The following is a 144,179-nucleotide window of genomic DNA, read 5'->3' on the forward strand; positions in this document are numbered from 1 at the left end:
TTTCATTTCTGAGCCTCCAGCTGCCTTACCACGTATGCCACCACCACCCGAAGCCTGACTCATTTTTCCTGGAGGTAGCGCTGACTCTCAGTGCTGAGCAATTCGAGCCACTGGGGGGTGACGGGAAAAGGGAGCCGGCACAGCTCGTGCAGTGAGCTCCAACACATCACCATCTTGGGATGGTTTTGATAGCTCTTCTTTTGGAGCTATGATCAGTTATCACGTCAGTACGTAATATAAAAAGGCACTCCACTAAATGGCACATCAGGGGGACCATGACCTGTACATTTTTCACTTCCAGCAACACTTCCACTTGTTACGGGAGCACAGAAACATTTTCTAATGCTTTTTATTCTTCGAATTCCCTTTCTCTACTGCCTTGGAAAAATTTAACAAACCAGGATGCAGTAGAAAACTTGTTTTTGAAAAAAATTGTAGAAAAGCAAGGAAAGGATAAACATGTAATTCAAAGTAGAGGTGCATCAGGGGAGAGAAAGCAAGGGTGAGGATGAATGCATGACTGTAAAGTGCATCGTCCAAAATGGGACCCTCTGGGGAGTCCAAGGGGCACTGTCAGTAAATGCACCCCAACAACATGGTAAACCAGAGTGGCCACACTCAGGACCGTAGACACACACAGAGACTGTCATTGTCATTCATCTAGAGTCTAGGTCTCCAGTCAGTTGTGGGTTTATGGGTGTTCATTACATTATTAATACATGCATATGTAAAATAGGGCTATGCATGGTCGAATGATGACAGAGATTAATAAACCAAGGACCAGTACTAAAACAATTCTGTGCACCAGAAGTGCATTTTAAAAAATTAACACTCTCATTGGTGAATCCAGCTAAAGATGGGGTTATGTCACCTTGTACTTCTTTATCATCATCCTTCTGCTCTTTATTATATAATTTTGTAATGTTCACCTCTCTCTCTCTCTCTCTCATTTTCTGTCTCTCTTTCTCTTCATACTCTAAATACAGGCATTTAAACCATTAATAGATCTTTCAGGTCGACTGTCACATTAGAACCCAGACTGCCAAACCCCAAACCACATCTTCTCTTTAATACATTTACTTCCTATTTTCTTTCCATTACTCTAAAACCAAAAAAGCCCTGAATTATGAATGGAGTTTTTGCTAAGCAAAATTAAAAGCACACACCTATTTTTCTTCTTCTTCCATGAGGACAGACTCTTCCTCTATGTATTAGTCCGTTTTCACACTGCTGTGAAGAACTGCCTGAGACTGGGTAATTTATAAAGAAAGAAGTTTGACTCACAGTTCTGCTGGGGAAAATCAGGAAACTTACAATCATGGCAGATGGTGAAGGGAAAGCAAGTACCTTATTCACAAGGCGGCAGGAAAGAGAGTGAGTGAAGGAGAAGCTGCCAAACACTTACAAATCATCAGATCTCTTGAGAACTAACTATCTTGAGAACAGCATGGGGGAAACCACCCCCAAGATCCAATCACCTCCCACCAGGTCCCTCCCTTGATACATGGGGATTACAACTCGAGATGAGATTTGGGTGGGGACGCAGAGCCAAACCGTATCACTCTATATTTTAGTCACTACAGTCATTTATTCATTCATCTACCCAACCAACCAACCATTTATTACACACTGTTCATAGGGCACTGTGACAGACACTGGAAAGGAGACAATAGTAGTTCATGTCACCTGATCCCTGCCTTCTAGGAATGTACTGTCAAAAGGCAGTTTATAAGCACCCAAATGAGCATGGCAGGTAAGAACCATTGTAGACAACTGGTGAGGTGAGCGCTCAGGAGCTGGACAGGATCATTAACCAGGTGTTCGCAGTGCAATATTAACTGTGTGTGTAAGGAAGACTTGTGTCATCCAGCCCATCTGGAAGATAAGTATGGTTGTCTGTGTTAACCAATTTCCCTATTTTGGGGAAAGTTTCCTTAGTCTGAACCTAAATTGCCAATTATAAAGGGAGTGTTTATTTTCCACTCAGATACTTATCTTCAAGCATTCCAAGACAAGATGCTCAGCTGACCACAGAAGGGTAAGAGTCCTCAAAAAAGGCAGTAAGTGTAAGACAGAAGCAAATATTTTTGTGGAGAACATTAAGAGACACTTGACCCCCGAGAGTTCAAGCTTCAGGCTCAATAGCCAGCAGCTTGGCGGACATCTCCACTCATTATCCGATGAGAATTAAAACCTAACACGTCTAAAACACAGCTGCCCATTCCCCTTCCCCAGCTAGACCCTGCAGCACTTTCTTCATCTCAGCAAGTGGCCAATATACCCTTCCAGCTGCCAACCATGGGTGGCCTCTTTCTCCTCTTGACTCTCACACTTGATGTCTGATCCACCAAAACACTCAGTTGGCCTGATTCCCACAACAGACCCAGAATCTGACCCCTTCTTATGCCTCTACCCACCCACCCCATTCAAGCCGCCATCCTCTCATCTGGACTAGTGAAGGGGTCTCCTGGAGCTGTTACCCCCCGCCCTCTACCATCTCATCTCAACACACCTTATGATCAATTTTCTGACCGACGCCCACTGGCCCTGGACAATCAGGCCCTTCCATTAACTCCTGACTTCATTTCCTCCTTTCTCCCCATTGCCCATACTGTGTGTCCCTCCTGGAGACTTCCGGTCTTGCTGCTTTGTACTGGACATCTGTCTTGCTTCCCTCCTGTGACCTCATACTCCTTTACTTTGTTCACTTTGGTACTCCCAGCACCTACACCAGTCCCTGGTGCACAGCAAGCACTCCGTACCTATTTGTTGAATGTGGTGAATGAATGAATGAATGAATGAATGCCATCTGGAATGTTTGATCCCAAAGCCCTGTGTCAAAGTTGGTGAAGACACCCCATGGGAGGACCAAACTGACATTGCTGGAAGTTTTGATGTAAATTTGGGATGTGGCTCCTTGGAGCAAAAGATTCCATTTGTCATCACACTCAGAGGAACCGTTCCCACCCCTGTGAATGAGGGCCCTAAGCAGCCTTCCCAGTACCCACAGACCAACTAGGCTTCTACTGTGGGACCCAGACTTTCAGAGAGACAATGTCATCTTGTCCACATTTGGCAGTTGTACTGCATCCCTTAAAAGCCACTCTAAGTGAGAAATGTACATTCTACTTTCAGGGGGAAAAAAAAGAAAGAAACTTTCCTTGAGTCAATTAGATGACCCCATGGCCAAAATCAAAATTCCACATTAAGAAGAATATTCAGGAATAATGTCAGTGACTTGGGCCCCCACACAATACCTGGGCTCAGCCCCACCAGATTACGGCCACTCCGATATGCTGTTTCCCTCTTCCCCAGGGGACCCGCTTCATCCTTTCCCAAGAGAAAGACCCCCTGGCTCCAAGCTGGACAATGGCATCCCTGACACCATTGCAAATTCTCATCCACCCTAAACCCAACAAACTTCCAGATCAAATGCTTCTGCTCAGCACTCCCTTCACCCCGAAATCATCCAGGTCTTTGTGGAGACTCTGCATTCCAGGATTTCAATGATGTCCCAAACACAAATCCATAGTGGACAAACTGAGGGAGTGCACTCCAATGTGCTAATTTTCCAAGTTAGTGATAAGAGAGAAGCGTAAACCTGGATCTGTCATTATCACCTTCTTGGACTTCATCAGCCAAATGACAGCCTGAAAACAAAGATGCTTTCAGACAGGCAAAGAGTAGCCCCTTAAGAAGGCAGACAACAGGACTTGGAACAGGCAGGCCGTGCCTGCAGTGCCCTGTGACTTGTCTGAGGATCACAGTCAGTGAATCCAGAACCCTCCCTCCAACCTGCTCCTCCTAGCCCAGGTCCTGATCCCCATTCACCCTCAGGAACCCGAGCTACCTTGCTGTTGATTCTGTCAGCATGTCCTGCACCAGCCCAACTCTGCCTCTAACTCGGCGGGTAAGGCTGGTTTCACAGTCAAGGTCGCAGGTGCCCTGGGCAGGCAGACTCCCACAGCTTATTTCTGCAATGGCAGGCTGACACCAGTACTTAATCTGCCCAACGTGTGATGTGGATTTTTCCCTGCTGCAGTGTCTAGCACAATGTAGCTACTCAAAAAATAAATGCCTGTATGAGACATCACGTTAGGACTCCTAAAAGATCATTATGATGCCCTGAATCTGAGTTTTATTCACAAACCGGGTCCCCTATGAATGCCCAGCTCTCTTTGCCATTTTCCTGACCCAATATTAACAAGGCAGGAGCTGCTACTGATGGGACATTGAGTGAAGATCCCCATAGAGGGTCCATAAGGAAAGACACACTCTACCTAATCTGAGCACTGGCCTCAAGGTAGCAGGGCCAACCAAGGAAGAGGACACAGACATGATAACAAAAAAACTTCACAAGCCGTAAAGAAAACATCACCACTACCACCAAGGTTGCTTCCTTTGGCCAACCCTGGGTTGACAGACATGCTCCTCTGCAAGCCCCGCCAACCTACCACTGAGTCCTTTGTAGCAACAGAAGGTGAGTCATCCCCACTGTGGTGGGACAGCACCTCCCTACCAGGAAACAGTTTGTAGCAAACCGTCCACAATATGAAAATGTATTTAATGCAATTAATAATTTAAGAAGTGAGAGCATGTGCTCTTGGAGAGTTAAATGCTTGTCAGAGTGATCGATGCACGCTTCACCACCAATACGTTTCGTATGAAGAGCAGAGGGATTTTGCAAACTTGTGTTGACCTTGGGTTGCCGTATATAGGAGGCAGATTGCAAAGGCAGGCCTACTTAAGGAGGAACAGTGCTTCAGCTCCCAATTTACAGCCCTTTCTCCAATTAAAGGACTGTAAAAACATTAAAATTAATGCAGTCTTAACTCCTAGAGCAGGCCCTACTTTCTTAATTAGTGCATAATTATTCAGTTTTTGATATCCTGGAAAATTATCACATGGAAATTATTTTAGGCAGAGTAACAATAGCAAAAACTCCCTCCCCCAACTCTATTAACATGTGGAAGTAATTAACACTGTATTACAGTGAAAATACTATTACTGCTAATGTTTAATGACTTTTGCCATTGCATCCTAAGCAGGAAATTCAGAACACTATGGAATGATAGTTTCCTATAAATATATTACAAATGACTTTGCAAAGATTGTGATAGTTTGAACTAGCTGCATTAAAAATCAGGAGGCCATAGACATTCAGTTGCTAAAAGCTTCATGAGCAGAGATACACAATTCGGTGTGAACTCACAGGAAGATGGCACGGAATCATCATTTAGGCATGGCCTGGACAGGCAGCCCGGGCACAGTCTCAGCTGTGGCCTGCTGTTAATAAAACAGCATCCTCTCTGCTGTGCTAATGGATACTTTTAAATGGATAGCCAAACTGTTGGAAGTTCAAGACATTGGAAAAAAAATTAAAATTAAATGGCTCCAGCTGAACAAACTGGAAATGATAGCAGAACTTAATATTTCTACAATCAGGAGTTATTAGTGGTGTTTGGAGTAGGGTAAAAATTATGATCGCTCTTACATAAATATCTAAAAATACAGATGCCTACTTAAGTTGACGTGTAACAAGAAAAACTTGCACACGATACCTTTATAAGAAACTGAAAGGGAAAGACAGTTTGTTTCTGCCTGTGCCACGGAGCCTAGTTTGGAGGGAACAGAAGAAACAGGGTCTTCCTAGGACCACTTTCAAAGTTGTAATCAGGGACATCTTGTGAATAAACCATTGTTCACCACTGTGTGCATTCAGGAACTGGAAATGTTAGCTTCTTTTTAATTTTAATTTTATTCGTTTACTTAATGAATTTTTTTTGGAAAATTGTGTTGAAACCTCTATGAAAGAAGCATTGCAGAAAGGGTAGCAAAAAGCAAAAAGCACTCCAAATAAATATGGGATGGATATGAGGTAGAAAATGCAGGTGACTTCAGCTAAGTTGCTTGAAATGTCCTCTATGTCAAGTGCCAGGTTCGCCATTAATGGTGCCCTCATGATGCAGCCAAGTCTACAGCACTCTAAAGTTTTATTACTGACTTTGAGTAGTTCTAAAAAATTTTCATACACCATCTTGTTTTCTGAGTCTTTTTTTTCCTTTGTTTCCATGCATTCCTGGGGTTTTAGTTCGTTCCCTTGGAGGAAAAATGTCTCAGAAACATTTCTCAGGCAGAGGGAAACACCTATGTCCTTCCTATAGTGGATAGAACAACAATTTACATCATTCAGAAAACTTTCAAATGGCTTCAAACCCATGCAATTGCTTTGATCCTAAAACACACTTGGGACCTGTAAGCTAAGCTGGCGGGGTCAAAGAAAACATAGCTCAAGTCGTCTGAGGCACTCTGCCCAGAACGGGGGTGCTGGGGAAGAGGGGTGCCCCTTCGTGAGACACACTGCGGCTCTGGGCGAGAGCAGCTACAGCAGAAAGTGTCCAGGACTCTCTCACTCAAACCCCACTCCCTCCTTCAGAGAAGGGAGCACCACCACCTCCCTGACACTGAGCAGCCAGCCGAGGAGGGCAACATCACCTCTTCCTTTGTAGGAATGAATCCTGTTTTCTGCAGGTCTCATTTACCACCAGAAGGTAGGGCTTTAGGTTGTTAGCTCTAAGTCCCTTGAAGACACAGACAGTGTCTCATGTTCTTTGCATTCCTTTGGGCTCTGTGAATATGAATACACCTGTATTCATACGCAGGAGGGGCAATTGGGGTCATGACAGGGGGTATAGACCATGAAGGAGGGAGCTGAGGCTGAATCCTGGTCCTTCTCTTTACAGGCTGTGTGAGGGTGGGCAGCTTACTCACTCTCAGCAGCCCACTTCCCTGGGAGAACACTGGTAGTACTTGCCTCAGAGGACTGCTGCAAGGTTAAAGAATTCATACACAGGTGTATTAGTCGGGGTCCTCTAAAGGGAAAGGACTAATAGGATAGATGTATATATGAAGGGGAGTTTATCAGGAGAATTGATTCACACGATCACAAGTCCCACAATAGGCTGTCTGCAGGCTAAGGAGCAAGGAAGCCAGTCTGAGCCCCAAAACCTCAACAGAAGGGAAGCCAACAGTGCAGCCTTCAGTCTGTGGCCAAAGGCCGTGGCAAACCACTGGTGTAAGTTCAAGATTCTAAAAGCTGAAGAACTTGGAGTCCCATGTTCGAGGGTAGGAAGCATCCAGCAGGGAGAAAGTTGAAGGCTGGAAGACTCAGCCAGTCAAGTTCTTCCACATTCTTCTGCCTGCTTTATTCTGGCCGCACCGACAGCTAATTGGATGGTGCCCACCCAGATTGAAGATGGGTCTGCGTCTCCCACCCCACTGACTCAAATCTTAATCTCCTTTGGCAATACCCTCACAGACACACCCAGGAACAATACTTTGCATCCTTCAATCCAATCAAGTTGACACTTAGTATTAACCATCACAACAAGAGTACCAAGGAGATGCTGTGGGTTTGGTTCCAGACCACTGCCATAAAGTGGATACCACAGTAAGACGGGTCACGTGGATTTTTTGGGTTCCCAGTGCATATAAAGCTGTGTTTACACTACACTGTGGTCTATTAAGTGTGTAATAGCATGATGTCTAAAAAAATGTACATGTCTGAATTTAAAAAATATTTTAAGGTTGGGCATGGTGGTTCATGCCTGAAATCCCAGCACTTTGGGAGGCCCAGGCAAGAGGATCACTTGAGGCCAGGAGTTCAAGATCAGCCTGGGAAACATAGTAAGGACCTATCTCTACCCAAAGAATTAAAAGTAAAAAATTAGCCAGGAGTAGTGGTTCATGCCTGTAGTCCCAGCTACTCAGGAGGCTAAGGCAGGAGGAGCACTTGAACCCAGAAGTTCTAGGCTATAGTGAACTATGATTATGCTGTTACACTCCAGTCTGGGTGACTAAGGAAGATCCTGTCTCTAAAAAATAAAAAGTTAATACCTTATTGCTACTTATGCTAAAAAATGTTAAAGATCATGAGCTGTCAGCAAGTCATAATCTTTTTGCTAGTTGAGAGTCTTGCCTTGATGTTGATGTCGGCTGACTAATTAGGATGGTGGTTGTTGAAAGTGGGGTGACTGGCAATTTCTTAAAATAGACAACAATGAAATTTGCCACATTGGTTGACTCTTCCCTTCATGAAAGATTTTTCTGAAGCATGCAATGCTGCTTGATAGCGTTTTACCCGCAGTATAACTTCTTTCAAAACTGGAGCCAAGCCTCTCAAACCTTACCACTGCTTTATCAACTAGGTTTATGTAATACTGTAAATCCTCTGTTGTCAATTTCAGCAATGTCCACAGCATTTTCACCAAAAATATATTCTATCTTAAGAAACCACTTTCTTTGCTCATCTATCCATAAGAAGCAACTCCTCATCCCTTCCAGTTTTATCATGAGATTGCAGCAATTCAGCCACATCTGCAGGATTTAATTTCTAATTCTACTTCCCTTGCTGTTTCCAAAACATCTGCAGCTAGTTCCTCCACTGAATTCTTGAACCCCTCATAGGGATCCATGGGGGTTGGAATCAACTTCTTCCAAACTCCAGTTAATGTTGATATTTTGACCTCCTCCCATGAATCGTGAATGTCCTTAATGGCATCTAGAATAGTGAATCCTTTCCAGAAGGTTTTCAATTTTCTTTGCCCGGCTGCATCAGGACAATCATGATGTCCAGGCTATGGAAGCTATAGCTTTATGAAATGTATTTCTGACCTAATAAGATTTGAAAGTTAAAATTACTCCTTGATTTATGAACTGTGGAATGGATGTTGGGTTAGCAGTCATGAAAACAACATTCATCTCCTTGTACATCTCCATCAGAGCTCTTGGGTGATCAGGTGCATTGTCAATGAGCAGTAATATTTTGAAAAGAATCTTTCTCTGAGTGGTAGGTCTCAATAGTGGGCTTAAAATATTCAGTAAACCATGCTACAAAGAGATGTTCTGCCATCCAGGCATTGCTCTTCCCATTATAGAGCACAGGCAGAGTAGAAGTAGCATAGTTCTTAAGGGCCCTAGGATTTTTAGAGTGATAAATGAGATTTGGCTTCAATTTCAAGTCACCAGCTACCTTAGCCTGTAACAAGAGAATCAGTATGTACTTTGAAACTTTGAAGCTGGGCTCTGAGGTTTCCTCTCTAGCTATACAAGACCTACATGGCATCTTCTTCCAGTATAAGCTGTTTCATCTACCTTGAAAATCTCTCGTTCAGTATAGCCACCTTTATCAGTGCTTTTAGCTGGATCTTCTGGATAACTTGCTGCAGCTTCTCCATCAGCACTTGCTGTTTCACCTTGCTCTTTTATGCTATGGAGGTGACTTCTTTCCTTAAATCTCATGAACCAGCCTCTGCTAGCTTCATGATTTTTTTCTGAAGCTTCCTCACCTCTCTCAGCCAGTATACAATTAAAGAGAGTTAGGGCCTTCCTCTGGATTCAGCTTTGGCTATGGGAATGTTGTGGCTGGTTTGATCTTCCATCCAGACCACTAAAACATTTTCCATGTTAACAATAAGTTTCTTTTTGCTTTCTTATTACATTTTTTTTGTTCACTAGAGTATCATTTTTAATTTCCTTCAAGAACCTTTCCTTTGTGTTTACAACTTGGCTGTTTGGTACAAGAGGCCCAGTTTTCAGCCTATCTTGGCAGTGGACATGCCTTCCCTTCCTTACTCAGCTTGATCATTTCTAGCTTTTGATTTAAAGTGAGAGATATGTGACTCTTCCTTTCATTTGAACACTTAGAGACCATTGCAGGTATTAATTGGCCTAATTTCAATATTGTTTTGTCTCAGGAAAAAGGGAGGCACAAGGAGAGGAAGAAGGATGGGGAGTGGCTGATTGGTGGAGCAGTCTGAACACAACACAGTTATTGAGTATGTTTATGATATTGTTTGGTTTGGCTCTGTGTCCCCACCCAAATCTCACCTTGACTTGTAATAATCCCCACGTGTCAAGGGCGGGGCCAGGTGGAGATGATTGAATCATAGGGGTGGTTTCCCTCATACTGTTCTCATGATAGTGAGTGAGTTCTCTTGAGATCTGATGGTTTTATAAGTGTCTGGCATTTCCCCTGCTGGCACTTCTCCTGCCTGCTGCTGCTGCCATGTAAGATGTGCCTTCCACCTCCTGCCATGATTGTGAGGCCTCGCCAGCCGTGTGCAACTGTGAGTCCATTAAACCTCTCTTTCTTTATAAGTTACCCAGTCTCGGGTATGTCTTTATTAGCAGTGTGAGAACAGACAAATACAGTTTGCAATCTTATTTAGGCATGGTTCACAATGTCCCCAAAGATTTGCAATAGTAACATCAAAGGTCACTGATCACAGATCACCATAACAGACATCATAATAATAACAAGTTTGAAATACTGTAAGAATTACCAAAATATAACACAGAGACATGAAGTGAGTACATGTTAGAAAAATGGCACCGACAGACTTGATGAACTCAGGGTTGCCACCAAGTTTCAATTTGTTAAAAATAAAAGTGTCTGTGAAGTTGTGAAGTTCAATAAAGTGATGTGCAAATGACAAGGCATACCTGTATAAGTGCAAGCAGCACAGTAATGGCCTTTAGTAAGGGCTCCATCGGAGTTTGCTCTTGCTACCACTGCTACTACTATTATTACTACTACGAGCATGCCCACATCACTGGTGGAACTGAGAGTTCTCTCAATTGTACAAGAAAAGTTGTGAAAGCCATCAGTTCTGCAATGATGACACATGAAGCCTGTTACCATCAGAACTCTCCTCTCTCCCCAGGCTGCTCCACTGAGTATCCAATGTGACACATTCTGTGCTTTCTGTCTGCTACTCTCATTTCCAGCTAATTTCCTGCCTTGAAAGTCTTGCTCACAAACATGAGGCAGAAGGCACAGAGCCCTCCTTTCCACCCTGCCTCTGGAGCCCACGGGGGTCTGGAGTAAGCCTGGAAGACAAAACAGACCCAAGTACATCTACTTGTGAACAAAGTGCCCATGACCTGACCAGTGTCAGCACTGTCTTCCTAGCCTGAGACAGGGAAGAAGCCATGCCCCAGGGAGGACCCCAAGGAGGACCTGAGCCCTCCCTATGAGTGCCTCTGGGGAGCAGAAGACCAGAGGCAGGAGAAAAGAGAAGAAACTGGGTGCAAAGGAAAATCAGAGGAGGCGTGAGGGGATGATGGATAAAAGACCTCACGACCCAGTCATCACATGCCTACATGTGGGCCAAGGGAAACTCTCCCACACTACACAGGAGACTCGTGAAGGGATGTCCACAGCAGAACTTCTCATGCTGGACAAACTGGAAATTATCTCTCAGACTGCCTTCCGCTCCATGGCTGGGAAAACGGGGCCTATAAACAGATACATATTCACAGAATGCAACGTGCACAAAAATTACGTGACTGGACCACAACTGCTTACAACATGGACAAATCTTGAAATACAATTGTGAGTGAAAAAAAGTTGGCCCTAGAAGGCTGCATGTGGAATGATACCATTTTTATAAGCCCAAGATTAAACGAAACTACATAATGTACTGTCAAACATGCAAACATGTCTAATAAAACCAAAATTTTAATTCCAGCTCCTTTTCCTCAGGGAGAGTGGACCTTCCGGAGTGAGGAGTGGGGCAGAGGCTAGACAGGGGCATATAGGAAGGGACAGGTTTGGAGCAGGGTCTCTTATAGGGTCAAGCTCTATGGGCAGCATGTGTGTGATACACATGCTTTGCCTATTTCAAGCAGCTACTCTTATAAGGCAAAGTAAAGAGGGAAAAAAAGAGAGACATGTCCTGAAATGACTTCAGATTGCTTAATATTGCACCTGAAAAATAGGTGCAATATTTGTAGGCTCTAAAATTGTTTCCTCTTCTAGTATGGACTTTTTTTAAATGGCAAAGGATCACAAAACTTACAAGACAGCAAGAATTGTCCACCCAGCCCCTGGTGGACACCTAAACACGGCTGGGTTTATCATTCCAACCCCTTCAGGGTGAGTTCCTCTGAGTGCCTTCCCTTCCCCCTATTGTTTTGGGGATTCTTCTGCAGTTGAGGGGTGGGGTTAATTTCAAATGTCCGTTTAACAGACTACCAGGACTAAAATGCTAGAACTCTTTCAAGGAAACTTACATTATATGAAGGCACTGACAGTTTGGTGATGTTCATCACAGCAGATAGCATTACTTATGCTGACACAAAATGTGATCTCATATAAGAGGAATACATGAAGGAAAGGAAAAGAGCATGTTGGAAATGACCTCAGCTTTTCAGTACTGTAATAGTAGATTAGTTTTAATAAACAAGGAAAACATTCAGTTTTTCACACTGGTGAAAATTATTCAAGCAGCTAGCACACCTTGCCTGTGGCCGCCTTTCCTGTGGTCAGTACAGGAAACTCTTCAGTTCTCATCTAACCCTTCTCCAATTTTCAATTGCCTCAGTTTGCCATATTATCTTCTTAGCATTGCCAACACGCTCACCTGGGTCTGCCATTGGCCATCCACCTGAAACTGCTCCTCTGCAGAGGCCACCTGTGGCCACTGGCTACGTGAGAACTTGCCTCCAATGCTGGCCATATCACCATGTTAATGGATCATAGTGAATAACCGTAGGAAGTTGTCTCCCCAAAGAAATAACAACAGAAATATTAGAGCCAACGGTTTGCTTGTAAAACAGATTCCAGATTATTTCAAAAGGCCAACTATACACCTGGCAACAAAACACTCTTATGGCAATTTAAAAACTATAGAGCTAAGGGAATTTTTATGCCTCAGCCAACTGTTTTGACTGCTTTTAATTAAATACAAATGAAATAATTGACATAAAGTGCCATGAGGCAATTATTTTGTTGGCATTTTGTCTCTTTGGAGGCAAACTGTTTACTGCATTGATCATCTAGAAAATTCTTTAATTCAGTTGGAGCCAGTTGTAACATAGCTAAAGAGGTAATATCAACTTAAGGTAATCAAGAACTCTTATGTGAATATCGCATTTGTATTAACAGCACACATTTTAGATCCCAGCACAGTGCTATTTTTATACTTCTTTATCCCTGGGCCATTGCTGTAGAGATGTGGGATGTTAATTATTTTTTTTCTGATTAGATATTTTAAATAAATGAATAAATTACAACAAAATGATGTTTATCTGAGGTTTTAGCAACTTAATTGTTATTTCTCATTTTTGCAATAATCAGAATTTTTATTTTCTTTCCCAAAATGTACATAAGCCCAACAAGAGTGCATCTGGCTCATTGGCAAGACCTTAAGATATTTTTCCATCCACAAAGTCATCAGAGAATGTCATCATGGACCCACACAAGTTTCTTCACATTTTTGCATAGATGGAATGGAGTCAATCTTGGCTTTGCATCTTATAATAACCGTTTAAAATACTAGTCTAACTTAGATTCAATATTTAATTTATAGTCACTATGAACATTGGTTAGCTTTCCAATAATTTCTAAAGGTCTGAGGTGAATGTTCAAATGAGATGAGATGTTCATTTGGGTCTGAAAAGTCAGCTATTCTGAGTTTTTCGGTGGCGTGTGGCCAAGGATCATGCAGGTGTTCAACTGGGTATAGGAACAGCCAGCACTATGCTGTGTGCCTTCTAGGAGAGAACCTTTCTCCCAGTGGTGCGCACGAGGGTTTGTCTGTATATTTATTAGAGGCGTAATACAAAATAGTTCTCCAGCTTAAGAAAAGTTTTGGGATCATTAGGAAACTCCCTAGTCAACTTGAATTAAATTCTTATTTAGAAACTCTAGGGCTGCAGTCTAAAAGGGTCAGCACCCGTGTAGTCTGAAATAACTAAGAAGGTGTTGTAACTAGAGCATTCAAAAGAGACATCTATGTGCTAGTTTGGCTATTTGTAATAGGTGGTTTAATCATCAGATCAAAAGCCAGCTTTGTAAGCTTAATATTTTTAATTGTGGTTCTGGCTTGATAAATTATCTTGATGAACTAGCTGATTGGTCCAAGTTCAAATAGCTTAAAAAGAAAGAAATGGCTTAGGCTCCTAGCCAATATATTCAGAACAAAACCAAACTGTTTGCCAGCTTCCCAAACTATTGCAATCAAAACCAGACAAAAGAAGGAGAAGATACCTTCTGCAACCTGCCAACATTTTAACCGGCGCGATTCTTCCGCTGAGCGCGCACCTCAGCCAGAAGTTGGAGTGCCAGGCCAAGAGCGCACGCTCTGGCGGCAGCTCCGCGCTGACTCTTCAAATGATTGTCGTTTTTTCCTCTCCTGCTGCCAACTGCTCCCGGAGCTCACCAGCCTGTGTTCTGAAGCCAACAGTTCATAGTAAACCTTGCAATATCTCATGCAATCGTAATGCAATTAGTGAGGCGCGCGCTCCTGCTGGGCCTCTCCCCTCCACGCTCTGAGCCCCCAAAGAAGTCAATCACCGTGCCAATTTCAAGGGGCTCCGAGCTGGGCAAGGGAGGCTCAGGCTGCCCTGCACTTTGTCATTTCTGCTGCCTCCACCGACTCCTCCTTTCAGCAGCACAGAAGGTGGCTCCGGTGTGATGGCTTTCCAAACACCACTGGAGAGGCTACAGCTCCCTGGTCAAACTATTTCCAAGTCAACTCTTGTGAGAAACAGAGCACAACCAGTTTCTCCAGACTGTGTACACTTGCAAATGAAGCTCTGAAGGTGAATGAATTTGCATCGGGCAATTCATCCGGCAAATTCAAGGGACAATCAATTTCCAAATTACCTCCCTCCCTGGTCCATTGAATCCTGTATTTTCTTTCTGATGATTTGTATCTGGTGCATACCCAACCTTGTGCTTGAATATATTTTATTGATCACTTACAGCACTGAGCACCCAGACTGGGGTTTTCAAATACCCATCCTTACTAAAAAGAGCTAGGGGTCTTTGGACACATGGTGATTCCAAGCCTCAAGCCAGAAAAGATGATCCTGGAAGAGCTTTTGTGCTAGAAAGTCAGAAAGTGTTTAGAAAATGATGGAGACATGTCAATACAACACAGAGCCAGTTTGGAGGGGCTCTTGTTGGCCAAACCCAGGCAATTTGAACCACAGAATTACATTGATAGCAATAGACTAAAACTCATTGATCTATAAGACTGTACTGATATAGATGAATTAGTAAATAAATGAGGGGAAGAAAGACAGCTCCTCTTCACAGTTGATTGACAAGTAGAAGAAATGCTGGTGATTTTGCAATCATCATAGTAATGATTGAATTGGGCATGAATCCTCAAATGGATGCCAAAACTAATGGATGAAACTTGGATGAGAAATAGGATATTGACACCTTCTTAAAGTATGTTCCCACAAATTACTTATTACTATCAGAGAAAGAGTAAATTTACAATGGAGAAATCTGGCAGACCCCACCCTAGCCAAGTAGCCAAAGTTACTATCATCTATATTGGAACAAAGTGACCTCATGGTTTCTCCTGATACGAAACACTGGGAAGGGCACCATGTCACTTCTGTGATATTCCTGCCGAAAATGCAAAATCTGAACCCAAGCATTCAGAAAATATCACACAAACGCAGATCGAAGAACATTCTACAAAATAACTAGTCTATACTTTTCAAAAATATCAAGGTCAAGAAGATTTTTAAAAAGACTATGAAACAATTCAGGAACTATCCAGGCTAGTATTGAGATACTAGAACCCACTTATGGGAAAATATGTATGGTTCTAAAGAACATTATTAGTGCATTTGATGAAATTTAAAAATGGACTATGCATCAATGTTAAAGTTATTCTTTCTCATAATTATACTGTATGTAACAGAATTTTCTTGTTTTTAGAAATTCCTTTTAAAGTGGTTTTTGGAATAAATGCAACATGATATCTATCACTTATTCGCAATGCATTCAGAAAAAATATGTGTGTGTGTATTCATGTATGCTTGTATATATGCATGGGTATGAATAAGGTGCATGTGTATTAGTATATATATATATGCACATGTGTGTTTGCGTGTATGTATGTCTATAGATATGTATGACAGAAAGACAGTTGAATAGGGCAAAATGTTAGCAATCAACAATCCTGGGTAAATTCGGCAGTTCTTTGCAACTTCTGTATAGGTTGGAAATTATATCAAGTAAAAGTCTCAAAAGTTGCACTTAAATTTAGCATCCATTTGAGGATTCATGACTAATCCAGTCATTACTATGATGATTGCAAAATCACCAGCATTTCTTCTACTTGTCAATCAACTGTGAAGAAGAGCTGTGCTTCTTCCCCTCATTTATTTATTAATTCATCTATATCAGTACAGACTTATAGATCAAATTAGCAGCATCGTTAAATATTTTGCCCAGCGAAGAGTGTCCAAAAAGGCTCCCCACACAGTAGGACACAAACCTCAGACACTATTTACACTCAGGCAGCGGGGAAAAGAAAGTCCTGGAGACTGACTCCATGAGGAGTGAAATCCATGGAAAGCATTAGTGAGTCAACCCAGTGGTTCTCAATCAGGGTGGTTTCATCCTTCCTGGGTGCATTTGTCAATGCCTGGTGACATTTTTGTTACACTTTTGATACACTTGGGGATGGGAGTGATGCTACTTGCATCTAGTAGGTAGGGGCCGGAGAAGCTGCGCAATATTCTACAATGCACAGGACAGCCCCTGCAACAAAGAATATCTAATCCAAAATGCCAATTGTGCCAAAGATGCGAAACCCTGAGCTAAACAATTGATTTTCAACAACTACATGGTTAGAGACTGAATTTCAAAGAAATTTAATTTCATAAATTAGAACAGTTTAATAAACCCTAGAAATATATTCAGAATTTTTCAGTTATATAAATGAGAGGTTTCTGTGTTGCCCAGGCTGGCCTCAAACACCTAGCCTCGCCTCCTTATGTGCTGGGACAACAGGCCTGAGCCACCGCAGCCTGCTATATTTGGAATTTATAATTCCTGCCATTTTTAAGGCTGATGAGAATAAATATTAATCAAAAGGCAAGGCAATGTTTCTAACTTAAGAGTGAAAGAATTTTTCAAGCTATCATTGAAGGGAATAAGAGATATATGCTTTTCCTAAATTTAGAAATTTAATATAGATCTATATATTAATATAGATATATAGATATAGCCATTTTGTGAAGGAAAAATAATAGCCGGAAAGTAATGTGATTGGACATTCTTGTTTTCTAATGTCTTTGAATCTTAAAATCTAAGATGAATATATTTTTAAGCTTTCTAAATAGTCTACTTTGTGTTGTTATTTGAAATGGCGTAGATGCTTCTGTCCTATGGACAATCGCAAGCTGTCTAAATGTGGTTCCTTTTAAGCACACTGAATTTTTTACAACTGGCAGTCTCCATTATTTTTTTAAACTGCAAATCTAATTCAAATTGGTGATCACACTATGGAGAAAATGCATCTAAATAACAATAATGCATTTTGAGGAGTTTAGTCCAATTTCGGTGGCGTGCTAAAATGCCCTCATCAAGACATGCGATAACACTCTCAGTGCAGCTGATGCCAGGAAGCCATTCCCAAAATGAGTTCAGACATAATTGCAGCCTTTGACATCCTCAATGTTAGGATCCTTCTAAATCATCTTGAAAAATATGTTGGTCTTTCAGGTTCGGTTATTTGGTTGCTTAAATCTTATTATAACCATCAACAACAGTTTGTTAATATAATTTCTTTCCATTCCCTCTCTTACATTGTCATCTGGAGTCATCTGTTACATTGTCATCGGGAATCCCAAAGGGAAGTGGGTCTTGCTACCATCCTTTTCTTTATGTAACTGCAGCCTTTAAGAACTACAACACCATATCTTTAAAAACACAGATGCTCTTATCGTGTTTCAGCTGACAATGGGCCCGCGTGTTTTCCTGTTCCCAGCACTTACACACTGGACTGGTACACTCATCTGTTATTTATACAAATCTAACTCGGGATTTTGTTGTCTTGAAACTTTTTAATGTTAAAATTCAGAATTGTTTGGTTTATTCTCCCTTCTACCTCCTAAAAAAATTCATAAGATTATTGCTGTTTTTCATGAATATTTCAGATGTATTGATTGATCTAGCATGGGTACGTAGGTATTTTCTACAGTCAGTGGAATAACCAGTTATTGGAATTCGAATGTGTGCCCTGGACACCCACACATCACCAGTGCCAACACAGATACTGCATTTCCTTCTGCCTCTCTGGTTTGAGCATCCAAAGAAAAAAAACACCAAGCCTGCCTTCCTCACATGAAGACAAAAGGAGTGGGGTAGAAGAGAAGAACAATCTATTTTGCATCTGCTGTTTATTGGGTAGTGTTCTAGGTATTTTAAATACACGCCTGTTTTTTTCTTCTGGTTTGAAATGGCACCTGGCTAGCAGACCTGATACAGCCTTTACCTATCTTTGACCCTGTTTTCAGAAGATTATTTTCCCATAAACTAGCACATGAGGAGTTTTCAAAACTATTTGTTAAATAAATGATGTATATCTGTGAAGACACTTACAAAGCAACTTTAAAAATATTGAAAGCACCACAGTACTTCTGAAAACTAAGATGAATTAAGAGCTTAATGGCAGACTCTGGGTAAATCTCAAAAAATGAGGCAAATGGAACTCTACTTCTAAAATCAACAATCAATCAACACCCCCTTATACAGGTTTTGCCTCATGAAAAACTCAGGCTGTGGTTCACAAGAAAGATTCCGGCTGCAGAAAGCCGGGAGCACATTGGAAGAACCCATCATCACTCCAACCAGAGCACTTGAAGAGAAGGCCTGGTGCTCTTTCACATGAGCTAAAAGTCCGAAATCCCCAGAAAATAACAGAACAAGGTGTGGGATGTATGGTACACATGGTATCCTGGTTTACAAACTCAGGAGCAGATGCAGGAAAAATGCTTAGTGCAATGCCAGCTGGGATGAAGTGTTTCTGCGCACCTTGCTCACTTACCACACTAGGTGAGAAGAGGGTATATGTGAACATAGACAGACGCATGCTCAATGATGCCCCCTAGTATCTAAGGACTCAGTGGGACCCTGAGTCCAGCCACCTTCCCTCCACCAGTGGAGAAAGGTCCCTGTCTCCACCCACTTTTCTGAGCAGCTGAAGCATTGAGACTGGGGAGCTCTTTCTTCTTTTATTTCATCTTTTTGTTTCAATCAGAAATATAAATAAAAAATACAACACGAGGCAACTCTAAAAGCACAACACAGTAAGACATCATGAATCTTGTTCTCAACTTAGAGAAAAAGCATCCTTCTGGCTGGTAACCACAACATAAATTAGAAGTGAGCCCCTGGAATTCATTCAGCATACTCAAGAGCTCAAAACTCAACTCCAGTGAAAAAGGACAGGAAATTAAAGCCAACAAGATTAAAAAAATAAGAATATGGCTGGACATGTGGCTCACGCCTGTAATCCTAGTACTTTGAGAGGCCGAGGCAGGTGGATCACCTGAGGTCAGGAGTTCAAAACCAGCCTGGCCAACATAGTGAAACCCCATCTCCACTGAAAATACAAAATTTGGCCGGGTGTGGTGGTGCACACCTATAGTCCTACTATAGCTACTCAGGAAGCTGAGGCAGGAGAATTGCTTGAACCCGGGAGGTGGAGGTTGCAGTGAGCTGAGACCATGCCATTGCACTCCAGCCTGGGCAACAGAGTGAGACTTGGTGTCAAAAAAATAGTAATAAAAAATAATAATATGAAAGGAGAGAATGAACAAAGAGAGAGAAATGAGTAAAGAAAGGGATACGAAGGATTAAAAGTGCAAAAGGATTAAAAGTGCAACAGGATTTAAAGCCATGTTGTAGACAGTGAACCACAGAACACCTGACCATGACTATGGCATACGTATTTGGGATTCTCTTTTGAACAGAGAGGAAAAGGACAAAGAAATGAAAATGTTGAAAGAAAAGAGCATGATCAATGAGCACAGATAACAGTCTAAACATACAAAAATTAACTGGTGGTCTAGAAGGGATCTCTTGTCCCTCCAAAGAACAGAAGTTATCAAACGTTACCCTCTCTAACTAAAAGAGCAGCAATGATGTGGGCTTGCTGATTGAGAAAGTTCACAGTGTTTCATGTAAAAGCTATCGGTGAGAGGCATATTTATATATCCTCCAGCAAGTGATGAAAAATTGCAAGGAGGAGGAAGAAAGCACATCCTGCCTTTCTCTGGATAAAACAGAGTTTATCTACATAAGAGAGCAATGACAGATGGCCTCCAAGTCATCCTTTAGAACATGCAGTGCCAGACTGGGAGCAGAATCTTAACATGTCAGAGGGAAAAAAAGTCATGTCTTACAAATAGGACCAGCCAAGTTATATGTTGTTGGTGAAGCAATTATATTTTTTTCAGCTGGATTGAATTTAATTAATATTTTTTCCATTGAAAGTCACAATGTGACCATAAGGATAAAAAGAACTCATATTAAGAAGAAAAGAGAGTAACAGACATACAATGACAAAATATAGTAGAGTTGACTAAAAGCACAACAAGCAAAAACATTTACAGATCACTCTTCTTCAGCCTTTTCTAAAGCAACAAATCTAAACAGTGCTATGCCTTATGCTGCTTTTTTTTGTTGTTGGTGAAGCAATTCTGAGGGCCATTCATTATTCTATCAACTTATTTATTAACAAAACACAGAAACTGATGAACTAATCCTTTCACTTAGAAACAAGAGGAAATCAGAGCAAATACCTAGTATATTAAATAAATCAGATACCAATAAATTAAAACAGAAAAATCAATAAAATAAGTCCAAATCTAGTTTGTTGTCAAGATCTTTTTAATTTTAATCCACCTAAAATTTAAACAAAAATTATATGATGCTGTGGCTCACACCGGTAATCCCAGCACTTTGGGAGGCCCAGGCGGGCAGATCACTTGAGGTCAGGAGTTCAAGACCAGACTGGCCAACATAGCGAAACCCCATCTCTACTAAAAATAAAAATTAGCTGAGTGTGGTGGTACACGCCTGTAATCCCAGCTACTTGGAAGGCTGAGGCAAGAGAATCACTTGAACCCAGGAGGCAGAGATTGGAGTGAGCTGAGATCGCAGTGAGCTGAGATCACACCACTGCACTCCAGCCTGAGCAACAGAGCTAGACACCATCTCAAAAACAAACAAACAAACAAAATGATATGAAGTGACTAGATCAATTTGGTCACTTTCATTTGATAATAAACCCATGTATCAAATGTTACACTTAATTTTAAGATAATATTTGAATAGCAGTGAGGCTGGAGAAACTTTCCCAAGTAAAACCCAAAAGGAATACAGGAAAAGGGAGTTAGCTCACCTTTAAATATTTTAAATAACTGTGTGCCATATGATGCCACAATGTAGAAAGACAAATGATAACCTTCTTGACTACCCACATAATAGACAAATATCTGTATCCCTAAATCACTAAGAACTTCTGCAAATGTATAGGTAGAAGAGTAAAGAGTAAGTAAAAAAAAAAAAAAAATGGACAGACATCTAGACTGACAATTCAAAGAAAAGAAAATTCAAATAATTATCAATAAATATGTGGTCAAGGACATGTAAATTGAAGCAGTGAGGAGATCTCATTCATTTTACACACTAGCACAAATTATGAATATCGGTAACATTCAGTGTTAGCAAGAACATTAGGAAAAGGACATTCTCAGTCAGTGCAGTTAGGAGAATGAATCATTACAAACTTTAAATGAAATAAACTAGCATTATCTATAAAAGGTTAAATTCATGTTTTCTCTTAACCAGCCATGTTTTCTTCTGGATATTTCCCCTATACAATAAAAATTTCAGCATGCATATTTATCTGTATAATTGTAAAACATTATTTGAAAACAAAAATACTGGAATCAACCATCAGTAGAGCTTAAATTAAATATCCTATAATAAAACATTATGGAATATTAAGCAGCTGTTTTATATTATTTATCAGCCCAGGGAGATATTCACTATGTACCATTACTTAAAAAATATCAAGTTACATTGTGATCCCGTTTTTATAAGACAAAACAAGATCAATATCAAAATGTGTATATTCTGGATATATGAATGGATGAATGAGTAGATAGATAGACAGACAGACCGATATGCAAATCAAAGTGTTAAATAACACTGATTATCTGATTACCTAAAAGGAAGAATGGGAGAATGGAGAGGGAGTAGGGAAAAATAAACTCTTTATTCAGATAATTTTAGATTGTTTTATTTGTTCTAATTTAATAACAAAAATTGAAAATATGAAGCACCAGTAAAATAAAGAAAAGGCAATTCATGACTTTTGGAAGGAGAAAGGAGACAATTACAAGTAAGGCTATGTAAGGAACAGTAAGAGACCATTCTGTGTAGACACCTATGATAATACCTTTGAAAATCTAAATGAGATGAAAAATGAACACATTTTAGAGATGACCAAATAAAAGTTATTCCAGGAAGGTAAGGATGGTTTAATTCCAGAAAATCTGGTAATATAATCAATTATATTAATAGCTCAAAAGAGAAAAATAATGTATTTATTTCAAGAAATGGTCTTAAAATGCACTGCATATGCAAACATAAAAGGATATAAATTTCTTTGGGATTTTATCATTAAGTGCATTAGTGTGTGTAATAAACATGTACATAACAAAATTATTAGTGTATATAATAAACATGTACACTCATGCACTTAATGATAAAATCCCAAAGAAATTTCCAACAAAATCAGAAACACTGATGTCTTTCAATTCAATTAGTACAGAAAAAAATAGGAATATATATTGGAAAATATGAGACAAAAGAATCATTATTCATGGATTGTCTGTCATAGGAGAGAAAGTAATGAACTGAAGAACTATTACAACTAACTATATAGGTCAGAGATCATGAGATAAAAAATAAGTTTAAAAAATTTGTATTTTTTCCTATATAAGAACAATAAAAAGATAGAAAATATAATAAAAATTGCATTCACAATAGAAAGAAAAAAGTTAGAATAACAAAAAATGATTTTAACAAAAATATTTACATTTAACTGCAAAATCTATTGAGAGCCAAAGAGGGATATTTAAACAAGATCAAGAGTCATATTATGTCCATTAATAGGAAACAATAACAGCAGAAATACAATATGTCAAATCTTCCCAATCTAATTTATACATTTAATTTCATTTCATTTGTACCCCAAAAGGGATATTTTTTTCTCATAAAAATGGTTCTAAAATTAACCTTGGAAATAAGTGAAGAAGAACAATCAGAAAGTGTCTGAAATGAAATGAGAGGGACTTGTGTTTCTAGATGGGGAAATGAACTATAAAGCCACCATAGCTGAGACAGCGAGGCACTGGCAAGAGAGTCACTTCATCTATGGGCAAGTGACTTTTAAAAAATATCAAATTGCATTGTGATCCCATTTTTATAAGACAAAACAAGATCAATATCAAAATGTCTATATTCTGGATATGTGAATGGATGAATGACTAGATGGATAGATAGAGATGCAAACAAAACTGTTAACTGACACTGATTATCTGATTACCTAAGAGGAAGAAGGGGAGAATTAAAAGAAGAATGGGAGAGACTAAAAATCTTAGTGGGAGTGTGTATAAGAATTTAGCATGTTGTTGATTGAGAATACAGGGACACAGGGAGGGGAACATCACACACCAGGGTGTGTCGGAGTGTGGGGAGCTAGGGGAGGGATAGCATTAGGAGAAATACGTAATGTAGATGACAGGTTCATGGGTGCAGCAAACCACCATGGCACATGTTTGTACCTATGTAACAAACCTGCACGTTCTGCACATGTATCCCAGAACTTAAAGTATAATAAAATAAATAAATAAATTGCTACATTTCAAAAAAATTTAGTATATTAAAGGTCATATTTCAAAGCAAAGGTTAAAGTCTAATCCAATAAATAGCTCAAGTTCAAGTGGCTAATTAGAAAAAATTAAGTCAAATTCCCCTTCTCAGAAAACATTAGAATTAATTCGTAATGGATTCTTTTAAAGGTAAAATACAAAAAAAAAAACACACACACACAAAAGAAGAAGAAAATATAGAAATGTAGATAAATATTTGAACTTGGGAGAAGATAGAGGTAGGAACACAAAAGCAAAAGGAAAAGATAGAGACAGCGATCACTTTAAACACATGCACATGTTATACAAGAGATAAAGTAAATAATAAGAGCAAACACAAAGTATGTAAGAATATATCATTAATCTATAAAAGACTCTTAAAAAATTAATACGAGAAAAATAAATACCTCCATTGATAAAGAGTCCAAGGCCAGAAACAAATGATTCACAAGAGAAGAAAGCCAAATAGCCAACAACATGTGGTAATAAAAATTCTACCTCGTAGTAATCAAAGAAATGCAAATTAAAATAACAACAAAGCATCGTTTCTATGACATCAAGTCTACAAAACTTAACGAACACAAAATGCCCAGTGTGGGTGAGGAACTGGGGAAATGGTCACTTTCGTGCACTGCTGATAGGAGCATTATTTTATACGTAATCTTTCAGAAATGCAATTTTCTACAATGTTTCAAATTGGGCACAACCTTTAAACAGGGAATTCCACTTCTAAGAATTCTTCCTAAGGGAACAGGCAAAAGCAATTGCAAATAATTATGCACCTTCACGTTCATCACAATGATATTTGTAATGGCGACAATTTTTACATGACCTAAATGTCCAATTGGGGCTAGTTAAATGAATTTTGTTACTTCGCTCTGATAGACTAGAATCTATTCTGCCTTTCAGATTCATGTTGAGAGTATCCATTTACATGGTTAAACAGTCCAAATCTACTGTCAAGTACGAAAGGCAGGTTACAAAACAGAACAAATAATATCATTTCAATATAGTAAAGCAATGACTACAGCCTGCGCTAAAAAGAGGCTGGGGGGATATGCCCAAACCGTTCAGAATAGATTTCTGAGTGGCGTTGTTATCTTCTCTTTGACTTTCAAAAGTTTTACAATAAACATGGTTTACTTTTATACATAGGGAAAAGAAACATGACATTTTATTTTTGTGGCAACTTTTTATCATCAAGTTTCCAAATATTCTTAACCTCAACAAAATTCTGGGAATTGTAAGCCAATTGGAAGCTTTTCAGAAAACCAGAGTTTGTGTGGCCTGCGTGCCTGTCAGGTCAATGCTCAGCATCGCCCTGGTTGCTGAAGCCCATTTGCAGGGGGAACTCATCACCGCCATCTTGGGTTTCCTGCAAAGTGAAGACCCAAAGCTCCCGTTGAGCGAGTGTTCACTCTGGGCTGGACGCTGGGAGGAACGTCCTAGGATGGTTTCCATGTTTAAAGTGAGGGAACTGAAGCAGAGAGAGATGAAGAAATTTGCCCCACATCACACAGCTTGCAGGTGGAGGAGCTGGGATCCCAGCTCACACCCGTGGGCTGCTTTCCTTCCCCCAACACACTGTCATCTTGACTCAATGTGCACATCCCTGTGGAGAAGAGTTATCCTTTTAAGTTAGGTGTGGTCACATAACTTGCTTTGACCAGTGAGATGTTGGCAGAAGTGACATGTTACTCCCAAGGAAAGCTTTAAGAGTGAATCTGTGCCTCACCCGGCGCCCTCTTTTCCCCTGTGCCACAAGAGCTGACGATGTTCCAGAGAGGACCTGCTTTGTCAGCTTAGGTCCCGGCCAACCTCAGATGGGCTTTTAGCATAAGCAAAAAATATACCTTAGTTGCTTTTCAACTCTGAGATTTGGGGGCTGTTTGTTTTGCAGCACAACCTAGCTTATCTTAACTGTGACATTGCCATTGAACAATAAACTTAACTGAATTTCCAAAAGTAAAAGAGGAGAGTAGAATAGCATGTACTTACGTGATTCTCCTCTTTTCTGAGAAAAGAAAATGCACAAGTCTCTTAGGAGCTGGTACTAAATTTCAGAATAATTGTTTTGCCTGGATCTTTAGACCAGAGACAGTAAGAAACATAATAAATTATTCACATAAACGAGACTCTTTCTGTTCTTCAATATTCTAATCAAAAAGTAAAAATGATATTGCCTCCCTTGCAGAATTGGGGTGAAGACCAGAGATGATGTGAGTAAATTTCCTAGCACTATGGCTGGGCTTAGCTGACCCTTGATTACCTGTCCTGGGTTCTATTTGGTGACAAAGGAAACCGTCATGTTGGATGGGGAGGGCGGCTGCACATAAATTATCAATTATACAATGACAGAAGTTTGCAAAAGCTTATTGTTTATAAAAATAAGAGCAGATGAAAAGTTGTCACTAATATTACTCTCGCTCACAATCTGATATGTAATCTTGACATAAAGGGGTATTGTTACAACTCTAAAGTTATGAACAACAAAGACGTGACGTCATCAGCCAGGTGCATCCCCTTCAGAAGGAAGTGCCAAGGACCACAGCTTTTAAGAGATGGTTGAGCCCGCTCTGCTAGTGACCTGAGTTTCCTATAAATCTCCCACTTTTACCTAATCCAGAACTGGAATTTACTGATTTGCTTGGAAGAAGTTGGTTTGTTCGTTTCCCAGAGTTTTGAAATGAAGACTGCACAAGTCCTGGCAGATGGCAGAAAAGTCAAAAGAGTCTCCATCAGGTCATTTTTATATAATAGAATTTCAGGGGGAAAATCAAATTAAAACATTCATCCAATTAGTAAAATATATAGGTAGAAATTATGCATCATTTTTGGATTTTTTTCTGACTTCTGTGATCCCTTTGGAATTTAATTCATCCTCTTTGCCAATGTCAAATCTAACAACTGAGACACCAATGTCGAAGTTAATAATATTTCAACTTGATAATTTGGGAGAATTGTGAAATTCATAAAAGAGATATTTGAAACTCTTTATAATTATGACAAGTGTATCTAGATTTACCAGAACTGCCTATATTTTGGGAAGAGAAAATGTAATCTTTAACAGATAAATTAGTTATCCCAACAGCCAGAGCACTGGCCAGGAAGTGAGAAAGTTTATCCCAGAGTCTTAGGTTACTGAAATGTAACCACAGCCTTCTCCCCTTCCCCAGGCCTGCAAGAGGAACTCAGCAACCAGAGAAGTCTTGGGCTTAATTTTATTATGAGACAGTATTGTTCTTCTTGAATATGAATGTGCCCCTGACTGAGGTAACAGTTGGGTTTTAAGTGGTCTAAAAACATAGAAAAAAAAAACCACATTTTAAAAAATTATTGGCACAACATAGATTATCTCTTTAAGGTAAGGCTACCTACTTGTGGGCTGAATGGACTCTTCCAGTGTCAAAGGCAGGGTGGTCCCATGGCAAAAGGAAAGGGCAGACCTCAAACCCTCCACCAAACCTGGGCATCATTCCAAGTGCTGGCCCAGAAAGCTCCTCAAGACAAACGGCCTGCCTCTGTGGTCAGTGTTCTGTTGGCTTTATGAATGAATTAAAGAAATAAGGAAGGGAAGATGTAACATGTGTCTCCCTATAGAAAGTGATTAACAAGAATCTTTGTTAGACTCGCTTTTGATAACGTTTTTCCCTATCTTCTACATTTTGTCAGATCCACTTTAAGAATTAAAATCATTTTGTGTTGGCTATTGTGGGGTTTTATTTTCATTTTCAGTTTTTGCCTCTTTTGTGTGAAATTCTGCAGAGAATGAGATATTGTGCTGTAAGATCACAAATTACTGAAATCTAAGGTGGTATGCTTTTGAACTTTCCTGTGTTATTTATCTAAATGTATGGAGAAATCTGTGTTAAAATTTAAAATGCAATCTATCAATTCATCTTTTTGTTTATTCAGAATGTTTTATTGCACACCTGTTGTGAGAATCACTGTACTTGTCTTCAGAAATACCAGAAGAAACTACATGGAGGTGTTTTTTTAGAGCTTTCTTATCTCGCAGTTCCAAATTTCTCATTAGTTCTTCCATTCGAAAAGTTCTAAGCACCTCCTCACACTGTGTCCTCTTCTTTTCTTTTCCATTTTGCTTTTGTCCCCAACATCTCAGCTGACCCCAGAGACGTCGGTGATTAATATTCCTAATTAATATCTGTTAGCCGAGAATTGTCACCTCCTTAAACCATCATCTATAAAGTACATTTATTGGGCTAATTTGTTTTTACTTTCATTTAGGTGCACGGATGCAAATTAAAGACATTAACTAATCAGGCCTGAGAATAATTTATAAAGAAAAAGAAAGGGGTATGTCTTTTCCAACATAAAATATATGGAATTGCTACCAAAATGACCCAACTGAGCCCTACTGGTTTATTCAATAAGGGTCCTCTCAAATTCCATCTGTGAACATTTGGTCAGTCCTTTTATGGAGAAAAGACATTTCTCCAGGTTCATATTAATTTTTGTGCACGTCTGTGCACTCACCTAATCCCTACCCGCATACCACTTCAATTAAAATTAACGGAAGTCAAATCCTTGAGTGGTTTTAATTGCAATATGTAGATTATAAATGGTGCCCATCTTCAACCACACAAAAATTATTTTTTCCTTGGCCTTTCTCTCAGGAATAATATTTAACTATAGAGCTCGTTATTATGGATGAATTTTCATTTATTGTGTTACTGCTTCGCATGATACTGGGAGACCTCACCAATGAGCAAAAGGCCAATCAAAATTAATGCAAAAGTACAATTAAGGAATATTTTAAAGAAATGCCTTTTCATTCTATTCAAGGGCATACGGTGATATGCATTGCCAGAAAGAGGATAATGTTGGGCCTGCTTTAATGAGGCAAGCGTAATTATGTGTCAGCTCTATAAATGATGCGGTAAATGGTTTTTTCTCTTAAGTATGTTAAATATTGCCCTTACATCTGGTTTACAATATTCGCAGAATACTCCTCTCATAAATCCCTCAAAGATATACTTGAAACCAGCCTGTTTCCAAATTATCTGTCCTCTAAACCAGCGGAATATGACTGAATACTCAGTTTCATTTCCACACACATCCTGTATACACATTGCCATTTGCTAAACATTTTCAGCCTCACACTGGTCGACTAGTGATTCTTGTCTATGTACTCAAATTAAAACAGTAGGCAAAACCACCCTTAAGAATTCAGCTTTTGTTTGTTTTAGCCAAAGCAAAAATTTCTTTCATGTCCACACTCCCTTAAAAGCAACAAGTAATGTACCCTTTGTCAATTAAAGAGCAGAATTGCAACTACACACAATCAGAGTTTTTATCTTAGGGAAGCAATCACACTGCCTCAAATAATAAGCTACGATAAATAGAATTTGTCACCAAAACAGAAAATATCATTAAGAAAGAAAAAGTCAAAGATGACACCAAGAAATGTCAGCTAGGTTAATCACACTTAATTTGAAAAGACGACTATAACTTTAAGAACGCAGCTTAGCTGGAGTTGAAGCTTAGGTTTTTATTTTACTACTTTATAGCCTGCTTCACAACTACTTGGACAAATACAAAACAAGAATTACAGTGCCCCATAAGTTATTTTAATATCCTGTAGTGGTGCATACTTCCAATGAAATCCCAAGACTATGATTACGGTTCTGTGTTTGTGTGAAAATGTCAAGTTGTTTCGAGTGACTACATACTCTAAATTATATATAACTGTTACTTTATAGCTAATAGGCACTAAAATTACTTTAAAACAGAAATGTAAAGTTATATTTTCATCCTTTTTGACAGATAATAAAGCTTATTTATGAGATACAATTTTTCAAGCATTAAAACATCTCATGTTTACAAAAACATTAAAAATATTATTAGTTGATATTTAAAGGAATGAAAAAAGCAAAACCATTAGGAAAATATTTGTCCAGCTCAGTGACTCCTCCATTTTGTCACACCGTTACAACTTCACTTATGAAAGTTACTAAACACTTTTAAAATTAAAAATATTTGTAAGTTCAAATAGAGGCCAGTGATTTAAGATCTGTCTTGTTTCATAATCTGTTGGCAGGAACAAAATCCTTCCATATATATTTTAGGTGCATTGATGACATCTGATAGATTGTGTCTATTTATTTTAATCTGTATCTCCAGAAGTCATGTTAGTTAGTTAATTATTCAACCACTGAATCAGTGGGTGGAGTTAAATTATGTTTGTTATTGCTCAGAAATAGAGTTTTGCATTTCTTCTCCAGTGGGACTAGATTGCTTGATAATCCTGTAAATTTCTTCAGTCCATCCCTCTATCCATAACACACTGCCAGAAGTGCCAAGGAGACCTGGAGTGAGTGAATTAGTGGGGGAGTGAGTGAAATAGTGGGTGGGTGAATGAGTCAGTGAATGAGAGAGTGGGTGAATGAGTGGATAAGTGAGTGAATGAGTGAATGGTGAGTGGGTGAGTGAGTGGGTGACTGGGTGGGTGGGTGAGTGAGTGGGCGAGTGAATGAGTGGGTGAGAGGGTGACTGGGTGGGTGGGTGAGTGGGTGAATGAATAAATAAGTGGATAAATGAGTGAGTGGGTGAGTGAATGAGTGGGTGAATAAGTGGGTGAGTAGATTAGTGGCCGGGTGAATGAGTGGGTGGGTAGGCGAGTGAGTGAGTAAATAAGTGGGTGAGTGGGTGATGATGAGCAAGTGGATGAGTGAATGAGTGGGTGAATAAGTGGGTGAGTGAGTAGGTGAGTGAATGAGTGAATGAGTGGGTGGGTGAATGAGTGACTGAATAAGTGAATGAGTGAGTGGTGAGTGAGTGGGTGGGTGAGTGGGTGAGTTAATTGGGTGGGTGGGTGAGTGAATGACTGTCTGGGTGGGTGAGTGTGTGGGTGGGTAAGTGATTGGGTAAATGAGTGACGGGTGGGTGAGTGGGTGAGTGGGTGAGGGAGTGGGTGAGTGGGTGAGGGAGTGAGATAATGGGTGGGTGGTTGGGTGAATGAGTGGGTGGGTGGATGACTGGATGAGTAAGTGGGCAGGTGAGTGGGCAACTTAATGGCTGAGTAGGTGGGTGGGTGACTGGGTAAGTGGGTAGGTGAGTGGGTGAGTTAACGGGTGGATGGGTGGGTGAGTAGGTGGGTTAATGGGCGGGTGGGTGAGTGGGTGAGTTGATGGGTGGGTAGGTGGGTGAGTTAATGGGTGGGTGGGTGAGTTGGTGAGTTAATGCCTGGGTAGGTGAGTGAGTAGGTGAGTTAATGGCTAGGTAGTTGGGTGACTGGGTAATTGGGCAGGTGATTTAATGGGTGAGTGGGTGGGTGGGTGAGTGGGTGAGTTAATGGGTGGATGGGTGGGTGTGTGGGTGAACGAGTGGTTGGGTGAGTGGATGAGTAACATACAGCACCTGCCCCTCACCTTTGAGAGTCTTCATTTTATGGAGGAGGAAACAGAGAATGCCAAAAGCTCAGCCCACATCACACAGCTGCTGGCCTTATGTTTTCCTCTTTGAAAGTGGTAAACAGTGTTGAAGACAGCAAGGAGTGGATGTCGGCCTTTTTTGAAGGTCCAGCCTGTAAGAGCTGTGCTGGAAGGCATCTATGCCCAGAAATGAGATGAGCCTGCTAGGGCTTCCTTCTGGGCCCACAGCCACCTTTCTGTGGCCAGGTCAGCTTGGTTGTGGCAAAGTACAGGCAGAGGGCATTCCATTGATGAGCCAGACATCAGCAGGCCACACCAGTGTTGGCGTTTCAGCAAATGAAGGCTGGCCAGGCCACCATGCTGGCTCCAGGGAGATGCTGGAAGTGTGGAGTGGGCTGTGGCAATGGCCTTGTTCTGGGTACTCCATGAGGAGGGGACACTCCACAGCTCAGGGCACACCTACCATGTGTCCAAAGCAAAATGCAGCGGGGGGAATATGACAACAAAGGACCCCTGGAAACATAATCCCTTCCAGAGGGACCTGAAAGAAAGCATTTCAAAGGTACACTGGGTGGACACTAGGGGCTTCACACTGCCGGCCTTCCATGCCCTCCCAGCGGCATTGACTTCCTCAGGGGCATTGCGTCCTCCCCACTGGAGAAAGTCAAACCCTCCTTCCCAGGAATACAAACACAGAGGCTGTGGAGTTGTCTCCTGAAAACAGTGGTGCCTCCACCGCCTCTGAGGGGCCCTGCTGCAAGAGCCCCCAGCTTCCTGTTTTTTGTTCCCTGAGGAGGCCTTGGCTCCTGCCCATCCCAGCTTCCCACCAGCTCCCTGCCAGAAAAGGCCCTTTTTGCTTTAGGGGCCAGAGCTCTGTTCTCTTGCTTGTAACCAAAGAATCCATAGCACCTGGTGGCACCATCCTCTTGTCCCTCCTGGCCACAAGCTCGCCAATAACATGGCGGCCCATTACTCTGTCTGGATTTCAGACCCAAGATGGAGAGACCTTCTGCTACCCTCGGCTTCGCTGCCTGGAAGCTGTCCCGTGTCCTTTGCAGAGCCCAGGTCTGGAGGAATCCAGTAGTGAGGGAACATGAGTCACACAACCTCCCTGCCCCACAGGTACTATGAGCACCACTACAGCCACTTCCAAGCCCTGAACCCCCTCCAGGGTTCTTTTAGGTTGCAGGTTCCAGGCCTGTTTCATGCAGCTTCTGCCAATACGCTCTTTTTAGGAAGAAATGGTGTTCCTGTCCCTGGAAAGTTAATGCCTCTCCTCCAAACCACCCAGTTAGCCACAGGCCTGCCCAGGGCTCCCCCAGTGACTTTGCCACCAGGACAACATCCTCATGACCACCCCGTCTGATCTGCCTTCATCTGCAGGCCCATGCCTTCCTTCTCAGGAAGGAGAGTAAAGCACAGCCCTTAATAATTCTGGCCCATGCCACCATCCGGGCAGCCCAAGGCTCCAGCACAAGAAGGTGGTCCATCCTGGGCATCAGCCATGTCCACCCAGCCACCAGGAATCTTGGCTCCGCTGCCCAGGGCAGGGAGTCAGATCTGAACTCCAGCACCATGGTCTCTGCAGGAGGCCCAGCAGGAGCCTAGTGAGCAGCTAAACCGAGGACAAAATGTTTAGCTGTGTTTTAAAAGACTAATCTCTGATCACACCCCACAGACTTTGTTCCTCCTCCCGAGTCATCATTAACTATTAATCCAGCTCACGGGCAGGGGAAGGGAAACCCATCTCTTCTGTTTAAAGGAGGGAAAAAATCACAGCATTACAGGATTGTGAAGCAAAATGTGTTAGGAAGATATAAACACAGTCAAATCTATTTCAAGATTCACTTACACAGGAGTGCAGGTGTGCGTGTGTTTATGCATCCGTCCCTGTATACAGGGGTATGTGTGTTTATGCATGCATCCCCATGTACAGGGGTGTGTGTGTGTTTATGCATGTGTCACCGTGTACAGGAGTGTCTGTTTATACATGTGTCCCCATGTACAGGTGTGTGTGTTTATACATGTGTCCCTGTGTACGGGGTGTGTGTGTTTATGCATGTGTCCCTGTGTACAGGGATGCGTGTGTTTATGCATACATCCCCATGTACCGGGGTGTGTGTGTGTTTATGCATACGTCCCCATGAACAGTGGTGTGTGTGTTTATGCATGCATCCCCATGTACAGTGGTGTTTAATGCATGTGTCCCCATTTATGGGTGTGCATGTGTTTATTCATGCATCTTCACGTACAGGTGTGTGTGTGCTTATGCATGTGTCCCCATGTACAAAGGTGCATGTGTGTTTATGCACGCATCCCCATGTACAGAGGTGTGTGTGCATGTTTATGCATGCATCCTGGTGTACAAGTGTGGGTGTGTGTGTGTATGAATGCATCCCTGTGTACAGGGGTGTGCGTGTGTATGCATGTGTCTCCATGTACAGTGGTGTGTTTATGCATGTGTCCCTGTGTACAGGGATGTGTGTACATGTTTATGCATGCATCCCCATGTACAGATGTGTGTGTGTTTATGTATGCGTCCCCATGTACAGGTGTGTGTGTGTGTTTATGCACGTGTCCCTGTGTACACATGTGTGTGTTTATACATGTGTCCCCATGTACAGGTTGTGTGTGTGTGTTTATGCACGTGTCCCCATGTACAGGTGTGTGTGTGTGTTTATGCATGCGTCCTCATGTACAGGGGTGTGTGTTTATGCACGTGTCCCCGTGTACATGTGTTTGTGTGTTTATGCATGCGTCCCCATGTACAGGGGTGTGTGTGTTCATGCATCTCCGTGTACAGGTGTGTGTATGTACTTATGCATGCATCCCTGTGTACAGCAGTGTGTTTGTGTTTATGCATGCATCCCCATGTACAGGTGTGTGTGTGTGTGTGTGTGTGTGTGTGTTTATGCACGTGTCCCGTGTACGGGTGTGTGTGTGTGTTTATGCATGCATCCCCATGTACAGGGGTGTGTGTGTTTATGCATGCATCTCCGTGTACAGGTGTGTGTATTTATGCATGCATTCCCGTGTTTATGCATGCATCCCCATGTACAGGTGTGTGTGTGTGTGTTTTTATGCATGTGTCCCCATGTACAGGTGTGTGTGTGTGTTTATGCATGTGTCCCCATGTACAGGGGTGTGTGTGTTTATGCATGTGTCCCCCTGTGGTGGGGGTATGAATGTTTATGCATGTGTCCACATGCACAGGTATGGGTAGCAGAAGGGAGTAGGCTCTGAGAGCACTCCTGAGCCGATAAGATTTGCAACAGTTGCTAAGGAATTCTTTACCTTGATGTTGATTTAATACCAGATGAACCTGAGAAGGCAGAGAAATTTACTTGTTGGGTTAATACAAGAATATGTTTAATCTGTAATGGCAGATGTAACAATTTCATGATTTTTCTCAGGAGTTATTATGAAATATCTTATTGTTTATTGTCTAGATCAAATGAGAGGATGATAGATATATGCTGTTAGCCGAGGTGAAATATGGTATAATACAACCGAATGTCTTTAGAATTTAGGCAAATAAATGTGCAAATCCATGCCACAAGATAGAGATGATACGATATTCAAAACCAGGGTCACTAAACACTTCCACTTCACATGAGAAACAAGTAGAGTTGAAATCTTCGTACTGCTGCTCATGTTTCAGCATCTTGAGAGGCAGAAAGGCCATTCCTCTCCTGGTTCTTCATGTTTGTGGTGGTGTTTGCTCAGAAAGTTTTCCCATCAGCCCTTCTTCTGAGAACAAAGCCCTTATTTGTGTGGGGTCCATTCCATGGGACACCAGTAGGGCTGACCCTTTCTCCCCAGTGACAGGGCCCCTGTCCCAGGCCCAGCCATCAGAGTTCCACATTGCCCAGCCACATAACTGGTCTTGCCACAGTCACAGCCCCCGAGCCAGGCTGGCCAGAGCTGTCGCTAAGACCTAAGATCTCCTTTTACTAAGACCACCACCTTTTGATCACGGTGCAAGTGGCCATGTTTTCTGTTACATGGGGAGAACCTGCCTGCAAATGAAGGCAACATAGAAGAAAACAGAATCAAGAGATGAAAAAGATCAGATAGACTTCTGATGGCATAGGTTAAACCTCTGATCCAGCCAATTCCTTGACCAACCCTACTAAATGCCTGTTTTGGTGTAAGGAGTTATAACTTGGAACTCAGTCACTTGCAACCAAGAGGATACTGGCTAAATATTGTCCTGTGTCAATGTTTCTTTCTCTCATTCATTATTATTTCATTATTCCACACATTCTTCAGTGACCCAATAGTTAATTCACCTGCTTTTTTTAAATTGCTAGCTTGATTTACAGCAATAACCACACACACAAAAAAATCAAACATATTTCTTTCTTAAGCAGGGTAGAGAAAAGCTGAGATCAGTGTACTATAAATAACAAAAGGTGTTACCTTTCATGACAGCTTATCAAATTTATGTTCATAAAAAAACTGAAATTAAAAGTAAATCAAGTCTTAACAGAACAATCACTAACTATGAGTCAAGACTGATTTAAGCAGAGAAGCGGTGCAGAGGAGTGTGTGTTTGGAGCTCATCCACTTTTAGGTAATGGAAACATAACTGAACCAGAGAATCCAAATTTGGGGAGCTGCAGGGATCCCAGAATCCCCCCTCTGTCTCTTCCCCATCAGGAAGCAGAAGTGATGGAACTTGCCCGAGGTTGTGGAGCACATTAAATTCCGTCAATCATTCTCCAAGAAGTACAGTCAGCAGCTGCAGTAAAGCAAAGAGTTTGTTGCGAGGAAGAAATTGGTAGAAGACATCCCAGACGGGAAAGCCTTCAGAAGACAGAGCATTAGGGTTTGCCGGTATGCAGGCTGCTATCTGAGAGATGCTGCGGGATCCGAAAGTGCAGGGCAGAGAAACCAGAATGGTTCAGAGTTTGAGAGTAAGACTAAGAAGATAGATGGGTTAAGTCTATCCTAAACCATCCACCCCAAACAGACGAAGATTTTCCCCAGGACTGCCGGGTACTCAGTGCCCATAAGTCAAAAGTAGATGGGGAAATGGATGGTTGCCAATCCAATGTTTGATTTAACAACTAATTCAAAACTGGGAAACACAGGCCGAGGTTACAGAAGGAGATAATACATTATCGACTGAAGCGCTAGGCAGGAGACTGGAACTACACAAGAATTTTAGGAGTAAACTTTTGTAAGTGACTAAATCACTTTTACTAAATGGATTCCTAAATGGCACCCTTAGAGGGTGGATGGGATGCTCATTTCTACGTGTTAGAACTGATTTTTCCTTTTGAGAAAATTAAACTTGGGAACCACAGAGAAGTGGGCCAGAAGGATTGAGGGAAGTTTGTAAGTGTGTGGCTTTGGGGTGAGCTACTGAGCTTGGACTTGGAACTCAGGGTTAGAAGGAAGGAGAACAGCATATGAGGCTGAGGGGGCAACAAATCCACAAGTTATTTTTAATAGACATCTTTTGACTCCATAATCATTGTAGGAGAAATCTATATTCTTCATGGGCTTGAAGACATTGTGGGAGCAGCCTCGAACTTTTCTCAATAAATTGTTCTTATTTCTATAAAAAATATTCTTGTAACACATGGCAGGCATCCCTCCAGTTTACTCCTCAGTGGCTTTCTTGAGTCTGCCATGCAGCTCTCTTTGCTCTGGGTTACATAAGCCTAGTGGCTTTGGCCTGTCCTCAGGGGTCCCACTCTCCAAACGCACCTTCGGTTTTCTTGTGTCCTCCTGCACCTGCTACCCTGAGCTGATCCCTCTTGCCTCTCCTGCTGCTCTAACCTATACAGAGCCCCAAGTCATGGCCAACAGGGTGGGGAGATGGGGAGATGCTCACGGTTCCCTCACTTGCTGCTCCTGTAGAGGAGCTGGCAGCGTCTCTGTAGCACAGACGGCCGCTCTAGTGGCTGGGACCATTCTCTGCTCCAGTTGGTCAGGGGTCGGCATTCCTGGCCTTCTGCTCCATGCTGAAGATCCAGGCCTGGCTCCTATCCCTGAAACCAGGAAAGGTTTGAGTTTTCTGCTCAAGGCCCCTCTCTCTATCCCTAACTTCCCTGGAAACCATGCACAGATGCCGGTTCTTCCTCAGTGCACCTTCCTGACCTCCAGATGGCCAGAGGGAAAGTGGAGAACTGCTCAGATGGTTTTGTGTACTTAGGAAGCCATCCCTGCAGCCGCGGTCCGGCCCACAGTCCTTCCATTGTTGCGGACACAGCCACCTATAACCAGCCTCTACGTGGGCCTTGGGCACTGCTGGGGCTTTTCCTCTGCATACGGGCCCTCTCCCTGTACACACGGCTTCAGCACCATCTTCCCTTGAACTTAGTTATTTTCATTAGGATATGAGGTCTTAGATTTAATAAAAGCCAAAAACTGATGAAAAAGACTTTGGTTGGCCGATTAAAAAGGTTAAATATTTGTAAAGAGTCCTTTTTATTCAAATCACTTCTCTAAACATCCTTGAAAAGGAAACCAATATCTTTGACCAGGCACAGCTCCATCCAATCTCACCAGAAACCAACAGGCCAAGACACAAGCAGTGAATCCTTATCTGAGAAGGCTTTTAGGTACACAACCAGGAGCATTCTCTTAGCCGACCATGCTGTGGCTGTGTTTGCCATGGAAGCCTCTGCACTGGTTCCTCTCGATAGTTCCCACATCCTGAGCTGTCAACCTTAGTCCTACCAGACGTGGCTTCTACCTTGTCTCCAGTGGGTTGGCCTGAGCTCTTCCACTCCACTTCATCTGTCCTGATCCATCAGCTCTGAATGCAAGCTAAAAGAAGATAGTTTCCTGAGGAAATAAGAAATGGTGTCAGCCCTCATACAGAGCTTAAATGCAGGCCTTTCAGTAAGTTTTAAAGATGTATGAATAAAGGAATTCCCAGCAAATCTTGGGCACTTCATCAATCATATGGAAAGCTTTTAAAATAAAGTTACTAATACCTTAAGATGAGTGAACAGAAACAGTACTAGTGAGAGGTGTTGTTTTTACAACTTTAAAAGCTAATCAAGTCAGAGAAAACACAGCCCTTCATTCGAGAGCCTTCGACAGGTAGGACTCCGGGCATCTGCATCTTCTTCATACTTTTCTATACTTTGGAAATTTACTGTGAGAAGCATGAATTTTGTCAACAACAACAACAAAAACCTAAAATTTCAAAGCTGATGTAAGTTATAAAATACCAACAAAGCTAAGAGTCACTCAATCTGAAAGAAAACTTCCAGCAATATTTAGCTGGTGATATATATCCACAATGTGATTTCCAGGATAACAATTATTTTATTTGCTTACACAATTTGTAAAGTTTAGGGGAAAATAAAACATTTATCTCTACATGTTGCACTTGCCCAAAAAAATGCAACAGCTTATCTCTAGAAGGTGTGCTTCTTGTGTCATTTTGGCATGTAATTGCTCCATATTTAAAAATGTTGACTGCAATCATAAAGTGTAGTGTTTAAAATTCAGTTCAACTCACACCTTGTCCTTGCAGAAGGTAGTTATGTGTCTTTGTCCTCTGAGGGACCACATGGTATGATGCTCAAAACATGAAGAGTAAGAAAGAAGGAAGACATGCAAATCATCACAAAATGAATCCAGCTTTATTTCATTAATTATATAGAGTAGGCGCTAAATATCATATTTGATTCAGAAATAAATAATATATAACTGAAAACACAAGCATCTAATGCACAGCTGCATCATACAATGACATGGTTTTATATGAGAAATTAATCAAGTCTTGCAAAAGTTAAAAGCATGCGTTTTCTAAGCCCTAGAGGCCTGCAGCTAGCGGAATGCTGCTGTGAGAGAGCGCCGCCCTCGTGGCTGGCAGTTCACAGGGGGTTTTGAAAGTGATTGGCTCAGATGGTTGAACTATTATTTTAGATCACCAGTGACATTCTAGCGACATCAATCGTGACATTCTAAAATGCAGTGGTTGTACTGATTCTCATAACATTTATGAATTAAGACAACAGACCCCAGGGAGTACATCCAGTCTGGAAGTTTTATCATCACCCACTTTGCTCCAATAGGGTGAAATAATATTTCCACAGATTATTAAGAATATTATTACATCCTTTAACACACACACACACACGCACATACATATCCATAATATTAAGAATATTCCCACAGAATATTAAGGATATTAAGGAAATGAAATGAAATGTGTAATAATGAAGATGATTTCTCACTTTGAGGAAAATATTTAAGGGGATACAGCCACTAACGAGTGCCTCCAGCAGTCAGCTCCTGGACTGAGGCTTCCAGAGGCAGCCAAGCAGGTGGTGCCCCTGCAGACCCCCATCAGCCTGGCCTCCCACTACCCCTGCCCCTGCCCCTGCCCGGAGTGCAGGAAGAGCCGCATTCCCGAGAGTGCTGGGAACATGAGACTGATGGGTTGGAGACAGAGCTGGAGGCCAGGTAGGCCATGAACTTGAATATTCTGCCCAAGCCAAAAGGAAGTGAAAATGAGAGTGTGGGAAACACAAGGTCCAGAGCACTGGGCTTTCCAGAGGCAGTCGGAGGAGAGTGTTTCTCAGAGATGCTTCCACCTACGAGCTCCATGCGCCTTCCCAAGGGAACAGCGTGGTGGCTCGCCATGACATGGTCAGCCACTCTGGGTCACCAGGCCACCTAGTTGTGCTCCTCAGGCTTCCAGGCCGGGCCAAAAGGTGACCTCTGAATGCCCCCAGGGTCAAACTGTTTGCAGCATGATATGCCCTGTAAATTGGAGAGACCCGGGTGCTCCCTCTGGCCACATCAGGTGAGGCCTGTAATGCTTCTGGAATCTCCAACCTGAGGTCGGGTGAGTCCTCAGATTCTGCCTCTCTGATGAGCTCAGGATGGAACTAAAATTGCTGGCTGTACTTTAAAGACTAGAAGTCTGGAAACCGCTGGATCTTTGAGAAAGCCTAGTGCTTTCAGAGGAACTGTTAAGGGTTCTTCCTTTTGAGGTGTGTGTGTGTGTGTGTGTGTGTGTGTGTGTGTGTGTGTGTGTTTTCACTTTAAATATGTTGTTTAATGAATAATCTTACAGGCAACAATTACCAGGGTCTAACATGCCACATGCCCTGTTCTGTAGACTGGTAGGAATTTGCCTCAAAGATACAGAATTTAAGTTCATTAATTCTAAACCTAGATACTCTTCACAAAGGACAGTAAAATACCTATGCCTAAAATCTTCAGTATTTGGTAACTATTAACTGTGGTGACAAGTGATAATGGGGAGTTAACGCTTAGCCTGGAGCCCGTTCATATATGCTAATATAAATTATCTGGGTCCTGAGCCTGGCAGGACAGACTTACCAGCAAGGCAGTGAGATCAGCAGCAACTGTTTGAGACCATTTGCTCTGTATGCAATTCACACTTGTCACCACCACGGCCAGTCACAAGGAACATTCAGGCAAGTACTTCTCTTAAGGTCACCTCATTAGTCAAAAGGCCATCTTAGCTACCAGAGGAGAGAGGGTCTGTGGAGAGCTGCCAGAATCTCTGGGAGGGCCATGAGGAGTAGCTATTCGTTTTCAAATAAAACTTTTTTGGTTCAGAAGCAAGCTAAGATGCAGGAGAAAATCATCTAAAATAGCTCAGTTGCACAAAGTCATTTACAAAGGAAAATGTGGGCTGAACCGCCCAGTTTCAAAGCTGAACATTGGTGACTGTATGGAACTTCCCAAATTAAGAATTTCTAGAGCAAAACGTTAGGCACGAGCAACCTCTAAAAGTTTAAATTCACATGGCGTGGTTTTTCAAAATTGAAAACGAAACCAGCGGCTGTGCTCCCGGCGACGGCCTCCTCTTGATGAGCACGGTGCGGATGCGGGGGCTTTCGAGGTGGAGGAAAGGGGGATGCGTTGCTCCACTCCCTGAAAAATACCAGAAGCAGAGGGGAACCCATTCCAAACGACCAGAGAACAAGTCATGGGAGACCAATTTGATTGTGTCTCCCTGATAGAATTTCAAGATTCACCAACGCTGAGTGCAATACACATATTCTAGTAAAAGTTTAACAAAGCATTTGACAATAAGATCTATTAGATTGCAGAATGGACTTCCAAAGGAAGTTGTGGGAGGGCTCTCCCTAGGGAACTTTCAAGTCAAACAAGACAACCCATTTGAGGAAGCATATTGCAGAAGACAATTTTTTTTCCTCCAGATGCCTTGATTTAACTGGACCACTTAACGCTTCTTGGGTAAAAACATAAGCACCTTTGAAACAAATCCCTTTTCCAAAGAAAAGCATAGGCATAAACATGGGTTTGCTGTGCCACTTTTTCTGTTTTAAATTCTTAACCTAGAGAAAGTGGGATCCTCCTGGGGGACCCCACAGAGAGCCAGAGAGCAGCCAGCCATGCTCAAGGAAGGCAGAGTGCAACTGACTGGCAACCAATGCCTAAGGACACGGGCATCTCTGTGAACAACAAAGGAAAATGGGTGCTGGGCCGCACACACACTGCCTTCTACAACCTGCTCCGTGCCAACCCACATGTGGGAGGGTATCCAGTGACGTTTCTTATCAATAGAGGAAAATAATCGTCAACACAACTTGACAATTCAAGCAATGGGCACACGACGCAGTTTGAAACCCAAGTCCCTGTGTGTCCAGTATGATAAAATACATAAAAGTGTGCCATTTCCTATCATTTCTTATCTTTAACCAGCCATACAAATATTGATAAGCCAGGAAATTCCAAAATGGTGCTGGTCTAGTATATAAACACTAATTGATTTCCTCATTGCACTGTACCATTTTTGAGAGGAAAAACGTGGAATTTTTTAAACCTTGATAGAAAATATATGCAGAATTTGTTTTCCAATGAACGCCTAATAAGGCTACCTCTTAAGTCTAGATATGTAAAAAATTGCCCTTTTCACAGCTGATAAAATACAAATTAATCCTTAGAGGATTTAATATGTGCCTATTTATTACTTTCAAATCTGAACGTACCATGGCAATTAATATGGCTTCTATTAGCCTGTGAGAAAATCAGTAACTGCCTTTGAAACAGGAAATAAATGCGAAGTTGACCCTGTTTTAAATGCCTCCTACCTTGTGTGTGTGCATGTGTGCAAGTGTTTACTTTCAGATGTGCTACTAGAGGTGTGATTTGATGCCCTTCAGAAGATCACAATTGCCAAAGCGCCTCTGTAGTTATAACATTGCTTCTAGAATCAATTTGAGTTCCACAAGCTTTAAATTGTGGTGTCTTCAGGGTATGAAATAATGTTGTTTGCATGCAACTGCAAGTTCAGTTTATTATGAGAAGTGAAAACATTTTAAAAATTAAAGAAACATTTTTCTTTGTGTTCACAGTTCATTGTGTTAGTTTAACCCCCACACTTAACCTCCATGGTTCATTTTATAAATTCGCCTTTCATGTATTTTTGCATGCATGCAGACTTAACCCTTGGTTACCAAGGTCCTTTTTAGCATGCCAGGTAAAATGAAGGCTTTTGAGAGCAAATGTATGTTTCTCCTATCTCCCGGGAGTGTGTAGTTGGTAGGCTGCAGAACTATGTAATTACATTTGCAGAAATTTGAGTAGTTCTCACTTCTTAACCCACCCTTCTTAGAAGGCCAATCATGCCTATTTTTACCTTCATTTATTTAGCATATGTATTTCTGTTTTCCCAATTGGATTCAAAGCATTTCAGGCCATAACAACTTATAACCTAAGCCATACTGAAGTTTATTTAAATCTGTGTAATATTTTTTTATCCATTCATGTTTCTCACTGTTGATACAGAGCAGTTTTCAAAATAAGCCCTCCCTTTTCCTCATCTTGCACCCACAATTTTAATCTCAAACTAAAAGGGTCATTTAATTTTCTGCTTCAAACATCAACCCTCCCAATTACCACAGTACTTCTTCTTCAAGTGCATGACAATCGGGCAGGTTTTATTCACATTTTTTAAGAAGGGATGTCTGTTTGATATTCTGCCTTTGTGTATTCATCGGCAAAAGTCTATATAATTTCCCGTAATGGTCTTGGCTTATTTACAATTTCGGCAGTCGTATTTGTTTAGGCTAAAAGAACGCCTCTGTGGGGTTAAGGAGAGCAGCCCTCTTTGCTCGGAGAATTATGTCACCTCCCTCTGTCCCATTTCAGCCCATGGAGTTCTTTTGACAGACAGCACGAACAAATCTGCATAAGGAAAAGTAAGTGACAGCTGGGGTCAGGCTCTCTCTGTTTAATGACACTGCCAGTTACACATTTTGAATTGTTTAAATATGAGTCTACAGCTTCCACAATCATCATTTCACTGGATCCACTTTTCATACCCAACAGCCAGGAAACTGACACGTAATTACACACTTGCTGATGGTATCGCGGTGCCGATAATTAAAACTGCCACCCGAGGATTGCGATTGCGAGTCTACAGCTGGGATGTTGTCAGGAGGCAGCAACTCCAGCAGCTTTTAACGCCATCTCCTTACAAGTGGACCTCGAGTCCCAGCGCCGGAGGAACCGGCGGCCTCCGCACATCATTCGCAACGTCTCCCACAAATGAAGAAAATCTATTAACAATCCAATAAGTGAAATACAAACACAATGACCCAGGGGTTAAACTGTCTGCTTGGACGCAGGAGTTGGATCCATTAGGTATTGTTCTTTTATCTCCCTTTTGCTGTATTTACCGAAAAGATCGCCAAATGGTCTCCCACTTCTGAGTATAGCTTCAAGTTTTCACGGGTGAGGCTGGAGATGATGCGAAGGATGGGTAGTTCAGCACCTGCCTGAGTTCATTCCCGTATCTGATTAAAGAAATAAGGGAGACCCTGGGGGAAAAAAAAACAAAAAACAAAACAAAAAAAAACCTCTAAACTCTAAGAAGTTTGTTAACTAAGAAGAGATTTAATTTCTTGGGAGGAAATGAGATTGAGGTAGAAGAAGACTAGGGTGAGGGATGAATTCTGACTTCCCCAGAGTTCAGAATAATCCCCACCCATTTGCCCAAGAAAGTGATCGTGCTGACGGCATGATATCTGGTGGCTTCTGACAACCCATTTCTCCTTCATCCACGCAAGGACACGTAGAGAGGGCAGAAGTGTGAAGAGTTGCTAAAATAATCTAAATAGGGCAGACAGGGAATGCAAAAAAGACAGAAGCCACCGTGAGTAGGCAAGAGCTGTGGATTTATGAATGCAAAACATTAAAATATTAGAAACAGGTAACTGGAAAAGTTAAAGCTGCCATAGACAAGTGATAATCCAAATTTTAATAGGCCCCGACAGCATGACAGAGGCAGCTTTGCCCAGAATGGACTATATTTATTCAATTCAAAAATGAGAAATGTATTCATTGCATTTGGCCCAAACCTTATCATCAGCATGGGTCTAAGGGTCGTTCATGGACCGCCTGCCTTCCTAAATAACCTCCTAGTGCATCTGCACTGCGAAAATGAAGACAGGACTTCCCACCCCCTTACTGAACTGAGCACAGGGGTAACCATCACAGGATAGGATTCAATCTGTCTCATGTACAGGGATAGGTTTTCCTGATGCCTTCTGCTAGACTGACCCACTGTCCAGGTTTGCTGGGACCAAGGGCTTCCTGAGATTTAGGACATTCAGTGACACAGCAGAAAGTCACAGGCCACCCAGGACAAGTTGGCCGCTCCCACCCATTCCACTCCCATAATATTAGAAAGTTGAATTGATTTTCTTTGACCTTCAAGAAACCCTGATACAGAATTACAGAATTACAAATTTGGGGCTTATATGGATGGGCACCTTTATCCCAAAAGTAGCAGACATGTGCTGGGTGAGGATGAACATAAGGCATTTTCTAAAAGCTCTCATTTTAATCTACTGTAATTTAAAACATTTTAATGTTCAAGTCACAAGGATAAGCTACGCAATGGACAACTAACTTGCATGAACTTTTAAGAGGAAACATGTTTTCAGAGGATGTTTGCTCTTTGGGCTTGTGGCCAGCCAGGGTGCAGTCCACACCTGGGGCATATTTATGGATGCCCTGGAGCAGAGCTGATCCACTGTACTTTGTCTGCCCACAAGCCACAAAGAAAGGACTTGTCCACGGACACCTTGAAATTCATCTCCCAGTGTTCTTCCCTGCTTCTTTCTCTCCAGGTCCCTAAGGTCTGCTAGGATTTCTACAGGAAGGCAGCATGCTATGGGGGTGCATGCTCTGCCCTCCCCTGCTCCGTGGCCCCAGCTGGCATCACTGGTCTCGTCTATAAGTGGTGATAGTATCAACGTCCACGAAGGCTACTGGGAGGATTAATGTCATCTCACCAATGTGGAGTGTGTTGGCCTGCTTGTTCTTGCTGCTATCAGGTGAACGGCTACCAGGTGATGGTTTGGTGGTTAAAGATGAAACAGCGATGGAATTATTTTATACACACATTTCACAAATCTTAAGTGTTTTATCAGTTATGATTTTCATAGAACTCTCATTAAGTTTTCATAATTGGTATGTTCTTAAAATAAGTGCACTGGAACAATCTCATTGGTCAGTTCTCAGATGACATTCAATAGTGCACATACTTTGCCTCAGATATTTTCCTAATATTTGTGTGTTGTTTACATTTATCATATGCATATTAGTTATGGTTGGGCTGTGTTCTCTCCCCAACACCCAAAATGTATCAATGGCTCAAAAGTAAAACAATTTTAATACATTGTTTTTAATATTGAATAAATACTTAAATATTTTAGGAAATATTTTAATTTTTAAATGTTAAGAAAATACTCCAACATAGTAAATATTAATAATGAGCTCGGCATGGTGGCTTATGCCCATAATCCCAGCACTTTGGGAGGCCAAGGCGGGTGGATCACCTGAGGTCAGGAGTTTGAGACCAGCCTGACCAAAATGGTGAAACCTCGTCTCTACTGAAAATACAAAAATTAGCCAGGCGTGGTGGTGGGTACCTATAATCCCAGCTACTCTGGAGGCTGAGGCAGGAGAATCGCTTGAACCCAGGAGGTGGAGGTTGCAGTGAGCCATTGCACTCCAGCCTGGGTGACAAAAGTGAAACTCAGTCTCAAAAAAAATAATAAATATTAATAATGAATAAGACTCCAATAAGAACATACATTATGAAAAATGAATCTGTGGCAGGTGACAATCTCTACAAGCATCCAAAAAAAAAAAAAAAAGTCAAGACCTACTAGGAAGTAAGATAAGAACTATGTGAGAATTTGTTTTTATTGACCAGCCAATCTGCATATCACTGGTATCCAGCAACTGCAGTGAAACTTGTTCGATGGATGGCATGGAGACATCAGTGGAGGAGAAACTTAAACGATAGAGACAGTCTTCAGAAAGACAGCTTTCACAGCAGACGCAGATCAAGACATACTTCTGCGAGAAACTTGTAAACCTGGTCACCAGCGAATGACAGAGATGATGGTCAGGGAGTCAGAAGAAAAAGCTATTGGAAAAAGTCCCTTATGACGTCACACGACATCAGCGGCGATTGCTGTCACATGCACATCCCAGCGGGTCTTTCGATGCACTGTGGGGCCGAGTCCCGCACTACCCAGAGCCCAGACTGACTCTGGCATCACCTGGACCAGCTACAAGAGGGATGGGCATGATCTCAGGCTTCCATCCATGGCCCACGGCTGGAGGACATCTTGAGAACCTACGCTACAGGGAAGAGTTTTCACAATTATTGAATAATCATCCTGTAAGCAATGATATGGACTAAAAACCAAAATACAGAAATCAGCCCTGCTGGGGCAAACAGGCCACATCTGAAACCTAATTTACATGTGGGGTTTCGCTAATAGGGAATTGGGGGCCTCCAGTCTTGATTCAGAATTGATGAAAATAATAAAAATTGTGAATATTACCAAATCACAGAAGCAAATTGTGCAACTTACAGTGTGCTGTGCAAATCATTGCACAGCTGGGCTATTTTCCCACACTGGGCAGTAAGGTCCTCACTGGGTTTGAGGTTTGGAAATGAAGGATGAAACGAAAACTTTCCTTCATGGCACTAAAATGCCATTCATGACAGTGGTCTGAAATTTATTTACTTATTTATTACTTAAAAAAATATTTTGAGAGTCAGGGTTTTGCTCTGTCACCCAAGCTACAGTGCAGTGGTGCAATCATAGCTCACTGCAGCCTCAAACTCCTGGGCTCCAGCAATCCTCCCGCTTCAGCCTCCCAAGTAGCTGGGACTACAGGTATGCACCACTGCACCTGGCTAATTTGTTTTATCTTTTATAGATACAGAGTCTCTCTATGTTGCTCAAGCTGGTCTCAAACTCCTGAGCTCAAGCAATCCTGCCGCCACAGCTTTCAAAGTGCCGGGATTCCAGGCGTGAACCACCACACTCGGATATTGCCTGCATTTAGAAGTTGTGTTTAAATGACCTTTCCTAGGGATATATTTGGTATTTTGAATAGTCTAACCTATCCCTTTAGGACTGAAATACAACATGTTTGATGCTGAGGAAAAAATTAAAAATTTCTCAGTAAGACCAAACTATAGGATACACAGCTTATCTCCCAGAAGTTTGAGTCTTTCCAAACTCTCACTGCTTTATTGCACTATGAATAAAGTAATGATATATTTTAGGGGGAAATATTTTAAATCCACATTTAAGTAGAGACACTGAGCATGATAGAATACTGTTCAAATCCAAAGGCAACCAAATCGAGGCACCATTTTCCCAAACTGGAACGTTCAGACTTCTATAGGGAGACACAGGCTCATCTACCCAGCATCCAGGGGATCCAGGAATCCTGGGAGGCACCTTCCTGCAGCTGTGGAATCCACATTCAATGTGGTGACAGGAGCTGTAACCAATGTCATCGAAGCCCCTGGACAATGGGTGCAGATGGAGGCGTTCATACCACCCAATCCCAAAGAGGAACGACACACACGGCCTTCCCAGCAGCCATCATCGCAGGCTGGGATTTTCAAATTTAGGATTTGTAAAAGATGAGAAAAGAAACAGCATGAAGGTTAACATAACAAAAGATTTCGCTCTCTGTAAACCGATGTACATCATGTCGTCCTCACTAATGCATACGTAGTAAGAGTCCTTATTTAAAAGGAAACATGTTTTAAAAATTAAATTGAGATGTATTATTTTCATTAACCAAATTCCCAGTCCCTTCATACTATACTTTGAATTGGGACAATTCTATGCTCTGAAAATCTGGGCATTTCTGAGTCTTAAACAATCAAAAAGCAAAGACAGGCCCCAGTGCCCACATTTAAGTCATTCTCCAGATGCGGCTGAGCAAAAACTAGACATGTGACTGCGCGTTTGTGAATTTTATGGGCTTTTTCTCTTTGAATCTGGCAGTCAAAGTAGCCATCCAGCCAAACAGAAGATCTACAGGGAAAAGAGATACATGTGCATAAGAACACGAAGTCAGAATAAAGCCATTAATATCTGAATCCGATGCGCCGTGGGATCGTTCTGTTACGCGACACTAGCGCGTTCCCGCCGCGGAGTCCCATGGGGCCAGAGGCGTCGTGGCCTTCAGAGATGCTCGGGCTGCCACCGGGGTTAGCCCTGGGAAAAATTAACGCACAGCAACCCTGCCCAGTGCAGGACAGCAGGCAGTAAGAAGGGGGCAGATCTGAAGCCTTTCCATCTTCAACTGTCCCCATGCTTAAGGGCAGATGGTGGATTCCGGCCTTTCTCTCCTGCTGGGGTACAGGTGTGCATGCAAAGGGATGGACACACGCACTGAGCTCTTGGAGACTTCATTTCCATTAAATTCTGAGTGGGAATCTCTGGCCTGGAAGTGAAGTGCCATTCCCACCCACGCCCCCTCGCGGGCCCTTTCCTCTTGGTGACTTAGCACTTCTTTCCAGGCTCTTCTGGTACCACTCAACCTTCCCACCGGGTCCTGCAGGGATCGGGGAGCCGCATGGAGGGAGCACAGGAAGACTGGCAGTAGGAAGGAGGGAAGCTCAGACACTGAGCCACATACGCACCTTTGCCCATCAGATCTGTCCATGGAGAAGCAGTGCTGAGAGAGAGAGCCAGAGGCTGCAGGTGACAAGATGGCCAGGGGCCCCAGGCGTCAGCGACTGACCAGAGGCCATTGGTCTATGGTGTCAGGGCAAAGGCTCAGGCTGGGGTGGAGAAGGAGAATGGAGCAGAGGCTGAAGGCTGCCAGGAACAGCTAGCAGCATGCCCGAAGGGAGTCCCTGCCCACGTTGGCCTGGGCTGGGCTGTAGGGAACCCACTAGCACCGTTGGGTCACAAGGTGAAGAGGGGAGGAGCACCGTCTCTAGAGCTCCTGGTCCACTGAGACCACAGTCCTCTCCAAGTGCCCCCATGTGGACCAGTGGGCAAGGAACTGGCACCCCACTAGAAGCACTGCCGTGGGCTTCTCACCCACACAGCAGGTCCAAGCAGCACTTCTATGCCATCCAAAATGCTTCCCACGTGAAGTCCCCCGGAACAGGGGGCTGCAGAGCAGCAGGGAGTTTCCTCAGCTCGGTTCACCAACTTCTAATGTGTTGCCACAGTCGTGCAATCATTTGAAGATAGGCAAGTCCCTTCAATGTGTGTCACCCAAGGGCAAGACAGGCACTTGTTTTTAAAGGAATAGACTTTCTGGGGTTATATCTCCATGTATCAAATAGCCTAGGCGGTTGTTTCTCTTCACTTTCGGAGCACGTGGCTTTGGTTTCAGCGCATGTTGTGGAGCTGCGAATGGAGCTTTATAAGATGGGGTGCTCAGAGACTTGGGGAGCCTCCCGATTTGCTCATTGGTGCCAAGATCACACTTGCTCCAGCAGCCTCATCCTCATGCTGTTTTCAAAGAGCTTCCGGCTCCCAGGACACAGGCTCCTGCAGAGATCACAACAACACGGAAACCAAAGCATCCCCAGAATTCCACACTTTGAGTGCCTCGTAGCAACTTTAGCACCAAACAAACTACAAGGGCAACTGCATGAGACTCAAACCAACCGTGTCCACTATGGGTGTTCCTCTTATGTTATTGCCCTAGTGGTAAACATTTATAAGAAAAATGAAATATCCACGTTAAGATGGAAAATTGAACAGTGACAAATGCCAATATGAAAACTGGGGGAAGGTGGCCTGTGGGCTGTGAGAGATGCTGTAGACTTCAGGAAACAGAAATGGCAGCCTGGCCAGATTCATTGCCCTTGTCTTGTACAATGGTGAGTGCCGGCAGGAGAAGGGGTCTGTGGAGACACAGCCAAGAAGGGCACGTGGACCCCAGGACATCACTGTGGAGGCAACAGGCCTGCAGATTCCCAAACCTGTTCCTCACAACACCGTTCTCCCCCAGGCCTCATTTGTTTCTTAGAAGAAACAAATGAAGGCTGCTTTTGTACAAGACAACACACAGTGCCCCAAACATCTTAAGCTTTCCCCCTGGTCCCCTCCTGCTTACCAGTTGCCCCATCAGGAAGCCAACTGACCCATGAGGCCAGAACAAGTTGTGTCTTGAGGTCTCAAGCCCCTCCAGCCTCATCCACACCCCCTACACCCAGCCTGTCACCTCCACAGGCTTCCTGTATCAAAAGAGGCCCTTGGGAAGGGCTTTGGTGCTCATTCTTACTATAGGTGTAAATAGCTTAGTGTAATCACCCCAGAAGAATTCACATTTTGGAAGGTATCAAAATCTTAAGCTAATATTTCCCTAAAATCACACAGGCAGCAAGAATTTTATTCGTTTTAGAAGCAGGTCTAATCTGCCAACATGCCCCAGGTATTCTGGGAGAAGTAATATAAAGAAAGGCAGGGACCCATAGCAACCCTGGTAGGGACAGAAGAGGGAAAAAGGCAGGGGACAGGGCCTGCTGCTCAGTAGCCTGGGCGGTAGCCTCCTCTGAAATCCACTGTCACCCACCAGCCTGCTGGCAGCTTGGTGGCCCGCATTTGCACAGATCTGCACTGACACTGCCAGTCCCTGCCGCTGAAGGATGCCATTTTAAATGCAAAAAGGCAGTCACTTCTGCAATATTGATTGCCAGCTGCCAGAGTCCACTTCCCGTGGCCAAACACGGAGTGACTCCAGTCACAGGTGGTCACAGCCCAGTGGACAAAGGTGACAAGGCACCTGGCCGCATGCAGGACACCTGCCTGGACGGCAGCAAGTGCCCGGTGTGCGCCACGGCCACGTCAGCACAGGGATGTCAGTGCCACCGGCTCCTACAGACACCGGAGCTTGGGCTTGCTCTGGGTCCCTCTGCAGGATTCTCTCCCGCCTTGGTCTTGGGCAAAGCCAAGGCTCACCTAGGCCGGGCTCAGGGTAGAAGTGACCTTCACCCCATGGGCATGGGCCACAGGAAAGGAAAAGTAAACTGCTCCTGTCTGCCAAGCCTGGGGCTCCTCTGAAGGGGATGCCAGCCCAGGGCTGCTAGCACACCAGGGCCTGTGGGCGGAGTCACAGGGTCAGCTCTGCCAGGTTCCCCAGGACCAGCAGCGGATGCTGTGGTCACTGACGTATTGATAGAGACCAGAAACTCTCTGGTCCTTGAACCTCTATGCACCTCAACACCCAACACCCACACCCAGTCCCAAATATTCCCTAGAGAAGCCCGGTTCAGCCCAGCTCAGCCCCACCCCACCCCCACCTGCAATGTTTCCTGACATCCCCGGCTCTGATCCACACGCTTTGTGCTTATGCAAGGACTGGCAATAGAAGCTATACTGGCTCCCTTAAATAAGGTGAAAATGAAGAAACAAACCAATGGTGGTCAGGCCGTATATGACAGCAGAACTCTGGCCCACGCCCTCTGTAGCAACCAGCTCAGAGCAGTCAGGACTTGGTCAACAACTGCTAGCTTCCAAAAATTACTCAACTCCAAACCAATGCAGAAAGCCAAATATGCACCCATATCAGTCAAACTGGAGGCTCTGCTTCCAGACAGCCCCCACCCACCCCGATCTTCCCCAGTGTTGCACCCAGGGCACACCAGAAGCCGGCCCTGTTCTGCTGAGAAGCGTCCCACTCTGCTGCCTATCTCTGAGTCTCTGCCAAAGGCATGTGGCAATGGCCACCTCTGCTGCCAGAGCAAGGTCTGAAGGAATCGCTTGCTTGTCCTTCCATGCATGGTCTTTGCTTATTTCCGCTAAGGACATGCAAGGAAATAATTCCCTCTCGAGAGAGTGTGATGACAAGCCACCAACTTGGCAAAAGTATTTGCAAATCACATAGCTGATAAACGACTTATATCTAGAATATATAAAGAACGTTCAAAACTCAATAGCAAGAAAACAAACTCAATTTTAAAAATGAACAAAAACTTGAACAGATGCTTTACCAAAGAGGATATACAAATGGCAAATGAAATATTCCAGATCATTATCCATTAAGGCAATGAGAGTTAAAACTGTGATACACCTATTAACATGGCCAAAATAAAAAATACTGGCAATGCCAAGTGCTGGCAAGAATGTGAATCAACTGGAACTCTCATACATTGCTAGTGGGAGTGCAAGATCATACAGTCACTTTGGAGAAGAGGGTGGTGGTTTCTTATAAAGTTAAACATATATTTACCATGAGACCCAGCAATAGCAATCCTGTTTTCACGCAAGAAAAATGAAAACTTAGTTTACACAAATAAAATGTACCTGAATGCTTATAGAAGCTTTATGTACAATTGCCAAAAACTAGAAACAAACCAACTAGAAAACAAACTGTGGTCCCTCTATAGAATGGAACCCTACTCAGCAATAAACAGAAACAAACAGGGAGAGAAGCCAGACCCAAGGCTGCAGCAGGTGCGATTCCACTCATACGACATTCCGGAAAAGACCAAACTAGAGGAACAGAGACAGATCAGTGATTGCCAGGAGTGGAGGATGGGGAAAGGGGTTTACGATAAAGGGGTTTCAGGGGGTGATGGAATTATTCTGTGTCTTAATTGTGATGGCAGTTACATGACTAAGCATTTGTAAAACTCACGGAACTGTAAACCATAGCGAATAAATTTTACTGTATGTCACTTTAAAAATAAATACAATTTTTAAAAATCCATTCCATCAACACAGCTTTTAGATTTCTCATTTCCAGTAAGGTTTTGAAGGGCAGTAGTCCCACATTGCATTTTTTATGCTAAAATGCCATTAGTGATTCAGTCAAACATTAATTACATAAACGGAAAAAACACTAGAAGCATCCACTTCCCATCAGCATTCTATCGCCTTTATCCACCTAGCAGCACACTCTAAATCCTATTGATTTGCTTATATTTAGAATACATATTGTTTCCTGATGACAAAGGTAATATACATTCACTACAGAAAATATTAAAAAGAGTAAGACATAAATAGTACCAGCTATACTATTAAAATCTAATAATTTGCTTTTTCAAAATAGTTTTTGAATAAAGTTATTACTACCACCATAATGAAATGTCAAATATAAGGCAATACAAATAGAAGGTATCTGTAAAATGATCATAATGAATATAAAACAGTTCGACTATATTTTAAAAATTTAAATTTTAAAGGATAAAATGCAAGCCATGATAAATCCAATTAATTGACTTGAAAACAATTTCCTCAATAAAAGAACAGACTTCTTTACGATCAGCTATAAATAAAGGGCTATTCAGTTTTCTGTTGTTTCCCCTGAGTCACTGGTTCTCAAATTCAAAGGTACAGGTGGCATCCCCCAGACAGCTTATAAAAACATATTTTGAGCTGGCCCGAAACCCCATTAGAATCTCTGATTTATTAGGCCTGGCGTGAGATTTGGAATGTGCATCTCTCTAATAAATGTCCAGGTGTGGCTGATGCTGCTGTGGTCTGGGGACCCAACCTTGAGAACCATTCCTTCAAAATGTACTTCTGTTATCCAATTCATGCTTTTACATTCTCAGAAATATTTAAGCATCTGGCCATGGTAATGCTGGACTCTGAGAATTAATTCTTAACCAGAATGATGTGAGTAACTTACAGGAATAATCTACAGGCTCTGTTCTGAATGGAGTGAGGTGGCCAAGTCCACGGCGATGAGAGGGTATTCTCTGTGCATTCCCCACTCCCCTCTGGGTGGGGGAGACTTTTATCAAGTCTTTCAAGTGCATCTTCATAAAGCTCAAAATATTTTCAGTGAGTCCTTCAGATGCATTCATAGCCAGGTCCTCTAAAGAGGGGAAACAGTCTCAGTCAGCCAACACAGGTACAAGCCCTCCTCCAGCTTTCCCGTCACCACCTTCTCTCGCCTGCGAGTGGAATATTGATGGCAGCTGACGCTCGCCTTCTAGGGATGGATGTAGGTTGTCCTAATGAGCTAATATGTCTGCAAGATATGCTAATTTGCAAAGCCGGCTATAATCATGCATACAATCTCAGTTTGGAGATTTCATGCAGAAAGTTCTTGAAACCCAAATAGAGTGAAAACTTTTTCAAGCAAAGGCCGAGAAGCATCTATATGAAACAGGAGTTGTCAATAGTCAGTGGCGTCTCTCCCCTTAACTGACAACTCGCAGCTTTGGCATGCTTTCCTCCCCTGTTCCTGCACACATCTGAGGTTTCTCTGTGCAGGCTGCAGCCCGGAGCAGGCACTCTGCACCTGCTCAGTCAGAGAGCAGGCCTGAGACCCCCACATAGCCTTCGAAAAGTGACTGTCTAGCCACACCCACAAGTGACAATCGCCAAAACACCAGTCAGATGGGCTCATTACACTTTTCTCTCTAAATTCATGACAATATTCAATGACTAATAAAACTTTTAAATTCTCTGCATCAATTTTCACACCACCAACAGAAAGCATTAAGGCCTCATAGTATTACATTGAAACAGACATGCTTCCTGACTAAGTTCAAGAAAAACACCCAGAAGTGACTGAGCACAAATTAAAGATAACCCAGGAGAAGAAAACCTACTCGTCATTATATTCATATAAGAAAGAGTCCACTGAGTCAAGATCTAATAAATACGTGCATCTCCATGCTCACTTCTGAAGTATGTGGCCCCTGTATTGCTTTGCACATTCTGAGTGATAAATGATAGTGGGTGGGTGGGTGGGTGGACGGATGGATGAGTGGATGGGCAGACAGATGGGTTCGTGGGTGGATGGATGAATGGATGGATAGACGGATGGATGGATAGGTGGATGGATGGATGAATGGATGAGTGGATGGCTAGACAGATGGGTGAGTGGATGGATAAAAAGAGGAATGGATGGACAGTGTTGATGCAGAGTCATCATTTAATCTGGTAGCAGAGAATCTGACTCTCCTACCTGGTAGTTGTCTAAACTTGGTCAAGTCCTGCTAGCTCTCTGAGCCTCAGTTTTCACAACTTTAAAAAAAATATAGTAATTACTGTCATACTGACTTTATAAGGTTTTTGTGAGGACCAGGTTAAGGAATTAAAAAAGCAAGCTATTATAATGTCCATTTATCTACTGACTTTCATTTTGTTTTATTTGAAACTTGGACTGACATAAACAAGCTTTGTCCAACTTTCACGAATGGCTCATTGGCACACCAGGTGACATGACAATTTACAAAGTCAGCCCTACAGTGAAAACAACCGCTAACATTTTATGAGGATGTCCCAGATGCTAGACATTGTTCCATGAGCTTGATTTGCATTCTCATTTAATCCACAAACAACACTCTGCAGTCGGTACTATTATCGTATCCATTTTCTACAAAAAAACTAGAACTCGAAGACTAAGTAACTCGCCTTCAGTCATGCATTTATTAAAAAGTGGCAGAGCCAGGGGGCAAACCCAACTATCTGGCCATTATGAGCACAAAACCAGTATGAGCTCACAATGGAGTCACACAGACCAGGCATTTCCAGGCACTTCCTTGCCTTTTCCTCCTGTGTGCCTTGGCTCCTGGTCTCTTCATCCATCTTTAAAGCCAGAGTGCTGGGCTGAGTCCCTCCCACGTGGCATCTCTGATTTCTCTTTGCCTCCCTCTTCCCCTTTTAAGGACCCTGTGATTACATCACCCTCACCTGGATAGTCCAAGCTCATTTCCCTATTTCAGAATCAGGGAATTTGCAACCTTAATTTAATCCACAGCCTTGATTCCCCTACACCAACCTTACTTAGACTCTGGAGGCTAGTTTCTCACCTGCAAAGCGGGCATAATAATGTTATCTATTTTATAAAAGTTTAGGGATTAACCAAGATGACACATTTAAGTGTCACTTGATCAGCACTTTGGCACACAGTAAGAACAAAAAAAGTTTGAAATTTAAAAATATTTGCAGCAGGCTATTCCGACTAAATTACAAAGCACAGGTAATCCTACAAGTAAGAACATTCACCCACGTGCCTGTGTGGATGCACTCATGTATATGTGCATGTATATGTGTGGCATGCATGTGTGTGTGCTTGCATGTGTGTGGGAGTGGGTGGAGTGTGTGCATGGGGACTGTGTGCATGGAGGGGTGTGTGCACGGGGTGTGTGCAAGGAGGGGTGTGTGCATGAAGGTGTGTGCATGGGGGAGTGTGTGCATGGAGGGGTGTGTGCATGGGGGTGTGTGCATGGGGGCGTGTGTGCATGGGGGGTGTGCATGGGGGGGTGTGCATGGAGGGGTGTGCATGGAGGGGTGTGCATGGAGGGGTGGGTGCATGGGGTGTGTGCATGGGAGTGTGTGCATGGGAGTGTGTGCATGGAGGGGTGTGTGCATGGAGGGGTGTGTGCATGGAGGGGTGTGTGCATGATGGGGTATGTGCATGTAGGAATGTCTGCTGTGCATGGAGGGGTGTGTATGCTTGTGTGTGCGTGTGTGCATGTGTACTTTCCTTCAGCTGAACTGCTATCATTATTAGCTGGTCAAGAAGGAACTTTGAAGGCAAAACAAAAATGCTAATACACTTCTGCAGCTGGGTGAAGAATGTGAATGTATTCCACATTCAGAGAAGACTTTTAAATGCCTGTAGAATCTCAAATGAAGGACCAAAGGAGGCTATTTTGGAATCCTTATCCAATTGCTGCTGAAAACCACCCAAACAGTTCTCTGCGATTTTATCGGAGACTAAATAGTCACAAATGAGCTGAACTGCTTTTCTTTCATTTTCTCAACACGGTTGGTAGTTTCCCTACCAAAGCAACTGATGTTCTTCCATGCTGGTTTCTTCCCCTCCCGACTGGGGGGATAACAAGCAACAGTAACTGAGAAGCCTTCCTAAACTCAGAGGAAAGCCCAGATAATTCACTCACAGTCCAGGCCAGCCCAGGGAAGGCCTCAACCAGTACTTGTCCCACGTGGGAAGTGAGAGTGGACAAACTCAACGCCAACCCCAGCTCCTTCAAACTGCACGTTCACTTACATATCGGTTTCCTGTTGCTGCTGTACTAAGTTACACAAACTAACTGGCCAAAAACAACACGAGCTTATTACCGTATGGTTCTACAGACTGGAAATCCGGCATGGCTCTCACCAGGCTAACATCCAGGTGTTGGCAGGGCTGCGTTGCTCCAGGAGGCTACAGGAGAGAATCCACGTCCCCGCCTTTACCTCCTGTGTGACTTGACTCCTAGTCTCTTCCTCCATCTTTAAAGCCAGAGTGCTGAGATGAGTCCCTCCCACGTGGCATGTCTCTGAGGCCTCTTTGCCTCCTTCTTCCCTTTCAAGGATCCTGTGATTACATTGGGCCCACCTGGATAGTCCAGGCTCGTTTCCCTATTATAGAGTCAGGGAATTCGCAAACTTAATTCCATCTGCAGCCTTAATTCCCCTTCACCATGTAATGTAATGTGAATAATGTAATGTAACATATTTGCAGGTTCCAGGGATTAGGACGGGGCTTTTGGGGGTGGGAGAGATGACTGCCTACAATTTACCCATCTCCTTCCACCCCCTTGAACTCTTCCTCAAGTAAAAAAGCTATTCTCGGGAGAAACATCCCACATATAAGAAACAAATTAGAAAGCAGGTTGTAGTTATTACTTCACTGTTTTTCATACAAAGACATAGGACTACAACTATGGTGGCCACCTGTAACCAAGTCTTAAGCAAAAGTAATGAGTCCCTCACTGTAGACTTAAAGGTGGCAGAGTCCTCACAGCACACATGAGTCTTCAAAGGTGTGTGTTGTGAATTCAATCTCTGCTGACTCTGTCATGGATTCATTAATCATTCAGCCAGCAGTGAGGGCACCCAGGATGCAAGCACCCTCTCTGTGCACGGTAGCAGTGAGGGCACTCAGGACGCCAGCACCCTCTGTGCATGGTAGCAGTGAGGGCACTCAGGACGCCAGCACCCTCTGTGCATGGTAGCAGTGAGGGCACCCAGGATGCCAGCACCCTCTGTGCAAGGTAGCAGTGAGGGCACCCAGGACGCCAGCACCCTCTGTGCACAGTGAAGTTTATACAGCCAGGCAAGGTGATAGTTGTCCAAGGTCCCAAAGAGCTACTGATGCAGCCTGTGGGGAGACATAAAAGGGTCCCGGGGGATCTAAATGCATAAGGTGCCTGCTCTCTACCCTCCTGTTGGCATAGCCAGCAGTTTTCCCTATGGTACAACAGGCAGGTGAGGTCTGAGCACCTGATTTTAACTGCATCCCCAATCCTTTCTGTCCCACAGCCTTAACCCACAGGTAAGGTCCCTGGGCAACCTCTGTGTCAAGACATCCATAAAGATGAACACAATGGAAAACTTTTTGTTCACCTAGGCCCTGCCAAGGCCAAATGTTGCCAAGAAAGGCAAGGAATGGAAATGGAGACATCTCTGCACAAAGGACCTCTGGGTACAGCAGAACTGCACTTGCCTCAGAAGCACATTCCCACTGGGAAGGCAGCCTCCTGCAAGTTTCCCGATGCACCAAATGGAGATGATAATACCCAGCTAGTAGGGCTGTCATGAAGATTAAACTGAATGATAACAGATGTAAAGGAATCATCACCTAGTAGGTATCCATTAAATGTTGGTTTTCTCTGCCTCCAGCAGTTATTCACAAATTATCAGCATTTGCGGAATCCTGAAATACCAGCAAGTTACTCAAAACAAATCATTACAAACACTATGCTCGTGCTGGCTGTAACTTCTTTCCAATTTTAGCGAAGTCATGTAAAAACTACTCAGGGACACGTGGATCTACAGTGCGGTGCACTTGAACGAGGCCGAGCCGCATCCCGGGTCTAACTGAACGCAGTCCACTGGACTCTCCACTGTTTTCAAAGTGGCCTCAGCAAAAAGGATGTCAGGCTTCCTGTTCTGAAACCAATCAGAAGTAAGCAAAAAAGCTGGAATATCAACTCCAGTTTCAGTGAAGGTAGGAAATGATCACAATCTCAAATCATAGATGATGGGTAACAGGCATGACCACATCTGTGGTGGACACCTGGGCCAGAGCATCTCTGAAGAGCTGGAACAGGGGACAGATGTCGGGAAAAAATGAGAAGGTCTTGAATAACCTGGGAAAAAGCAGAATGAAGGAAGGCAGAGCTGGAAATGGGGGCTCCAGGGAAACACGGTCAGCTTTCCAAGACCCACCTGAAGGCAGAGCCTGGAATTGAAATAAATGTAAGAGAGAAGGGAAACAACAATTGACTTCACTGCTACCCACCAGAGATGTTAAACAAAAATCAACAATGCAAAAGAGGTGTGAGCTTCCCTGTGAGACTCACCAAGCCGTGCCAAAGTGAGGAACAAGAAAGGTAAGAAACCTGCTCCTGGCAGAGGGTGTATTAGTCTGTGCTCATGCTGCTAATAAAGACATGCCCAACACTGAGTAATTTATAAAGAAAAGAGATTTAATGGACTCACAGCTCCACATGGCTGGGGAGGCCTCACAATCATGGCCAAAGGTGAAGGAGGAGCAAAGGCACATCTTACGTGGTGGCAGGCAAGAGAGTGTGTGCAGGGGAACTGCCCTTTATAAAACCATCAGATCTCATGAGATTTATTCACTATCATGAGAACAGCACACGAAAAACCCATCCCCGTGAATCAATGACCTCACCGGGGTCCCTCTGATGACACATGGGGATTATGGGAGCTACAATTCAAGATGAGATTTGGGTGGGGACACAGCCAAACCATATCAGGGGTGATGCGGAATGGATGTGAAACCGGGTGATGGTTCTGTGGACGCACGCTCCTTGGCCTGTCTTGCATTGTTCTTGAGTAAATAGCAGGGCCGGATAGAACTGTCCCCAGCCAAAGGTGAACAATATTCTTCCCATGAAGGCCTGCAAAGATGCAACCGAAGAGATGAATGGGACCTTTCAGGTAAAAGTCCCACAAAGGGTGTGCCTTCAAAGAATTGTACCAAAAAGCAGAAAAAAAATTATCCCAGCAAAACCTTCTTTCAATTCTCTGTAAATGTGAAAGAAAATGGAATATGGAAGAAATAGCTTAAAACAAAACTATAAGAAATAAAAAGAGAAAACATTACAGAATAAAGATAAAAATACAGAATAACCATAGAGGATAACATTGAACATAAAACTATTATGGAAGCGAAAACCACAATTAAAGCCACAAGAATTCGAGACAAAGGTGCCAAGAATGCAGGAGGACAGAGGACAAGCCTGTGGGAAATTCCATGAGAAAAAGGGTTATAAGGAGGTGATGGATATGCAAGAAAGACACAGGAGTTCCAACACAGATGCGGCAAATTCACTCATTTACTCATGCATATTTTCATTCTAACATCCTTTGAATAATCGACTTCGACTGTACAGACACCGTTCTAGGACCCTGGACATTAGCAGTAAGAAGCCACCAGCCCACAGGAAGCTCACATTTTAGTGGGTACAAGACAGGCAAGAGGCAAGAAAATGAACAAAGTTCAGATACTGCCAACCGCTCCAAAGAAAATAATTCAGAGCAAGGAGAAAGAAAGCACCGGTGGTGAGGAGGACCAGGAGGAGAAGAGAACATGGATGGTAAAGTTATTCGACGGCCTAGTGGAAGGAATGCTTCCCTAAACCAAAGCAAGGCCTGATCCCCAAAGCCAGATCCAAGCCTGCGGACATCAAGACATATACAGAGGAAGTGATTATATTTCAAAAAAAAAAAAAAAATTAAACCTGTAAGAACAACAAAGCAGAAAGAGGAAATCAGCTAACAAAGGGAAAATCCTCATGGGCTGGGGACGTCAGACACGCCTCTCGGAGCCGGGAGCCACAGAGCAACTCTGGCCTCACAGATTCTTGCACCTCAGTTGCACAGGGGCAGCCCAGGAAGCTCCTCTGAAAGAACAGTGCTCCCCAAGCCCACACGGAGAGCCTCCGAGTCACGAGGATCCAATGGCTCCAGGAATCTGCACTTGAAACAGATCTCTCTGCTGATTCCTAAGCAGGGGATTCAAACATTCACAGGTTGAGAAACACGGTGGCCCAAAGTTTGAGGGGAAGAAGCGCAACTGAAGGGTTTTATAGGCAGCCAGTTTCTTTATGTCTATAGTGAACAGAAAACACCCTCAGTATAGCAAACATGAGCCCTTCATGCAAAAATAAATAAATAATAAATAAAAGCTAACTGGAATTCAGGGAAAGGAGAAAAGTAGGAATGGGAATAAACTCACTGACTGGGGTGAGCACTGAAGGTGTTTAAATACGGAATTGAAATAAAGCAATTGCAAGAATTTTGGGGTAAAGGCAGCAAGTAAATATTGCTTTTTTAAAAAGCAACAATATTAAAATTATAGCTATGCAAATCCAAAGACAAGGAGAGAGAACAAGAAGTATAAGGCCATCCATTTTCTCACCTTTCATATATTGGGGTAAATCAATACTATTTGGAGTTGATCAATCAAGAAATAGAAATGTAAGCATTTCTTTAAAGTTATAAAAGTGAGCACTAGAAGAACTAAAAGGAACTTTAGCCCTTCCAAATGCTAGACAGGGGTTCTCTCCCTCAACCCCTTCCTCTCACTCTCTCACTTTCTTTCTCCCTTTCTCTCTCTCTCTGTCGTATACATATATACACACACAGAGGGTGTGAGCCAAAGATAAAAAACAAAACATTTAAAATGTTATAGAAACAATAACAAAAAATCATGCATGACAATTTCTAAAAAGACCTAAGAGTGAATACAGATGCATACAATCTCAATCATCATTTTACAGATAATAATAGATACATAATAAATATAAATTGGATAAGTTGACCATTAAAAGCATTTATATTAAATTAAAATTCAACCATATGCTGTATGTAAGAAACATCTTTAAAAAGTTACCCAGAAAGGTTGAGAGTAAAAGAATGCCAGCAAAAGGAACAGCAGAGGTGAACAAGATATCAAAGCAAGAAGCCCACAAGCATGAAACTCTGTGTGGAGCACAGCATCTCAGAATGCTCCCAGTGATACCATGAGGTCTCTCATAACCCCCTCTTGGTTTCCTTCATAGTGCTATTTACCTCTGCAGCTTGTCCAGTATCTTGTTTATTCGTGATTTGCTGTCTGTCACTCACACATACAAATGTCAGCTTGGCGAGGGCCGACGTTTTCCTCTGCACATTCCTGGTGCCTGGAATAGCACATGGTTGCGCAGGAAATATTTTTTGCAAGAATGAATAAAAAATAGGTACAATTTCAATCACTATTTTACAGATGATTCAAGACAAGAAAATCTATTAATGTAATTCACATATCAATAGACAAAGGAGAACATTTGATAAACACACGTCAAAAGGAAAGTTTATAAAATTCAAAGTTCTTTTCTGATTTAAAAAAACCAAGAAATTGACTAGATTCACCCTTAAATTGTGTACATGCAGACAACACAGATACACACACATCACTCACCAAAAATCAAAAGCTATCATGATACTTAATGCTGATGTTTGGAAGCATAACCAATAAAATAAAAACAGAACAAACCTTCCTGCTATTCCTCACTTTTTTCTAATAGTACTCACCAAAGAAATTACTTAACACAAGAAAATCTAATATAGTCTTAAGTTCTTCTATTTTTCTAGAGGAGGATAGAGACATTTGTGTTAAAAAAATTTAAGTAATTACTAAAACAACAGAATGTTTACAATCCAACAGAGCAGGGAATATGAAAACTTGAGCAATCAAACAGAAGGCAGAAAATGAGAAACAAAAAGGCAAAGAAAATTGTAATTATAAATTATCGTTACTATTTATTACTACTTACTACTACTATTTATTATACATTATTAAAAGCCAAATACTTAGAAATGAGCAGTAAAAAACAAAACAGGAACTCTTATAGGACATAGCTAAAGCAATATTTGGAGAAAAATAGATTTTTGAGTGCATTTAGAAGAAAAATTGAAAAAGAATAAGCTAAGTCCCCAACTCAACAAGTTGTGTAAGAACAACAAAATAAACCAAAGGGAGGTGGGAGGCAGGATATAACAGAGATGACTACACAGACTGGAGATTAACAAAACATGGTACGTCTCTGGGGAAAAATCAAGTTACCAAAACGATTAGAAATAATAAAACATGAGTACGTTTGTGGGTTATGAAATTGTTCTTCAGAAATTAATAACTCTTTTCAATGTAAAATAGTTCAAAACAAACTGGGAAAGGATTTCCCATTCACAATAGCAAGAAATTAGATGAGAATTCTTAGGTATAAACTGAAGAAACATGCATGGTAGAAAAACATTGAACTCAATGAAGGGACATAAAAGAAGACAAATAAACAGGAGGCCGCAGCCCAAGAGTACAGAGGTAAGTTCTCCAAAAATTAATAGATTTTTAGAAATCAAGATTTTTTTTAGAATTGAACAAAATTATTCTAAAACAACTATATGGGAAGATAGCCAAGCAACGCTTTTAGGAGAAGAATGATCTCCACTAACAAAACATCTGAAAAAGTGACACTATTTAAAGCACTTGATACATACAAAATATGCTAAAATTCATAAAACCTTACACTAAAAGAAAAAAATTCAACTTTACAGCATGATAATCTAAAAAGCTTTTATTTAAAAGGCAATATGATATGGACAAAGGATTATTAAGTAAATACATGAAACAGAAATCCAGAAATTAATCAAATACATATAATAATTTTCCTCTTATAATGTAACCACTTCAAACAGTGTAGAGAAAGATGAAAAACAAATTGTGTTAGAACAAATGAATAAGAATTTGGGGAAAGGGAGGAATGAATCACTGCTTCAACTCAGTTGAATATATTCATCAGTTAATTTCATTTGGGCCAAATACCTAACTTCATAAATAAAACCATGATAGTTATTTAAAAAGCGTAGGTTTTTCCTAATAAACCAAAAATGGTTAAACTGGTTATAATTGTTGTAAAAAAAAAAAGCCAAGTAAAGTAGATGACTGATAACTCTGACTAAATAAAATGTTTAAAATTCTGTAAAGCAAAAGTGCCATATACGAAATCAGTAAAGAAATGAGGCCAGGCACAGTGGCTCACACCTGTAATCCTAACTCCACCAAGATGGGAGGATCGCTTGAGGTCAGAAGTTCAAGACCACCCTGAGCAACATAGTGAGACCCCCATATCTACAAAAAACTTAAAAAATTAGCGGAGTGTTGGTGACACGTGCCTGTAGTCCCAGCTACTCAGGAGGCTGAGGTGGGAGTATTCCTTGAGCCCAAGAGGTTGAGGCTGCAGTGAGCCATGATCACACCACTGCACTCCAGGCTGGGCAACAGCATGAGACCCTCTCTCTTAAAAAAAGAGAGAAAGCAAAAGGAATAAAATGAAATGCTCACAACATTAGGACAGGTAAAAGGGAGATTTTGTGAATGTAAAAGTAATTCATACACATCTTGTTTGTTCCTTTAAACCTGATCAACCCAAAAGGAAAATGTCCACAGATATGAACAGGCTGTTGAGAGAAGAAATACAACAAAGATATGAAACCACCATAAGTAAATAAACGCAAATAAAAGCAAAAAGCTGCACTTTCATCTCTAGTTTTGTGAAGGCTTACCAGCAAGTGAATGTCCAGTTCTGGCAATCGGATGAGGAAAGGAACACTCAAGCCTTCTTCAAAACAGTATGAATGGGTCCTCGGTTGAGGAGGGTAATTGGGTCCTTGGTTGAGGAGGGTAATTTGGCTATATTCCTCAAAAGTTAAAGTGCACATAGGCTTTGATCCAGCAGTTCTACATGTGAGGCTTCATCTTACAAATGCACTCACTTAATTGCACAAAAATTCTCTCTTTTTCACACACACACCTGTTTATTCCAAAAAATATACAGAAAAAGCTTTCTGTCTGCAAAGTTCTGATGTTTTCACTTTGTGTGCATGATTTTTATTCTCTCAACAACTATATGGCATAAGTTTCATTTATTCCCATTTTACAGGGGAGGAATTGGGTTCCAAGAGGATAAGTAGATGGCTGGTGAGTGGTAACCTGTGATTTGAACTGAGTCCCTTTTGTAACCGGACTTACACTCTTAAGCATTATCCTGGTTCTTGCCTTCCTCTTGTTCATAATAATGGAAAATGGGAAACAACGTGTCTTAATGGAGGACGAGTTAAATAAATTGGTTGCTGGAATACTAAGCAGGATTAATTTTCACCAGGTTGAATTTATGTACAGAAAAGCAAAAAAAAAATGTCTAAAATATGTTAGGCAAGAAACAGCGAGGTTCAGGGAGTATGTAAAATGCTATAATAGTATTCATCTCGTGTACGTGCAAAGCCAATGCCTGTAAGAGTCCAGAGGAAGGTCTCCATACGACAACCTCTGGGGAAAAGAGCTGGGGTGACTGGGAAATGGTTTGGCCAGGGTGTGGGGGGAACCTTTTCATATAACAGATTTTGTACTCTTTGCTTTCTTTAATAATGAACGTGTCTTTCTTCTGTATTTTCTAAAAGCTAAGTCTGAAATAAAGAATAAACATTTCCTGGATACTTCCCCAGGATATGAGTCTGTTCCAAGAGGCACACACCCAAGTCAGGAGGGTTGGCAGCATTCGGACAATATGATTTCTAGAAAGAGAGGAAAAAATGACTTCAAGATGTGATGCTTCCTCATAAACAGAGGGCCATCGGAGCTGAGCTCCTGGTTTGATAGTTGAATGTCCTGATGGTGTTTTTTTTCTGGCTATTCTACAGAGAGGGTCTTTAGGAAATCCTGCCACACCAAGGGCTTCAGCTGTGAGCTCGGTCCTATTTTTACAGGACTTCTTCCCCCATCACTCATTTTCAGCAAGAATGTGCCCCACAGTTCAAGGAACTCAAGGCAGGGCCGTTCTTCTATCTTTGGCACAAATATTCCACGTTTTCCTGCCTAGGACAGTCCCCACTATCCAGGAGAAATTCTACAGCTCAAGAGAAATCTGCTCATCCCTCTAAATAAGGGCAGCCTCGCAGAGCCGAGAAGGGGAAAAGGTGCCAAGTGACAAGGGATGCTTCCATGGGCTCCACCCCTCAACAGGGAGGCAGATTTTGAAAAGAATAGTGCTAGGAACTTCTAGGGGGTGAAAGAGTAAAGCTGTGAATAAACCACCCAACCCAGTCTCCCATGGCATTTTTACAAAAGAAATTAGAATTTCATCACACAGGGCTTGTGAGAGCACAAGCTGTATTTCAACACCCTCTTCCTTACATAAACATCAACGACATGGTCATTTGCCTGTTTGTGAATTTCCATTATGAATAATTTAAAAACAAAACCCACTTCAGTTAGGGAAGATATACAACTCCTTATCAGAGGACAGTAGATGTTCTTCTTAACAGTGTACAGACAGGAAGATTAAATTTCAGAGAGAGATTTATTTTGTGTGATTGTCCCGTTATTCACCAGAGAATTGTGCAATGTAAGTAATCTGATCAGAATAATGCATAGGGACATATTTCAGAAAACCAATAATTGTGGGAACGTTGAACTGTGCAAGGTGCCAAAATAAAGTCCAGAATCACTCTCACCCTTTCCCCCAATTCCTTAATCACAGCTTCATAATACGCGGCCACATTGTCCATTACAGGCACAAGCTGGCAGAAATCACTATTGGACTTGTAGAGATTTATTGTCATTTGAGATCCAAAGCACTTCTCTAGACCCAAAATCAAAATGGTATTTTACAGATAAGCCCTAGCAAGATTTTACAGCTCTTACATATTAAGGATTCTTTATTCTTGGCTAGGTCCTGCAGGGTTTTTATTATTATTATTGTGTTAGTCAAACAATAGAAAAACTACTAAAACTGGCTGTATTTAAATTCTGTTTACTTCTTTAACCTTTTGACTTACCTACATAAAAGGTAATCTTTCAGGAACAAGTTCCAAACAGAATCACTGCCTATTTGCTTTCCTCAAATCCTCATGGAATAAACAGAATCTGTAACAAGATCCCTTTCACCATTTTTTATTCTGCTCATATTTGCAATGATTTTATAACTGACGGCTGGGCCGCCTCTCTCCCATCATCGCAATCAGTGCATCCTGGGATTAAAAACCATTTAGGGCCCAAGTCTTAAACAAACTCCCCACACAGCAGTATAATGAACATTATGCATTGTTTCGTTTTATTGTTGCTAGCTTTATCGGCTCGGCCAAGAAGCTGGGGAGTTCGTCCTCATTTTTAAGCAGAGGAGTAGCCCGCTTACCAACATGGCCAGTGGCATCCAGCGAGATTGCAAAGGTGGCAGGGCAGTAATGCATGAAGGCTTGATGACCACCTGCCCCATTTTATCATGAAATAGTCACACACTAGATACTTCTCCAGAGACTTTTCCTGGGAATATTTTCTTTACAAACATGAACTGGTGTCTAAATTGCTCAAGAACAAATATGTTGAGTAGCTGAAAAATTGCATTAAGAAGAGCAAAGCAATCTAACAAGGGCCTGAGAAGCCTCATCAGAGGGGAAGGTGCAGGCCGTTCTCCGTTCAGTGGCCTGTGGATGGATATGCCCGGAGGCAGCGCCGCCTCCACCCACCTTCAGCGAGGTGGCCCCAGCAGGGCAGGGGGTGCTTCCACCCTGCTCACCGAGCCTCCGTTAATGAAATTAAGCGGGAAGGTCAGCTGCATTCCCATAGGATCTTCTTCCAGGATCCCGCAGCAGTAAGTAGGGAGACTAGGCTGGAATCAGCCCCACTCCACTACAATTTCCCAGAGCTAGGTCAAACACAGGAACTGCTCTGCAGAAACTGAATTCCAGATAAGATTCTAGTAACTCCTTCTGTTGTTATCTCTGAAGATGATTAGACTTGGAATCTTAGGTGAATTTGAATTTGGACAATAAAACCAGAGAATATTTTAATAAGTGAGCATGGTTCTCGCATCGGTTTTTCCATGCCTACCTAGAAATGACTCCCCTTACTGATAATTAACAGGGAGGGACCAAGCTCCATCTCAAGAGTCAGCACTAATCTTGAGTTTATCCATGAAAATGAGAAATGGGTGGTTCTTAGGGTAATGAACGCCTTCTGATCCTCACATTTTTAATATCTTAATAATAAATAACATCACCACCTTATATTTATATAATGTTTCACAGTAATTGCATTATTTCTGCTTCTTTACTATGTGAATAAGGTAGACATTATCGTTTGAGATGATAACATGAAGCTATGCAAAAATATCAACTTTATTCCTGTTAAAATCAGGCCTGTTATCACTATGACTGTTTAACATTGTTCTGATTTATCCAATGAAGTAACATGTGAAATACTTCACAATAAACAATTATAAATGACAAAATCATTCACTGCAAATAACATGAGCACACACATAAAATCTCTTAGAATTAATATGCAGGTTAAGTGGCCAACACAAATTGAATACAGAAAAATTAATTCCTAACTTATTAGAAGATGTAATGGGAGAAAATGACTTTCATAAGATCAAACAAGAACATAAAATGCAAGGATGACTCCTAGCAAGAACCATACAGAATTTTCAATGGGAAACCACAGATATTTCCTGGGTGATATTAAGAATTTTATAGAAATATGTCATGATCATTGATGGGAGGGCTGAATACAGTAAAGATGAATATTTTCCAAGTTAATTTAAAAGACCAATGCGAATGCAGTCACAATCCCAATGGAGATTGTTATGACATGTGACAGAATCATTCTAAAATTTATAATAAAAATAAATAGCAACAAAGAGCTAAGAAATTGTAGGGGGCAGGGGAGAACAATGAAAGGAAACTCTCTCTGTCAAAACCTCTCATTTATCTAATGGTTTTTTCACCTAAAAGGGAGAGTTACAAATTATGAGAAAGAAATGTGTATGCAAATAGCCATAGTTAGCAAAAAGTGTTTGGAAAATAGTGTTTAAAAAACCTGACATAGGTTATTGGCACATGATGGAACAAAATAAATTCCAGATGGATAAAAATAATCCAGTGAGTAAATAAGAAATAAATAAGCCAATTTTTAAAAATAAGACTTTTTTTTTTTTACATCTTTGGGCTATAAATTCCATAAGAGGAGAATAATAGTCTTTTTACCCCAGTGAATTTGTACAATGAATGAATGTAAAAATGGTAAAATAATAGAAAATTCACAAAGAAAATATGGATTGATGTGATGGTTTTCAATGTTTTCTAGAATTAAGGGGCAAATAAATCTGGGAAAGATTGCAAATAATATGATCAAAGGTTAATATTCTTAATACATGGGGATTTTATTCATCAAGAAGAAAAAGACAATTTGAGACCAGTGGAGAACATTTCAAATCACGGTTTGGGAGAGCCAGCAAGCTAGCTGGTAAGAGAAACACACACTATGCCTGCCACGTGGTTCTGAGGGCCCACTGTGGCAGGTGACATAAATTTATACTAGCCCTCATCCACGGGGTTCTGGAATCTTCTCCAGCAGCCCAGACACAGAAGCATCGATCTAAACACATTTTCAATACTTTGACATCATTATCTAAGAGATGACTGTGTCTTCCCAAGATTCCCTGATAAAGATATACTTCCATTCACTTTTTGCTAAGCTGAGGTTTGGTAAAACCATCTTTACAAAAAGAGCTAGAATTTCATGCTAACTTGGTTCACAGAAATAAAACAAAATTGTTTTGATTTTCTGTGAGAATTAATTCATTTACCTTACATATAAATGAAGAATTACTTTGCAGAAAGAATAAAAATCTATCATATTGTTAATTTGTGATTTAGTATATACGAAAAACTCCATCTCAAAAGCCTCCAAACACACACACACACATGCACTACACACACACACACTACACACACACACTGAAAAAGGCTAAACACACACAATGAAAGAGGCTATCTTTTCAAAACCTTGATACTCAATTCATGGTGTTCCTTACCTTTGTTATCATGCATAAAATAGGAGGATGAGGCCAGGTGTAGTGACTCATGCCTGCGGCACTTTGGAAGGCCAATGTGGGAGAACCACTTAAGGCCAGGAGTTCAAGACCACCCTGGGCAACATAGTGAGAGCCCATCTCTACAAAAAATAAAAATTAAAAAATTAGCCAGGTATGATGGCACACACCTGTGGCCTCCACTACTTGGGAGGCTGAGGTGGGAGGATCCCTTGAGCTCAAGAGGTCAAGGCTGCAGTGAGCCATAATTGTGTCACTGCACTCCAGCCTGGGCAACTGAGCCAGAAGCTGTCTCAAAAAAAAAAAAAAAAAAAAAGATGAAGCCACAGTAGTTAGTGGAAAAGTGATGATGAGAAAAGTCAAGAAACAAATGAAATTCTCTAATTTGTAGGTAAAATTTAGGAAAGAATAAAAATATAGAAAGAAATAGATAATAGTGCAAACATTCAATTGCTTTCCTTTAAAAAGAGACAATGATAAACAATGCAAGTTATAAGGACAATCACGTCTGAAAATTTGTTTTGTATTTCTGACTTACTAATGGAATCGATGTTCTTCTATTTAAAAATTAGAAAACAGGATTCTAATTACTATGGCTGACTGAAGACCTATTATTCTCTCATCTCTCTCTAAATCCTGTTGAAATAACTGAAGAAATAGATATATTTCAAACTCACTACCATACTGGAAGACCAGAGGGGTACTGTCAATAGATCGAAACAGGAAGGAAATTCTGAAAAATACAGAACATATAAAAATTGATTGATGGCAAATTCCAGTAAGCTAAAGGCTGGTCCTCAAGGAGCTATAGCTTGCTGTGTTCACTTCCTTGTCAGACACCTCCCTCATCCAACCAGGGTGGCCTGTGACTCCATTACATGATGGAATACAGGAAGAAATCCAGCTACCCTGCTGAGGAGATCACCTAGAGGGACCACATGTGGAGAGTCCACAGGGAAAGAGGATCCCACTCATCCTGAGCCCGTCCCCACTGGGCCTTCCAGCTCAGCTGAAATACCAGGCAGCTGCAGATGCAGCCAATGGCACAGGGAGTAGAAGCATGGCCCAGCTGAGCCTCATAACCCTCAGAATCAAGAGAGTAAGTAATACGGCTCTTTTAAGTGGGATTTCTGAGAAAGATGTCCTCAAAGTGGGGTCTAAGGCCAGAGAAACTGGGAGTTGCCACCAATAACTGACCACTGCCCTGGCCACTCCCCTGAGAATGAGAATCCTGAGGACTCACAAGCTGCTAATATTCCCTAAAAGGAAGCTCACCTGGCTGAGTCCTCCGCATAACAGCGGACTCCACCAGTGCTCCTAGAATCAGAATTTGCAGTCGCTGCCTAGGTAACACACTGCAGTCATCAATACTATTTGGCTTGTAATCTCTTCTATGAAATGAAGAATTAAGAATCTTCAAATATTGGAGACAAATGGCATGAAATAGCAGTACCAATTATAGAGGGGTAAAGGAAGATAAATGATGGAAACAAGAAAATTTTAAGTAAAATTAACAAGCTTAGAGAAATATGCTAGGATACCCATTAGTTCATCTAATAAAATTTATAAATATTAAAAAATATGATTTCTAGATTGAAAAATTCAATAAGAATTAAAAGACAAAGCCAAATATCAAAATAGGAAGATGGAGAATTGAAAAAGTCTCTCAAAACTCAGTCCAAAAGGACAAAGGTGAAAAGTGAGAGAAAATTTGAAAGGTAACAAAGACTGATTCAGAAGCTCTAACACCTATCTAATAGACTTGTCAGGTGAAAACAGGATGATGGAGGGAGAAAATAAAGAATTAATGGAGTAATTCTCCCTGTGCTGAAAAATGTCGTGAGTTTTGTTTCATTTTGTCTTATCTTATTGAAAGGGTTAATCAAGAGATCAAGAGTTCTACAAAACATAAAAATAAAAATGAGCCCATTCCTCCATTCATCCTCAAAGTATCTAGAGAGCCTACGTGTGGGTAGACAGCTACCTAGGGGGAACAAAATTAGATTGGAGCGGCTGTCTAATCCACAAAAATAGGCCCTTGAAGATAGTGAAACAATGTGTCAAGCACAAGGACAAAAAATTTGTACCTAGAATTTCATACCTAGCCTAAATATCAGTTGTCAAAATAAGAATATTTACAGACATTCAGGGACTCAGAAAATTTATCAACCATTTTAGAGGAGTAGGCCGGGCATGGTGGCTCACACCTGTGAATCCCAGCACTTTGGGAGGTCATGGCAAGAGGGTTGCTGAAGCCCAGGAGACCAGCCTAGGCAACACAGCAAAACCTATCTCTACAAAAAACTTTTTTTTTTAATTAGCTGGACATGGTGGTGCATGCCTGTATCCCAGCTACTCCAGGGAAGCTGAGGAGAGAGGATTCGCTTGATCCCAGGATGTCAAGGCTGCAGTGAGCTGTGGTGGTAGCACTGCACTCCAGCCTGGGTGACAAAGTAAGACCTTGTCTCAAAAAGAACAAGAGGGAGAGGAAGAAGAAGAAGAAATAGGAGGAGGAGGAGGAGAAAAGAAGAAGAGGAGGAGGAGTAACTTGAAGGTTTATACTGGCAAATTTTGAAAAATGAATCTAATTTTTAAAAAGATGGCGAATCTAAGAAATAATTTTTAAAATACTATTTTTTACAATTAGAATTATATTTATAATATAGGTATGGTAGGTATTTTTAAAAGGTGAGAGGGTAATGCAGATAATAATACAGAACTAAAACTTTATATTAGATTAACAACCTATAGAAGATGGAGGATTGGAAATCATTAAAGAGTGCCTTGTCTATTCGGGGAAGCTGAAACTTAGCATCAGACCAAAAATCAAGACAGAAAGGAAATTTAAGATAAGGAATTATATTTTATATAAAAGTATAATCCTTCTTGGTTAAATATCTCTCACACATTGAGCAACATAACAGCAAAATATATAAAACAAAGTATATAAAACAGAGTATATATCTAATATTGTATACTAAATAAAATATCTCTATAATATGTAAAACTGAATAATATAAAACAAAAACAGGAAAGCAGAAAAAACATACATGTTCACAGCCATAGGGTGAGAATTTAAGATGCCACAAAAAATTATAAAGTGAAAAATTAATAAAGAGAAGATTAGAATATCAATCTAAAAGCTTGATTGGACAGATATAAAGAGAGCTTCTTCCACAACAAATGGAAAATCTATGTGTTTTTCAAGCTCTTGTGAAATATTTATTTGAAAATATGCCCGTGCTTTAGTGAATAAAGAAAACTCAATAGATTCCACAAAAGTAGAAATCACAGAGACCACATTTTCTGAACCTAAGGCAATAAAACTAGAGATGAATACTCAAACAATGGCCCCAAAATGTCACCATACTCAAAAGCACGGGACAAAACCTCCAAATAACTAACGAATGCAAGCAAAGATAAAAACCGAAATGAAAAATCTCAAATAATGAGAGTACTCCATACTAAAACCCATGGTCACAAGCAAAGCCGTTCTCAGTGGCACATTTAGAGCTTTGAAAGTATTTTCAGAAATAAGAAAGACAAAAAGCAAATTAAGCATTCAATTCAAGAAGTTAGAAAAATTACTCAAAAATCTCAAGTAAATATAAAGAAGTAATTAATAAGGACAAAAACAGAGGCTCACATTTCTCATATTACATACCAGATTATTTGGACCAACACTTCCACTAAAGACAACGGCTAACTTTAATACTCCTTAAATGCATAAAAGTTATCAATACTGTAAGGAAATATCAGTGCAAAATCTAATGAAACAGAGAACTCAGGGAGGTAAGCTGAGCCCCCAGAACACCAAAATTACTTTTATCCTAAGAGGTTTGACAGTTTGGGTGACCCTACAAAGCAAGAGGGATGGAAATCAGGATCCAGGGCTCACTCATGTCGGAGATATAATTGGAAACCAAGGTGGCATTATTTAGTTCATTTAAATATAAACCATGCCCCATGATCCAGCAGTCCTGCTCCGAGGTATACACCCTGGAGAAACCTGTGCACCTGAACACCAGGATAATGGGCAAGAATGTACACAGTTGTACTATTTTCGACAGCCAAAAATTGCACTATTTTTCAAAGGCCAAATGTCATCAACAGGACAGCCAAATAACTTGTAATTTTCACAGTAGAGGACTACACAGTAACAGAAATGAACAGTGACAGTTACCCAAAAATTCAAAGCATCAGCATAAGGAAAAACCCAACTATCCTGTCCAGGGACATGGACATAGGCAAGGAAATTATCATGAAAGTCAGAAAAGTGGTTACCCCTGGAGGGAAGAGGGGGCTGAGTTTTGAAGGATTGTATAGGAAATTCTGGGGGGTTTTGTTGTTTGTTTTTTTGGGAACTCTAGATGCTGGTAAGATTCTGGCTAGTAGCTTGTGACAGTGTAGGTACATTTATATGGGCTTTTTTCACTTTTTGCAAGTGATTTTCACAATACAAAAAGAAGGGGAAAGTTAAGAAGTAATTAAGAAAGTATAAAACACGTCAACAGTAAAAGTAGATTCAAACAACAAAGACAAAAGTGTTCTTAGAAAAGCCCAGTAAAGTAGCCAAGAATTGTTAACGTCCGCCCAAGTAAAAACAAAGGAGACAAAGAACCTTAGAAATCACGAAACCACACAACTGCCTTCACGGTGCCAATTCTTAAGATAATATGGTGTATAACTTTGGACCAATAAATTTGAAATTTTAAGCTTTTGATTAAATGAACACTTTTTTTAAAACAAAAGTCTGAATGTTCCACAGTGGACTAGAGAAAATGTAGAAAACCAGAATATGCCAATATCTACAAAAGAAATGGAAAAAGTCACCAAATATATATACATACCCCACCTCCCACGAATTCTACACACACCCTCAATGCACAGATACGGCTTGTGCTCTTTCAACTGCACCCAGGCATGTGGAGAGAGGTGTGTCTTCTCCCCACATCTACAGAACAGCATACATTGTTATTCATTCCTTTTGACTCCATGTGTTGTTTTCTAGCTTTCTGAGTTCTACATATATTTCAGTTATTTTCTTTTCTGGTGATATATGTTCATAACAGTATAATTTTTTTCCTCTGAGTTTTAGTTTAGCTGTATGTCATCGCTTCTGATATACTGAGTTTTCCTTATAATTTTCGAAATTCTGCAATTTTGTTTATTTCTTCCTTGACCCAAGTTGTTTAACAGATGGTTTTATTTTTCCAGGTGGAAGTGCTTAGTTGTTTTTTATTTTCTTATTAATTTCAAGTTTCATTGCACTTAGTGAGGGTGGCTTGTATTACTTATACTTTTTGGAATTTACCGAGGCTTTCTTTACATGCTAATATATGGTCTTTTTTTGTGACTATATACTTGAAAAGAAGGTATGGAGTCTGTTGTAGGAGTACAGAATTTGAAATATATCTATAAAACCTTCCTTATTCACTACATTGTTTAGATCTTCTGCATAATGGATATGGTAGGCTAGAACTATTCATACTAATTGTTTGCTGTCTCAATCTGCCTAGGACTGAGAGGGTAAATTGGCCTTCTGTATGTGCCTATTTCTCCTATGCTGGCGTGTCTTGGTTTATTTCTTCTTTCCTCTCTGTGGTTTCTGTTATATCAGAGTTGCTTCTGTGTAATCTAATGCATTGATACTAATAATTTTTAAATTTTCATTGTGAATTGTGGCCTTTAGCATTATAAGGTATCATTTTTCTCTAATTTAATGCTTATTGGCCTGAGTTCTACCTAGTCTATTATATGAATTGCAACATCTGCTTTCTTTCTATTAGTATTTATATATTTACCCAGCCTTTTATAATATTTATCTTTTTCAGTTTCTTTGCATTAGACCTATCTCTTGGATACAGCTTTCAGCGATGCTTCCTTTGTTAGCCAGTCAGACACCTTTTCTTTAAATCAGTGCGTTAAACCCTTCTATAATTACTGACAGGATAATATGTTTCATGTCAGTTCCTTCAACTGTTTGATATAATATTATAGATACTTATGTTTATAAGTATGCAGGTGGGTATATGTGTATGTTATGATGACACATGCATACATAAAGGCTTTCACTATTGAGTCTTTTTTTCACAATTCTGTTATTTATTTTGGTGTTTAGGCAGGCTTACATTTTTCTTCTAGAGTTTCTCTTGTTACTAATATCTTCACATGATAGCCTTAGTCTTCTCTTATATTAACTAGCAACCTCAACCCAGATGTTGCAAGAGAATTAGGCCCTAAGGCATCGATTAGATAACAAAATGATGTCTCTTAAGAATCTAAAATGGTACATAATAACATCCTGGGGAGAAGGAAGAAAATCAAATCATTTTCTATGTGGCTCAATTTCTTCCAGGATCCTGGTACAGAACGGCTCTCTGTTATGAAAACAGGCATTAACTATTAATAGTAACTGTGTCTCTTTCCTGTCTCCCTTCCCCACCACCTAATTATTAGACACTAGTGTTGGTGTTCTGAATGTCTGCTGGTTGCCCTGAGATTCCCAAGGGCTGAAGCCGGGCCGTCACAGCACCCTGGTGCCCCAGTGCCCATGAATGCAACCATCTCTGTACTCACCAGCAACTCTGAGTCTCAGAGGACGTCTCTAAGCCTGGCCAGCTGCAGCTAGACCCACATATGAGGCATGAGGTGCCTGCCTTGTGGGATATTTCAGCATCCATAGCACAGGGTGACAACAGCCCCTGCACTCTCAGCATCCTCCAGCCATGCTGTTGATCTCTGCCTTCACTGAGGGTGTTTTGGCCACACCCACCCATATCTGGGGGTTCAGTGGGGTTTCCCTGCATCTAGTTTTTATTGTCTGTAATTTTCTAACCCTGTACTACCTTATTTTGTTTATTTGGGTTTTTCAGGAAGCATCTTGAAGACATTCAAATGCCACCCTGAGGACATGACTCCAATGCCATAGTCTGATAGATTTTTAAATGTTGATGAAATAGACTGTGCTCCAAAAATTTTGGAATATTCCATAATTTACCTAAGCAAATACAGAAAACTTACGTATAGCAATCACCATATTAAGTCTATCCATCCAGAACATAGTATGTCTATTTACTTAAATCTTATTTTTATTTTTCTTGGCAAAATTTTGTAGCTCTCTTCAGTTGGTTCTATATTATTCTTCCTAAAATTTTTCCGAGGTACTTTATATCCTATGTAAGTGGGAATTTCTTTTCTTCTAAGTGTGCTGATTATGGCTAATATGTAAGATTATCACTGATTTTTATATATGTATTTAAGACCAACACACTTTTATTATATATTTCCTTGACTCAAGAAAAGATGAAATAGATTTTTAGCACAAAGATGAAGATCAAATATATTTATTTGTTGCAATGAAATATCAATGGGGAATTTAGAGAATATTATTTTATAATCAATTTTTAAATCAAAATTCTCTTTTTATGGTTTATGTTCATAACCTTCAGGTAAATCACAACTGATTTAATCAGCAGAATTTAATCAAGAGAATTACTTGAGGATTTAACCCACTGGTCTGAAATATCTTTGAAAATGGCATAATTCTTTGTAATAATACATTGCTCTTTGAGTGAGATCTTGTAAATGGCCCCTTTGGAGATGTTCTGAGAAATTGTATTTATTTATAATCTAGTATTGAAATATGAATAAAAGTTTGCATATTAGAAAAAGGATTCTTTGGAAAACTGCATAGTTTTGATTATAAAAATTATGTGAATCAAATAATGAAAATGCTCTTTGGACCACGTGAGCAACCATCATCTGCTTAAACAGAAACGATCCAAAGAAGCTACATGTGACTGCCTTCTAACTGGTGTAAGCATCAGCCTACCCTGGGAATGCCCCCGGAGGCTTGTCAAATCTTGGATGTGCACATGACCTGAGGATTAGCTGTCCCCAGGTGGAGAGGAAGCTGATTTTGGAATGGAAGAAAGAGACAACATTAAAGTGCCACCAAGAATAAAGAGCATAGAACAGGAGAGGACACGAAACGGCAAGAACAGATCCCAAGTCTGTGTATAAAGTCAGCGGTGAGTACAACGTCAGCCAGGAATAGCTCAGATAATCCAAGGCGCAGCTCCGTCTCTGTGGGAAGGAAACCACGTAGTCCTTGAACCATATGGACAACACCTAAAATAACAGTGGTTGGCCGGGCACGGCGGCTCACGCCTGTAATCCCAGCACTTTGGGTGGATCACAAGGTCAGAAGATCGAGACCGTCCTGGCTAACACGGTGAAACCCCGTCTCTACTAAAAAATACAAAAAATTAGCCGGGCGTGGTTGCAGGCGCCTGTAGTCCCAGCTACTCACGAGGCTGAGGCAGGAGAATGGCGTGAATCCGGGAGGGGGAGCTTGCAGTGAGCCGAGATCGCGCCACTGCACTCCAGCCTGGGCGACAGAGCGAGACTCTGTCTCAAAAACTAAAAATAAAAAATAAAAAAATAAAATAACAGTGGTCAATAAATCACTTTTAGGGTTTGGCCTTCAGGGTTCATCTTGAATCTACGACCAACTCACAATATCTCTGTTGCAACCTGTGCCTCCTCTCGGGTTGAGAAACCATAATTACCTAACCTTGAATCCGAGACCCTTTAACCCTCATGAACCACTTGGTGCATATAAAATGAAACGTTTAGATGAGATGAGCTCACATGGTTCAATGCAGACCTGGCATTCCAGAAGGCTCTGAAAGCCATAATGGAACGTCACATATTCAAATGTATTCATCCCACAATTATACCTTGAGTGCAAACAACTACCCAGGCATTATGCCCGCTGGTAGATATAAAAGTAAACAGAAATGGGGGAGAGGCAGGGCTGTCTGCAGATGGTCCGAGGTTTCTTTTGGAGGTGATGGAAACACTTTAAAATTAGATTGTGGCGATAGCTGCACAACTCCATAAACATACTCATAAATAATTGAGCCGTACATTTGGAAAGGGTCAATTTTATGGTATGTAAGTAACACCTCAAGAAAGCCCTTTTCAAAAGGAGAAACAGAACAGCAGGCCTTGTTCTACAATGCCTGCAGGAGGATAAACAAGATGGAACAGCACACGGTGTCACCTGTGGTGGCTAAGGGCCTCCCACTGGGGATGGCTGCAGCCCCCCGCAGCCTTGGAAGTATAAGCAGTGCCCCTGGCTCGCAGTGAATTGCTATCTCTCGAACGTTTCTTTTTCTTAAGTCACACTCTCTTCCTCTATGTCAAGGCCCACACGGACACTGGCTGGTAAAATACAAGCCAACTTCTGTCTCTGGGGTGGGCCCCTATCCGGCCTGGCAAGCATCCAACAAAGTGTCCAAGTCTAGAGGCAGTTCCTTTCCTCTGCTTCTCATCCACATCCCCTAGGAAAACTGTACCAGGAAGGTAGGCCATGTGGGTAATAGTACATAAGAATCCTGAAATGGCTACTAATTACAATGTTTGCAATTATTTCAAATTTTGATTTTCATAATAACTCTTCATGGTTGTGTTGACCAGAGGGAAATTTTATTCCCAGATGTGTCCGTGTCAAATTTGCCATTATCTTCCAGGAAAAAAATCAAATGAGAAGGCTTTTAGAAAGAGATAAAGTTTACTCATTGGAAATTAGAAATGAATATTTATTGTCAGATCTCTGTCTAGATTAAAACCTTTTATTTAACACCAGTTGAAAGTGTAAATTATTCACATGTTTACATTTCAATGACTTCTGTTCTCTAATGATTCCATTTCTAGAGTGTATTAGTGGTAAGATAATGAAATGCCTCATCAGCTTGGAGTATTAAGCAAACAACTAACTTCAACTTTTCAACAGTGAATAAAAAAATAGAGTGGTCTCCAACAACTTATTTCATCAATTTAAAGCAATACTCAGCTAACTTTCCAAAACACAGCACTAAAGGGAATATTGCCAATAAGCCGTGGAAATGCATGTCAGCCTCCCATCGATACACATGGGACCGTGATAACAGATACACTGCTCTCACACAAATCACAGTTTTTGGCAAGATTTATCTTTCCTAGAGGGGAGAATTGGGAGGGAAAAAAAGAGAAAGAGAACATAGTATTGTCCACTCGCCAGCAAAGATGAGCTCTTGCTATTTGAATGACATTATATATAATTATTCACCCTATTCTTCTCACTTAGATTATTGCATGATATTAGGGAATTTTATTACTAATAACAATGATTTCTTATCTATTTACAGTGCTTTAAGTTTACAAAACACTTGCATATGTTATCCCATTCAAGAGATGGGCTCTTTCTGGAATACTGGGGGAATCTAGATATGTCTAGAGAAAAATGAATTTGTACATTGAATTCAAGGATTTTATAAGCCAAGACTGTTTTCCAAAAATTTCCATGCAGATGTTTCACAATCGCTTCAATGGCACCACACTGTCCATGCATTTAAGTGCTGATAATCCATGACTTTTTACACATTCCTCTATCTAATAAATCTCCATTATCATGGAAACAACAATGAGATTTTTTGTGTGTTATGCCAAGCACAACTGCTGGCCTTGAATAAGCCAGAGAAATGCTTACTTTAGTATTATAATAGGCGTGTGGGTAAGGAGTTAAGACCTCATGTCTATGTTCACAATATTTACCATATTACACTATTTACAAAATGTTCATGAAATGAAAACTAACAAAACATGGAAAAAGCAGGAGTGACTACGTGAAAGTCAGAGAAAGCTCTGGAAGCATTCCTCTGACATCGCCATGGCCTGGGTGAGCCGGAGAAGCTCTTGCCGACTGCCTGAGATGTCGAATCTTGCTTAGGATTTAGCTGCTCAGAGAAAGTAGAGAGGGACCTTGCCCCCATTCAGGCAACAAGGAGATGCAGGAGGAAATTGTCAGGGCGAGAAGTGCCAGGCGTCTGGGGCACTGCAGGTCTCATCCAAGTGGCCACATATCTTGAGCAAAAGCAGCAGTAAAGGATAAAGGTTCAGCGTACATCAGGCCAGTTTGTAATCTTGTAGCTGGTCAAGTGTCCCTAAAAAAGGAAATGTAACCTTTTTACGCAGTATTATGGCACTAATCCTCTGACAACGTTGTGCGACATGAGCTGAATGAAAAAGAACTTTGAGTGAGGGAGATCAACAGGCACTCCCTTCTAATCATGTGGAGGGCAGGTGATTGAGCCCAAAATGAGGCTGGCAGCTTAGTGGGGAGGGAAGGGAAGGGCAGAGACAACCGTGCACACTCTACAAGAGAGGCAATACAGGGCCACCGATTGTGCCATGTCAGAGGCGAGGATGTGAAGGAGCAATGTTGACTCTGAAGATCCCATTCTGGGTGCTGGCAGGGCTGCCAGGCTGGCTTGGCTGGGAGGAGACAGGACTTTGGAAGTGACACTCTGACCCCCAGATAGAGTGGGCTGCTGCTCTGTGCTGGCAGGCCAGAGTGCCAGAGAAGTTGGGGCCAGTGGTGTTGTCTGTACAGATACGACAACTGAAACCACAGGGGCAGATGAGAACTCCAGCCGGGAGGGTGCCGAGAGAGGGCAGCACATCAGCGACCCGAGTTCAGGGTGAGCTTCAGCGAGAGGCCCTGAGAGATGTGGCGAGGGGGCCCAGAGAGGTGGGAGGAGAGTCAGCCATACAGGCCCGGAGCTGCTGGAGCTGCAGGGAAAAGGTTTTCTGGAAGTCAGTGATGTAGAAAAATCACCTCTCCAGGCAGGTGTGGTGGTTCACTCCTGTAATCCAAGCACTTTGGGAGCCAGAGGCAGGCGGATCACCTGAGGTCAGGAGTTCGAGACCAGCCTGGCCAACAATGTGGTGAAACCCCATCTCTACCAAAAATACAAAAATTAGCCCAATGTGGTGGCACATGCCTGTAATCCCAGCTACTCAAGAGGCTGAGGCAGGAGAATTGCTTGAACCCGGGAGGTGGAGGTTGCAGTGAGCTCCAGCCTGGGCGACAGAGGGAGACTCTGTCTCAAAACAAAAAAAGAAAAAGAAAAAGAAAAACCACCTCTCCAGTGTCGCACTTACTCCATTTATTCTATTTGAGGTGCAGATGTTGATTTTGATTTTCAGCCCTCCACCTTTTGACTCTTTAAATCAAATATGACATAATGTGTGGAATAAAATCTGCCAGATTAAGATATTCTGCTGTCATTTCCTCGCTCATTACCATGCGGCTTTTTATCTAATAGGATGTGCAAGGCATTTCATGTCTTTCCTTTGACCTCCCATGAAATAAATTTGGCCAAACGAGCTCTACCCTAGGACATCTTTTTAATATGCAACAGATTCTTTCAATTTGAAAAGAAAAATTACCCGTTTTGAATGGAGCCTTCTGTGAAAAGTGGTCCAGGCCCTGCCTGGGGTCTGCATCCTGGGCTTGCTGACACCGTCTGGGCCACTCTCTGTTTCCTGATCACTCTCCTCCCCTGCCTCAGAGATCTTCCTGCAGTCCTGAGCACAGCATGTCCCAACAGATAGGATTCCTCTCTGCTCAGGGATGCTGCCCACAGTCCCACCAGCTCCCACCAGAGCCCACCCACCTCTGACGTCATCTGAATCCGGTCCAGATTATTTCTTATTTATCCCTACACTCCCTTCAAAGCTCCACTCTCTGTCGTCACTTCCTGCAGTCTCTCTAAAGACCAAATGATTCCCCACCCCGCCCCCCTCCGTCCCTTACCTGCAGCCTCAACTCAGAAAACCATCAGCATGTAGTACCCAAAGCCCTCACCAGGGGCCAGCCCACTGTACCCCCACTGAGGCATTTCTTTGTGAATTGTCCATACACAGCACACTTGATCATTGCATAGAGAAGGATCCTGTGGCAGAGACAGAGCTGAGATACATGGTTGGCAATCAGCAACAAGGATGCCAGCCGCTAGGTAAGGGCTCTGTCCTTTGCATGTCCTATCTCTTGTGTGGAGTGGCCAGGGTGTGTTATTTGAAAATTGTTGTAAGGCAATTCTGAAATTTTTACGAAGAAGTCAAGAAGCCAGAACCTCTTGGTGGTGTGTAATTCACAGTGAGGGAATTCATTATTTTTGGACAAGAATAATCTCTGAAGATATAACTGGGTCCATAGGGAATGATCTTCCATTTCCTTACACTGACCCTTTACATTAATATTGGGGTCGTCTGCAATTGTTGGCTTGGGAAAAGGACCCTGTATCCTTTTCCATGGACTTCTTCCCTGTTCTCATCGTCATGCGCCCCTCTGCCTTCTGGTTTCACTTGTGCCTTGTTGCTTCCTCTCAAACAGAAACCTCCCTCCACTTGTCTTCCTTCCAACTGGAGTGCCCCCGCATCCTGACTTTCCCAGTGCAGTCTTGGTTTTTACTTGTTATTCCAGCATGATTATGAACAGAGCCTTCTTTCACTCTCAAAAAGGCCTAGTTTGGGTAATAACTCGTAGCGTCATGGTTTAAAGCTCAGGTAACCAAGAGTTAAGTGTATATTGGACTAGTGAATCAAGAACCACATGCAGATAATTTTTCTTCTGCTGAATCAGCAAACTTCCCAGGCCCACTTCTCACAGGAAGCCAGGCGGCTTCTGTGGGGACCCCATCCACCCACACGGCACTCAGTAACCAGGGCTAAGCCCACACACTCAAGCCTAGAAATGCTCTTTTTAATGAAGCTAGGCCAAGTCAACTAACCAATAAGAGAGAATTCTAATCCGTGTGACCAGTCAGCTCTGGTTCTCCCCAAAATTTTGCACTTACACAGACGGGCAGTTTTGTAGCATGACTTCTGTTAGGCTACTGCTTATACACAGGACTTGAATTTTGTATTAACTTTACTGATTCTGCATTTCACATTGCTTCCTATACATTTTGCATGCTTTACCTTCAATAAAAACATAATTTGTTTAACAAATGAGTTTATTCAGTCATTTAACAAATATTAACTGTACTGAAACTGAACTCTTTGTAAATATTGGCAATACAATAATAATGAATGAATAATGAATAAAGGGACAAACAGGGTCTCTTTTTATATAAGGCAAGTCTAGAAGAGAAATTTGATTTAAATAAATAATCATTAAACTCTAAATGTGATAAGCACTACGGGAAAAACACAGAAAGCCGTGTAACCAGAAGTCTGACCTCAGTGTTGGCTGGAGAAGAGGTTAGAAAAAAGACTCCGAAGGGCCTGAGGTTTAAATAGTGGATAGAAGTTAACCAGGAATAAGAGGAGGCTGAGGATGTCACAAAAGACAAAAGGAGCAGCCAATACAGAAACTGTGAGATGGGAACCATGTTGGGACTCTAGAGAAATTGTACGAAGAGGGGAAAGTGACCCAGGTGATGGCACAGCCTTTGCCAAGGAGTTTAAGTTTCATCCTAAGTGTAGAAGGGTTTTAAGTGGAGGAGTGATCATCGGATTTGCAGGTCTAAAAGGTCTCTGTGGCTGCTGGAGAGACGGACCAGCTGAGGAGAGCTCACGTGGACAGTCACCATGTATGAGGCTCTGGGAGGCGCCAGGCAAGATGTGCTGGTGTCTTGGCATGCGTGGAGGCGGAGAGGATGGAAAACACAAGCAAATGAAAACGTGCTGTGGGGCAGGGGGAGGCAGCGCTGAATCTTCGCGCAGCCGTGCTGCCGGCTAGAAGTGCGAGTCTGATCCTGGGTGGGCTCGGTGGGTGGCCCAGGGTGACCCAGTGCTGAGAAGAGGATGCGGGAGAGAATGAGTCCTCAGTGAAGGGAGTGTGCTCGGTGGTGACTCCTTCAGCTGGAGGTGCCTGGGAGGCGTCCAGGCCACTGCGGATGAGCTGAGCTGCCCACATATGAGTCTGGACCGTGCACATAGGTGTGAACGGGGTCAGTGGCTTGTACTTTACTGAAGCCCTGGGCTTGGATGAAGTCACTGGGGGACCTTAGAGAGAAGAGAGGAAACAGGCCTGAGCACTTTCAAGGTCTAACGGCGGGGAGAAAACAGAGATCCCGTAAACGACGGAGAGAAGTAGGAAAGAAACAGGAGAGAGAAGTCCCAAGGAAGGGTGAGCGGGGAAGGAAGAGCTCTGGGCGTCCCCGCAGTCAGCAAGAGGGAAGGAGAGCCTCTCCCCAGGGACATCTGGGTGCTGGAGGTGCACAGATTAGAAAGGACAGAAGAGGCTGTGGGGTCCAAGGAAGGTTGTGTTGTTTTGTTTTAATGGGTAGATGTGTGTGTTTGGGGAGATGGGTCTTTTAAATGGTAGGAAACAGAATATGTCTCAGGACTGACGGAAAGCATCCAGGAGATGGGAGAGAGTCATAAAATAGAACTGAGGAAAGAATGCTGTGCTCTTACTGAGGAACTACGGAAGATGGGCTCCGGAGCCCTGCAGGAGGAGGTGCTCCCACCACGCATGCACGGTCAGAATCCTGCCCTGGGACTTTCTGCCCAGCAGGTGGTGGGGAGGAACCCGGTGCAGTGATGCTGACGCACTGCGTCAGACACTGCGCATGGTCAGTGGTGGCCGTGTCAACGGCTGCGCAGCTCATGACGGCGCCGGGCTCTAATGGCCAGAGCCTGTAGTTTGGGCGAGGGAATATTCTTTCCTTTACAGCCTGCCATCTTCCACGTCATCTGAATCTCCTCTGACTAAGGCAGGGAATGGGAGGGCTAACTATGGATAGTCAAGATACAAAGTGTTGTTCGTGTCAATAGTCTACTGACTCTTTAACCCTCTGTGTACTTCATTGTTATCTACTGAAAAAAAAAAAAAGTACTGATGTCTTTATCCTTGGAGAGGAGAGGTGTAATCGAGATGGAGAAGGTATTTTAGACAGTATTTTTCACTTGCTTTCAAACTTTGGGCTACTTTATACATAATTAGATGAATTTTACTACCAACCAAGTCTGCTGTTCTTATTACTACATGGTTATCTGCAGTGCACTGTGTAAAAACTTTTAAACAAATTATGGCATTTGATACAATAACTCAAAAAAAAAAAAACCATCCTAGGCCTGTCACTGCCTCTGGCCCTGGCCCCCCAGCTGAAGCCCACCGAAGCCCATGGGCTCAAATTTGCCTGCCACGAAAGCAGGATCAAGACTGACTACAAATAAGCTGTCGTTGGCTTCTCCACACTTGAAAACTTACTTTTCCTCCACCCATTTCATCCCAATGTGCTATATATTCATAACCACATGTAAATAAATAAATAAAGTGCCATGATTAGGAGAGCGGTTATATCAGATAAACACAGGGGAAATTATGTTACCAAAGGGACTATCAGTCACAGCAGTTGGGCCATCAGATCAAGGCTCTGGGGAGGGCAGGAGGGATTCTTACTTTGCTGCAAGCATATGTGGATACGAAACAGTTCTTTGCTTCCAAGGATCTGTCACTGGCATTGCAGTGATACTAAACAAAAGTTATTATTTTCTTTCTTTCTGTTTGTTCCTTAGAAAACTATTTATACAAAATGTTTTCTCCATCCAAATGCAGTTTGGATATTTACTGCTCATCTGCATCACAGCATAAGTCGCATTTCAATCAGTGAATGTAATGTGTCAAGATGTATATATTCTCTGTGTAAAACATTTTGTTGAAATGAACAAGGCTGTTTTAAAGAAAACAGCACATAGGGTTCTCACGTGGTTTTATTTATTTTTATTTTTATTTTTTGGAGACAGAGTCTCACATCGTCACCCAGGCTGGAGTACAATGGCATGATCTTGGCTCACTGCAACCTCCTCCTCCTTGGTTCCAGTGATTCTGCTGCCTCAGCCTCCCAAGTAGCTGGGATTACAGGTGCCCGCCACCACACCTGGCTAATTGTTGTATTTTTAGTAGAGACGAGGTTTCACCCTGTTGGCCAGGCTGGTCTCAAACTCCTGACCTCAGGTGATCCACCTGCCTCGGCCTTCCAAAGTGCTGGGATTACAGGTGTGATCCACCGCGCCCCTCCTCTCGCATGTTTTTAAATGTTTCTGCAAAAACATTTATTCTTTTGATCCTATCAGTTGAGCTACAAAATATCTGAATCCTCTTTAACTAACACGTCATTTTGTTTTGTTGTCATACCAACTTACTTCCCCACCCCATCCCCGGGGATGAGTTGGGTGGTTTGGGCTGTTTTTAGTTAACTAATAGAGCTTAGTGCAATGTCAATACAATGCAGTCCCCAAACTGATAGACTTTTATGTGCATATGACTTTCCATTAAATAGAGAGAGTGACTTTGTAAAGAGTAAAATAAACCACAGCTCTGTCCAGGCAGAATTCATTTGACTGAGCACTCCTCTTGTCACATCACCTTTACTCATCTCTTCTTGGAAATAAACACATTTACTGTGCACTATAACTAAACCAACATTTTACCCTCCCGCGCGCATTCGCTTTTTAATTTAGAAGAGTCTTGAAAAACGTGAAGCAGCAGGATTTTGGCATGCTCTTCAGAATGCACATAAATAAATCTTTTCCAGCAAATCCTCAAGGGTTTTAGGCAAAACTTTGTGAATGCCAGAGCAGAAAGCTAAAAAACAATTTTGGGTTTGTTTGTTGAGCCAAAAAAGTGGACATCGTGTCCAAAGTACAATTTGAAGCATTATTTTTTGTATTAAAGAATTTAGTAATGTGTATTTCCAACTCCAAGAATTTGTCTGCAGAGTTTCCCAGGCATGTATTGCTTCTCCAACTTTTTAACTCTTAACAGAGAAAGCCGAACAGGATGGGCTCTAGGAAGTATCAGTGTTTCCGTGGGAGCCTCTTTGACTAAATAAGTGGATCATGCATCCAAGTACATTCAGTTATTCTCTGAAGAGAATCAAAATCACAAAAAAAGTACCATGGGCACCCTCTTATCTTTTCCTAAAATCCTCATGACCTGTTTCTTCCTGTTAACTGGAATATGCATCACGCTGTGACCCATAATACATGCTTGATGAATATTTGTTAAATTAAAAAATATGTAAAAGCCAGAGATAACAAATTGTGCTTGCTATTTGTAACTAGTCCATTTTTCCTGTTTGTTGAAATAAATACATACATTTTGTTAAAAGAATGTTTAAATGTGAAAAGGAAAAAATAAAGATAAAAACAGGAAACAGGACCCTGGAGTATCCCTGTAGCCCCTAAGAAGCACTTTTCTTCCATTCTCCGTGGTTTACCTAAATCTCCTTTCTACCTCTCATATTTTCTAAGCAGCATCACTATTTCCTCTTATGAAGTCTGATCTTCCCACACAGAGGGGACACCTTTTGTCAGATTCATCTCCACTGCCAAGTACAAGGTACCCAGTAAAATGGCTACACCTGGAAGGCACTCAGCAAATGTCTGCCGAGAAAATAATCTCATTATTCTAATTTTCCGCATGTACTAGCTAACACTGTAGGTAGAAACTCACAAATATGCCCAACAAATGCATTTAAACTCCTCCCTTCGGGGCTTCTGGAAGGACAGAGGCATTTATACAAATACTTTCAAGTCATTGATGTTTTTTCTAAACACCATGAAAGATTTCCATAACGTATTTGTGTAATGTACATCGTTCATATTTGTCCACTTAGGTCTTTATTTGAACATCTGGTTTTCTGCTGCAAGCCTCCCTGTGGCTGGATAGAAGCCACTTTGAAACCTGGAAGCAATGCCTGAGGTTCTCTAATTACCTATTTTCCCCTCAAATAGAAATAAAATTGACTGTAAGAAAATTTGGCAATGACTCATTTTGTGGACTGCTCTGATAATTTATTGTAGCCCAATTTCATCAGTCCTATTGAACTTATATCAAAGAAAGTTTTGATGAGTTAAAGAGAAATCCATCACACAACAAACTGGCTTCATTTCAGGTTCATTGCTGTTAGGTAGAATCTTCATCACAGATGGTAGGAGCCAGCATCATCTGGTCCCTGAATCACCACCCCTCTTTCACCCTTTCCCATCCCCACCTTGCTCTCTGTACTACAGCTGCAACAGTACACAGTCAGCAACTTCAGCCTGCCGTGGTCTCTCACACCACAGAACATCTCACACTCCCTTCTCTGTCTAAACACTCCCCACCACCAAACATTACCTACTGTAACCTACAATGACTTTAGATCTCAACTCAAGGGCTTCTGGTTCTAACAAACTATTCCTTCATTTGCTCAAGGTCAAGTTCATCAGTTATACATTCTTGTAGAATTACTTATTTCCATGGTCTCCCAGAACCTTTTTTTTTTCAGCTTATAATCATGCATATGTTACTGTGACTATTTGACCAATGTCTATCAACAACAACAGTCTTGTGGCTTTGTGGAATCAGGAGCTGTGCCTGTTTCTGTCCACAAAGGAGACACTTTTATTTTTTTAATTAATACATGATAAAGAAATGAGTGAATGGACAACCAATATACCAATGAGACAAACCTACTTTGCCTTCTAGAAGGCTCATTTTCTCACTTATCCCAATAAATTTCATATGTTCTCTTTTCTCCTCAATCTCCTTACATTTGTTCCCTCTACCCTCTCCCTCCTATGATGACCTCACCACATTCTTTATGGAGAATACAGAAGCCAAACCCATACTCTGTCATGTTTCCACCACCAAACCTGTAAACAAAAGTACATTTACTCCTACCTTTTCCTGAAAACAGAAAATATGGCAAAATGACAGACCTAAATCCAGCCACACAACAGTTACATTAAATGTAAATGGCCTAAAAACCCAACTGAAAAGTAGATACTGTAAGACTGGGGGGCAGGGTGGGGTGGGGAGAAGCACTCAAATATATTATGTCTGAAATAGATGCATTATAAAGGTGCAAATAGTTGAAAATAAAAATGTAAAAACACATTCCAAAAATGTAAAATTAAAATATAATTCTGAATAAAAGTGCTGAAAATAAAAATGTAAAAACATTCCACATTTACATTTTCAAATAGTAAACATTAAAAGGATGAACTAACTAGGTCAGGTAAAATATCTTTTACTGTATGTTACGTTTAAAAGGCAAAATAGACTTTAAGGAAAGTAGTATTACCAAGAGACATAAAAGAACATTTCATGATGATAAAAGGTCACTGTATTATGAAGATAATGCAATTATAAATGTGTACACTTCCAAAGACAGCACTAAAAAATGCATTAAACAAAAAAATGACAAAAAAAGGGAGAAATAGGTAAATCAACAGTCTCCTCTCAGAGATTTATAGAACAATCATACAAAACACTAGTAAGTAAATAGGTCTCGTAATTGTAGATTGACAATTATAGAACGGTATATTCAATAGCCACATACTCTTTTCAACCATATAGAGAATGTTCAAAATATACCACATACTTGAGTACAAACAGTCTCAGTAAATATGAAGAGATCAAAATCCTACATAGTATTTTTTAACCACAATACATTTGAAATATGGAGCAAGAAGATATCTTTTAAACACAGCAAATATGTGAAAATTTGAGAAAGATATCAAAGGGGAAATTGGAAAACATTTCAAATTAAATGATAACAAAAATATAAAGTATAAGTTTGTGGCTTATAGCCAAAGCAGTCATAAGAAGAGAATGTATAGCTTTGAATACTGATACTAGAAAGAGGGAGAAGGGGAATCTAAGATCAGAAATCTATGTTTCCATGTGAAAAAGCTAAAACAAAGTCAAGTAACATAACATTAAAGCAAATTGAAAGAAGAAAATTCTAAAGGTGATAGTAAAAATCAATAACATGGGAAACAAAAAACAATAGAATTCAAAAACTGGTTCTTTGAAGACATTAATAAAATTGATAAAACCATCATAAGATTATCATGGGGAAAAAGGAGAGAAAACAACTTACTCATATTAAAAGTATAATAACAACATGAAAAAATCCTAAGACATTAAAGGAATAATAAGGAAATGACATAAACAATTTTTTGCCTATGCCAAAACTGACATTAGATGGAAGATAAATCCTGTAGAGCCTAGTCCAATCAAAGAAATGGAATGTATGCTAGTAAAACTCCCTGAAAAGAAAATGAGACAAAGGCATCACAATCAGAGTAAATTATGGAACTATATCCCTCATTCATAAAGTTGTTAAAAAGTTTAATAAAATTTTAGCAATTTGAATATAATAGCACATAAATGAGTAATACAGTATGGCCTAATGGAGCTTATCCAAAAAAAAGGGAAGGTTGGGTTAACATTTAGAAAGCAATCAAATGTAATTTACCATACTAACAGACTAACAAATAAAAATTATGATTATCTGAAGGATGTGGAACAAAATCCAACCTATATTGTTGATTAAAAACTCTTAGCAAACAAAGAGTTAAAGGGAACTTCCTTCATCTGAGGATGGGCATCTATATTATACCTAAATATAATTGTACTTACTGCTGAAAGACTAAATATTTTCCTGCTAAGATCAGGAATGACAAGAATATTCACTCTTATCAACTCTATTCAGTGCTGTATAGGATTTTCTAACCACTGATATCAAGAAAAAAAAAGAAATTAAAGGCATACAGATTGGAAAGGAAGAAATAAAACTGTGTTTACTAAGAGATGACAATCTTTTATGTAAGAAATCCCGTAAAATATACCAATTAAATAAGGATACTAGAACGAATAATTCTGTTTAGCAAAATTTCAATATACAAAAATCAATAAAAGAAAATCAGCTTTATTCTACATACTAATGACAGATGATTATAAATTGGGCAAAAGATTTTAACAGACACTTCACCAAAGAAGATATATGGGTAGCAGTTAAACACATTAAAAGATGCTTATTATCACTTGGCATTAGGTAAATGTAGCAATGACTTGCTGTTACACACCTGTTACCGTGGCTGAAAGACTGTGCATATCCAATGTTGACCAAGTTGTAGAGCAACTGGTTTCTCCTATGCCTCTGGTGGAAATGTACAATGGTGCAATCACTAGGAAAGTTTGTCAAGTTCTTAAAAAGATAAGCAAACACATCCTATGACCCAGTCATGACATTCTTAAAAGTTTACCCAAAAGGAATGAAAATGTATGCCCACACAAAGATTTTCGAACAAATGTTTATATCAGCTTTATTTGTGATCACCAAACACTGGAAACATCCAAATGTCCAAATGTCTAGCAACCAGTGAATGGATAAATAAACTGTAGTGTATCCATACCATGGTATTACTCAGCCACTTAAAGGAATAAACTATTCTACACATAATGATTTGGATACATTTCAAAATAGTTATGCTATTTGAGAGAACCCAGACCAAAAAATAAAAATAAAAAAAGAATATATATGCACATACATGATTCCATGTATGTAAAATTTTAGGAAATGTAAACTAATATGTAGTGACAGAAAGCAGGTCAGTGGTTGCTGGAGGCGGTAAGGGGTAGAAGATAGGATCACCAAGGGGCACAATGGAACGCTTGCCAGTGATGGGTTCATTCATTGTCATGATGTGATGGCAGTTTCACAGGTATGACACTCATATACATATGTCAAATTCTTCTAATTCCAACATATACAGTTTGTTGTATATCAGTTATACCTCCATAAGATTTTCTTTTAAGCAATTACTATCTCTGTATTTTAGCAGTAATAATGAGACACTGAAATTTAAAAATACAACTCCACTTACAGTAACTTCAAAAACATATCATATTTAGGAGTCCACTTAACAAAAGGTATGAAGAACCTCTATAGTTAAAATACAAAATTTTGCTGTGATAAATTTTTAAAGACTCCAATAATTAGAAAGATATATCAGGTTTATGGATTAGAACAGTGGTCCCCAACCTTTTTGGTACCTGGGACTGGATTCATGGAAGACAGTTTTTCCACCCACTGGGGTCAGGGGTATGGTTTGGGGATGATTCAAGTGCATTACGTTTATTGTGCACTTTATTTCTATTATTATTGTATTGTAATATACAATGAAATAATTATGCAACTCGTCATAATGTAGAATCAGTGGGAGCCCTGAGCTTGTTTTCCTGCAACTAGATGGTCCCACCTGGGGGTGATGGGAGACAGTAAAAGATCATCGGGCATTAGACTGTCATAAGGAGCGGGCAGCCTAGATCCCTCGCATGTGCAGTTCACAAGACGGTTCACTTCTGTGAGAATCTAATACTACCCTGATCTGACAGGAGGCAGAGCTCAGGTGGTAATACAAGCAATGGGGAGTGGTTGTAGATACAGATGAAGCTTTGCTCACTCACCCCCAGCTTACCTCCTGCTGTTTGGCTGGTTCCTAACAGGTCATGGACTAGTACTGGTCTGTGGCCTAGGAGTTTGCAGACCCCTGGATTAGAAGGCTTTATATTATTAAGACATGTATTCTCTGCAAATTCATTTATAGATTCAATGCAATCCTATTCATGTGCCTCCTATTCTTCCCTGTAGAAATTGACAAGCTGATTCTAAAATTTGTATGAAAATGCAAAGGGCCTAAGAAAGCCAAAACAATGATGTTGAAAAAGCAAAAATAAGCTGAGGACTTCACTACCTGAGTTTAAGACTCAGTTTAAGACTGTAAATCATAGTAACTGAGACAGTGCAGAATTGTTACGGGGCAGACAAACAGATCAAGGTACTAGAAAATAGAAATAGACTGACAGTTTCTATGATCAAGTGATTTTTAACAGAGGCACCAAAAGGAACATTAAATTCAGCAATAATACTGATACTGAAAGGGAATAAAATTATCTTTACTCCCTACTAAAAACTATACCAAAAACATCATTTCAAGATGAATCATAGGCCTATTTGTGGAAGCCAAATCTATAAAGCTTTTAGAAGGGACTATAAAAGAATATTGTTGAAACTTAGAAGCAGGGAAAAATTTATTAGACAGAAAAGGCAATAGCCATAAATTTAAAAATGATAAATTAGACTTATCTAAATTAAAAACTGATGCTCTTCAAAGGCATCATTATAATTAGGCAAACCCCAAGTATTTGGCAAAACGTATATCAGACTCAAATCCAAAATGCATAATGACTCATGCAACTCAATAATAGAAAGACAAACAACCCAACAAAATGTAAATGTAGGCAAAATGATGGAACAGACATTTCACAAAAGAAGCGATATGAATGATCAAAAACGACACAAACTAGTGTGTTTATCATCAGTTGCCAGGGAGTTACAAATCAATGACCACAATGTGATATCATGTCAGGCTGCTAGAATGGTGAAAATGGATAAGACTGATAAAACCAAATGTTAGCAAGGAAAGGGAGCTACATGAACTCTTGTCTGTCTCTGCACAAAAATATAAAATGGTGCAACCACTTTAGAAAAAGTGGCAGTTTCCGATAAAGTTCACCATTTACATATCCTAAGTGTTTATCCATGAGAAATTTATTTAAATAAATGTTACAAATATCCACATTACCCAAATAAATATTTTGTTGGGGAAAGGAATTTATGGAAAGGTGCTTGAGTATTCATGGCAACTTTATTCACAATGAATGAAAGCTGGAAACACCCATTGTCTATCACCGAGAGAATCGACAATCTGTGGTATAGAATACTGAGAAACAGTAGACGAAAATGAGCTACTGATCCCTGTGATGTGGATAAATCTCACAGATACACTACTGAGTGAGTAAAGCCAGACACGAAAGCACACACACTATGTGATACCATTTATGGCAAGTTCTAGAACAGGCAAAACGAATCCAAGATGGAAGCCAAAAGGGTGGTGACTTGGGCAGGGATGGGGGTGGTGCAGGAATTCACTGGGAGGGAAGAGACTGAAATATTCAATATTGCATCAGGTGATGACACAGATGGATAAATCTGTCACAACTGCACAGTTAAACTGTGTGCATTTCAATGTGTGTAAGTGTCACTTTAAAAAGAGCTGTAAATAATGATAACTGTGGAGTGAGGCAGGCAGTAACCAGAGGTATGAGGGGGACAAGAACGGCAGAAGGCTCGTCATTGCTGAAGCTGAGAGATGGTGTGTCAAGGTCCATGTCACCATTCTGCTTGCTTTGTATGTGTTTGAAATTTTCCATGATAAAATATTTGTAAATCATTTGATTACACACATTGAGAATGAAAACATTTTTGATTAAAACAAAGGAAAAAGAAAAGTAAAATAATTAATCAAAACAATTTGAATTGGCTTGTACCTTCCAGTGATAAGTGATACAAATGGCAAAAGTATTTAAAACTTTTAAATCCAGTTTATAATTCAGCAAAACATTTCTCAGACCTCATCATCACAGCATCCACAGCCATGCATAGATACTGCATGCACTTCATGGTATACAGCATCCTGATACATAAGTGGAGTCGAGCCTACTGCACAAGTCTGAGCATCATGTGGCCTAATGTGGGGAAGGTGGGGAAAGGGTTGGAGGCTTAGGCCTTGCCTCTGCTGCTTGGTGTTGGGCAGGTCAGTTATGCCAACTTCCCTCATCTGTAGAATGAGAAAAATATCAGAGTGCCTACCACACGCAATTCCTGTGAAAATTAAGCACATAAAGCAATTGCACGTATTACATGAATTCTCAATATTATTAATTAAGGAGTGCAATTTATTATAGAGCTTACCTGAAAAACAGAGATCAGCAGGCAAGCAACAAAAACCTTTTGGAGGCGTAAGAACACACAGCCGTTTCTTTTGAAAGGCTTGGTCCCTTGAAGAATGTTAAGGATTCTTCAATTGTTAAAGCTGCGAGTTGTGCTTGCTGGGGGCAAAGTTGGCTTATAGTGGAAACGTGGAAGCTTCAGCATGTTAGGAGTAAAAATAAATAAGGAAGTGTTTACCTTTGCTTTGTCTAAATATACTTACAGTAATAAAAATTCATTTTATTGTTGCATTTCTTTAGGAAAAAAATAATGTTGTTACTGTGAGCCCAAATCTAGCCCATAACTTCCTATCCCTAAATATTTATTATGGTAATGTGTATATTTACAAAAATCTAGCTTTTTAGGAGAGTGAAATTATATCTTAGCAGAGGATTAAAATCAAGCAAAAGAGACTACAAACTATGCAATAGAGAGAGTAAAGCAGTTGCCTGAGTGATATCGGCAAGTCTTAGGATTCACTGGAAGAAAATTAAAACTGGCAATACTGTTGACTGTTTAGTAACTGGAACCAAAGTGTCTATAACCAGAACAGAAGCATGTTGATTCGTTTTCTTCATGGTGTGTAGACGCCGGGATGTTTCTGAGCTGCCTGCCCACCAGTGCTCACCACAAAACAGAAGTTTTCCCAGACCCTTGCAGGGAAGCGTGAGTGTAGAATCAAGTGCAACTCAGGCAGGCTGGCCTTGTCTGGTCTTCCCCAAAAGTCAGCGGAAAGAAGATAGAAGCCAGAGTCTGCCTGGGGAAGAGGCCTGTGGGACTCAGAAAGCATTGGGTTGCCCTTCCTGATGGGCAGTAACTGGATTAGATGCTCTCCAATTAAACAAGTTGAGCACCAACCCTCACGCTTTGAGACAGGCAAGACTTGTCTAGAAATTCACTTTTCCAATCTAGCTTTAACAAGAAAAGAAATTTCTAAATGGAGATGTCAAAACAATTGTAAAGGGAAATGTCAAATGCAAATTTAGATAATTCTGCTCTTTTAGTGGGAGTTCTAAAGCTACAGATAACATGGACCAAAGCAAAGAGGACTGGAGCCAAAACGGACTTAACCAAGATGAGTCATTACTGCAATTTCCAGATCCACCAGTCATCTGCGAAAGCTCATCATGGAGAAGATAGCTGCACATGCAGCTGAGCCCTTGGGGTCTGCATGGCCCTTGCCCAGCCACACACGCTGTGGTCTGAACTATCAGAATGTCTGTACCTCCCAGGACAGATGGCACGTGCCATGATCAAAGACACCAGGAGAAAGAAAAGAGCAGAGCAGACAACGGAAATGAGTCCTCTGAGAAGGGCTGATGGCAATCATTTACTAATGAGAAAATCCATGTGACTAGAGTGACAGTCCAAAAATCGCCTTTCAGAGAAGCAGCCCGAAATGATGAAATCCCAGCCTCAGTGGTTGGAGGGAGTACAAATTGGGAGCTTCTTATTTTTCAAGTGTGTCAAACAGCAGTTAATAATCACCAAGGCCACAGGTACCTACAGCTACAACTGGTGAGTCTGTTCCTGAGGAGCTGTCATTTGCATTGGGTCCATGAGTGATTGTGTCATTGTGTCTTAGTGAATTATTGTGGATGAGAAGTTCAACACCAGGACACATCACACTCTTTTACCAGGTACACAAGCAGTAGGTCTGTATGGCAGCAACCAGGATATCTGGAGGTCAAAAAGTCTTGATATTGGAAAATTATCCTAAGATGTACAAATAGAAGGTAAATGATAAACCTTTAATTCCCTGCTACTTGTGAACTCTGCAAGGTGCAGGTCAGTTGACTTCTGAGTGGCTCAGGTGGCCTATCGATGAAACTCCACTGACACCTGAAGGGAGGGGCTGGGCTCTTCAACTTTTCCTTCACTGAGCAGGCATGGTGCCAGGTGCTGGGGTGACAAGGTGGGGACCCAACAGAACAAGGAGACATTGTTCCCACCTCCAAGAATCTTACCACCCAACTTGGGGGAACAGATGGCAATAACTATAACAAAGCAGAAGAAGAAACCTAATATAATAGGCACACAAAGTATCAAATTCAAAGCCCAGAGAGATTAATTCCATCTGGACCACAGGGGACAGAGTCATGAAAGAGGGGGCATGTGAGCTGACAACTATTAGGAAGGAATTAATGAGGACCCTAAGGAGGATGGAAGCAGTAACATGGAACAGGAGGAAAGGACCCATGACACTAGCAAGACAGGACCGGAGAGAGATGTGTCTATCTACTTCTTCATCAAGAAGCTCATGACAGACAAGCTGAACTATACCTTAACGTAAATAATGTAACTTGTACTTTATTTCAGTAATCAGTTATAAGTATGTAATTATTTTATATGTGAACATACATGGTAATTATATACTTATATAAATAAGAGATATAATTATATATACATATGTACATAAAATAATTATAAATATATATGTGTGTAACTATTAAAGAAGTTAAGAATGATAAACTTAAGCAATTTAAACTATTTTTAATAATACTTTGGATTTTTTTATCAGTATGTAATATTTGAGATTGGAATAGAGGACAAAGGGAAAATCTGATGATGACTCTCAGGATTTAAGTGATAAGTCATCTCACAAGTGTTGGGTGTGAGAAAAAATTTTGAATTATTTGATGGCAAAATATTTGCCTTGTCCCAATTGCTCACAGGCCTTCTAAATCTAAAGAAAGAGAGCACCCAATGAGACAGATGATAAAATTAAATGTAAATCCCACTGAAGTGCAAAAACAAAAACGAAAACTATATATTGCTGCAAAGTCCTGTAAGGATCCATTAAGGAATTCCAAAGGGCGGGATGTGGGAGGCTGCGCTTGGCTCTGCTCCTATAAACGAGGGTGCCATCCAGGCACTGCACTTTGAGACAGACAAGAACTGAAGGAATTTCAGAAGGTGACCCAGACAGTTCCAAGAGAAGTAACTAGCTTCATATTCATTTCATCTTTATACAAATGAAGGGTTGACATAGGGAAGACCAACTACATTTGATCTGTGGCCTCTTAGGATAGAGCCTGGGCCAATGGGGAGAAATAAAAGGATTTGGCCTGAAAGATGTCCTCTTTCAAGAAAGCAGGGGTTTGCCCATGGGGGTGTTCATGTGAAAGTTGGGCTTGCGTTGTATTTCTCGAACACTATCTTTAGCTTCCTTATAAATATTAATGATTTCATTTCTATAAAGCCTATGAGACAGAGACTCTTATTGTCCCCATTTTACAGATGAGACAAATGGAGCACATAGAAGCCACACAACCTTCCTAAAGTCACTCAGCCAGATGGCTCCAGAGGACATGTCCTTAATCATGATGTTGCTATTTGGCAGAAACATTGCTGCAGAAAGTCAGACCACAGATGGGGACTGGTGGAAACCAAACATATGACTACATCAGTCTACAAAAGCATCATGGTATTCCCACATAATTCAGAAGCATGCCAGGCCATTCAGAATCTACAGACCAGAGCAATCACACAAGATAATGGAAGATAATGACAAAACAATATAATGACAAGATAATGGAAGATAGTGACAAAACAATTCCGAGCATCATTGATTTAGTCACCCTTTATTTCATAAACATCTTAGAATTTTCTTCCCACCTTTGTTTATTATTTGGTGTGATTTTGTGTTTTTTCTTCCTAATCTTTTATTAATTTATTTTAAGTGACAAGTAAATGTTGTATATATTTATGGTATACAAAATGTATTTGTATTTTGATATATGCATACATTGTGGAATGGCTAAATTAAGCTATTTAACAGATGCATTATCTCACATACTTATATTTTTGTGATTAGAACACATAAAACCTACTCTCAGTAATTTTTAAATAAACAATAGATTATTAAATGTAGTCATAATGATGTACAATAGATCTCTTAAATTTATTCCTCCTGTCTAATTGAAATTTTGTGGTCTTTGACCAACAGTTTCCCAACACCCCCAGCCCCCGCCCCCAGGTAATCACCATTCTACTGTCTGCTTCTAAGAGTTCAACTTTTTTATGCTCTGCATATAAGTAAAATCATGCAGTATTTGTCCTTCTGTGACTGGCTTATTTCACCTAACATAATGTCCTCCAGGTTTATCCATGTTGTCCCAAATGACAGGATTTCATTCTCTTTTAAGGCTGAATAGCATTCTATTGTGCAGATATACCACATTTTCTTTAGCCACTTATTCGTGGTATTGATGAACATTTAGGTTTGCTTTTTATTCTTTCCTTTTCAACTTTTATTTTAGAATCGGGGTGCACGTGCAGGTTCGTTACATACGTATATCGCATGATGCTGAAGTTTAGAGTATGAATTTATCTGTCATGGGAACAGTAGATACTGGGAAATACAAGAAGGGGAAGGAAGGAAGGGGGGTAAGGGCTGAAACAATCCTTCTGTTGGGTATTATGCTCACTATCTGGTGTGAGCTTGAAGACCGATCATAGAGGAGTTCATCTCAGATTCCACTCAACAAGAAAGCATTAGTAATAAGCACTGAGAAAAGCAAGGGCATGATCAGAAGGCAGAGGAGCCTTGAGCGTAGTAATGCCAGGTGAGAACTTGCCCTCCACTGTCCCAAAATGGCGCCCATCACATGGGTTTCAGTGTTTCCTTTATCTCATAACAAATTAAGAAAGTATCAGAGATATTGTCTCTCACCTGTTAAAATGACTATTCTCAAAGAGCTGAAACATAACAGATGTTGGCAAGGATATAGAGTGAAGGCTGCCTTTGCACACCATTGGTGGGAATGTAGACTAGTACAGCCGTAAGAGAAAACAGTGCAGAGTTTCCTCAAAAAACCATATGACCCGGCAATCCCTCTTCTGGGCATATACCCAAAGGAAGTGAAATCAGCACCCCGTTGGCATATCCACACTCCCATGTTCATTGCAGCATCATTCACAATAGCCAAGATACAGAAACAACCTAAATGTCAGTTGACAGATGAATAGATAAGGAAAATGTGATGTGTATACACACAATGGGATATTGCTAAGCCTTGAAAAGTGGGAAATCCGGCCTTTTGCAACAACACGGATGAGCCTAGAGGACATTAGATTGAGTGAAATAAACCAGACACAGAAAGACAAATGCCACATGATCTCACCTATTGGTGGAACCTAAAAAACCAAACTCATAGAAATAGAGAGTAGAAGGGTGGTTGGTTACAAGACAGGTCAGGGGGTGGGGGAAATGCAGAGATGTTGGTCAAGAGCACAAACTTTCAGTTATAGGATGAATAAGTTATGGAGATGTAATGGACTCATGAGAACCATAGTCAGCAATACTGTGTTATATACTTGACATTTGCTGAGAGGGTAGATCTTAAATGTTCTCATCATTGAAAAAAAATTGTAACTATGTGAGGTGATGGATATGTTAATTAGCTTGATGGTGGTGATTATTTCACAATGTGTACATATTAAATACATCAAAACATCTGCTTGTACACCTTAAATGTACACAATTGTTATTTATCAATTATTCTTCAATGAAGCTGAAAGAAAAAAGAAAGTATCAGTGTTCTAGATAGACCAACTTCTCAATACCTTAGAAATCCCTACAGTGGCCACAGCCAAATACTAAGTTCAATTATATTTCTCATCTCAAAGTGGGGTCTGGGTAACTCCCTGGCAACAGCTTAGGAAAAGTCTAGTGCATCAGAGCTTCTTAACATGTTTCTGAACAAGATTTCAGTAGTACTGGACATAGAGGACTTGATTCTTCCAATTCAGAACCCCTGATACAGGTCAACTACTGACAGTTCTGTTTTGTGGTGGTTCCTAGTATGGTACCTGGCCAAGGGCACACTAGATCTTTGTCAAGGTAATGACTACTTTTTATTAAACGCTTTCCATGTATCAAGTTCTGTGCCAAGCACTTGACACATATCATTTTATTTTATCCTGTGAAGTAGTTATTGGTGTCTTCATTTACAAATAAAAAAACAAGCTTAGTACTTAACTCACTGCCTTGAACATAATTATTGCTTTAAAGGTAGCTAGGATTCTTAATAGCTATTATTACCAAAGCATGAACAATCAGTAAAAAGCAAACCTGAGCATTAGCCCCAGGACCAATCTGGTCACAAGCATATTAATGAATTGAACAAATGAGTGAATGGAAGGAAGGAAGGAAGGAAGGAAGGAAGGAAGGAAGGAAGGAAGGAAGGAAGGAAGGAAGGAAATGAAGACAATACAACCAGAGTTGTTCCTTTAATAACAAGACAAGGGAAAAAGAGAACTGTCAGAATAAAGGTTAATTATAATATCCAGGGGTGGGATACAGAGGTTTTAGCATCTGCTCTGTGGCAAGCACTGCACTTATTCCTGAGGAATACCTGAGGGAAAAAGTATGGTTTCTCACAGGATCTAGTTGGACTGGAAATATGACATTCATATTGGAATCCAGTGTCTTTTTCTGACAAACGGAGTTCATTCCAAGCTTAGCTCATATGCAAGCTAAGACAACCACCAGAAATTACTCTCCCCAGGGCGACTAGCATTGCAGCAGCTCAGAGGCCCAGACTCTTGGGCACCGGAATAAGGACCTGGACCACTGATAAGATAACTATATCCATATTTCATGCAAGAAAGTACTTAGCTCAGGCTTTCTTTTTTAAGGGATGTTTCTGAGTGAACTAAACATCTTTCTGTTTGAAATTGAGTAATGAACCCCAAATCTCTACTTTACCAACCTGAGATTCCAGCATTAGTCACTCCTTTGACTCCCAAAAAATGTGAAGTATTTTACTCTATCTTCCACTACAATAAATCACATTGGAAAGATGTTATATTTTAAAGCATTTCAGTATTTTAAGACAATGAATTGAGCAAAATCTTCATTCGAACAACTGATTGAGAGAAAGGTACCAGAGAGAAAGAGTTAAAATAGTCAACTAGGGAATGGGCTGGAGAAACCTAGGGGCTCCCATCTTAACCAGTGTTAGCCTCAGGGCATCTCAGTCCATTCATTCTGGGAGGTGTCACATCATCACATCTCAACTTTCCCTCTGTATATGCAACAATCACTGGTCACTGGCCAAGCAATAAAGCTTCACATTCAGCACTCAGCTATGACTTTAGATGGATGGCTGGGAATCCCACGATGTCACTCCCTCATCAGAAGCCTCTGTCCTCATGAGGAGCCCTTCCGCTGGAATTTGTCCAGTGCCAAGGCTGCTGATTTGACTGCACATATTGGGAAGCAAAAAGTTTAGGTCCTTCTTTATCTAACTCTTCTCACCAATTCCTGAACTCAAAAATGTGTTAGTACCCTGTGCTAAAACATTCAGTGAAGTACCAAGCTAAACCTAGGTATTTCATTCTGAGAATAAAGAACGTTTGCCTCCATGACAGTTCTTGTTTAAGCGAATAACACAAGTTTGCCATACTGCATGTGGTCCCTTTCAGTAGTTCCTACTTCTAGGAAGCCTAGAGAATGAATTCAGGGACAATAGCAGTGCCGGTGCTAGTGCCAATTTTTATCAACCTGCCCAGCCACAGAAGCACCTGAACATATTTACTGGGCAGCCACCATGAGCAGGCTAGAATTTGATGCTGGGAACACAGACACAGGTGAGAAATGGTAGAGCTCGACCGGGCACTGTGGCTCATGCCTGTAATCCCAGCAGAGGCCGAGGTGGGTGGATCACCTGAGGTCAGGAGTTCAAGACCAGCCTGGCCAACATGGTGAAACTCTGACTACCAAAAATGCAAAAATTAGCCGGGTGCGGTGGCGCGCACCTATAATCCCAGCTACTCTGGAGGCTGAGGCAGGAGAATCACTTGAACCTGGGAGGAGGAGGTTGCAGTGAGCTGAGATCGTACCACTGTACTCCAGCCTGGGCAACAGAGTGAGACTCTGTTTCAAAAAAAAAAAAGAAAGAAAAAAGAAATGGCAAATCTTCATCCCATCCTTCTCCACCAACCATGAACAGGATATGACAAGGACTCTTGTCCATTCGTTTACAACCTAATTTTGTTTGTAATCTTACTAATTGACATAATTTCACTGAAGTAAAACTAATTGAGAAAATATAAAACACAGACTTAAAAAGAGAATTTTAGATAATATATGGAAAAAGGCAGAAAGACAATTGCGCACGGTATGATTAGGGCTCTTAGTTACTTATTTGCAACCTAATTTTGTTTGTAACATAATAATTGACATGATATTTTAAAAGAAAAAAATGAGAAAATTTGAGGGGAAAGCAGAAAGGAGAGTTTTCTATAATACAGTATACTGAAATAAGAGGAAGGCAATTCAATGTTTGAAATGCTCTCAGTGGAAAAGGTTCTCCTGACATATCTACCAGGGTTCAAATGTTGAGCCCCCAAATCCCACTGATTCCTGCTCAGCGTCCTTGCAGTCACCATCCCTTGGGGGAAGGTGGTGGCTGGTGGTAGCACAGCCCGCATTCCTTCCTTCTCCACCTCCACTCTTACCTGCGAGGCAGTGCAGAGTGATGGTTGAGAGCACAGACTCTGCAGTGCCCTAGCCTGAGGCTGACTGGGCTCTGCCCCTCAGGAGCTACAACAGAGGGTGTATAGGGCAAGCTCTGGAGGAACACCTGGGGCACCCAGGGCAGAACCCTCCCCATCACCTGGAGCACAATGTACCTGATGCATGCATCTTCAAGAAGGTAGATTTTGGCTAAAGATGAGAGCTTCGACTTTTCATTAGATGGCACGATGAGGTAGACCATGTCCTGCTGATTACCTGGACAAGGAAGTGTCCCAGCCAGTCATAGAAAGCAGGAGCTTACTGCCATTAGTGTAGTGCCCTAATGAACACAGCTGTCAAGCCAACAACTGACTTCCCTCTTGCAACCAGGTGTGTCTGTGTGGCCCAGCTGGCCGGGAGATGTAGGAGGAAGTTTCCTGCAGGGATGGGGAGGAGGCTCTGAGAAAGATTTTGTTTTCCAATAAGAGCACCAGGTACATTGCTGGGACGGCTCCCTCCCTGTGCAGCAACCACCCAATAACCACAACATCATTAAGTAATGTCAAGAAGGCAATGCGCTGAGACTGGAGAGCAGAAGAAAGCATCACTGGGCTAACACAGCAAATGTGGAACCCCCTCCTTCAGCACCCCCTCGTTGTGAGATCGTCTTTCTTGCTGAAATCACTGCTAGGCATGCCTAACTGACATGAATCCTACTTTTGGAGCATGAGTGTGCATCTACTGTTCAGAAACAATGACATCTTAGTGGCTACAGCCTATAACTGGCCATCCATTCATTAGCTATGTAATTGTCAGTCATTTCTCCATGAAAGTACAATAACAAAGAGGAAAAGCCTGGCTTCTTTCAGAAGAAACATAGACCTACGCTTCGCTCCAGGAGTGACCTAGCACTACTTGTTGCTGAGATACAACAAGCAGGACCTATATTTTTAAGCCTGAAGTTCCCAAGTCCTCCCTGTTTCTCTGTTTAAATTCCAAATACGTATAAAAATATGAACTATTATAAGACACACTTGTGCCTCTGAGAAAATCTTGGGCAATCTATCACTGTAGCTTTCATGTCTTTGCTAGTTTCCCATGATTCTGCAGGTTTTCAAGAGAAGTATTTGTGGCAGAGCACCATTATTACTAATAACAGTATCTGAAAATTACATAGTGCTTTCCTATCTGTAGCACTTTCATATATATTCTGTATTTGCAGATAGTTCTAAATGACCAAGAGGTTGCTGTTTCTTTGAATGCAGGATAGAGTACAGTTGACACTTGAATGATGCGGAGGCTCGAGGCGCCGATACTCACACAGTCAAAATCCCCTGTAGCTTTCGACTTTCCAAAAACCTGACCACTACTGACCAGAAGCCTTGCCAATAACACAAACAGTTGATTATATCCTTTATTGTATACTGTAGTCTTACAATAAAGTAAGCTAGAGAAAAGAAAATGTTATTAAGAAAAGCATAAGGAAGAGAAAATATATTTACTATTCTTTAAGTGGCAGTGGATTACTATAAAGGCCTTCATCATCATTGTCTTCACATTGAATGGGCTGAGGAGGGGGAGGAGGAGGAGGGGTAGGTCTTGTGTCTCAGGGACAGCAGAGATAGAAAAAAATCCACATATAATAGGACCCACACAGTTCAAATCCATGTTGTTTACGGGTAAACTGTATATGAAAAGTGAGTATGGTAAAACCATCCATGTTTTTAATATGCAAATGTAAATAAGATGAGACAACAGGCTAAGAATGAAAGGAGCATAGAGAAATGGAAAAGGAGCTAGATAGGATAATAAAGTAATATTAATTAATAATTCAGTAGCCCAATTTCTATGTACTTTAAAAGCTGTAAAAAATGCATAATATTCAATCAATATCATGGAGGATAAATTAGAGAAACTATACAAGAAACAGAGGAAAAGGATGAAGATTGCCAAAAGAATTAGAGAGAAAACTATAGGTTTAAGCAAAATAGAATAAAGATCCAATATTCAATAACTAATGTTCCAAGAGAGGAGACAAATATAAGAGGGTGATTGGCCATATCCTGGAACATAAACGAAGTCTCAACAACGTTCACAACGTTACAGAGACTGAATTCATTAGCATATATTCTCTGACTGTGAAAAAAACAACCTAGAAATAAATAACAAAAAAATCTAACTAGAAAATCCTCAAAACATTTGGAATTTCATCAATACACTTCTAAATAAGTCATGGGGCAAAGAACAAATTATAATGGAAATTAGAAAATATTTTATATTGACCGATAGCAAAAATGCAACAGAACATAATTTATGGGATGCAACTAAAGCATTGTATAGAGGGAAATTAATACCCTTAAATGCATATATTAGGAGATAAAGAGGTTTAAAATAAATGATTGAAATATCCAAATTACAAAGTTAGAAAAAAACGTAAATTAAACTCAAGCAAAAGAAAAGAAATTAAGAAAAACTTTTCAAAATGTAAAACAAATGAGCAAAGGAAAAAAATTTAAAGCCAAAAGTAGTTCTTTTTTAAAAAATTACTTAAATTGACAGCACATTAAAAGGAATATTTCAGAAAAGAGAGAAAGGAGGAAAGCAGAGATTTCCAATATGGAGACTTCAAAATGGAATATCACCACAAAACCTACAGATATTAAAAAACTAGAGGATATTATAATTTTATGCATATTAACTTGGAAATTATGAAATAGAAAAACCCCTACAAAAGCACAACTTAGAAAACTGATAAAAGAAGAAATAAAAATGTAAACAATCCCATAATTATTAAAGGAATTTCATTTGTAATTTAAATTCTCCACAACTCACCCATCAAAAACTCTCTACGCCCAGATGGTTTCATTCATGAATTATTTTAAATATTGTTTGGTAAAATGATACCAATCTTACAGAAACTTTTCGAGAGGCTAAAAGAGATAAAATACTTCACCACTCATCTTATGAGATCATTTTAACCATGATGCCAAAATCTAACAAGGAAATAAATTATAACAGGAAAATTACCAGCCTATGAGCACAGACATGAAAATGTCAAACAAAACCCCAGCACAAATAATCCAGCAAAATGTCAAAAGGAAAAGGCATGAAGCCCAAGCAGAGTTTATGACAAGAATGCATGGGTTTTTAACATTCAAAAATCAAAGCATGTGCTTCAGCCTCTGCTCTCCCCACCTCCCTGAACAATTTACTCCTGCACTGGCAGGTACAGAAAGGAAGGCCCCTATAGCAGGGGGCAGCAGGGTCCTGCAGAGGAATGTCTGAAAATTAGAGGAGCGCATGCAGGCTAAAGAGGGGACCCACGCAGGGGAGGCCATAGTGGCAGGGATGAGAGGCCTGCTGGGTCATAGGGCTTGAGCAAATGAAGAAACATGTTAAGGGTTACAAAAGCCAGGGCTCTCCCAGGGCTGGAGAAGAAAGCTACAAATGTGGAAATGGAAAAAACGAAGAACTCTGTGATGTTGAATTGAAATGGGATGTAATGGTGTAAATGTGTAGTTTTTGACAAGGATTAGACGGGTATATTATAGGACAGACAATAGGTAGATTGTACATAAATAGATGCAAAAAAGACCTAAATCAACAGAAAGATATACCATGTTTAAGGATTGGCAAACTCAATATTGTTCAGATATCAGTTCTCCCCCACTTAACCTGTAGATTCAATGCAGTGTTAATCCAATTCCCAAAAGGATTATTTGTAGATATTCTTTCAGTGCTACTTTTTAAAAAGATTATTCTTTTTCTATTGAATTGTCCTTGCAACTCTGCCAAAAATCAGTTGACTACTTGTGAGGCCTTATTTCTGGTCTCTCTGTTCTGTTTCATTGCTCTATGCATCAGTCTTTTTGCCAATACTATACTCTCTTGATTATAACAAACCTTGAAATCAATCAAAATTGTTTTGACCATTTGAGTTGCTTTGCCTTTCCATATTTAAAAATACAATTCGATTGCCAAAATCTCTTTAGCAAAAAATCTTGCTGTGAGAGACATTATTAAAAGAATGAGGGGAGAAGCCATGGACCAAGAGGACTTATTTGCGAATCACAAATCTGACAAAGGACTCTCAAAATTCAACAATAAGTAAAGAAACAAACCGATTTAAAAAATAAGCCAAAGATCTGAACTCTTTTTTTTTTTTTTTTTGAGACAGGGTCTAGCTCTGTTGCCCAGGCTGGAATGCAGTGGCATGATCTCAGCTCACTGCACCTTCCACCTCCTAGGCACAAGCCATCCTCCCACCTCCTCAGCCTCCCAAGTAGCTGAGACCACAGATGCATGCCACCACATCTGGCTAATTTTATGTATCTTTTTTATTTTTGTAGAGATAGAGTTTCAACATGTTGCCCAGGCTGGTCTTGAACTCCTGAGCTCAAGAAATCCACCTCTCTCGGCCTTCAAAGTGCTGGGATTTTACCAAAGATAGAATTTTGCAAACAAGCATATAATAAGATGCTCAACATCATTCATCAATAGGAAAGGCACATTAAAATCATTGCATCAATGAGATTAAAATCACAATATTACTACACACATATTAGAATATCTAAAATTTTTGAAAAACTTACAATGCCAAGAGTTGTAGAGAATACAAAGCAACTGTAATTCTCTTACATTTTTGGGAATTCCAAGTGGTATAGCCCATTTGGAAAACAGTTTGTCAGTTTCTTACAAGGTAAAAGATATACCTACTATATAACTCAAGCAATGTCACTCCTTTGTACCTACTGAAGAGAAATCAAAGTTTATGTTCACACAAAAACTTATACATGTTTACAGCTGTGTTATATATATTAGCCGAAAGCTGGCAACAACCCTGTTACATCCTTCAACTAGTGAATGGCTAAAACAAACTATAATACATCCATGTAATGGAATACTACTCCACAATAAAATGCATGAACTATTGATTCCCACAATAATATGGATGAAACATAAATGCATTCAACTAAGTAAAGAAGCAGACCCAAAAGGCTATCTATTTTATGATTCCATCTATTTGATGGTCTAGAAAAAGCAAAACTATAAGGGAGAAACTGATTAGTGGTTGCCAAGTGTATGATTGAGGGGAGAAGTTATCTGTAAAAGGGCGGCCAGGGAAGATTCAAGGTGAGACAACCATGGTGGTGGACATAAAATTCTATGCATTTGTCAAAACCCAAAGACCTTTATGCTACAAAAAGCAAATTTTACTAGAAGTATTTTTTTTCAATCAACTAGGATGTGGAAAAGATCCTAAAAGCATGAAATGCAGACAAATATAGCAAATGAGTCTAACTGTATTACAAGTGAATGAAACCACCACATTCAAGGGGCTGGGGGAGAAAGGTGCTGACCCAGGTAACTTTGGAAAATGGTGTTTGGAATAAATACTATAAAACTAAAGATGAAAAAGAATTGTATGCAAATCCTGCACTCCAGCTGATGAATAACTTTCTCACAGGGGTATGGTTAAAAGTCTTGAAACTATTTATGAGTATACCAGAGCTGAACAAAAAAGGAATGATAGATAATGAGATCCCAGTTTCTTACTGTCAGAGAAAGATGCTACAAATAAGGTGAGGAGGAAGATGAGAATGAGCAAGGTGGTGTTGGATTGGATTCAGAGGTATCAATATGGACTTAAGAGTTTTTTGATATACAGATAAATAAATGTAAAACTAAATAGACCCATGTACATGCATGATTTAGTATACAAACATATGTTTCCCTGCTCTGATCACTGAGATGTGCTACAAGTAGTGAGACTCCAAAAGCAATGAGCACACCTAGCAACCAGATCTTGGTTTCTAAATATCATTTTCCCAAAAAAGGGAACCAGGACTCCTTGGAGAAGTAGTTGATTCCAGGGCTTGGGCTGGGAAAGTCCAAGATGAGCCTGAAGCACTTCGTGCTGCCAAAAAGCAAGGAAGTACTCAAGGGGAGGCAGGGGGAAGGGAATAGGTCCTATTGAAAGGACACAGAGATCAAACCAGAAAAACTCTCAATGGCCAAACTTGGAGCAACTTTAGCAACAAATAAATAAAAATAGTATTTGACTACAATGGCAAAATAAAATAAATATTCATGAGTCAAAAAATTTTTTCCAATTATGATCATCAACAAAGATGGTACTATCCCTACTTGTATTCAACATTGTACTGGAAATCCTAGTCAGAGCAATAAGCCATGAAGAAAAATTAAACATAATAACTGAAAAGGAAAACATAAAACTGTTACTCTTTCACATGACATGGTTTTGCACTTACATAATCCAAAGGAATCTATAGACAAATTAAGTATTAATAGTGGATTGAGTCAAGCCAATATAGAGTCATATAAAATTGCCATTTTGGAGTTAAATATTGGTAATTTCACATGCTTCAACCAGCAAAAATCAAATGCATTTCAATATTCTTATAAACCAATTATAAAATAAAACTTATAAAAGATACTACTTACAGTAGCATCAGTAAATATTAAGGAATAAATCTAACAAAACATACAAGATTTCTGCGCTGAAAATTATAAACCATAATTGAGAAAAATTTTGAAAGGCCTATTAATTTGAACTATTCAATATTATAAAGTTATCAATTTTTACTAAATTAATCTAACGATTCAATGTAATCCCAATCAAAATCCTAACTCTCAACTCTTGTGTGAAACTGATAAGCTGATTCTAATATTTATACAGAAAGACAAAAGGCAGGGAGAGCCAAGTTAGTACTATAGAAAAAAAACAAAGCTGTTATTTGTATCCTATCACCCATCAAGACTTTCCGTAAGCTACCTTACTTAATATAGTGTGGTATTGGCACATGGAGAGCAAACTGATCAACAGAATAGAGAGGGCAGAAATACACCCACCTATTTGTAAGTCACTAGCTTTATGACAGCAATAACACAAAGGTGACAAGAGAATAGTGGTCAATTCAACAGATGATGCTATGTCACTTGTATACCTATGTGGAAAAAAATAAATTCTGACATATTTCATACCTCACACAATAGAGAAAAAAATTTCTAGATAGCTTGTAGATCTAAATGCAAGAGGTAAAACAATAAAGCTTCTCAGACATAGAATAGAAGAATATCTTTATGATTTTATGATAGAAAAATATTTCTTAAAAAGATACAAAAAACACTAAATATTAAAGAAAAGTTTGGATTATATTAAATTAATAATATTTAAATCATATATAATATGTCATGTAGTCAAAATTATACAGTATATATACTATATGATATATATACTATATATCACTGTACTATATATTATATATAGTCTATATATTTCTATATACTTTAATTGTTTTAATGAACAAGTAAAATATAAATTTTAAAATATAAAAGCATTGAAAGACAAAAAACACTTAGAAATAAATTTAACCAAATATGTGTAAGACATGTTCAGTGAAAACTCTGTATTACTGGTGAGATAAATTAAAGAACGCCTAAATAAATGGAGAGATATACTATGTTCAGGGATTGGAAGACTCATTGTTAAAATGACAATTTCCTGCAACTTAATCTATAAATTCAATGCAGTATCAATTAAAATCTCAGCAGGTTATTTTTTGTAGAAATGGACAAGCTGATTCTAAAATTTATTTGAAAATGCAAAAGATATAGACTGTCCAAAATCAGTTTTTAAAAGAAAAAAATAAGATTTATACTATCTGATATCAAGACTTCTATAAAGCTACAGTAAAGAAGTTGTTGGGGTATTAAGATAGGATAGTCATATGTACAGTGGAACAAAATATAGAGTATAGAAACAGACCCATACTATGTCCCATTTTCCACAAAGGGACAATGATAATTCAGTGGAGAAAAGAATAGTTTTTGCAACCAACCATCCAAGAACAAACAGATATCCAAATAGGAAAAAAAAAAAAGATTCCTGGCTTTTACTTAATGCCATGTACAAAATGAGCTCAAAAATGGATCATAAACATAAATACAAAATTAATCAAACCTTGAGGTAGACAAAAATGTTATAAATAGAGCACAAAAAAGATAAAATAATGGTATTAGATTTAACCAAAATTTAAACCATTTGCTCTTCTACAGATACTATTAACAAAATGAAAAGGCAAATCAATGACTGGGAGAAAATATTTGCAAATCACATATTTGATAAAGAACTTATATCCAGAACATATAAAGAACTCCTAAAACTCAATGTCTTTCTTAAATGCTTAGATAGATTCAGAGAAAACGTTCTCAAAGGTACAAGCAATTAGAAAATGTATTACTTGCAAAACTTAGAGAAAACTGTATTCAAAGACATTCTCCAGCCAACTAAAAGGTGAGTCAACATACAGAAGCAAAAAATTCTAAAATCAAATTATAAAAATACTGGGATAAACAATGAAACTGGATGATCATAGAAATAAAGGTAGTATTTACAAAACAATGAGATTGTGAAAACACCAAAAATTTAATGACAAACTGGTTCTAAACATTTCACGATAAAAACAACAGGAAATGGATTGCAGACGGAGGACAGAGGTAAAGAATGCTAATTTCCTCCTCTTATGAGGCGTGCCAACAGATATGACAGGCAGTTTGACAAATACACCAAAGACCCGGAAATGTTTATATCATTAGCCAACAATTTTACATGTAGAAATTTGTCTTAAGGAAATAACTGTGAGCAAATTGTATACACAGATGTGTATTGCAGCATTATTTATGGCAGACAAACACTGAAAGGATTCTAAATGTCCACTAGTATGGGACACACAGAAGTATGGCACACGCATTCACTAAAATACTGTCTATTTATTAAATGGGATGTGGACAAAGAATACTTAATGATTAGGATAGCTTTTCATCATCTTTCCTAGATGTATTTTTTTTCCTTATGACATTCTATTTGAAACCAAGAATTTTGCTCTTTTATGAATGTTTCTTCGATCACTGGGATCAGTTTGGCATCGTCCCTAACATTTTCCCGTTTACTTTCCTAAGTTTTCTGTTGCTTATGAACATTTTCATGTGAAATACTTTGTTTCAACTGTTTATCCTTCCTAAAAAAACTACTCTGTGCTTTAAATACCGTGACTTTTTGCTTCCTAAAACAGCAGTAGTCATGATTTATTTTTAAATGAGAAAATAAGAATTCCATCACTTAGAAGCTAGTTGGTTTATAATGTCAATGCTTAGTTTCAAACATGATATGACAGTTGTATTTTTAAGTCTCAGTAACTTATGGTTTTGATAGACTTGAATAAAATACTAATTGCTATGACAAAGTGTACTAATTCAAAGCGAGAAAGAATCAAAACACTAATTTTTACCAATCCCCAGCAATACGTAATTCTAAAAAGAAACACACACACACACACACACGAGATAGATCAATTCAAAAGGGACCTCCAACGCATGTATTTTCTGAAAGAACAGATCTAGTTATAAAATATCCTCCACCACAAATGTGAGCCAAACCCATGTTTCATTTATTTTGAATATTTGAATGCTCCAACGTTTGGCTCATCATCAAGCCTCTCAGAAACACTTTGCAGGAACTCAGCAGACACAAGGTCACCTCCTAGCACAGCCTGGGAGCAAAGTGCTCCCACAAGCCCTACTCACACAGGGCTCGCCCTGCAGCTCTGAGACCCACCCCAAAAGCGTTGAAGCCAGCAGCTGCTCACAGGCCAATGACTGCAGAGAAATAATGACACGACATGGGGGCTATGGGGAGGGCACCTCTGCTGCCAGCCCGGGAGATGTTTCTTCCATGGAATTCTAAGACCACTGGCCCACCTCCTTATCTCTTCTGGGGAACTCTTGGTGTCCGCAACCAACAGCCAGACTCTGGCAAGGTCCCTGCTGGATTAAGTTCTCATGCAGTCTGCATCACCAATGTAGATATCATCAGAAAAGCAATTTTAAAATTTTCAGGCTGGGGTAGAATATGACGACGGCATTCATCTGTTGCCCTTCACAGCATTGCTGGGCACACTCATTTTCATCACATTTCAGGTCTTTCTACAAACCACCGCAGTGCTCCCCCAGAAGCTCAGTTCTCAGACTTTTCCAAGCACTCACTCAAGCTTCTCCTCCTCCTTCCCCCACAGATGGTTCCACAGTTTTCATTAGAAACAGATGATAAGAGAAACTTGCTTCGGAGAAACCTTCTCACCTGATGCCTACATGTGATGAACTTTACAATGATTAATTGTATTTTACTGAAGACAAAACTCGCTCTTAAAACTTAGATGTCAAGACCCTCAAGAAGCAAAGCCAGAGCAACACCTGCTTTCTTCTCCTTCTTCCCCACGCTGGCCCAACATGCTTCAGCTGCTCTCTGGATTCGTCGAGACACAGCACTCATTTTGATCACATCTCCTGTGCAGAAAAATGGAATCAGCTCAAGTCACCTTCAGTCACGCACACAAGAAACAAGGAACCCAAATATTTGTCAAAAAAAAAGGAGCAAAAAACAATATGTTTGCTCTACCCGTGTGCATACCAGGCAGGCATTCGGAGGCTTTGCCAGCTCGTAGCTATGATAGGAATTCCAACACGTCACCGACGTTTCTACCTCCCCTTGTGGGGAGCAAGATCTTGCACTTTATACTACCCTTGGAAAATCAGCAAAGCGTTGCATTGAGTATTTTTTTAAAGAAATTACACAGCTGTTGTTCATAGAAAGGATATATACTTAAGCAACTGTTTTCCTTACTTAGTATTTCATTATCGGTATGCACTTAAGTGTATTTAATATTAACACCATTCGACACAGCTTTTATTGGAGGCCTCCATTTGTTTTCATTGGCCCCTGGGAAGCCATGTGAACTCATGGCCATAAAAGCTGTGTTGTACATAAAGGATGCATTGGATCTGGTTTCCAAGCCTAATCCAGAAAAGAATTTCCTTTTCAGGACTCTCACTTTTGTTTCTGAAACATTTGGAAATACCATTTTTCTCGGGGAGTTTCACTAAGCATTATGCAAAACTTTCTACCATGTGGAAGATGCCTTCTTTGGGAGCAGCTAGAGTGGCTCTGGTGAGAGAGAGAAGGTGGTTGTGCTCCCTGACACAGCAATCTTAAAGTCCCCACCATGCACGCAGCGAGGAAAAGCCATCGTGAAAGTGCTGAATCAGTGGGGACTTTCTTAAAGAAGTAATAATAATTTCAGGAGTGAACATCCCGGGGCTACTCTGGGTCCTGGGTTTGCCCCACCATGAGGCCCCCTCAACCACCACCCCAGCTGTGGCTCCATAGACAGGACACATCTGTGCGTGCTGAGCAGTGACAAACCTAGAACACCTTGTACAGATGTCTCATTGTGGGACATCCATGTGACTTCTGCTGCTCAAGAAAAAAAAAAAGTCTCTTTATAAAGATCCCCCCTACTTAAAAGAAATAGAACCTGTATTTTTTTTCCGGTCTGGAAAGTAATCGTGTTATATATCACTGTATATGTGGCTTCTTAGATATTTGAACAGTGACTGAAAAATTCATGCAACCATTAACCTAGGACTGTTTCGCTACAAACAGCAAGCTGGAAACTTCCAGAAGCCCTGGACTTCATGTAGGATCTTCTGCACACCATCCCCCTATAGCCTCGCTTGTTAAAAATTAAAAAAAAAAAAAAGGATTGGACTATTGACTCAATAATAAAAATTTGATCACATCTTGAACTAGAAATCATCTGTGTTTGCATTTCCAGATTCTTTATCAGAAATATGTTGATGCATGTTTGAAAATTTATTAGATGTTGTAAAACAAATCATTAAGCAGGAAGCAGTTCTGAGCCTCAGCACTCTCTGACCCTTTGTAACCCTATTATAGCACCGAAGTGTTCTAACAAACAAAAGAGAAATTAGCTCTTTTGTTCTCAAGACTGTCAAGCAGGTTAGTTCATCTAACATAGTCTTTTATTAATAAATGGCACAGATTTTCATGCTAGCGTAGCTAAAGCAAATCACATCATCGTCTGAAAAAGACATACCTATTATTTTTCAGTGATATATTGCTTTGCAGCTGTAGCCAAAACAATCTAATAAGCACTATTAGATAAAGGATTCTGAATATGAATGTATTGAATTTGTAGTGGAAGAAAATGAACATATTGCAGCATTTATGTCAGATTGGGTTAAGCTTGGGCATCTCTTTCTCCTTAATAAATGCAGATCAAAAGACTTCTCTTATGTAAAAAATAATAATACAAATTTCAGCAATATGAAATAACACAACCACTTCGTAATGTTGGGAGGAAATCAGTCAGCCATGTGCTGTATAGAATATAAATTATTTTAGGAGGGCAAACAGATCCTGTGACGCTCTCTCCATACATTTATATTCATAAAAGTTTCCAAACGCCTAGAACAATAGCAGTGATATATTTGCCATAAAGCATTCTGACATTTGCAGTGTCACTTATGACAGCTTTGATAGACATGTACTACATAAGAAAAATATCTTCGAGCACTCAACTCGTTTAATAAATTGATTAAACTTCTCTTCAACCAATTGTTTTTGTCTTAACTTCTTCTTCAGACATCACCTGAAGGAGCCCTTGCTTGTTTTCAGAAGACTGTGTAAAAGGAGACAGTTTAATCGAGGCCTCAACGTTTGAGCACTGTCAGAATTTCCCCTCAAATGATAAATGATTGTATAATGCAACAGTCTACTGCTAGGGCTGAATTATATTAGCCATCAGTGTTCAAAACCCATTTGAAACTTAATTGTGCTGTGATAGTGGTATCCCCCAGTCAGCAGAACAGCAGGTTTATAAAAATCATCTCCTATGATTGTTAAACGCTTTCCTAATGAAGCTGATGATCACAACACTTTGCAATAAACGCTTTTGTCAAGATGTCACAATGCGTGATAGTGGCCTCTACAGTGAGCAAGTGCTTCTGTGATTTGGGTTTATCTTCATTGCACGGAATTCAACAGATCGGTCTGCATATGGAAGATAATCTCCATAAAAAGGGAAAGTGCCGTATATTAAAATGGGATTATCAACTAGAACATAATCATGCCACTGTGTAATTATATGGTACACCATACGTAGATGTGAACAATCATACAAGAAAATAATTGAGGGCCATAAAACTTAATTCAGAAAAATCAATAGAATATAAAAGCAATCAGATAAGGCCTCTTAAGAAATCGATCAAGACTTGTACAAAGTCATAATGTGTTTTCCTAAGAGAAAAGGAGCTAAATGAAGCAAAGAAACCTACATAATATTCTACAAGTAGGTTTCTAGAGGTGCTTGTATATTGAAGAGGGAAGAAGAATGGAAAATGCAATTACTTTTTACATTCTAGAACCAAGTGTACCGGGAGCAAAAGGAATATATGTTAAATACTGCAAGGGAAAGGGCTGTGAGAGCAATTATTCCTTTTTGATCATTTATCTATATTTGTGTCTTTTTGTATCTCTCTAGAGTCTAAAAAAGCTATTAGGCTCTGCTCATTGCAACTTTATGTATCTTTATATGTTGTACGCTCAATCTGAAATACTCAACGATTTAAATATTGGTATAACGTGGAACCGCCCCGCAGGGTGAAAAGTCTGCACGGGAGTCATCTTCCCCACACCCACAAGCTTCTTAGAGCCCAGAGCCTCTTGGTGCCCAGAGGCTGCTTTGTCTGTGTGTCGCCCCCTCATCATTTCCGCAGAATTTGGCCACATAATTTGACCAGAACAGTGTGCTAAGCCAAAACTGTTTTCATTACATAGGGGAAAAAAAGTTTATAAATGAAACATATTTTCCTAAGGGAGTACACCACTATTGGATTGAATCCCTAAGGATCTGGGGAAGTAATCAAGGGAAAATACACACTACTTTTGAAATATTCCCACCAAAACTCTGCACAATTGTACATTAGCAAGAGCTTTGTGGTTTATTTTGTATGAAAACAAATAACAAAAGCTCATGTAACCTGTAGGTGAAATGTATCCCTAATCCCCCAAAGCTCACTCGCTGGGCTTCCAGAGGAAACAAATAACTTTTTGTGAAAAGTTAATGTTGCCTCCATTTTTTTCTTTTTTTAAGGAAGGGGGAAAAAAAACCAAACTTGACTACATTTTTTTTGTAGCCATTATTAGGCGTTGCACATTTTCAGGATCATGTGTTTATAATAGCTAAATGCAGCTGGATTTATTGCCTCTACTTTTAAGAAAAAGTATACTTACAATTTATTTAAAAAGCATCTCTAATATGTTCACAGTTTTTGAGAGGCAAGCACAAAAGGGCTTATGTCAAGATAGCTGAATGGAGAAATTTACATGTTATCACTGTAATTTATAAAAACAGAAACCTAGATTATTGACTTCAAAGTTTGTTGAAATGTATTTAGAATTCGAGTGGAACCAGCTGTTTTTTAGCTTCTAAAGATCATGTTGTTATAACCTTGCTCAAAAGGGTGATTGTACTGTATTTCTTTAAACAGCTTAAGGGGTATTAATATACAGGAGGAAGGGCAAATACTGTAAATGCCTCTTCTGCCATCTCAGTCAAATGAGAAGCTCCATAACCACGTGCCTCCTGGAGGGACGCGTGGCACATGCACAGGCCCTTACAGGTTCTCCTGCCCAGGGGTCTGCAAATGCACCCACAGACATCAGTGGCATCATCATCAAAAAGTCTCTTAGAATGCAAACACCTAAAACAATGCACACACCAGAGAGGGAGCTGGGGAGGGTGGAGAGGAAGGGAAGGACTCAAGGATGGAGAGCACTGGGGTCTCAGGAAAAGCCTGGCTCACCCTGACTTTCATCCAGCCAACATGAACTCAGCCCCTATGGTGGGGATGGCCAATTCTAAGCAAGAAGACCTCATGGCTGCACCATGGACCCATAGGCCAGCAGCTTTCAAGTTCAGTCTATATTCCTACAGGGCTAGGGATTAGATGCAAGGAGGTTACTTCATGACCATTTGATGAAAGGTAAATAAAGTGATGCTAGCGAGTTCTACCCCATTAGAAACAGGGATGATAGGAAATTTCTTCCAAAAAGCTAAAAACCCATGGTCTCATCATCTTTGCCATTAATCCTATGGGGGTGGGGATAGTGAGGGAGGTTTTATCAAGTGCATTTGTACCTGCTGTAATCAAATCCTACCTTCAAAAGCCAGAGATGATAAAACAGGTGATATAAGGTAGTGGTGGTTTATTTGAAAAAGAGATTTTTTTACAAAAGCATTAAGCATAGGCTTCCTTAAAGATGCTAGCCCTCATAGTCCAGCTGAAATGATCTGCTATGAGAATTTGTCTATGACGTCTCCAAAATCCTCTGTATGTGTACTTAGCCCAGGCAAAAGAATATCACCTCTCGTGAAGGTCAGAACTAGCCAAGTGTCACATTCTGAACAGATTCCCCTCTTTGCTGTCTTCTACAAACAAGTAATATATATATTTTTAAAACTCTAAGTGTGCATCCCCCAAGCAGCCTGCTCTGACGACAGCTTCCCAGGAAGGAGGGGCAGCTAGAGAAGGGCTGTAGAGGTGGTGCTGGTGTTTCTGTCCCCTTCTAGATTGGGTATTTCCAAGTGAAGGACTGAGAGTGGACCGTCATGTGCAGGCAGCTCTGCAGATCCGCTGCAAATCATCACGGCACATCATTGACAGCCACTATCCTCCTGCACTGGCCAATGACAGGGCCACTGACTGAGGCCCTACTATGTGCAGCACATTCAGCTCAACATGGAAGACAAATGAGAAGAATAAGACTCAAACCCTGACCTCAAATTTGCTTTTGATCTAGTGGCAAATATATAGAGTCAAGAAGAAGCAAAGCAGCATGCATGCAGACACTAGGAGGAGGCCAAGGAAGCCCAGAGAGGCCTGGGCATGTGTGGAGAACCAGTGCTCAGTCTGCACATTCCAGCACAGGTGTCTGGAAGTATGCTGGAAAACTACACTTGGTTGAGAGTTTTCTTATTTTTTCAGCAAATCCACTGCCTCATTGTTAGAGAATGTAAGCAAACTACAGTTGACCCCTGAACAATGCTGTATTAGGCCGCTCTTGCATTGCCGTAAAGAAATACCTGAGACTGGGTAACTTATAAAGAAAAGAGGTTCTGCAGGCTGTACAAGTATGGTGCCAGCATCTTCTTGGCTTCTGGTGAGGCCTCAGGAAACTTCTGCTCATGGCAGAAGGCAAAGTGGGGGCAGGAATGTCACGTGGCAAAGAAGGAGCATGAGAGAGAGTGGGGAAGAAGGTGCTACACACTTAACCAACCAGATCTTGTGAGAACTCACTATTGCAATGATGGCACCAAACCCTGAGAGATCCAGCCCCATGACCCAAACATCTCCTACCAGGCCCCACCTCCAACACTGGGGATCACATTTCAGCATGAGATTTGGACAGGAACACAGATACAAACCATATCAGGCACCAATCCCTGAGGCTGCTGGAAATCTGCACATAACTTTACTCCACCCAAACTCAATTACTAATAGCCTACTGCTGACCAGAAGCCATACCAATAATATTCACAATTAACACATATTTTATATACATATTATTTACTGTATTCTTACAATAAAGCTAGAGAAAAGAAAATGTTATTAAGAAAACCATAAGCAAGGGAAAACATATTTTCTATTCCTTAGGTGGAAGTTGATCACCATAAAGGTTTTCATTCTTATCATCTTCATGTCAAGTAGAAGGAGGAAGAGAGGGTCTTGCTGTTTCAGGAGTGGCAGAAGCAGAAGAGGCGGAGGACATGGATGGGGTGGCAGGAGAGATTTATTGAAAAAATCCTTGTGAAAGTGGACCCAAGCAGTTCAAATCCTTGCTGTTCAAGGGTCAACCGTAGTCTATTTGGGTTAAAATTGGGAAATTCCAATACCAAATACTGGTAAGAATTTAGTTACCTGAAAGATTTAGTCACTTGGAAGATGCTTACTAGTGAAAAAATAATTTCGTAGTATTAAATTGTGTTAACCCTATTTTCCATAAACCAAATGACCCTGAAACAATCTCGTGAGAGTACCTGAAAATCAAACCCATATGGCATCCCCGAAACTTCCTTTTTTCTTAGCACATGTGAACATTTTACAGATATATTATTTTATGGCTCCAACAAGAAAGGGAGTAGAAGATCCTCAAAGGAAGTTAGCTATAAACAGGAGAAGAGTTCAGGCTTTACCACTATCTAACTGGGCCACCTTTACCAGTTATAAAATACATATGAGGGAAGGATATCAACATGAAAACAAAGGGCTACATGGAAACATGAAGCTACTGCAGAAAAAAAGGAAACATTTTTCCATATTTCAAATGGAAAGAAGGGGTAGAAATCCCAACAAATGGATGAAAAATTCACTTTGATACCAGGGTAAACAATGAGCTCTCTGCTGCCATGAACAGGTGTAGAGCTGCAAGAACTGCTTTGAAAGAACTTTCCTCAGTGGGTTAAAAGCCAGGGGCCAATGATGTCCATTCAAGTGGGCTTCCCAATGCCCTCAGTGCCACACTGCTTCTGTATTTCTTTGGAATTAAGGCTTGGATTATGTCTCTATGAGACGAAACAATGAACTAAACATGGAGTTGGCAAGCTATAGCCAGGGAGCCAAATCTGGCCCTCTGCCTACCATTATAAATAAAGTTTTATTGAAATGCAACCATCCTGCTTTCATGCTCCAACAGTAAAATTAAGTAGTTATGACAGAAACTATATGGCCTGAAAAGCTTAAAATATTTACTATCTGGCCCTTTACAGGAAGAGTTGACTGACCCTTGAGCTAAACAGTAAAAAGCAGTCAATTTTTCAGATACCTTGTCTATCAGAATAATCTAGACATTTAGAAATATCTACAGAGAAGACCAGATACTTGTACTCGTCTCCTAAGTGTTAACAACTACCCCTTATTTGACAAGATATTGGTGGGGGTAGGGGTGAGGGGAATAGGGGGTTGGGGGGCTCGGAGGGCTCTGAGCCCAAGAGCTGGTCGAGCAAAATGAAATCAAGAGGAGAGGCTGAAGCAGATTTTCTGGGCATTGAAAAAAAGAATAATCACTTTGATCTGGCCATGTTTCTTCACTTGAAAGTGTCTGTAGATTGGTTGATCAGAAAGCTTTTCAGGCAGAAGTGGTCCTGCTTTGGGCAAATATTTGATAAATACTGCCATGAAAGCTCTGTGGTATGGTTGAAGTGAGGCCTGGCTGAGGACAAAATAATCTGAACTCACAGGTGACAGAATAATTATCCCCATGTGTACAGAACAAGGGTTCACCATTAATTTGGAGAAGGTCTCAAGCACGCCTCCCCGGCTGTGCTCTCAGAGGTTCTCACCGTGCCTGCAATTGATCGGGGCTTGGCCTGAAGGCGCAGAGCTCACAGAAAGTGGGAACAGAAAACAAACAACAAAACAGCAAGATAACCAGGAAGGCAAGCCAAGCTCTGCATTTAATATCTAGGAGGGAGGAGAGAGAGGTCTTGATGAGCTCTCGAGACAAAGGCCTGCAAAGTTTCTTTGTGCCCACAATCCATACAAATTCACCGTGTGAGGGGCAGCAGGAAATCTAAGGCCAAGTTCGCAACAATTACCAGAATCATAGTTTCCATATCCCAGGAGAGGGGATGGATCAAACACCATCTGGACTTCTGTGCTCAGTTCTGAGCATCAACAAACAGGGAGGATTCCTCTAGAAGAGGAAATGCAGGCAACTGAATGGCTGGACAACCAGAGCAAAGAGGAGAAGGAAGAACAAAGAGGGTTTAATCTAAAAAAAAAAAAAAAAAAAAAAAATAGAGGAACTAGAACAACTATCTCCAGACAGTTGTGGAGTTTGCTTTGTCAGATGAGTCCTTCTTGAAATCAATGGGTAAAAGATGGAGGGATACAGATTTTGGCTCAGTATAGGCGAAAACTGTCTCTTGGTACCAGACATACTGTTGAACAGTGGGGCCCATCTCAGTTACAGGGAGTGAATGAGCAGGAGCCAGGGACCTCTCTGTTATGGAACTGTCATGGGAAGGGTGGCCTCATAGGGAGCACTCCTCAGTGCCCTAAGATTTTGCCTAGGGGCAGTCCAACCACAACAAAAGCAAAGCATATTGTTTTATTAAGCATATGTGCTAATTTTCCAGGACAATTTTTACTTTAAACAGGCCATTCCCCTTAAGCTATGACAATATCCCACAGATTCCACATGGCAACTCCCAGGTCATTCTTAGACCTGGAAGAGCCTTGGTGCCCTTTGAGGCAGTGACCTCTTATTCCTTTGGAAACTGCGGTCAGCACAGCTGCTGCATGATGGGCACAGTCTCTCCAGAGCACAGGGCCATAACACCCTGCTTTTCTAGGCTGGCTTGCATTTTCTGCTTCCTACCCCTACAATGCACAAAAATAACTGTACTTTTTTTTTTTTACTTACTTCAGGGGATCCTTCCAAGCCCCTCTCTTGACTCTATGTTTGAATGTAAATACAGAGATTAGTTTGATAGGAATGGGATCTCACTATATACACTGTTTCTTTATAGTATTTATTAAAATGGAAAAACATCCAGGTGAAAAATAATTATTTTAACAATTCCATAGTATTTTATCTTATTCATGCTCCAAATATCCTATGCTACAATAAAGAAGCACTGCATATACACCTTTGCACATGCGTTGAAATATTGTAGTACAAATTTTACATTCTGGGATATATTGTTAATGTCTCCCTGAAAGCTTGTATTAATTTATCTTCCTACTACCCGTTCAGTTTATAAGTTAATCTGACCTACTTCCTTACCAGCACTAAATATTGTTACTATATTTAATCATTGCCATGCAAACATGTGAAACTGTGTTATTGATATTCTAGTTTGCATTTCTACTCTGGAAGTTAAGAGTTCAACCTTTGGGTTAGATGACCACCTCAAATCTATCCAAGCTCTTACCAGTTACTTGATACGGTCAAGGGATGAAGCCATCTGTGCCTTAATTTTCCTCATATAAGAGATAGGAATAATAGCAGTATTCATACCACATAGGATTGTTATAAAACTAAATAAAATAATAAATATAAAGCACTTTTATAGGAAGGATAATACAACATGACAAAATGGAGTTGATCCCAGGAATGCAAGGTTGGCTTAACATTTGAAAATCAATGTGTTTCATGACATAGACAACTAAAAGGAAAAACGATAAGATCAATCAAGAAACTCACAAAAAAGTACTTGACAAAATTCAACATCCATTACTGATAGATGCTGTCAGCAAAGTAAGAACAGAAGAGAACTTCCTAAACCTGATCAAGCACATCTATGAAAAGCCTACAGCTAATGTCATTCTTAATGATGAAAGACTGAATTCATTCCCCTATCATCAGTAATGAGACAGGATATCTGCTATTGGCACTTCTATTCAAGCTTGTCCAACCTGCAGCCCACAGGCTGCGTGCAGCCCAGGACGGCTCTGAATGTGGCCCAACACAAATTCATAAACTTTCTTAAAACATTATGAGATTCTTTTGTAATTTTTTTTAGCTCATCAACTATCCTGAGTGTTAGTGTATTTTATGTGTGGCCCAAGCCAATTCTTGTTTCAGTGTGGCCCAGGGAAGCCAAAAGATTGGACACCCCTATACTAGAGGTTCTATCCAGGGTAGCAAGGCAAGAAAAAATAACTAAATAATACAAGCCATTCAGATTAAAAAGGAAGAGGCAAAACTATCTTTTGTCATGGTTTATATGATCATCTATGTAGAAAACCCAATACATTCTACAGAAAACTGCTAAGAGTAAGTGAGTTCTGCAAGGTTGCAGGATGCAAAATCAAAAAGACAAAAATCAATTGTATTTATATATAGTAGCAACAAACAACCAGAATTTAAAATAAAAAAGCATCATTTACAATAGCATCAAAATATATAAAATATTTAGGAGTAAATCTGACAAAAGATGTGCAAGATTCTTACACTGAAAACTAAAAAACATTGCTGAGATAAATAAGGAAGACTTAATAAATGGAGAGACATAGTGTGCTCATGGGTCAGAAGATTTGATGTTCTTAAGGTATTGATTGTCTCCAAACTGATCTCTAGATTAAATACAAACACAACCAAAACTCCCACAGGCTTTTTTTTTTTTTTGTAGAAACAAACAAGATAGGGCTAAAATTTGTATGAAAATGCAAAAGGCCTAGAATAGCCAAAGCAACTTTGAAAAATAGCAAAGTTGAAGGACTAACTATTCCAAGAGCTATTTTAAAGTTACAGTCATCAAGATAGTGTAGTATTGGCTTAAATTGACAAGTAGATCAATGCAATGGAATACAGAACAGATCCATGCATTTATGGCAACGAATTTTTTACAAATGCGCAAAAGCAATTCAGTGAAAGAGGGACATCTGTACCCCCTCTCTGTGCACTACCACACACACACTCAAAGAAACCCCACCTCCAATCTTACACCATATATAAACTTAACTTGAAATGGAGAAAGGCATCCTGGCTAACACAGTGAAACCCCGTCTCTACTAAAAATACAAAAAATTAGCCGGGCGTGGTGGTGGGTACCTGTAGTCCCAGCTACTTGGGAGGCTGAGGAAGGAGAATGGCATGAACCTGGGAGGCAGAGCTTGCAGTGAGCCAAGATCGCACCACTGCACTCCAGCCTGGGTGACAGAGCGAGACTCTGTCTCAAAAAAAAAAAAAAGAAATGGAGAAAAGACCTAAAAAGTATGGAAACTAAAACAATAAAACTCCTAGAAGAAAGCGTCAAGAATATTTGTGACCTAGAGACATGAAGAGATTTCCTAGATACTATACAAAAAGTATGATCCATAAAAAGAAACTCATGAGATAGACTTGATAAAAATTAAAAACATTTGTGCTACTAAAGACAATGTTAAGTGAATGAAAAGACAAGCCATAGACTTGAAGGAAATTATTTGCAAGGCATATAGCTGATAAGAAGTTTTATCCAGATATTTTCAAAACATATATGGAAACTCAAAATTCAATAACAAGGAAGCAACCCAAGTGTTAAAACTATCCCAAAATTTGAAGAGATACTTAACAAAATGTATACTTTTGAAGAATAAGCACATGAAAAGATGATCCACATACAGAAATACAAATTAAAACCACACTAACTTACTACTACATGCATATTACAGTGTTTAAAATTAAAAAGACTAACCACATCAAGGCTAGATTCTGAAGGAATTAGAATTATAGCACACTGCTGGTGGGAATATAAAATGTCACAAGCACATTGGAAAACAGCTTGGCAGTTTCTTTAAAAAATTAAACACACGCCTACCACATGACCTAGCCATTCTACTCCTAAATATTTACCCAAAGAAAGCATGTGTCCATATAAAACTTGTATGCAAATGTTCACAGCACTTTATTATTATTACTAAAACACCAGGGGTTTGGTCTAGGCCCTGCTGCTCTCAGCACAGAAAGCCAATCACTGAGACAACAAGTATTGCCAGGGAAGAAGGCTTTAATCAAGTGCTGCAGCCAAGGAGATGAGAGCTCAGTCTCAAATCCATCTCCCTGACCAGCTAAAACTCAGGGTTTATATAGCAGGGAAGAAATGAAACAATGTGTAGGAACACAGAAACTAGGGAGGAGCAAGGGAGCAATCACCATGAATGTGGGGTCCAGCATCTGATGTGATGATCTGGTGAGTTTCAGTTCCTTGACACTTTTTTGAGAGGTCTCAGGGTCCTTTCCTGCAGAAGGAACTCAGATAAAACAAACATAAGTTTCAAGCTTTAAGACAAGAAGGGTCCATTTCTATGTTTATTTTAAAAAGCAGTCTATGGGACTATTAAGTCAGTTTCATTATTAATACACAAAATCTTGAAACCACCCATTTCCATATGCAGGTGAATGGGTAAACAAATTGAGGCATCCAATGGATTACTACTGAGCAATAAAAAAGAATAAATTATTTTTTAAAAGAAAAGGAATGAACTACTGATACACATGCAACATGAATGAAATTCAAAATAATTATGCTGTGTAAAAGACACTAAGCAAAAAAAGAATACGTACTGTATTATTCCACTTATGTAAAATTCTAGCAGATGTAAATAGATATGCAGTTACAAAAATCAGATCAGTGGCTGCCTGGGGCTGGTGGCACCTAGGGAAATGGAGGAGGAAAGAATCGCAAAGTGGCATGAGGATTTGCTATCTTGACTGTGGTGATGAATTCACAGGCATATGCTTGTCAAAACTTATCAGATTTTACACTTGGAATATGTTCAATTATTGTATGCCAGTTTTACCACAATTAAAAATATAAAGCACTTTGAATACTGTCAGAAAGATAGTAGGTGCTCAACAGATGCTAGCTACCATTATTGTTACTTTTTCATCAAATGTTTTTTCCACTAGGTGGATAGCCTAGTTGCTCATTTTCTACTGATTTCACTTTTTTGTAGGAATACTTTAAACATGAAGACAATTAACGAGTCACAGTTTTAAAATACCTCCTCCAGCCATTCCTTTGTTTTCTCACTTTGTCTTGGTGCCATGGATATGTTCAGACACATCAGTCTTTCCCAGGATGGTTTATGGCTTTCAGGTCATACTTTAAAAAGGAGGAATTTGATTTTAAATATTTGGTCTTATCACTTTTTGCCAGCTTTATGGAAATACGATTTATGTATAATAAAATCTGTCCACTCTAATTGTTTAGTTGGATGACTTTCGACAATATTATGCAGTCCTGTAACTACTTCTACATTTCCAGCAGCCCCAAAAGTTCTCTAATGTCTTTTTGCAGTCACACCTTCCCCCATCCCCATTCCTGGCAGCCACTTATCTGTTTTCTGACAATTTTCTTTCCTAGAATTTCATGTCAATGATCTCATATAAGTGATTATGCAACATGTGCTCTTTCCTATGGGTCTGGCCCCTGTCACTCCCCATAAGGTGTGGCGAGCCATCCACATTACTGCCTGCATCAGGATTTCCTTCTTTTGACTGCTGAACAGCATTCCTGGCCTGGATGTAGGAGGAATTTGTTCATCCACTCACCTCTTGATGGATATCCGGTTGCTTTCAGTTTTGTTGGTTTTTAGTTTTGGTTTTTGTTTTAGTGAGATTTGGGGACTACTAGAAATAATGATACTATGAACATCTGTGTACCAGGCATTTGTATGAACCTATGTTTTCATTTTCTTTGTTAAATATGTAAGAATAGGATTACTGGGCTCTGTATTTAACTTGATAAGACATTCCCAAGCCACTTTTCAATATGGCTGAGCCATTTGCCACTTCCGCCAGCCGTATGTAAGCACTCTAGTTGCTCCATGTCTTTGTCAACACTTGGCACTGTCAGTTTTTACATTTGAGCCATTTCCTTGAATGGGTACTGGTTCTGTCTTATCGCCTGTCAGAATTTATTTATGCTTAAAATACCCCAATCTGTATTAGCCTTCTTTCGTAAAATCAACATTTTACTCCAAAAATTCCCTTTATACAATAATTAGATGGGTGAAGGCTTCCAAAGAGATGGCAGTTATAAAGTGATAACATGGCTTCTCACACAATCATCATGTTTTTAATGAAATATTTAGAATATATATTGATCTCTTATAATAAACCATAATTACTTGATTGGTTTTATCTAAGAAGGCAAATAAGGAATGTATCGTTACCGAAAAGTATTTCAGGCATTTTATCTATAGGCTTTTGTTTGGGTAGTACCAAAATAAAGACAAGGGGGAAAAAGATGTCCAGGATAAAAGTTACACTTAATACTTTAGTAACACACTATGTGGTACATTTTATTAAACTCAGATCCATGGCTGAGTCAGAAGTGAGTGTACATGAGGGGACCTTGGGGTCAGGTCATAGATCATTAGAAGAGCAAAGAGCCCACACTCACTGCTCACATGGATCAGGCTGTCCTGGCCATTGTCTGTGTGTGTTGGGATGGGGTGATGATAATATAATCCTCTATATGGAAATATGCATACACATACATGCACACATGCACGCAGGAATGAGTAATTGGATTTGGATTAGGATGGATTTGGGTATTAATTCGGTACTTAACTTCATTATATAGGTGCTTTATCAAACAAGGACATTTTATCAAATAGTATCACCAAAAGCCCATTTTACCAGGCCTTGCAGGCATGTTCACTGCCCTCCGGATTCTCAGCAGGCTAACGTCGTGGCCTCCTTCAGCAGCCTCTCCTGCCTGTGCCGCTGGAAGTGACAACTTGGTGACAAGCCAGATGTGACGGCCTGGGTTTCTCTTCCTCCGCACACTCCAGCCGTGGCCTTAGGAGCAATTGCAGCGTCTAGCCGGGGTCTGTATCTACACCAAGGCTGCATTCCCAGCCTCCTTCCTGTCTCCCTCTTTGGACTGTCAGCTCTACTGATCCACTTTCCACCTATATGGAAAAAAATTTCTCCAGTATTTGCTAAAAATATCCTTTCACATTCTTGACATCAGAGAAAATTTCCAAAAGTGATTTGCATAATCAAGCACAGAGATTGGGGGCCATAATTGCAGTCCAAACTCATCTGCATGTTCATCCTTCCTGGAAATATTTTGGAATTCTTCATTTCGGTGAGTCTGTTTGGGGATGCTTGTGGCAGCAAAGGGGATGAGGGGCTTAGAAAGAAAGACACACACTGCACGGTGACCTTTATGTCTTGAAAAGGTGGCAGAAATATTCTGCCACAGGCCCCAAAACATGCACAATGAACTTCTTACTATTTTAACTCAAAAAACCCTGCAATTCCTTACACTCTTCCTAAAATCGCATGCTTTTATCTGAAGCCACACATCAGCAATACGCTTGTCTTGCCTACTTTACGCATAATAAAAGTCATATAAAGCCACGTGATCCTTGTTGTTTAGGTATCATTTCAGGTAAGGTGGGCTTTTCCTCCCCGGAATGTGAAAGTACATCCGTGTTCTCGTTGGAAGAGTTAAGGTGGAGGCAGAGAAGACAAACCCTCCCCTCCCCTCTCTTTTCGCTCCCACTAATTCTTCAGTTCACATCATCAACAAAGCATATTAATAGGGGAGTCTTTTGCAACAACTAACACCATGTATTTGGCTGCATGTTTTAGAAGACCTCCGAAAATACCTGCGAAAGAATGCCATTCCCTGAAAGAACCACCCGTGCACAATCAGCATAGAGGCATTGTCTCCAGATCTGGGGGGAAATAGCTAAGATCTTGCCTTTTCCCAATGAGGCTCCCTATTAATATATACCTGTGCACATTTTTATCAGAGGAACTAATAAGATGATAGTGAGGAAGCAAAGTTAGCTATTAGATAACAATTCTCCTGCCAAGAGCCATAATCTGACACAGATTGAGCTGGGCGTAGTAGTCCATTAATGGTTCACGGCTCATACAATAATGACCTACTAACCTGACGTGGTGTTGCTTTCACATTCTGCTGTCCCCTGGGATGCTACTGTCACTGTGTTATCTATTGCCTGCTTCCCTATCAAAGAAAAAAGCAGAGCTGAAATGTATGTACGCATCCAGCCCTGTAGTTCATGGCACACCAACCCTAGCAACTGGAGGAACAATAGATTTATAAGTTTATCCTACATTAAGCCAAACATGCCTGACTGCACTGTAAATTACTAAATAATAAACCAGGTGGTGTAAGATCCTGACTTGGACAGAATATAAAAATCTATCAACCTGTAAAATACAATAACCATAAATGTGCTGTGTAGCTGATGGCTCAGGTAAACCACCCACCTCTAGGATCCAAGGTTTCAGCAAGACAATTGCAACAAAGGCATGCCACATTTTACACTTGGCTTCCTTTTCTTTTGTGCTTCCTGTCGGCAGAGGAAAGATCGCTGAGTTAAAACACTTGGGTGTCTGTTTTGTTTGTTCGATGTCTTTGTTTGGAATTGGCCACTTCTCTCCTAATCGGCAATTGCTCCCGGGCTGTTGCCACGCAGTCTGGGGCTGGTGTCTTCCAAGATGACACCAGGTTACATAAAGATTGCTTCGGTGCCCAAACTTCACATTCAAATGAGCTTGAAACACTCCACGCTGCCTGGAGAAAGTGAAAAACACAGGAAAGATGCAACCTTCAGATGATATATAACTTTCTCTTGAGAAAAATATCATAAAACTGGGTTAACTCAGTAAAACCGTGTCCGGAATTCCACACTTCAGCGGTCGTTGCAGAAATAAAATGAAGATGAAGTAAATTGTGCTCGGTCTTTCCTTGCAGTCTCCTGCAAGAGAGATTCCATTTGTATGAATCTCAGGGAAAAAAAATTTAATTTGACTTCAGTGAGAGATTCCAAAATGATCCCATAAATTGTGATTCCAAAACATACAAAGCTAATTAATTCCTTTTTAGGAGATTTTCAATAAGCAAACCAGGTTAAGTTTATATGATTTACAAACAGTGTTTACATTCATAGAGGTGCAACTAATTGCTACACGGTTTGACATCATTACAGGAAAATGCTGGGGGATGCAGGCAGTTTAATTAGGGGTGGTTTCAAGTTCACTACGCGATCACCATCACAGAGCTTTTCTAATATGCTTATACAGTACAGTCATGCTAAAAAGTGATTACATTTTGCCCGCCGCCTGCCTACATTTTGAATGAAGAATTAGAATCTCTGTATAAAAGGTTATGCTCATACAGTTTAGATTTCTTCTGAATCACCGTCACCGGCTTCTGCCCCTCCGACTTCATCTCCTCCCATTTTGCACATCAGCTATCTGGCGACTGTGTGCAGGCCTTTGTATCCATCGCAAGAGCTCCTTGGAGCATTTTCAAATGATGCTGAAAACCTTCATGCTTAGCAAGATGTTTTAGAAGCAGATTTTTACCATCTACGTAGTTCCAATACAACACCAGCCATTGTTTATAAATAATTTAGTTCCAAATTACAACTCACTTTCCATTTCAGTCAATAACAATTGTTTTGCCAGTTTTAATTTTTAAAGTTTCATCCTGTTAAGTTGCTGTCTTCTGCAATAAACTCAAGTTGCTAATGACAATGTCTCTTTGGAGGGCTAAGAACTGAGAGGAGGATGGAACTCGGGGTATGACCTCTAGAACCCAAGACGTCTGGATTTCAATGAGCCCTGTCACCACCACAAAATGACCAGGAGCTTGTATTACAAATATCAAGTTAACATCCTTAAGTAATATATAACTAAGAACCAACCCTTTGGAATATTCTAGAATCCATGTGAATGTCCAAAAAAAATTCCCTAAGTCTCTCCTGTCCGAAAGAGGCTCACAATTTAGTCCTGGAGAGAAGGCCGCTTGGCGGGAATCACTTCCTTTAAGGCTGAAAGGACAACAGGTTCAAACGGTGTGCGAGGATAATTTAAACTTCAAAAATACCACTCCTTCATGCTTTTTATTTATTTTTTAATGCACATTTCTAAGTTTTGGCCGAAGTACTTGCAAAACACTTTATGTTCAACTGTTTTCTATTCTGGATTCTGACGATTCTGTTTTGAAAGAAGAATAAATGAAATAAGATTCCCCAGAGCAAATGATTTTACAGCGCAAGTGACACCTCATGGGGGTACCCTGGCTTTTCACAGGAGTTTCAAAACACAGACATCAGAGGAAAAAAATGTTCAAGAAACCTCAAATTGTTGGTGTCTGGACTTTAATGAAACAGACTCCTGCAGGTGACCACTTCCCACAAGTTAGTGCCTTGGGGTGGAAGACACAAAAAAGTATAAAAAACACATTATGGCCATACAGTCTTGGTGCTTGGGCCACACAAGAAACAAAATTTCTCATGATACTTTAAGGGTAGTGGGATATCTGTGCTTTGGAGAGCTGATTTGACTCTTCAAGGAAAAGCTTCACCTTTACCAACAGCAACTGCTAATTTTTCTATTCAAAAGCAAATAACCAATTTCTAATTGACTTTAATTAACTTGAAGACAGCACCAAATTATTACATACATCTGTTAATAAACAAACAATAAATTCTGGATCTGAAACTGAAGTCACCACAAGTTTTAAAGCATTAAAAACTTGTTTTAAAAACCACATCTCTGGTCTCTGGCAGACCACAGAGCAGCAACTTTCAACCCAACTCACCACTCTGCAGCATGGTCCTGAAGCCTCACTATAAATTCTTCTCTGGAATCTTCCATGTTCTCTTTTTTTGTTTGTTTGTCTGTTTTAAGAGACAGCGTCTTACTCTGTCACCCAGGCTGGAGTGCCTTGGGCAGACATAGCTCACTGCAGCCTTGAACTCCTGGGCTCAAGTGATCCTCCTGCCTCAGCTTCCCAAGTGGCTGGGACTACAGGCACAAGCCACCACACGCAGCTAATTTTTTATTTTTTTATTTTTTTGTGGAGACAGGCTGGTCTCGAACTCCTGGGCTCAAGTGATCCTCTCGCCTCAGCCTCCCAAAGTGCTGGGAATACAAGTGTGAGCCACTGTGCCCAGCAATGTTGCCCCTGTCCATGGTACTCTCTCTCTAGCTGCCCCCTCTATGCTTTTCCTGTCACATCCCTGAAATGGATACCTGAATGTCCCCACCTGAAACAAAGGTAAGCTCACGAACAGGTGTGTCACCCCCACAGTGACTTTCCCAGATGGAGCTCTTTCCTTCCACAGGGAGGTGGACTTAGCTCTAACCATTGCCTGAGCCCACAGTGGAGACTGTGGTGATAAGCAATGCTCAGCCCCTGGCTCCAGCTCTGACTGTGAATTAAGCTAGACCATTGAGGTGAGTGATGCCGTGGATCGAGGGCATGGATCAGACAACTGATCGGGGCCCTGGCTGAAGTACTGGGTCCACATCCTCCGTTTCTTTCTACCTGATCATCACCAGAGGAATTCACTGTTTCCCCTTCTGTCTCTGATTCCAATGACTCTTCAGAACCAACCCAATACGTTGTTGCTTAATTCATTAATTCCATGGAAATTGACAGACCCCAAACACTGTACTTGAGCAAAGGTGAGTTGCAGGAGACCAGCGCAAGGCTCTGTGAATGCACATCATGCAAGACTGCCTAAACTAAAAGGATTACCACAATTGCCTAACAATTAGCAACTTCCAGCTCCTATAAAGCAGAGCCTTTTGCCATCCTCTGGCTTACACAGCATTCACTCACTGTGGATTCAGAAGACTCTTCACATTCATGGGAGCATGTCCCGAGACCCTCACAAACTCCCATCCAGGGACACTGAGGTGTATCATTATATCATGTCCAACAAGCTTACTGGCAGTCTACACACAATTGTAGAATGCTCTCCAAACTTCCACTGATGCTTAGCCCCCATCAGCAAGTAATTTCTGCCCTGGATGAAGCATTCACACCCACAGTTTCATAGGTCACTTCTTCTCATGACCGCATTGATTTTCCAGGGGACCCATTCTGGTACTGGGTAGGGGCCACAACCAAGTATTTTGTTCTCCTCTTTCTCCAGAGTTCAATTTCCCAGATATGAATCACCATTTACTTTACTTTATCTTTATTTCCAGCATTAACAAATAGCTTGTGGTGTGTGTAAGGGGGAAGGGAGGGGTAGCAAATACTTCATCATGAGAAAATGAGTTTGAGCCATTTTCTTGTCTCCTCTTGTCTACGAAGAGAAGAGGAGACCCACACAGCCATATCATAAACCTGCTGGGTGTTATCTGGGCTCATCGATTCAGTATTCACAGCATACAGAATCCATTTTATGGCACACAAAATCTAAATATGTGGCTCAGCAAATTACAAATGACTATATGCCATGAACCTTCTAGGTCACCTACAAGTAGCCAAAACCACAGAGGTCAAATCACAAATTTCAGTTTATGCTGAATCAGGTCCCCAAACCAGTCCCATGGGCCACTAAAGCCACAAATGTTCAGTTGACTTAACATGACAAAAAGGGTTCTAAGTTCATCTTCTTTTAATTGGGATATGACCCTAGTCTGTTAACATCAGGTACCACAAACCCCAGCTCAAGTGATGTGATTCCTAGACACTGAAATATATTAGGAAGCTTTTGACTGCAAGTAACAGAAAACTCCAATCAAATTGGCTTAAACAACAGTGAAATTTATCTCACAAGACTTCCTGAAATAGCTTGACAGCATACTGACTAGCTCAGCAACATAACCAAAGATCCAAGGTGTCATCTCCTATCCACAGATCCACGCCTTTGCAGCCCATCTCGGTTATCCCATGCAGCCAGCAGGATACCCAGCCCAAAACGCACAGGTGCCTCCCTTGACTCTGCTAACAATTCAGACCCCTCAAGGAGCCACTCAGCTTCTTATGGCCAGAATCGTATGACGTGCCCTTGCCTAAAACCATCCCTAGCTTAGACAGGCCCTGCCGACTGAAATCCATGACATCCATGGAGTAGGTCCCAACTCCCATTTTGCAAGTGAAATTTGAGTGCAGATGTAAATATGAATATACACATGTCCACCTACTTATGTGTGCACTGAGCTGCAACATAAGATGAATTTCTTGTATCTGAATGATGGTCCAGGTAGTATGAGAAGCACTGACTTAGACCAGTCCTGACCTAGACTTAGGGCAGAAGATGTAGCCTGACTTCCCTGAAGCACACAGCCATGTGTGACAGAAGGGAGGCCCGGACAAAGTGAGGTAGGGAAGAAAGCCACAGGAGCAGTAACGGCTAACAAGTAGCAAGTGAGGAAGAGAGTCTCTTGAATGGGGGAGATGCCTGTCACCTGTACAGAGATGCACATGGATTGGATTGAGAGCTAGGCTTTGTGGTGAACAGGGCAATTCCAGGTGCTAATAGAGCTGCCTGTGGGGCCACCTAGATTCTCTGCTGGCTGACATGGACACATTTCCAATGGACAGTGTGAAGCAGATAGAGCAGAGTGTGGATTACAGGCAAAGAAATGCACAGCTGAGTTCATTTAAAAACTAGAAGAAGCATCTACAAGGGCTTTTACCATCTGATGAACAACTAAGCACATCTTAGCCAACTACATCGTTTATTTATTGATTTCCTATGATGTACTTTATGATACTGCTGAAATCATTATGTGGCTTTTAACACAGTGTGACTCAGGAGACAGGCATGTTGAGGGCTGTCATCACCAAGATGCCTTCTGTCATTGCACCATCTTCTTAACCTGATGTAAGGAAATTCATATTTAGTGGAGAAGGAAATGACTTTGGGTATGTATCATTCAAATCCTCAAGGATTATTGGCTAATTAGGAGCACAGTAATGTAAATTTGCCTTGTGTCAGGTTTTCAGGAACAGTAAAATAACATAATTAAGCAGTGAACAAAGCAGATCATTTAAGCCACTCTTCACTGAAAATGTATATGATGGCTAAATGTATGCATCAGCCTGGCAGCTGGGAAAAAAAAATAGCCCACACTGCGGAGGCCAAAAATTGTTTCTAATCGCAGAAGAGAAATTGCATAGATTGACTTAAATATATTGCTATTTCTTACAGGAAGATTTTCATTGAAAATTCCCATTCAATAATTAAATAATTCCCTTACTTAAAGGAAGCAAGACTTTTTCCTTATGAAAAACATCAAACTGAATTGTATTAATATAAGCAAAGTAAATAGCCAAATAAAACTTGCTAGAAACGGAAACCCTAATAAAATAAGGAAACAAATCTTGAAGTGATACTTCCCAATTTTGACTTTTCTTTGGACTTGCAGCTACATATGCAAAATTACACGTAAAAATGCATAGCTTCAGCTGAAATGCTTGCCTCCAAATGGCCCAGTTAACTTGGATTTTTAAAATAGAAGCCTCTTGGTCAGGATGCTGATGGACTGTCTCTGTGCATTGAAACGAACATATTCCCATCGTACCCAGAAACCTGAGAGAAGGCCATTGCGAGAATTCCAACACATCCTGAAAGACTTGGAAGGGATTCCTGATCAAGGGAATGCGTTTCTATACCGTCATGCTCACCACTGGAATGAGAAAGGGAGGTTTGACTTAGCCCAGCCAACCGTGGCAAAGAACTGCTGGTCCAGGATGGGGTCTGGAGCAGGGAGGGCGGCCGGATTAACCCTCCACCATTTCATGAAGCAAAATTCTCTCCACTGCCCCCTCCCCCACTGCTCCCACCCAGGGTTCCGAAACTGCAAGTCAATGTTGTGTTCCCCCCAGTGCTCCAGAAGTGGGGGTGACAAGAATAGAAATAGTGAAGAGAGTCGGCCTTTAGAAAGAAGGGAACACGGCACAGCGACTCACGCCTGTAGTCCCAGCACTTTGGGAGGCCTAGGCAGGTGGATCACTTGAGGTCAGCAGCTCAAGACCAGCCCGGCCAACGTGTTGAAACCCCGTCTCTACTAAAAGTACAAAAATTAACCAGGCGTGGTGGCACACACCAGTAATCCCAGCTATTCAGGAGGCTGAGGCTGAAGAATCACTTGACCCCAGGAGGCAGAGGTTGCAGTGAGCCGAGATTGCGCCACTGCACTCCAGGCTGGGCAACAGCGAGACTCCATCTCAAAAAAAAAAAAAGAATGGGGGGAGAGTGAGAACATGGAGGAGGGAGTTGGCCGTGGGAGAAAGGACAAGGCTCAGATAGATAAGTTAAATAAAATTATTTTCAAACTTGGTCTGCAAAAGTCAGTGAAAGCATCAATCAGCCAAATATTCACAAGTACTCAGGACTCTGCTTTTGATAAAATATTGGCCACAGTCATTTTGAGAATGCAGCCCGGAAACCTACTGGTACTGCTTTGGTGCTTAAACAAAAAAAAGAATCAGGAAAATCAAGGGCATCTTGATGTTAGCTAAGTTCCCCTTTTTCTTACAAACCAAGGCAAGGGCTGGAAAGTGGCAGCTCTTAGCTAAGTGAATGCAGGGTGCTGCCAGAGATCGGGCCCTACACGCTGATGGCCTGATTTATAACTGCTGTTTTCTATTATAATTCAAGCACCTTCAGGGGCCTTTCCAAGACTAATAAATGATTACAAAGTGCTGCATTGTATCTCATACCTTCTTTCCTCCCAAATCAAATTCAGTAGCTCTGCCTTGGGAACGTGTGCTCCAAATCGTGACCACTTTCTAAACTTGTCCACTCATGGCTCTGTAATCAGCTCTCTTGGAGACGCAATTCTGCTGAGTATCACCTGATAGCTCTCCTTCAAAGAAATAACAAAGGGCCCCGTCGCAGGTCAGCAAGGCACTTGGGCAACTCATTCCTTAGGTTCAATGCCTAACATCTTTGTGAGGCCATGCTGAGGGTCACGCTTATGAACTGCAAAATGAGAAACAGCAGAAAATGCTCTTTGGGATGAACCACTAACTCAACACTCTCCCATATAAACAACATATGAGCCACAGGAATTTTATTCAAGACGTAAATGTGAATCTTCCCTTAATGACTTTGAAAACCCAATTAAGGATTAATACGCTGCAGAGGTAACATGCAATAAATCCAACACTATATGATTTTTAAGATTTCAGATTGAGTGTCTGTTCTCTGGACCTTTTCTAACATAAATTTTGCCTTCGATATTTACCATCCTTTGAAAAGTGGGTCACTATGTTCACCTGCCACTGTATGATCAGAAGAACCGAAGAAAACAGTCATTAGGTTGACAAAATGTCCCATACATCCATGTCAGTTAAAAGGGGGAAAAAATCACCAAGATCTTCCCTGTGCCACCTTTCAGGATTCCTGACATCTGTCATAAAACTCAGGCCATATGTCTTTTCCTTCCATTAAGGGGAGTCGCCACACAACCAGAGCTAAGGTCGTGTCAAAAAGAATTATTGACTTATAAGCATATCTTCCCCCACCCTGCTAATGACTTCCACAAATATACCCACTGATCATCTTTTTTTATGTGCTTTCCAGAAATTACTGGGAGACCCAGGGGGCCATTTGGGGGTTCTGTGCTTAGGGATTTGACAGGTAATGTTAATGAGACTCACACCCATATTTATTTCAGGATTTATTTATTTAGAGTGGAGTGTTCTGGTCACGTGAGCCTTGCTGAACTGGCAATGAGAGGAGAAGGGAGGAAGGAAGGAGAGGGAGGGGGAGGGGAGGGCCAAGGGATCGCAGTCTAGAAGGCCTCTATAAAGCAGCCTCCAAGAGCACCGTTTACTGCCTCTTCTACAGGGACTGCATCCGTCTGCCCTCATATTGTCAGGTTGACAAGAGGAGAAAAAAAATTAACCAAAAGCCAAATCAAATAAATGTGCAACTCATAAATTCTGCAGCTAAAAATTTACCCCTGAGGGATAGCAACAAGGCACCGTGGAAGGCTTCCCCCTCTCCTGCCCTCATAAAGAGGGATGAGGAGTGAGGCTTCTCTCTCCAGCTCCAAGAGGCCCCGTCCAGAAGCACAGCACCAGGCCGCCTGCCTGCTCCTAGCCTTGTTAACGAATTTACTCCCCTCGTTGGTGGGCGTGAAGCTGCTCTCTTCCAAGGTGATGTCAGCTTCTCCAGGCCCCAGCGTGTTGCTAGGCAACACGTGCCTGGACCTGGCACCTGACCACTCCTTTGCTTCAGCTATGGGGGTGCGGGGGATGCTCGGGCACAGGATGCTGCGTGGACCGCAGATGGCTATGGAAGGAAGAGCAGGGGACCATCGAATGACCAACATCCAAGCTCATCAAGCCACCTCCTTTTTGGACTCCAAGTATGTCATTCCCAGCAAAACTTGCTCGAAGGAACATCGTTCTTGCTCTCAAGTATTCAACCAAGAGCAAGGATAAATCAGTCATTAGAAAAAGCTCATTTCTGCCTGCCACTGATTAAACTTTCCAGAAGCAGCAAGGTTTCAAGGTGAAAATGTTTATCAAACCATGTAAAGCAGCTGCGTCTGCGGCGTCGTTAAAGCTTGAGATCCACCCAGGATGTATTTTGGATGCATTCATGTTTGGGAACATTCACCAGTACAACCAGGAGCCCCAGACAGAGGCCATCCATAAGAAAGACTTGGGGAATAGTGGACTACTTCATGCCACCCCAGTTGTCCAGGAGAATTACATTCTTATTTGGCAAAACTCAGAAAACGTTATCTACAGAGCGCCATCTTGTGGCAAACAGCACTGCTCTCTGTCCCCGCCCACTCCTGAAATGGGGGGTGGGGGGAAGAGGGGACAAAGACCAGGAAGCAATACATAGGGCACCTTTTGCATCTAGGAATTGTTTTTCACCTGAAAGAAGAAGAGATAAAAAGCTATCATAGCAATTAAAATCCGAAGAAGTGGACAATTCTTTTAATACACTTCTAGCCTCAAACTTGATGAGCAGATTAGTGAAAATGCAATGTATGTCTATTTGCCAAGACTTCCATCACACAGGGAAAATGAAAAAGAAGAACTCCACTTTTTAATAACCAACAAAAATAACCACAGTCAGAAACGTTAGTAGAGATTTGTCACTCAGATTACCTAGAAGCATTAATAAACGTTTTGCTCTCAATTATGATTTGCAGCTGTATTTCATACAAAGCATTTGTCAATTAATCTCAATAAGTAAATATATAAATATATATAAAAATGTAAGACAGTGAAATGTATTTCCACTAACTGAAAAAAAATGGAGTTTTTGCAGATTCTTTGAGATCAAAGTAGAGTGCTTATACCATATGCTGCTTCTTCTCTAGTGAGTGGAACTATGAATTCAATATATCTATTCAAACTCAGATATGTAAAATTGCTTTCCATCAACAAAAGTATTCAATGCACGAAGTCCTTATTTTTAAAATATGAATTCAAGAGTATGGCCAAGGATATCTTCAACATGTCCAACCAAGGTTGCTGTGTTTTGGAGCAGTGCCTTCAGATGGCAAAAAGGAAAGGGTTGCTGCTGTAATGATTTAGGTTAAATTGTAGCTTGTAATAAAACTAATTCCTAAATGTTGCAAAAAGGAAACCAGGAAGCTGACAACAGGTTTTAAGAAATAAGGTATGTTTCTGTATATTTAAAATAAGAACAAATGAGTCACTGTCAAATATGTTTCTAGTGAATAATTATTTTCTATCAACACTCTGTTAAATTAGGATTTTCTCCTTCTAGGAGGGTGATAAAAGAATTGATTAGCTGTCACTCTTAGGTGCTGAGTGATATCTATCTGAGTTAGAAGGGCCTCTTTTTGCTGTTTTGTTTCCATAACTGTAGGCATTTTCACTAAAATTCTACTCTGAGTCTTTTTGGCTTAGTCCCTGAAATCCTGAGCCTGCGTTCTAGAAAACACACGGTCACGCGCACACACAGGAATTGTTCTCTCCAAAAGGAGACACCCTCACATCTGCAGTGCCCTCATTTCATACCACAAGAGTCGGCCAATAAATCGACTAGGGGTAAAAGTAAAACCTGTAATAACCCGTTACCACTTCTTCCTCCTCCCACATCGCAGCACATAAAACTTTGTGTCAAAAGGCCTCACATCATGAGAATTAATCAAAAAACTCAAAATACTCTGTGCACCTACTTCTGATGGCTAATTTGGCTTCTCGATGGTGAAGCACTAATTTTTTATCTCAATCAATTGGTGCGATACTCTTTTCCATCAATCGCAGGGGGTGGAGAACAGTAAAACTCCACCCTCTGTGAGGATAAAGCAAAATTAAGCAAATACAAAGAAAAAAAGGAAAAATCATATGCTCCCAACGAAAGCCTGCTGGAACAATAGAAAACACAGAGAGCGTAGGAAGAGGAACAGAGAAGGAGAAAAACAGCAGACGCTTCAGAGGACCCAGGGGAAGCCTTACAAATGGCTCCACCAGAGCAGAAGGACTCTCAAAAGCATCAGAAGGCCAAACGCAGCCGAGAGAAAGAGCCAATAAGAAAGTCAACAAGGTGCCTGGACCAGATGGATCTGGTGGGATGGATGTGAACAACTCGCAACTCGACAGCGAGGATTACTGCCGTCGGGAGAAGACAGATTGAGCTTTTCTTTCCCAGGAAATGAAAGGGAAGTGCCCAGAATGGCTGAGAAAACACAAGCCTTCGACGAGAGGAGAAGAAAGGCATCGCAAAACTTAACTTGGCTCCCTGAAGAGGCAGCCGGGGAAAGACGACAGCTATGTCAGGCCACTGGGGATCTGCATGTTGATGAGAGAGGGCAGAGGGCAAAGGGCAGAGGGCAAAGGGCAGAGGACATGGATCCCTCCCTCCCTGCTGTGCAGAACCCATAGGAAGGGAGCCCCAGCAGCCCTCAGCTGCCCCACAGTGATTTTTGTCGTGCAGCCTCGCCTCCAGAAAGAGGCCACCCCAGCTGTGATGTCGGTCCACTCCCATCCTCCTTTTCTCGCCTGCTGCCATCTTGCCTGATGGGCTCCTGGCCCCACCAGCCTTCCTGAGCCTGTCGAGGGCAGGGGTGTACAGCCAGAGTTTTCTCTCCCTCAGCCCTGGGTTCCCTGCTGCCATCTTCTCCCAGTAACTGTGGCACACTTCAGTTCTTATGTGGAGGAAGAAGACGCTGGGACAGCTGGGGACAGAGAGCTCGGGCTGGCTTTTCTTTTTATTTTTTCTTTCTTTTTTTTTTTTTTTTTTTGACAAAGTCTCCCTCTGTGGCCCAGGTTGGAGTACAGTGATGCAATCTCGGCTCACTGCAACCTCCGCCTCCAAGGTTCAAGCGATTCTCCTGCCTCAGCCTCCCAACTAGCTGGGATTACAGGCATGCACCACCACGCCTGGCTAATTTTTGTATTTTTATTAGAGACAAGGTTTCACCATGTTGGCCAGGCTGGTCTCAAACCCCCGACCTCGTGATCTGCCCATCTCGGCCTCCCAAAGTGCTGAGATTACAGGCATGAGCCTCCATGCCCGGCCTCAGACTGGGTTTTCTAAGTGTCAGGGCCACAAAGCGGGTGCCCCTTGAAGGATCAGGCATGCAGGGACTGCTCTGAGACTTGAACTAGAAACACAGCTCCTGCAAGCAGTAGACAAAGCAATGTTTACAATATTTACTGACAAAACACATGAAGCCAATGAAAGGCATTGAAATCTTAAATTAGGGAGAAGTAGAACGTGTCGATTTTTGTTGTTGTTGTTGGAAAACATGTTCGAGCTGTTGTATTGCTGCCCCTAACCATCCCTTCATAGCACAGAGATCAAGTATGTAAGTGTAAGACTGTGCTTCCCACAGCAAAGTGCGTGGAAACACTACTGTTCCTGGTGCCGTAAAACTTTCCAAAAATGTGCATCAGCTTGTTGTACCCTCACAACAGCACTATACGGTGAGTTCTGATGTTTGTTTTAGAGCTGTGTACACTGAGGCTTGGCAAGGTTAAGTGACTTGCCCAGGCACCCAAGTAAAAAATCGTGTGCAAATATGGATCAATATTTATGGCTGAACACCTGACTCTAAGTGCCACCCGAGGCCTGTGTCTAAGCTCGTAGCCACAGCCAGGGGCTGAGATCTTGGGTCTTGGTAGGACATGGAAAGAAAGAGGGTGATCCCTTCTAGACCAAAGGCAAGAAAGCTAGGTTTGCCAGATATAGCCACAAAAATACAGGATGCCCAGTTAAATCTGAATCTCACAAAAACAACAAGTAATGTTTAGTATAAGTACATCCCATGCAACAGGTGGGATATGCTTGTACTAAAATTATTCCTTGTTCATCTGATAGACAAATTCAACTGAATGTCTGCCGTTCTATCTGGCATCCCTAGTGAAGGCAAATGTTAGTTCCTCCAACCCCTTTTTCAACCCAGGGGAGGAAGCCCTGAGAACAATTTAAAAATGCCCAGCGACATACCCTTTTCAGAGGCCAAGCACTGTAGGGCATTTCATCTTTTTTCAAGCGTGTTCCCTGTGATTATCTCATCAGATACTCCCCACAGAACTAGGGCATGGGGATCATCCACACATCATGGACAAAAAAAAACTGTCACCAAGCTTGAAGTGACTTAGGAAAGTCAGTGGCAGAGTCAGGGTAAGGCCTCCCAAGTTGGAGTCCAGGGCTCTCTGTTTAAAATGAGAAGCTATGCCCTGACCAGTCTTCAGCCATTGCACTGATCATACTTAACTCCTCTTCAAAGCCACAGCCACAATTTCCTTTTCCCATTTTGAATCCAACAACATGAAAATGTAAGCAGT

This window comes from Gorilla gorilla, chromosome 8, assembly GCF_029281585.2.
Source record: "Gorilla gorilla gorilla isolate KB3781 chromosome 8, NHGRI_mGorGor1-v2.1_pri, whole genome shotgun sequence".
Taxonomy (NCBI): Eukaryota; Metazoa; Chordata; class Mammalia; order Primates; family Hominidae; genus Gorilla; species Gorilla gorilla.